General features: G+C 40.3%; 2 protein-coding genes and 1 long non-coding RNA gene across 4 annotated transcripts; all 3 read right to left on the bottom strand.

Annotated features, from left to right (window-relative positions):
- Positions 1-6,094: 6,094 nt before the first annotated feature.
- LOC129350062 (uncharacterized) lies at positions 6,095-10,896 on the bottom strand. Its single transcript, XR_008603277.1, has 2 exons — positions 10,394-10,896; positions 6,095-7,682 (listed from the first exon to the last, which is right to left on the bottom strand). It is a non-coding gene; the product is annotated as an uncharacterized LOC129350062 (long non-coding RNA).
- A 7,707-nt stretch (positions 10,897-18,603) lies between these two features.
- On the bottom strand, positions 18,604-75,208 carry syde2 (synapse defective 1, Rho GTPase, homolog 2 (C. elegans)). Of its 2 annotated transcripts, XM_055016555.1 has the most exons (9): positions 72,998-75,208; positions 63,139-63,428; positions 61,851-62,247; positions 48,737-49,875; positions 41,584-41,710; positions 31,067-31,248; positions 28,251-28,482; positions 24,637-24,692; positions 23,439-23,566 (listed from the first exon to the last, which is right to left on the bottom strand). In XM_055016555.1, the coding sequence occupies exons 1-8, from the start codon at positions 75,009-75,011 to the stop codon at positions 24,679-24,681; spliced, it is 4,395 nt and encodes a 1,464-aa protein (XP_054872530.1). In that variant the 5' UTR covers positions 75,012-75,208; the 3' UTR covers positions 23,439-23,566; positions 24,637-24,678. The 2 variants fall into 2 exon arrangements, with proteins under 2 accessions (XP_054872527.1, XP_054872530.1); XM_055016552.1 differs by lacking the exon at positions 24,637-24,692 and having other exon boundaries at positions 18,604-23,566; positions 72,998-75,207.
- A 14,469-nt stretch (positions 75,209-89,677) lies between these two features.
- c2h1orf52 (chromosome 2 C1orf52 homolog) lies at positions 89,678-95,123 on the bottom strand. Its single transcript, XM_023285265.3, has 3 exons — positions 94,693-95,123; positions 93,025-93,235; positions 89,678-91,501 (listed from the first exon to the last, which is right to left on the bottom strand). Exons 1-3 carry the CDS (start codon positions 94,990-94,992, stop codon positions 91,347-91,349), a joined length of 666 nt encoding a protein of 221 aa, XP_023141033.1. The 5' UTR covers positions 94,993-95,123; the 3' UTR covers positions 89,678-91,346.
- Between the last annotated feature and the right edge of the window lie 7,443 nt (positions 95,124-102,566).

Here is a 102,566-nt window from a genome sequence, read left to right on the forward strand (position 1 = left end):
ACCGACTACATGGACTTCTACTGGACTACACGGAGGCCTTCAAACCGGACCAACAAGTTCACCGACTCTCCGACTCGTGGGTCTGAGGACGCCGCCGAGCCTCGGTCCAGCCGGCCTCCTGTCTGTGGGTGTTTGAGTGCTGAGAGGTTTGTGGATGCATGTGAACATGTCTGTGTTGAAACAGCAGCTTTTGACTCGGTAACGCTGGGAAAAACCAAGACCTACTTTATTTGTGACTTCCACTAAAAAAACTGATGAAAATAAGTTTGCCAGGGTTCTGACTGATAACTGATTATTAAATAATGAAAATAATCATTTAAATATTCCTTTAAACAATCCTTTTAGGTCTACATTTCCTTTACACTGACTTCTTGGTATATGTACAAGTATTTTGGGTGGAATATACCATTAAGCCCTATGTTCAAGGGTTTTTCTGGGAATATACCACTAAACCAACCTTTTAGGTAAATGTTCCAGGATGTTGGGTAGAATATACCATCAGATCAACCTTTTAGGTCTACATTGGAAGAGTTTAGAGTAGAATATTACTCCAAACCATCCTTTAGGTCTACATTTAAGGTGGAATACTCCTTTACACCAAGATTTTTTGGTTTACATTGAAAGATTTTAGGTGAGATATTCCTTTGAACGAACTTTTTAAGTTTATGTTCAAGGATGTTGAGTGGAATATACCATCAGACCAACCTCCAAGGTCTACAGTAGTGAATTTTAGGTGGAATATACCATTAAACTCACCTTTTAGGTCTACACTGGAGGATTTTAGGTGGAATTTTCTTCCAAACTGTCTTTTAGTCTACATTTAAGGATGTTTAGGATGGTATATTCTTCCAAACCAAATTCTCAGGTTTACATTTCCGGTGGAATATTCCTCCATACTAACTTTTTTGGTCTACATTGAAGGATTTTTTCTAAACCACCCTTTCGGGTCTATGTTTGAGGTTTTAGGTGGAATATTCCTTTTGACCAGCCCCTCAGGGAGGATTTTGGATGGAATACTCGGTTAAACCAACATTTTAGGTGCATGTCCAAGGATTTTTGGTGGAATGTTCCTTTAAGGTGGATGTTTGAGGACCTTGTAGATGGAATACTCCCTGAAACCAACCTTTTAGGTCAACATTCAAAGATTTAAGGTGGAATATTCCTTTAAACCAACCTAAATTTCATGTTTTGATCATTATCAAGTGAGAAACCTCAATCCAGACTCCTCGTAATGACGTTTGAGATTTATGCTGCTATTATTTGTTTAGTCCAGACGAAATGACAGAAATCCACAACTGTAATTTTATTTCAGGACTCGGTTATTAAATGTCAAAACAATCCACGTGACTCTAAAAACTCAACAGCTTTACAAACTCTAAGATTAAACTCTCCACAAGGATCCAAAATAAATTGGACTTCTACATGAGAGCTTTAATTATTCTTCATCTACTTCCTGAAAAGTTTGGTCAATAAAAAAGACAAAAACTAATATTTTCAGCTGAACTAAAGACAGACTTTGTGATTTTTCTGCTCACATGTTGTGTTGTTGTAAACTTACTCTTTCAAATAAATAGCCTCCTAACCCCCTGGAAACCAGCGTTTGTCTGTTTTTGTGTTGCTCCTCAGCGACCCTAGACAGCCGGGTCGTAATGTTTTTTCAGCAACACACCATACTATGACGTTTTTACAATGATGGTTCTACTATGAAACCAGTTTGACATGTTCAGGTGTTCTTTGTGTGAAAACTCAGAGATTTTAGGTATCAGAAGGTGGTTTTCAACTTTCTTTGTTAACTTTCTGCTTCAACTTTAAACTAAATTTACTTGACTAACCCAGCCCTCTGGACTTCCAGTAAGCTGTGTTCCTATTGGCTGTCCAGGTGGCTGCTTGGTGTTATCAGGAACACCTGAGCAGCTCAGTGTCTTCCTGCTTTATGTGGCTGCAGCCAAACATTTCCTCTGCTTCACCACTGAACCGGGTTTGGCTCCTTTGCTTTAGTTTGTTCTTTAGGCATTGGCTTGCAGCTTCCAGCAGTAAAATCGTCTTTAATGTGTTTCTTGGTGTGTTTTAGGGCTTTGTACCGGATAGTTGTCTTGGTAAATGTGGTTCTTTAGCCAGAGTTAGCACATGGTGCTAATGTGTGCAGTGATTAGTGGATTTGTTGCAGCTGAGTTGTGTCTTTATCGTGGCTGTAGTGAGTCTTTAGAGGATTTTGGTCACACACATTCTGTATTCTTGTTTGTGAAGCAACGTTGGTTGTCCAGAAGGTAAGAGTTCCTGTCCTGATTCTCTGTTCTCAGAGGTTCTCTGGTAGGCTGCAGGAGACTTTAGCATTTGGGTTGTGCTAGTTTGGTTTTTGTACGGCTTCATTTGGACGACTATCTTGAGGCCCCTCCATGTGGTTTAGTGAGGTTTTCTGGACAAATTCTACAAAGCAACCTGCAGCAGAAGAGACTTTGAGAGTTTTTAGGAAGTTCTGGAGACCAGACTTTAGAGCAGCAGAAACATTTGTCAGCAGGTTGAGCAGGAGAAGGTGAGCTTCAGAGTAGAAATGAGACAGAAACCTTCTTGACCCGTGTGGTGAGGTCCTGTACCAAGAGTTTGAGCAGGTTGTGAAGAGTCTGTAGTTCTTTGGTCTGAAAGCACAAGAAGAGTCGACTCATTAAAGGAGAAAACAGGAGATAATGTTGGTTCTTCAGTCGCTCTGTAGTTTCCAGTTTCCTTAGACTGAATATCAAGTTTATATTTTAAATGATTTCCCATGTGAGCCCAAGAAGACTTCAATAAACTCCCTTCATCCCCTGGACACAACATAATTTATTACCACGTTAAATCTTTGTTTTAAAAATATTTTTTAGTTTTAATCATAGTTTTAGCGTAGTTTTTTCTCTTTGCTTGTTTAGTTTTGTCATCTGTGTAAAAGGTGCTGAACAAATAAAGTTGAATTGATAAACTGAATAATTGACTAACTCATGATTGTGACAACAGAAGTATTTTCATTGTGATTTAAGGGTTTATTTCATTTTTAAGGTTGGGGTTAAAATCTTGACAGAAAAAGAAGATTAAAGAAAAAAACTACATAACAAAAAGCAATTAAATCAAAGGCAAAACAAAATTAATACAATAAAACTTTTAAAAAGTTTTATTATTTAAAAGATTTAGGAAATTTAACATGTAATTTTCTAATTAAACATTTCATTTTTTAATTAAATGTTTTGTCTTTTTAAAGGTTTAATAATCTAATTAAAGGTTTTGCGTTTTTTTAAAATGTTTAATATTCTTCTTGTTGAATTGTATTTTTTAAATGTTTAATTATCGAAAATATTTTATCTGTAATTTTTAATATTTGTATTTTAAAAATTTTGTTTAATTTCATAATGACATGTAACTTGTTGAATTATCTAATTCAATATTTTGTCTGTTTAATATAATTTAATTGTATTTAATGTTTAACTGTATTAAACAGACAAAATATTGAATTAGATAATTCAACAAGATACAATACATGTCATTATGAAATTAAACAAAATTTTTAAAATACAAATATTAAAAATTACAGATAAAATATTTTCGATAATTAAACATTTAAAAAATATAATTCAACAAGAATATTAAACATTTTAAAAAATGCAAAACATTTAATTAGATTATTAAACCTTTAAAAAGACAAAACATTTAATTAAATGAAATGTTTAATTAGAAAATTACATCTTAAAGACAATAAAACTTCAAATAGGAATTAAACAGAAAATACAATGAAGCATTTAAAAAGAAAATTAAACATTAAAAGGTGGTAAAACATTTAAAAAGAAAAACCCTAAAGATGTAATCGAAACATTAAATATTGGGAAAGAAAAAAAAACTCAAACAAGCCAATAAAACATTTGAAAAAACAATTAAACATTAAAAAGACAAAACATTTGGAAATCAAATCAGACATTAGAAAAGAATAAAAGGTGAGAAAAGAGCAAAACTAAACATTTAAGAAGAATCAAATTAAAGACAAAACATTTGAAAAGACACCAGTTAGACTTTAGAAGATCAAATTAAACAGAAGAGACAATAAAACGATCAAAAAGAGCAAAAACAGATAAAGGTCTTGAAGCATTTTCTAGTCTGAAACGAAAACATCAAGTTGTTTCTTCAAACATTTCCTCTTTCTATGTTCTTGGTTTGATTGTGGACAGATTTACTAACAACTCATTTCAGAAAACTGTTTTCCAGATAAAGTCTACTAGTAGTTGAAGGCATTGATCAAACTGTTACCTTCTGATCTCCACAAACTTTACTGTTCAGTGAAGAGAATCAAAGTTTGTTGAGGATTTCTACAAAACCCACAGGTAAAGGTCTGAGAAGAACTCAGATGGATGGTCTAAATGTGAAATCAAGACTCATGGTCACAAGTTTTAAGGCTTCTGTTAACCATAAAGTTCAAACTAACAGAGAAGTACTGAGAAACTTTTAAGATTTCAGTCCTCAGACTGTCTAAAGGTTCAAACTAACAGAGAACTACTCAGGGACTTAGAAGATATCAGTCCTTGGACTGTCTGAAAGTTAAATCTAACAGAGAACTACTGTGGGACTTAGAAAATTTCAGCCCTCAGACTGTCTGAAGGTTCAAACTAACAGAGAACTACTCAGGAACTTAGAAGATATCAGTCCTTGAACTGTCTGAAAGTTAAATCTAACAGAGAACTACTGTGGGACTTAGAAAATTTCAGCCCTCAGACTGTGTGAAAGCTCAGGTCCTGAGGACTCGGGAGGTCTGGAGGCTTGGAAAGTCTTGGAACTGAGGGTTCAACCCTCCAGCACAAAGGCTGAAGCCCAACCTCCTGAGAAAAACGGTCGAGTCGAGACTCGAGTTAAAAAAAAAACTCGAAAATGGCAAAAAGTAGATGTTAAATACGCAAAAAAAAGAAGTTTTAGTATCTGAGCAAATAGCTCAGGGGGTAAGAAGACGGACCAGCAACTGGAAGGTCGCAGGTTCGAGACCCGTCACTGGCAGTTTTCTTTCTTTGTCTTTGTCAGGATTTTGAGAAAATTTAAGAACTGTCTGGTCTTGAACCAGCGACCTGCAGCTCCACAGGCAAATCCTTAACTCACTGAGCTACAGATCAGATGAAAAGACATAAATTCGTCGTCCCTTTGGCATCGTAGTTCCTGAAGTGACTACATGGGCAGAGCCAAGGCGGAGCCTGGGTGGAGTCAGGGCGGAGAGTAGGCGGGGAGGTGGGTGGCGGCCTCCCCCCTCTACTCCCCCACCACCCACCACACCTTCCCCCGCCTGACGAGTTCTTCGAGTCTCCACGAGTTCTTCGAGTCTCCACAGGTTTTCCCGAGTTTCTGGAGTTTCCACGAGGTCGGAGGCAGAACAAGTTGTCATGAAGAGGTGTTGAACCACCATCCATAAAATCCATGCAGTCGGCTCCAGAGAAATGAAAGAAGGTCAACTTTTATCAACCTCCATCCAGATGTTCAACTTGATATCTTTACTTTGACATTTTTAGCACCACAAACCTTTAGTATCACACTTTATTATCATTTATTAGGACTTTAATGGAATCCACCAGCAGATTTAGTTTTTGTTGATAAACTTTATTCTTGTCATCGTGAGACTGCAGTATTTAAAACTGTTCCTTCTAATTGACCTCATGTTTATTAGTTTTAGTGGAGAAAGTTATTTTAGTTGTCGATTAGTCTCTTAAAAACCAAATAATAAATTGGATTAGTCAAGAGGTTTAAATTTCTTAGTTTGTCATATTTTAGATATGACAAAAAAATATAAAAATAAAGCGTCTTGAGACAATCTGACCTGTAAATGGCGTTATATAATTAAAATTGAATTAAAATTGTATGTATCTTGTAATGTTGGAGTAATTCAGCCATATATGTTGGAAAACACATTTTCTTTGTCCATTACTCTCTTCATTGTTTTTGCCAGTAATTCATTTCTTGTTTTGGTTTATAAAATGTCAAACCCAAATATATTCAGTTTACTGTCATAAAAACCAAAAAGATTTACATTCATGATGCAGGAATCATACAGTTTTTCACTTTTTATCTTAGTTTAGTCAGAAAGATAGTTGATAATGTGTGAATTGTTGCAGCTTGTGAGCCGTAAAAGGTTTTAATCTTTGGGGCCGAGTGTCAGAAAACATTTAGAAACCAACATCAACAAAACACTCAACAAAGATTTGAACATCATTAAAGGGAAATCCAACTTTTGCATGACAATGTCTAATTAAAGGACATTTATTTCCAACGTAAATGTGTGATATTCATCCTCTGGAGCTTTCTCTTCACATCGTCTTCCACCTGGACTGGTTTGGTCGGGAGCATGTGCAACAAACATTTGAAAAACTGCACTTTAACATCAATGAATGACACTGAAGTTTAATCTCTACATAAATGAGACTGAGTCTGGATGTGCTGCTCTGTCATTAACTCCTAAGTTTAGGGAAAGTTCAAACAAAAGAGGACAGTTCAGATAAGACTTGAGAATGAGCTTATTTTGAACAAACATCTCAGACTTTCTGAGCTTCAGCAAATGTAGCAAGATATTTTAACAACAAACAACTCAAGAGATCAAGTTGGAGAGAGTTAGCTTTAGCTGAGCCAAAGAACATGTGGGACGCTAACCTAGCAAACATTTCAGACTTTTCTCTGTGAATTCTGAGAAATAATTTCCTATTTAATGACAGAGCTACACATCTTAACTCAGTCTCCTTAAAACAGACTCTAATTCAGTGTCATCCATCCATATTAAAGTGCAGTTACCCAAAATGTTTGTTGCATGAGCTCCAACAAAACCTGTCCAGGTAGAAGGCCACTTTGACAAACAGGAAGTGGACGATTCCAAGCAGATTTATAGAAGGGGGAACCAGACTGTACTAAGTGTGGTCGAGTATAAAGGGGTGTTTTGTGGGTTTTTAAGGCTGATAATGATTATTAGTGAGACATTTGGAGTCGATATTCATTTGCAGTAAATGAAAGTATTTAAAATCTTGGAGTTAAACTTAGAAGAACACAAACTCTAACAGGAAACTTTGCTGATACGTTTTTGTTTTGTTTACAGATGTTAAGTTAAAGGAGTTTTATTCGTGACATATAACCAATCAAATCACTCCAGAAGACAGAGCGACCACAGGTAGATGAAGGTTCAGAGCCAAATTAGTAGCACCATTTTTAAATTGATTTATTACCATAAATCAGTAAAAAATAAAATACTGATAATCAGTAAATCAGTCAGCCCACAATTACTACAATTCTACAATGTATGTCTCTTTCCTTTGACTTGTTATTTGTACAATATATGATGTATATGATGGCGTTTTTTCATACCAAAGGCTATACTATGATGTTTTCTAAGAGACATACGATGCTACTCTGTTTGTTCTGGCCCTGGAACGCTGCACTCCTCCTCTGTTGTTTTCTGGATTGTACTCAGCTGCATGCCTTCGTCCACCAGGCCTCCGTTGACTCGTCCCGCCTGCCGTCTCTGGAGCTGAAGCTGGATTGGAACAGACCAAAGTACAGTCCAATCACGATGCCAGCTGCCTCTCAAAAGGCTCCTTCATCTGGCAGGTGGCAGCACTTCTTCTGAGGGGAAGCTGAGCTGGCCCGGCAGAACTTTGGAGATGTGTTCCAGTGGTTGGTGGATGTGTGGGGAGATAGAGAGGGACCTTTGAATTGTTCAGAAAGTAAAACAGGGAACCCATTGGTAGTTTTAGCTTAGGGTGCCACTGCGGTGTGTTTTTGGGTTTTAAGCGGTGAACAGGAAGAGTTTTTTTTTCGTATTGATTATCTTTTACTTTGTTCCTGGTTGGAATGCCCATCAATGTTGACGTGAAGTTCACTTTTAGTTCTGTTTATTTATTTTATTTTACTAACAACCATTTGCTTTTAACCCCCTCACATGTTGTGTTGTTGTAAATAAATATTCGTCTAACCCTCTGGAAACCAGCATTTGGACTGTTTTTGTGTTGCTCCTCACCTACTTCAGACAGCCGGGACATAACAACGTTTTGTGGACTAAAGGCTATACTATGACGTTTTTAGACCGACATGCTATACTATGACAATTTTAGAGCAACATGCTATACTATGATGTTTTTTGAGCAACATGCTATACTATGACAATTTTAGAGCGACATGCTATACTATGACGTTTTTAGACCAAAGGCTACACTGTGACATTTTTTGAGAGACAAGCTATACTATGACGTTTTTTGAATGACATGCTATATTATGACGTTTGCTGGACGACATGCTATACTATGATGTTTTTAGAGCGACATGCAATACTATGTAATTTTTATAGCGACGTGCTATAGTATGACGTTTTCTGAGCGACATGCTATACTATGACGTTTTAAGAGCGACATGCTATACTATGTTTTTTGGACCAAAGGCTATACTATGACATTTTTAGAGCGACATGCTATACTATGACGATTTTAGAGCGACACGCTATACTATGACATTTTTAGAGTGACATGCTATACTATGACGTTTTAAGAGCGACATGCTATACTATGACGTTTTAAGAGCGACATGCTATACTATGATGTTTTTAGACCAAAGGCTATTCGATGGTGTTTTTTGGACAACATGCTATACTATGACAATTTTAGAGCGACATGCTATACTATGATGTTTTTTGAACCACATGCTATACTATGACGTTTTTAGACCAAAGGCTAGATGATGGTTTTTTTGGACGACATGCTATACTGTGACGTTTGTTGGGCGACATGCTAAACTATGACAATTTTAGAGCGACATGCTATACTATGATGTTTTTTGAACCACATGCTATACTATGACGTTTTTTTGACGACATGCTAAACTATGACAATTTTAGAGCGACATGCTATACTATGATGTTTTTTTGGACGACATGCTATACAATGACTTTTTTAGGACGACATGCTATACTATGATGTTTTTTGGACGATATGCTATACTATGGACATTTTCTGGACCAAAGGCTATACTATGACGTTTTTTGGGCAACATGCTATACTATGACGTTTTTTTGGACGACATGCTATACTATGACGTTTTTTGGACCAAAGGCTACACTCTGACGTTTTTTGGACGACATGCTATACTATGACGTTTTTTGGACCACATACTATACTATGACGTTTTCTGGACCACATGCTATACTATGACGTTTTTTTGACGACATGCTAAACTATGACAATTTTAGAGCGACATGCTATACTATGATGTTTTTTGGACGACATGCTATACAATGACTTTTTTAGGACGACATGCTATACTATGATGTTTTTTGGACGATATGCTATACTATGGACATTTTCTGGACCAAAGGCTATACTATGACGTTTTTTGGACAACATGCTATACGATGACGTTTTAAGAGCGACATGCTATACTATGATGTTTTTAGACCAAAGGCTATTCAATGGTGTTTTTTGGACAACATGCTATACTACGACGTTTTTTGAATGACATGCTATACTATGACTTTTTGGACCAAAGGCTAGATGATGGTTTTTTTGGACGACATGCTATACTGTGACGTTTGTTGGGCGACATGCTATACTATGACGTTTTTTGGACCAAAGGCTACACTCTGACGTTTTTTGGACGACATGCTAAACTATGACAATTTTAGAGCGACATGCTATACTATGATGTTTTTTTGGACGACATGCTATACAATGACTTTTTTAGGACGACATGCTATACTATGATGTTTTTTGGACGATATGCTATACTATGGACATTTTCTGGACCAAAGGCTATACTATGACGTTTTTTGGGCAACATGCTATACTATGACGTTTTTTTGGACGACATGCTATACTATGATGTTTTTTGGACGACATGCTATACCATGACGTTTTTTGGGCGACATGCTATACTATGACGTTTTTTTGGGCAACATGCTATACTATGACGTTTGTTGGACGACATGCTATACTATGATGTTTTTAAAGCGACATGCTATACTATGGACATTTTCTAGACCAAAGGCCATACTATGATGTTTGTTGGGCAACACGCTATACTATAGGCTTTTTTAATTGACATATTACTATGATGTGTTTTTTTTTGTTTTTTTGTTGTTTTTTAGCAACATATAATAATTTGAACAGTTTTAAAAATTACTATTCTTTTACTTGTGCAATGAAATATTCTTTTTAGGCAAAGGCCATGTTTGATTACATATAGGCTATTAAATAAATGTTTATTAAAAACTAAAAAGCATTAAAAAATAATAACCGACTAAGGCATTTACTGAGTCACTATAATAGTGTAGAGTCTACGGCCACATCAGCATTACTATAAGCATCCTCTGGTAAATTCACAGCCATATACTGTAGGAAATCTAGCTGATCTCATCATGATGTCCACTTACCATATCGACTTCAGGAGATGATTAGATGATGATAAACTGTGACCTGCTGGTTGGGTTCTCTCTGTTCTCATATTTCCTCCATGTTTGTCTCCTGATGCTGCCTTACTTCAGCCGGTCCATGAGCAACAGAAAACACAGTTTGCCTTGTACCCACCGCCAGGGGTTCCACTCTTCCCACTCCAGTCTGTACATTTGCAAACGTTTTTGCTTCTTTAGACGTGGTGGAGTTTCAGGTGTAGACATTTTTAAACGTGCGGGTGCAGCAGCGTCTGTAACCTGGCAACCAGAGACAGGACCGGACAGGACGGGACACACAGAGACGTCTGAAGTCTGTCCACTGGACCTGGCATCGGGTCCTCGCTACATGGGTCCTACGAAGATGAAATTGGCTGCCCTTAATATTTCCTGTGTTTTATTTTATTCATTATGCAGTTTTGATGAGTGCGTGACAGACGTGTACGGGGCATTTATGAAAATACGGAACAACTTGCGTCCCGTATTGATTCAATACGGGACGCAACAATTAATTGTCGAATAAAGGATGTTTCCGTATTTTAAGGGACGGAAGGCAACCCTAGTGGCAACCCTACTCACACTGGCACCATTAGCATGCTAATGTTCTGCATTTACTGTATGGTTACCATCTTTGTTTAGCATGCTACCATGCAAATATTAGCACGTACAGCTGTGGCTGTGTGGAATGTCATTTATTTTGCATTTGTATTAAGTCATAAACCAGTATTATTACATTGATGAGTCAGATATTACCAAAGCCATTACACTCCATCCTACCGAGCCCTCAAAAGGTCACAACAAGATTTTTTTTTGGTGGATTATTTTTGCATTACCTTTTAGAAGTGTTTGCATTTCCTCCAACCCACAGAGAATGACTGAGCAGTATGACGGTATCATGTATTATAGTAGACTGCTGCTGGTTGTGACTACAGTAACAGTCAGTGCATCCTCGGCTGTGACTACACAGGTACAAGTTGGCATCATTGCATTTAGAAAATAAAATATAGGAGCTTATTCAGAGGCTCTCTCTGACCACTGCTGAGACACACTGTAGCTGTGATTATGACCGCAGCCTTGGGATGACACAGCTGTCAGGGTGGCTGTAGTCATGGCTGTGTTTGGCTGTTACAGGTTTGGCTGTGACACATTTGTTTTTAATGGCTGTCACACCGCGTGCAGTGGTTGTGTGTACTGTATTGTTGTGTTGTGGTGGCTGAGTGTTGTATTGAAGTTACATATTCCTGAAGTACCGTGGTGTATTGGGAACACATATGTCTTAAATGAACTATGGTTCAACTCTTAACAGCTGGACATATATGTGGCATCACAGACTGAACTAAAGCCACAGTCAAAGTCCAAACAATATCATATACCCAGCCACAGCTTCACCATCATAGCCAGGCTGAGTAGCTGCAGTTGGCTGTTTACAGCCAGCAGCTGGATATTGTTAGAGATTGGCCCTAGAAGCTTCATGGACAGTGTCACATCATCTCTCCTTTCCACAGTATCTGCATTCTTTCCCTTAGCTGGCAGATTATCAAACCAGGACTGGAGCAACACACCAACTAGATCAAAAGGAATATAAATCATACTGCAAGGTAACACAAAAGTAATCCTCAAAGGGGGAGAAAGTCTTACAGTGATCCTCTGGAAGCTCCGTATCATCTGCAGGGAAAAAGAAAAGTCTGTACAAAATTTCAAGGAAATTCATTATGACAGTTATTTACTCAGACCACAAATTTCAAAATCCCTCTGTGGCCGTTGATTAAACCCCTAAAAACTCAAATCTGTGTATGAAATTTATATACTTAGATGTGTTTTTCCCCAAAAACAATCCCTTTCTGCCTTAAAAAGGATGAAACGTTACAGCATTGCTTCACCTAGTATACGTGTTGTGTCTTCCAACATAAAAAGACACAATGTGAACATATTAAAGAAGTAAAAACCTTGAATTGCACCAAGAAGGTCTTTACCCTGCTAATGGCAACATAAGAAAAGCCAGGGGATCATCACAGCCATTAGGATTCGCCCACTAGGGACCATGAATCCCAGAAAAATGAGCAGATCAAATAAATGGTCATTAATCTAATAATTCTTTCAGTCTGGATAAAAGTTATGGATTGCCTGAATAGCACAGCCCCTGGAGCTAAATTACTAAAAATAACTCCATTATAGTGTGACAAAACAAACTTTGTCTGGAAAAAGTTAGCAAGTATTTCTTTACACTTCTGCTTCCTAGGTTAAAAAAAATAACTTTAGATGCCCCTCTACTCTACTACTCTTTTCACATTTATATTATTTTTTACATCATTCTTTTGAAAACTCCTTGTTTAAATGCCCTTCTCTAAAATGCTTCTTAAGTTTTCCACAGAAATGTAGATTATTATTTTGAGTAAGGACTTCATCTCTTCTCCTAGTCTTGATCTCCCCACCAGCATAAACAACTAATGCTTTCATCTGAGCCACTTTGGTAAGGAAATATTTTTAATATTTCTACAAGAGAAACTTGGGTTCAGGTCCTGTAATTTCCATCCATCTTTTACCTTTGTTTTGGCATTAACCCAGATTGCGATGCAATGAGAGTGAGATCTGTCAGCTAAACTATCACTCTGTCACTACAGATCCATGGAAAACCCTCAAGGCCTGGAAACTGAATCTTCTGCTGGTGACATACAGTCATTACTGATGGCATCAAAGAAAACCAAACAATGACGTATAGATGTTGAAAGTTTGTTTGATTGTATGAAAGAAATCCTCCAAATATTCAGTTTGTAAGATTTTTAATTAAGTAATTTTACTCTTGCAAAGAGACATTTCATGCCACTCATATCTGACTTTTAAATATGGCGTAACTGGACATGCAGCTAGTTAGCTTAGCACAAAGACTCTAACAATGCAACTGAGCTGAGGATTGGTCCAGTATGTAACCTGCCGTGACACTAAAATATGACATTTTTATGCTACTATAAATAATGTTTGTGTGTTTTGGACATGTTGTTGAATCTGGCTATCTATTTCCGCCGTTTGCACTCCATGATGCTAATTGGATTCTGGCTCCAGCTTCATATTTACCCTCCAGAAGCGACACCAGCATCAATCTTTGCACGCAGCTCTCTACAAGACAGCAGGAAAAGTGTATTTCGCAAAGTGTCCCTGCTGTTCCTCTAACAAAAGGCCTTAGTAGCTGGTGGTCAACATCAATGAGACCTCATCACCTCAAGCATCAGGGGAACTACGTTTTAGTGCTGACAGCTGGAGAGTGTTCTGCTGACAGGATGAAGGCGATAGGATACGCTAAAATACCAACTGTATCACTCCACTTCCTCTGTACAGATCAAAGTTATCACCATGCTTCATATCAGCACCATGTTAAAGGCAGGTTGGAGGATGAACCACTACTAAAGGTGTGCCACCTGCAAGTTTATCAAGCCGGTGCGGCACGAATCTCATTGAGGCCGACCACAGCTGCTGTCAAGGCCTCTTTTCAGTCTCACCTTTCACATTTTTCTCCCCTATCAAGCAGAGCGAACCCTCATCCTGTCCTCGCCCTGAAAGGAGACTGCTCTCCTCTAGAGGAGCGGGAGGGGGAGAGGTGATGAGCAGCTTACCTCTCGGAGGGATTAGCCTTATTAAAATGAAATAGTCTAGTCCTGAGTGACAGAGCAATGGAGGTGGAGGAGGGAAGAGGCAGGGAGGACAGGGGAGAGGGTCCACCTTGTGTGAGGCCCGGCCCCGGCGGCTCTGAAGCACCGCTCCTCTGTGTTCTCCTTCCCTCCATTCCTCACTTTCGCCTCTTGCTCTCTCTTCATCTTCTCCCCCCCCTCCGCCCTCTTTCCTCTGGTCTGCTCTCTCATCATCACCGCGGTCCAGAACAGGCAAATCTGTCAGCGCTGCGTTAAGAGATCTGCCCCCCGGCCCTCAGATGAGCTGCCAAGTACAGGGGCTGGACTGAAGGGGAACAAAAGACCCCCAAAAAAACACATCAGAAAGGCTGAGACCTTGGTAAAATGTGTTTCATAGCCTTCCTATTGAAGGGCGCTGCATGCATGGAATGTGTACCAATGGTCACTGCAAAGGTTCCCAGCAATTACCCAGGCTTAGCTCACCCACGTTTATGAGGAGTGAATGGTAGTATGTGGTGGGGAACATTAAGCAGCCTGAGCCCCTCAAAACACTGCCAGTGAAAGATGTGAAAGACTTGAACAGGCTCAATGTGACTTTGTAATTGGTACCTAATGACATGTACATTATGGTAATCCTTGTAAGGAGCATAACACCATGATTGAATCAGCAGAGTAGAACACATATCACAGTATTGCCATGTGTTGAGTCTGATGTCTCTCAAGGTTTTAAGTATATCTTTGCAACATTCTTGAGAAAATACAGTGTCAGGGCCGTGCCTATCATGATTTGATTGGTTTAACTGTCTAGTTTGTGTGGGGAAAAACATAGATTATGATTAGATGCTTACTGTGTAGTATGGAGGACAAAACGCACGTGGTTGAACCATAGACCGTCTATTAAAAATTGCTGTAGCAACCATGGCATCTTCCTCTGGCATGTGGACCACCGTGCTGATGACTCCAGTTTGGAATTTGGCAGTTGCCATCGTGGTTTTTTAAAAGCCAAACTTAATAAGCGAGGGTGGACCTGATTGAGAACTTGAAGACACTCAGGTTACAGCTTGTCAATCACATACTAGTTCTGTCCTAAAACATACCCTGCTTTATCCTCTCTTCTATTCCAAGTGGGTGTATATAGTGATATATAGATAATGGATGGATGGATGGATGGATGTTACTGGATACAGTAGCTGGAAGCTAGCTGTTAGCGTTGAGTGTCACACTGGTGACGTGCATGGAGGACAGTTACATTGTTCTTATTCCCTATTGGCATTTTTAAATATCCATATTATCATTCTTTCCAGGACAAATGATGTCAATTTTACCATTCATGTGTACCAGGGTTTCTCATCACAGATATCCACACTTCATATCTACAGTTTACATTGCAAATATCTGTAGCTGAATAATGACTAGTTGTAATTCCTAATTTTAGACATTTACAGTCTAAGTCTGTCCAGTCATAATAGATATCTTTATCTACATGCAATTCAAGGAATCTGTCTATATTGTCATTTTCAGACATCTTGAATCAAGACTGAATCAGTCAGACAGATATCTAGATATCCTCAACTAGAGTTCTGACTAATCAAAATAATATAAATACTTCGAATTTGATTTATGCCCTTTCAAAATGCCATTGCAGACTATCTCAGATTGAAGTTTTGACTAGACAAAGTGACATTTCAGATATCTGCAACCACATCAGAAATCACAGTGAGTGGGAAGCAGTGGCAGCTTGCTTTTCAAACATACTGTGGCACTGCAAATAATAGACATTTTACCATCATGTCAGAGCAGCCCGAGGCCGAAGCTGTCATAAATTTTCACCACACGTCTGTAGTAAATTAAGCTCTCGTTCTCATTTTGAAGTGAATGAAATTGAGTTGTGCAATGCGGGTGTTCAGTCAAGAATGTTTTTTAGTTTGAAAAATGTCTTAATTTACCCAGAATTCATAACAACTTGGCTATAATTATCCAAAAAATGTAGCTGTCTAAATAAAGTCTAAAGTTTAGTGAGAGTTTATTTTTTGTGAAGCTTTTACTGCCTTCACATGTAGAACTGATCACACCACCAGCTACTCTAGACTTTTGTGAATATAACTTCCTTGACATTGTAATAATTCAGTGTTATCTACCTTTTATCTAATCTTTGTTTATTTCTTCTAATCTTGTTCTCAATCACTGTCATTTTCCTGGATAGTTGTGTCTAATAGTCTCGCGGGAAGAAATATGACTCACATGACTCACAAATTTTACTTTTTGGGGCAGCAGTGGTTTATGGCAGAAACAAAAGGTGACCCAAAAGTCTGTGTTCTGTGTGGCCATGAGGATCCCCTGAATGAATCCACTACAACTCACGGACCTGCTACCTCTAGAGACTCTAAAAAATCTTTCAATAACCTGCAAAGACCAAAGAAGGAGGAGGAAGGTCAAAGGTAGAAGCTGTTTCCAATGAACTTATCAGCTAATTAGATGTGGTCAAAAGGGCTAGTAAGAAATCTGAAGGGCCACAACAAATAGCAGACCTACTGATTAGTCCAGACATATCAGCTTTGTTATGTTTTATTCAATGTATTGGTCCATTTTCCTTTTTTTTTTTTTTTTTTTTTTTTAACGTTAAGACTTTTTTTGTTTTTTTGCACACAGTTGATGCCAGGCCCTGGTACTCCTCATCCACACACTGGTTACTTTAAGGCCACATGGATGACTCAGAATGTCTTTTATTACATCTCATCTTCAAAGATCCAATCTTCCTGAACTTTAAAGTCTGCATTGCCACAGTTAACACTACACAGCACTGAACAACAGAGAGTCTGAAACAAAGACTGTGTGTTATGTGGTTGGCTGATTGACTTACAGCCACGATACTGACTCAAAGGTCAACAGAGATTAAGGGACCAGGTGAGGAGGAGAAGAAGAGGAGAAAAGGTCTGGTTTCACATGCAGGTGGCTGTCAAGGATGTTTACCCAGCAAGACCCATATCTTTTCTCTCTCCCGAATTAGAAATGAACAAAAGTTCAGTTCAGTCCGACAGACTGCCTGATATCAAGTGGTGACCCTGACTATCAAAACAGGCCCCTTGTTATTATGTCTACCTTTGTCTTCATATGGGATTTCACTCTTGCTTTTATTGGGACTGAGAGAACAGCTTTGCAAGTCAAACGTGGACAATGAACTTTTAAAACAGCCCCTCGTTACGTTTGGAGCCAGCACCTGAATCTAAATATAAAACCCTTTTCCAGATGTTTAAACATGGAATTCGAAAAGTTAGAAACAAATATGACAGACTGAGTGGATCGGTTCCCCCGAAGGCTTCAGGAACTCCCTAAAAATAACTTCTAGACTGACGGGAACATATTCCCTGTGCAAAAAACTTGTTACATTTTCAAACTGTCAGTGAAATATTTGGCTCCATCTCCACATAAATTCCAGTCTGAATGGTTATTTAAGTAGATGTGGGGATATAAACAGTAGAGGCAGGTATGTGTACATTCTGTACCCTACAGCTTCCTCATACCTGTACAGTTTCAGCCATAAAAACATGATATGAACCCAGTGTAGTGACATCAAACAAGGCTGAAAACCATTTAGTGGTGAAAGGCCTCCGGCTGCTCTGACTTCTCATGCTAACTGCCAGAGATGTGTATCGCCTCAGCTGGAGCCACTCGGGCGCAGTTATCCCACTGCTGTTTGAATTTATAGCTCATTTTGTCAAATATCTCACAATAAAGTGACATTCAGCTATTTAAGGCAGCTGCTTTAAAGTCTGCCTGTAGGTACACATTGTTCCAAGTTCAGCTTAACAGTACATATCTCACAAATCTTGCTGGTAATGTTGATTTGTGGAGCCGCAGTGAAAGTGCAGCCTTCCAGCAGTGGATTTTACTGGACAGCTAAATGCAGCTGCGTCCTGGGAATGTCCCTGAAGCTGAAAGTCATTCTGGGAGATTCCCACAAGCCAACAAGGGCAATTCCCCGACTTATTTATCTGTACTCCGCTGCAGCTGGGTGACAGTGCTCCCACAGCACAGAGGTGAATCTACAAAAAGGAACAAAGAAAATGAAGTTCAGTTTGCTGACACATTTTTTCCCTTTGCTTTTCTACAAAACAAAGACCTTCTTTAGTACAGTTTGGGAAATTGTGGCTTCGGTGTGGAGTCATTTTAACAACAGTGATGTGATTGCTGAGCCACATGCTGAATACCACATGTGCTTGCATAAGAGAAACTGACAGAACAAAGTATTTTTATGAATGAATACCAGACTTGTATTGTGTGTGGGGGTGAGACGATGCTGAGGACTAAAAATGTACTATTGCAAGTGTGCAAACCCACTGATTAAGGTGTTTTTTGTAGCACGGAAATGTTTATTCTTTATTTGGACAGCTGCACCACTAAATCTGTGAAAGGACTTCAGCTTTAGCGCAAGCAAGTTAAAAAATCTTCATCATTTTGAGGATAGATTATATTGAAGCCTTTAATTTGTTGGAAAACTGACTATAAATCTAGCTAAAGCACAAGTAAATCTGTCTGAGATACATGCTGGGGCAAGAAAATAGCAGTCACCTATGAATGTAAAATAATATACTTTATTATGACCATACATTTCTCAGGATCAATACAAAGCACTTCTCTGTTTTGTTTAGCGATGCTTTCAATGTGGCACTTTTTCCTCCAAAGGACAAAGAGGACAAGACAGAAATAATTCATATTGTCTAAACTGAACACACAACAGATGATGCAGATGTTTGCTGATGGATTCTGTGACAGAAAGAAGAATGGAGGGAAATGAAAACCAGTCAGAGGTTATATTTGATGGGCTGTGGCTCAGACAAACCAACTGGGCTGCATCTGCATCTAAAACCCATTTTATGATGAATCTAGATATATATTATTAGTGTTTATATTTTTTATTTAGCAGTGTGAGTAAAAATCTAAAATCTAATGAGTCAAAAACATTTTTAAGAACCAATATATTTCATGTAACGTTTGAGTGTCTCTCTAAGAGTCTCTCAGGCAAATTGTAGGCAGGAATACACCTCAGATTTAAAGGACAATCTTCAGGTACTAAAAATTATCTACAGCTGATCCTCCACGGTGGCTGCTATAAATGAGGACCTGGTTCTCTTTATGTCGCCTGGGCAGACAGATGGTTCGAAAGGAGCCCTGCTGAAACTCACTTACAGCAGATCGGCCCAGCAGCAGCTGCAGCTTCACCGTGAAGCAGCAGGATTGTGCATCATAGGAGGGCAGGGTGTGGAAGAACCACGAGAAATAACATGGCAAATATATGAAGAAAACCATCTTAGCAGGTCATTCTTTCTCATTTTTTTCTTTTCATTCAGTGTTTCTTGTTTTTCAACATGAAAACAAATCCTCTCTTATGACATTTCATTCATCAAGTGATTTTGCAAATATTACCATCAGCTAAACTGTCATATTTTGTAATTGTTTATTGTTGGACTGCATTGATGTAAGACATTGTTTGTATAAAGATTTAACAAATTCATTTCCATGTTTTAGGTTTATGGAGACTATTTTAGAGCTGAATCAATTATTAGATTAGCAGCAAATTTAGTAACGACTACTTAAATACTCAAATAATAGTTATTTTTCAAGCGTTTTTTCTTTATCGTGTGACAATAGAGAAAATCTTTGACTTGCGGACTGTCACTTGGAAAAATCAAGCAATTTATAGATGCCGCCTGCATTTTGCAACCACGAACACCAGACATTTTATACACTATCTGCCTCTAAGTCCTTTGGAGAAAACCTTGAACAATGCAGTCATCTGTCTATCGAAGGAACAGGGGTCGAACGAATGAGCATACATTACAAAATAAGTCTTATTTTATACATAAATATGAAACACAAAGGCAGATGACACAGAGCCTTGTTAATGTCAGTAAAGCTTTTGACCATGCAACGTTCAGTACCTTAAAAAACAGAACAAAAAAAAAAAACACCAAAAATCATGAACACAGCTTAGTCCACCAGAGACACAAAACAATGTCAAATATATACAGAATATCACAAAAATAACAATATCACTTTTTCTGTAAGAGCATGATTTTATCATATATTTTACAGCTAAAGTTGTACCATTAGTCCAGCACATTAAAATGTGTACAGGTAGCTTGAAGGGAGAGAAGCGACTATTGCTACAAGTCAACACTACAAGGTCGTCGGAAGTATTTAAATACGCCATTGAAATATAAGCTGTAAAAATAATATGCTCCGAATACATTTATATAATTATATACATATACATATAGGTTAAATACTGATCATTCTGAATCCCTGGATTGCTGAAAACGTCCTTTGTCGCTTTAGGCAGCTAGCTAAGTCATACTAACTGTGAGGCCACTGCTGCTCTGAAAATTGTGCTTCACATTGTCTGTTTCACTGTATTGACAAAAGCTGGGAGAAGCAGAGAGGTGACTGGTTTGTGGATTTTTTTTTTTTTTTAGAAAACTTTAGATATTTGCTGTCGTGCAGAGAGGTACATGAGAACAATGATACCACAGTCACATTAGCTTATCTTAGCAAAGCATGAACAGCATGTACAGCGAAAGTTTGTTATTACATTCCTGTTTCTGTACAAATTACACAAACAAAATACATTATTATGTTAATTAATGATGTTTAGATGTGCTGGTAACTGACAAAGGGGGGTATTTTTTAAACTTTGGACAAAGCAAGGCTAGCTGTTTCCCCCGATATAGGTCTTTGTGCGAAGCTAGGGTAAGCTATGCTACGCGAAGATAAACTGAACTTATTTCTGCTTTATACTCTTGCCTCTGCCAACATGAGACTGGTGTCAATCTTCTCATCTAACTCTGGGCAAGAAACCAAATGGTGACTTTTACAAAATTATGTTGCCACATTCAACACATTTTCTCTCTTTATATAGTTGCTTGTTTGAACTGAACACATCACTGTTGTGGAGCTTTCAGTCAACTCACTGTTTTCTTTTATCCAACTCTGAAAAGTTCTGTGTCCCAATTTAGGGTCTGGATCCTTCTGAGAATGCATTCGAGGACCAAATGTGTCATAGTGAAGGCATTTCCACTTTAAATACTCCTTGCAATGCCTTCTTGTCCAGGACCGAGAAGGATCCAGTGGTTGGATACTTCTGAAGATTCACTGTGACAACAGACTGTGCAAGTGGAGTTTTGGCAACTTTACACTTTTAAATGTAAGCACTGGGACATTTTGGGGTCCTCTAGTATATAATAAAACCAAAAAAATCTAAATTTCTGGTGAAAAAGGCAACCAAAGTCTTAGCTTTAGACCCAACTTCAACTATCAAGGCTGCTAGGAGCAACACTCTGAGACCTTTCCAGTATGCAAGCATAACAAATCCACATGTCAATCTCAGCGTCTCTCCTACGAGGGCAACAGTGTATATCGAAATATGTAGATCCAACCTACCGCACATGTATTCTCCAAACAAGAATGTCCTCTATAGGTCAAGTCACCTCATTTAAAAAGGTTTATTTCGACCTTCTCACACTTCAAAGGTGAAATCTTTGTAGGTCGTATATTTTTAAGGATGCAGTTCCTGAAATGGGACACAGCTGGTGTGAGGGTTTTCCTGTAAATGGTGTCACTGAAATACCTCGTACTATATGTTCTTCCATATTCATCTTTAAGAAGAGGTGTAAGTGGTGCCGGAATAATTTTTACTGCATGAACTATAATGACAATTATGGAAACGCTGTGGCTGTATCTACACTCCTGCCTGCCTAATAAGTGCATTATTGTTGTACAACATTTAGTGTTTTATACCTTAAAAGAAAGCTCTCTGCTGCCTTAAAAAGAAAATCCACCCTAAGACAGAATGTACACGTTCCTCCTATGATCTTGGTTTGTTTTGCTTTCCTTTGTTTACGTGCTTAAAACCGACAGTAGAAAATAGCAGCTCTGGAATTCAGTTTTCCTACTCGGCATTAGAGATTAAGCTTGTGGACAAAAATGACCTCCCTTCACTGCAGAACTGACAGGATGGTTTCATTGTCTTTGTGCCCTTTTGATTCATTTAATTACCTAATTACTTATTTTTGCTTGAAGAGTTTTTTAATTCAAAGGCAAAATGAATCCCAGATTTTGTTCCTACCACTGTGTAAATGTGGAAGTATCCAATGTCCAGATGCTGCTTAAGAAGCTGCCAAGAAAATACTTCTTGGAAAACTCTGAAAGCACTGAGGGGTTTCAGTATGACAATGGTCACTTTTAAAACCTCTGCTGCCATCAGTTTGACCACTTGGTAGAGCCTCATAGTATCCAGAGTGGATTAGTACCTGCTGAGAATATACTCTTGTCATCATGCATGTCATGTAGTTGGTTGTAGCACTGGATCAAGCTCACAGAAGGTGAGGCATTTTATTTCAGGGTGGATTTTCCTCTTGACATACCACCTTCACACAATTAAGGCACCTTTTAAACCCCTGAGGGGTCAATGGGTTCTTCTAATAAGAAGAGAAGCAACAATAACAACATGGAACACAGAACTGGACCAAAACAAACCGATGACAACAACATAAAGTAAGACAGTCGACAAAATATAAGGAAAATAAAAACATTACGGAATGTCTATGGGTAAGGTACAAATGCCAGAAGTGCCCTGTTACATTTCTTCTCATCTCATCCTTTAGGTTTTTACAGCAGCACCGCCTGTCACGCTGCCATGGTGACGTCACAGGATCTCCATGGAAACGCTGTGGCTGTATCCTGAAGCACCTTGATCAGTAAAGAACCTCATCAGGCCTCATGAGTGTGTGAGTGGATGTGTGTGTGTGTGTGTGTGACCGTGGTGGGAGTCAGTATCCGACGTTGAGCTTGTTCTTGTTGAGCTCCCTCTCCAGGTTTCCTATCAGAGTGTCGATGCTCTCCTGCAGGTCTCTCAGGTTCACCCTGTTGCTCAGCACAGGGCTGATGTCCTGGATCTTCATGTAGGCCTGGTAGGTGTGCTCTTTGGGCAGCCGAGGAGGAAGGATGTGGTCGCACACCCTCTCCTCCTCCTCTTCCTCCTCCTCCTCTAATGGCTGCCCGTTGTTTGAACTGTCACTCTCTGCTTGCTTCTCCTCTTCCTCTTCTTCTCCCTTCTCCTCCTCCTTCACCACCTCCTCTCTCTGAGGTTGTTCCTGCTCAGCGGGATCAGACGCGGGACCGGTGACCTTCTGCTCCTCCTCTGTGTCCTCCTGCTTCTCCTGGACCTCCTCAGCTGCCTCTGTGTCCTCCGAGGGCACGTCATCGTAGTCCGCCTCCTCTTTGCTGGGAGGCAGCAGCATCTCTGAGGAGAAGTAGCTCTCGCCACAGCCGCTCCAGTCGCCGGCGTAGCGGTTGCTGGGGCTATCCAGACGCCCCGGTTTGGGCCGCAGAACGCCCGCCATCTCTGCATCGGTGAGGTTCAGCACCTGGGGGCGCTCTTTCCTCCGCCGCAGAGGAGGAATTGACAGGAGGTCAGATGAGGTCGGAACCAGAGAGGCTGCAGAGGGCTGAGAAGACGACTGGCCATGTGGATCCACGACTGGAGGAGCAGAGAAAACACAGTTAATACAATGCAAATAGGCCGTTTAAACCAAAATCTCAAAAGAATCTGTTCAGCCAAATTACAAAAAAAATCATATTTTCTCATTTAATTTTGGCGACATCTATAGCCGTTTTGTCCAAGTTTCCATCGAGTACAGCGCAGATGGTAGGGTAGCCATGTTTGTTTGTACAACGGTTAGGCTGCGGTAATTTAATTAAACACGACTTTATTCGGTATTACACAACATGTAAGCACAGTATAAAATAAAGTCAGGTTTTAGAGCTAGATTTTGATAATTACAAATTATTAACAAATTAGGTAATAACACATTGCTGTGACTGGGTTGTATATTTGCTGATGCAAATGAATTCACAAATCACAGTCAAACTAGAAAAACCGACACAAAGCAAACCCAGAGTTTACGGGGCCCTGGGCCTGTTAGCTGCTTTATATACAGATATTGCTTGTGTGACTTGCCTTCAGTCCAATACAATAAAGGGGAAATAAAAAGGGAATTGTGGTGCTGATATCATATCTTTCCAGAAACACAATCCTGGTTACTTTGAATAATACACAGAACACTTAGTCTATTGTTTTCATGGGGATTATTTCTTCAGTAGAAAGTTGTAAACAATGTGAAGGTGAATACCTCAGACTCTTGGCACTTTAAACTATGCGCAGAGCTACATACCTCTCGGGGTGAGTGAGAAAATATGTTTTTTTTGTAACTTTGTGAACAAACATGCTTCAACATGCCTTAAAAGAAAAAGCCTATTCACAACCGATTCCTGTTCAAAAGGGCCTCAGTGTATCTGAATGACCCCTCTATCAGGACAACATAGAAATCTCAGCATGAAGTAAACACACATGCCTTAAAAACATCAGTCACATGCAGAAGTCACACAAAAGCACACTGTGATTCTGTTGCCATCCTGCCGTACTGCTGACTAAACCAAACTTAAAAATTAACCAAAGTGAAGCCCTGCTTGGACTTAATAAAAGAATCATCTGACTGACTATGAAAAGGAACAGTGAGCACTCCAACACAACCAGCACAGTCCGGTTACCTGTCTGTCTGTATCTCTGTGTACCTACACTTGTTGACACCGCTAGCTCTCCCTTACTGGATTAGAGAGGAACAAAGACACAGTTAGATCTACATGTCATGTTGAAGAGGTACAACAGAAAAGAATACTACAGTGTTTCTTCCTCCTATATCCTGAAGGATGATCTTGAGTTGTTTCTGCCGAAGTGCATTTTCTCCATGAACCCTGTCGACTTCAGTTCATTCATCAAAGAGGCCTTTGCTGATGTAGTATTTACGTTTAGTGGTTGCACGCTTTGCAGCCCTCCTCAGGCTAAAAACTTGAGCAATTATCACTTAAAACAAACAGAAATGATCCTCCTTTTAGAGACACCGTGTTATTTAATTTCAGACATGATTCACTGATGACATGATTAAAGCTATTAGGTGTCTGCAGAGAACATGAAGAAAGGAAGCAGACAAGAATGATGCACCTTGTGTTGCATGAGGGAAAAACGTATGTTACTGTATATGGTGATTTTCCCTGCTGGAGTCCATCTATTTATTGTAACTTTATTTATATAATGCAGAGACAGCTCAATCATACTATTTAGACTATAGTATATTAAAGCTGTATTAGCTCATATTTTGATATGAGACTTGAGCTGAAATCACTTTAAATGGATTCTACTTGAATTTTATGTATTTTTGTTTTTGCAGCATTTCTGTTTACAAAAAGTAAAACACATTTTTCAACCTTGGATTGTTTAAAGATACCTTTTTGAGCAATTATTACAAATCAATCTTCGATTTATATCACTGCCTGCACCAATCTCTGCTAGTTTTATTACTCCGCCAAGGAACGGCAGAGTTATGTGAAGACCTACGTACGTTTGTCTGTTAGCACCATTACCCAAAAATGAACAAACAGATTTGGATGAAATTTTCAGGGAAGGTCAGAAATGACACAAGGACCAACTGATCAGATTTTGGCAGTGATGTGGCTTATAGTCTGGATCCACAGATTTGTTAAAGATATCTGCATCATTGCGAGATAGCTGCATGGCGTCACTGTTACTATGACAACAAGTGAACACTACATCAGCTGCCTGCTGATGATCACATGATTGTGATCCTACTACAAAGCAACCGCTGCAGACTTACCGGGACTTTTCCGTCGGAAATTATACAAGGAACAATTGATTAAATTGTGGGGGTGTTTCTGAGTCCCATCAATTCCCTCTGCCTGCTACATGTTTAGTTCACGTGATTTGGTATCCATACATAACGTACACATGCATAACACACGCCTGTGCTCAGCGCAAGGTCATTTTGTTTGTGGGTACATCTATATTAAATGGCCATTGCTGTGATTCCTGATCATCAATAACTAATAACCAAATGCTGCATTTCTTAAAAAAAAAAAAAAAAAAAAAAAAAAAAAAGTGTTGCATTTCTGACAATGCCATATGGGGGAATGAACAGTCTTTGCTGAGTGCTTTTCTTGTTTTTTCTTTAATTGGCAAAATGAGAAATTAAACCAATAGCAGATATTCTATTGAAAATTATACTTTCCGTGTGAGTTTAAAAGATGCTAAATAAGGTAAAAAAAATTAAAACACAGAAAGGCAGCAAAACTGAGAAAATGAACCCGGACTCCAGAGGGTTTGGTTTTGAACATGATGCTGCGGGTTTGAAAGTGTTATTGCTACACACAAGCACAATACCAAGAGCTGAATACACACACACACACACACACACACTGTCTTCTCCCATCTTTCTAACCATATGCTCGCATTTTAATCACACATACAGTTGGCAAACATCGGAACACGCTCTCAACACACAGCAGCCCCTCCAGCCCCTCCAGCAGCTTCAACACATACGCTTGTGCTCTTCCTGTAAATAGTGTCAGTGTTTTTCTGCCAGCAGTCATCAGATGTCCTTGCACTCGCCCAAAGACATGCGCAGTCGAGGCCCGAGCAACAATGCCTCGCCGGGTTTGGTATGTGTGTGTGAGAGGCGTGAAGAGGCGGCTGAAAATATCCCATAATGATTGCGAAATGTTAGGGTGAAGCTTCAGGGGCTGAGGGGTAAGGTTAAGCCTGGAATGTCTTTAATTATAGTCCAGGAATCCTACACTCTGTGCAGGGGCAGAGGAAAGAACGGAGATGCTACCGAGGACGCAAACAAAGGCTCGAACCTGGACTGAAAAATGCTCAGTCGGTGTCATTACAGGTCATTAGAGTCAGCGGCCAAGTGGCATCGGCTGCAGAAAGGAGAGCAGAATCACTTCTATAGTAAAAAAACTACAAACATGGTTCTTAGCACTTCTACAATTCCTCAAAAGTGCTTTCATTTACAAGAAAGAATCCCTTTCTTCTTTAAATTTAGAAATTTCTCTTCCCTCAGCTACCTGCAATTATAGGATTCGCAGATGCTGAGTTGTAGCTGCACTTGGTTTAACTTTCTGTCTACAGTTGATGTAAGGGAGGGTGGAGGGTGCTCAGCTCCGGTGGTTTACACAGAATTGGTCCAATGTGGGAGTGAGAGGATGCAGCTAAATTTAGAGTCTGGACCAGACACACAGTCAGTTCCTCTTTAGACATCAGTCAGCAGATCTGGTTAAGGCTGCAGGTTACAGGGAAGAGCTCTAAGGATCAGAAGGATAAAGTCTGTCCAACGTGATGTTAGGAAGACGTGGAAACCGTTTTTCAAAAAGCAGCATGCATGTGCATTTTGAAAAAAAGTGTGCCTGGAAGCACACAACCCATAGGACAAACTTAATAGAATATTACTGCAATCAGAGTGCATATTTTAAATTATACCATGAATTTTCAGACACTTCCTTAACAATTCATGTTGAGAAAAATGGTAACAAAGCACAAAATGCACTTCAGTTTGGTCAAAAAGACAGTAATGGATTCTAAATATTTCTATTTTTTCTAACAGTTTGTAGACTGTCCAATTTTGGAATTTTCTGCTAAATGTTCTACAATTGTTGAGACTTTAACTGCAGCCACTGAATGGCTCACACACTGATTAGAACACATATTCAGAAAATTGAGCCCATAAGTTAAAAACGTATCAAATTAGCTCCTGTGACCAATACAAATTTTACACGGCCTGCAGCTCTTTTCATCGCTCGCGACTCCCTTCTGCATAATCCTTGGGCTCCTTCATATCTCACACTGAGCAGACAGCTGCAGCCGGCAGAGGACAGCTGTGCAGGCAGACAGATGACCTGTGCTGAGTGAAGCTGGTACTGGGTATCTGTCTGTGGTTAGTGATTTATCTTAAGACAGAGGGGCCACGCCTTGAAAGTTGGGTTTACATTGGAGCTTAGCGGCTTGGCTCTGATTGGCTCAGCCCACCATGATGAAGCACTTGTGGAGGGTTTCATCTTTGAGAAGCCAGCAGATGGTATTCAGTGGCTATCAGCTGTACTTGTGCCAGCAGCGGATAACCTCAAGGATCAAAGCAGTCCAGCCCTTTAACAGTCCTTTGTAGAGCCGAACCACAGAGCTGGCGCTAATTTGTACAAGACCCTCTGCCAAAACACTGGTATATACAGAAGAAGCATACAACCTGACTGTTTCTTCCAGCTGTAAAATCTGCTAGAACTTATTTTCAGAGAGGAAGGTTAAGCGTGATCACCTGGCCAGAGCTGCAGCAGGTAGTGCAGGACTTCGATGTGTTTTTTGAAGTGCAGCGCGCTCGCCAGCTCCTCGGAGTCGATGAAGACTCGGTTGGTGTGGCAAGACGCCTCCTGACGCTGGCTGAGCAGCACCGGGCCGAAACACACCGCCAGGTTCTGACACGTCATCTTGTTCACTTCTTGGTGAGACGCCACCAGCTTCAGGTGGTCAAGAAGGATCCGCAGTGTCATCTGATGTACGCACACACACACACACACACACACACACACACACACACACACACACACACAAGTGCAGACACAGACAAATAAGACATGTTATTATTATGATTAGTAGTTGCACTAGTACCGCTGGCAGCAGCTGAGCTACGCAAGCATCTGTAGCACCGAAAAGTTGTATTCATAGAAGAAGTGAAGAAAAATGGACACTTCTTGGAAATAGAGAAAGAGAGAAGCTTTTAATTTACAGCTATATTAATGTCTTGCTACAGCGGCCACAGATTCAACAGCTGTGCAGTAGTATCATGCTGAATGCAACTTTGTGCATGAAGAATATAAAGTGGACAGACCTTCATGACTTGCATGGTGTTTTGTCTTTTTTCTAGAACTAAAAATAGGATCAACAAGTGGTGTTGCACATATAGTCTATTGGGTAGTATTAGTTAGCAGACACTGTACGTTGGACAATACACTACCGTTCAAAAGTTTGGGGTCACCCAGACAATTTCATGAAATTGTCTGACAATTTTTCCATGAAAACTCACACTTTTATTCATGTGCTAACATAATTGCACAAGGGTTTTCTAATCATCAATTAGTCTTTCAACACAATTAGCTAACACAATGTAGCATTAGAACACAGGAGTGATGGTTGCTGGAAATGTTCCTCTGTACCCCTATGTAGATATACCATTAAAAATCATCAAAAATAAGGACATTTATAAGTGACCCCAAACTTTTGAATAGTAGTGTACATTAAAATAAGTTGCAATGTTGTACTATTTTTATCTGAGGCTGAAAAGTGTCTCAATGCAAATTCTAGTCAGAATTCTTTAATAGCCACATTAAAGGGATTCTTAAAATATCTGCTGATGTTATATGCTTTGGGACAAAGGTTCAGCCCTGGATGCCAACACCAAACATTCCTGGATCCTTTGTTTCTCTACCATCTCTTACTAGTCTTATTTGCTGCCAAATAAAGGCATATGAAGGGCGATCGAAAAATTCCGATACTGTCGTGGTGCACAGAACGAGTCATTCACATACAACACTTGCAGGTCATATCTGTCATGACTCAGGAGGTTGTGTAACCCTACGCTATCAGCAGCAGTGCTCTGAATTACACACATTTTTGTGACAAATGGTAGGTGCACAGTTGTGATTTCTCCATCGACCGAGAGCAAACATCACAGTCTGTTAGTCAGCAGCAGATGATTTGAATTTCAAAACTGGACAAGGCATGCCAAGTCAGAGCACCGCAAGTATGCTCTTTGTTTTCTTCAAAATCCTCGATGTCGTGCACCAGCAATAAGACCCCAGGGTTGGAATGTCAAGGCAGAGTTCTACTGTCCCGTCCTGAGGTGTCTAAAGGACAACATTTGGTGACCTGAATTGTTGCACGATGGCAAGTGGGTGCTCCAGTGAGCTGTGAGCTCGGTCACTGTGTACTGATTACACGTGTTTTATTTGACCACGGCAACACAGTTATGAGCTAAATCTAATCACTAGATTGAGCTCACAGTGACTTCTTCCTTTTCCCCAAAATAAAATTCAAGTGGTAGAGTTCCCATTTTAACACAGTTTAGGGGGTTCTGGGCTAATTGCAAACAATGTTTGGCATGTTAACTTATCAGGACTTTAAGAGCTACAGGTGTTGCAGGAGCATGGAGGTGGCTACCAAATTTACATCAGGTAAACGTTTTTCATTTTTATAGACACAGTTTCAGAACTGTTTGATCACTCTCAGCAGAACACTTTAAAATGACAGCAAAAAGAGACATTATATAACCATTTAATTTTATAACATTCTATAATATACTGTAACTGTCAGCCTCAAAAACATATACTTACATATATGCATTATAATATTTATAATTAATCTGAAAATACTCCATTAATGGTCACAATGTGTTTAGTGGTGTAAGCTTGTGGACTGTGTTGCACCTCAATAATCACTTAGTGTCAAGATAAGATAAAGATAAAGATAAAGTTCTTTATTTCTCCCCACTCCAGGGGAAATTTACATTGTTACAGCAGTTTTATTTACAATATATACAAGGGTGGCAAAATTTTTAACAGAAAAAATAAAAATAAAAATAAAGTTTAAAAGTGCAAAGATGTGCAGTGCAAGAATGTCTGTGCAAATTTTATGGTTTGGGGTGGTAATGATATAGTCCAGTTTATGTTAACATCAGCCAGTGATGCTGATGTTGTAAAGTCTTATAGCAGATGGGATGAAGGACCTGCGATAGCGCTCTTTCTTGCAGGGTGGATGTCTCAGTCTGCTGCTGAAGGAGCTGCTTAAAGACCCCACAGTGTCATGCAGTGGGTGAGAGGGATTGTCCATGATGGATGTGAGCTTTGACAACATCCTCCTCTCACCCACCTCCTCTATGGAGTCCAGGGAACAGTCCAGGACAGAACCAGCCCTCCTGACCAGTCACCCAAAACTTGCGCAATGCAGTTGTAGTCTGCAGCATTATCATCATAACCATCATTATCCAGACCACAATCAGCACTTTCACTCCCCCTTTTGTGACCATATCCTATCTCCATGATGACTGTGAGAGCCAGCAGAGACTGTGCATTTACTCACCCTCTCCACCTCTGGCAGGTTTTCCAGCAGGCTGACTGTGTGCTCCGAGTCGGCCTGATCGTTCTCACAACCTGCTGCTCCCATCCGCAGAGGCCTCATGGCCATGGACTCCAACACTGCCTCGTACAGCTGCTTGGTGATCAGCGGGTAGGGCAGCTCACGCAGGTAGTCCTTCAGTACCCCTGACAAGTGAGAAAGAAAGAAAGCAGGGTATGAGAAACGCAGCTGTACCAACATAGACAGCAATGGTAATGAAGTCTTTGCAGGATATCTGAGGGTTGTCTAATTTTCTCACACTTGAAGTGAGAAACAAACAGGCAACTTTAATAGCCGACAAATCACTAACAGTGTATCTTTCTCAACTGCTGTCAGCGTGGAATAAAAAGCTTTTCTTTTCCTTCTCCTTTAAACCACTGAACCTGGCGCACTTTCTTGGCTGCAAATTGAGGTACCATTGTTTCCTCGGGTGATCCTGTGGTGTCTGCAGAGATGCCTGATTGAGTCGGGCGTGACTCGGCAGCCAAAAGTGTCGGGGGGCCTGGTGTCTGTGACGGCGCGTTCGCACCTGTGACTTTGGCCTCCCGTAGTTCAGACAAAAGCTACGGAACATGAAACCAGCGCTGTCTGTCTCCACTAAGCCCCTGAAATATCACTGGCATGTCTTTTCATCAAAGGCAAAAAAAAAAAAAGAAGAAAAAATGGTGGGAGGGAATCTGGGAATAAAAAAAAAAAGCTCCTGGCAGTGTGACAGCTCTTTGTGGTGAGTGTCTGCTCTCTCTTCCCTCTGCATGAAGCTGGATCAGTTTTCAGGGAAGGCTGGGGGCTGTGTAATTAGCAATATTGGTTCTGCTCTAAAGTACACACTGAATGTCTAAGATCAGTACCAAGATAAATAGTATTTTTCCTTTAAATTCCTTTTTCCTTTAACTTGTTGAGGGTCAAACCATTTAGAAATGCAAATGATGCCCTTGACGAATGATTTTCCAAAAAATGAAACTTTAATGTTAGGTTGTTCACACAGAAGTATTTGTCCGTGAAATGAGCGCATGAATACAGTCACACTCTATATATCATGTATAAATTCCTATATCCACGCTGTTTATACTGTCTATTAAGTTCTGTCATGCTGCACGTTTGTAAAGATTTACATATCACCACCACCATTTGCTGCTGATGCTTTAGCAGTTTTTTCTAACAGTCCAATCATGCTGATTTGCTGCTGGTGTTCCGCAGTTTTGTTTTTCACTCACTTATCTTATCAGCTGTTGGGTTCAAATGTGCACTGGAAGCCAGAATAAGAGATTTCCTGTCCGTGATGTTGGACGCTAGAGATCACCGCTCTTCTAAACAAGGTGCTTGTGCTCACACGCTTATCGGAAATGTCTTGATTCCATTCAGGTTTTGTGTGCTTGGTGCTATCAGTAATCTGTAGCACTGCGGAGGCGAAGGACCTCTGCTTCTGGGTGATGTCTTAGTATCTGCTGGTGTCGACTTTTATACTGCTGCCTTCTACTTATGTGCTAAATTTGCATAGCTGTCATGGATTAAGTTCATCTTCGGTTGTTGTTTGGCACAAATGTTACGATGCTTTCATGCTGTTGATGTACGCAATTTGAATATTCAGATTTTAGTGCAAAGCCTGTTGAGAGGGTTTTGTTCTGCACGTTGATGCTTTGTTGCTGTTTTTTGTTGTTTGTTTTTTTTTGGTTCACTACAAGCCCGGATGCCTCGCAGATTATATGACTGTATATCGGCATGAGGACTGTAAACATGATCCAATTCTATCCATTTTTCTCTGTAAAATGTCTTCATGGTTAACATTTTCTCCACATAATTCAAATTTAGCTTAGCACTTGGGAAATATAAACTTCAAAAGAGATTGGTTTAAGTTTACTTTTCTTCATTTAAGTTACTTCTAAACAGCTGTGTTCCTTGTACTGGGTATGTTCATGATAACAATCTTTCTAATAAAACAACATGACATCAGCCCGAACCCTCTATAGACTCACATATACGAGCAATATTTTCAACATCAACATAAGATATATAAACAAACAACTAGATATATAGTGGATTAATGGTGTCCTTAGCTGAGGATGAAGTCACACATCCTCCGTGTGAGTGTTATAATCCGAGCTTTGCTGTTCTGTGTTACGGTAGCTGGTCTGACCTTGTGTTGGTGCATATGCGTCCCTCCCATTGAAACTGTTAGTCGCTCTAAATGCTTACAAACAAACCAAGAGTGACCTAACACACTGCATTTCAAAAGGGAAAGTGCTGGCAAATGTTCAGCTGGTGTCCTGAAAATTCTGAAAACCTAAAAACAAAATATTTATGTTGCCAACATGTCCGTATGTTTTGGTCTGAGATGCTAGTGTTTAAGCAACATTCACTGTTTATGAAAAGTGACAGAGAGAAAATCACTACTGAACCTATGTTGGCACACAGAAATTGCTTATAGAGAGCACATTTGGGGTATGTTTGGTATAAAAATAGATAATAAGACGTGTCTCTGTCAAATACTATCCTGTTTGCTGAAAATACCCAAGCAGTGACACAATCCTTTGGTTCTGATTAGGCTGCTATAAATAGAAGCTCCTAATTCATCACCTCTTGTCCATCCGAGGTGTTTTTCCTCTCTGCCTCTTGCCTTCTATTTACAGTAAACTATAAAACGATTCAGAGTAAATCCACTGACATCTCCTCACGCCAGTAAGGCGAACATAGGGCACAACTTAACGTGCTCACTTTTTAATCCCAGTAAGTCCTCATTCTGCTCTTTAAGGGAGCCAGAGGCTTAAAGCTTTTCACTCTATTCTAAGTGGCACTGTGTGTCCATCATTCATCACCATCTTGAGGATAAAAAGGACAAACTAATGTTTAAATATTAGTTAATAACAGTGTTTTCAGGTGAGGACACACTTAGATTTCCTGTCTTGGTTTCAATGAGCTGGACCGGAATCAGAGCCTTAATATATTGGATTAGAGAGTGAAAAAAGGATTTAAATGCAGCTCAGTGTTACACTACAGAGTCTCAGATTAGCATCAGTATCTGCACAGTGGCATTCAGCACAAACAAAAATTCAACATTGATTAATTAAATATAATGTGTTATCATTTACAGATCAGACAAAAAATAATCAGCTCTTTCTTTACAAGGGTCAGAAAGGTACTTTTAACTGTGTTTATTTCCTTTTTACTGATGTATGTTCAGATAGGTTAAAACTACATGATTTAATTCAATCTCATATCAATTTCAATAAAGACATTCATAGTCCTTTGCAGTCATAGTCCAAACTTTGAATCTGTCAGTTTTTTTAAAATGTTTATTTTACGATCAAATACCTTCAAAATAAACTGTCATAGCTTTTGAAGATTATTATTGATTATTAGAAAATCAAGAAGACACAAGAAGACACAATTTAGAAAACAGTAACAATGACAATCTTGCTGTCAAAATATAGAATAATCCAAATTTGGGGAAAAAACTTCACTGAAATGTTATATTTATGATATGAGTTATATATTTGCAAATCTAGAACTTATTAGGAAAAAAGGTGTTTTCTCTTTTTTTTTTAAAAAAAGTCAAAAACTCTCGTTAACATTTTCTAATTCAATTCTTCAAAATGCACATAAAAATATGTTATGCAGATATACGTATAAAGCAACAAGGATTTTATTATATTTTCTCATAATGATCACTATTAATTTACTGTGTTTTCTTCAGCTCACGATGCATGCTTGTGTCACACATTATGAATTTTATATAAAACCTTGTCTAGGAGCATCAGAAATAACTATGATTGTAAATGCACTAATATGTGGCATAACACTGATTATTATGCTGTGAATCTACCATACAAAATGATGAATACATGAAGAAAAAGATAAACAATGCAACTGCAACTTTGTTTTCTTGCCCTTGAAGCCCCTCCACAACTATTTGCTCTGAACTTCTTCTGACACACACGCACGCACGCACGCACGCACGCACGCACGCACGCACACACACACACACACACAGAAATATTGTGCATTCCTGAGGCAGTCGAAGGAGGCTCTGCAGAAAACAACTCATACCAAAACAAACTCACTGTCGTACCATGTCTGCCCTCCCATCTCAGGTAAACCAACACAATGGCAGCTCCAAGTCAGCGAGGTCAGACTTTAACAGACCTCGAGGCAAACACGCACTTCAAACTACATAAAATGCCCCTGCAATTAAACATGCCCCGTGATCTGTGGCAGCATGTTTCCTTTTCGTTTTCAGCTCTGATTCACATCCGCGAACGCATCTGTTATCATCTACTTTCATCAGGTTTGATCTGAAATCTGGTATGAGAAGAATTTGATAAGGGCCCATAAACACATATCTCCTTAACGCTTCCTCAAACATGCTGATTTCCAAAACAGATTACACAGAAATGCTTTGTGAACATCCTCCGGCTTCCCACTGTCAATCTTTACGGAGATTTTAGCGAGATAACAATAATCTGCATGTTTCATCGTCGCACAACAAACTCCCTGGAAGCAAAAACACCCCAATGTCTTGTCCTCCTTATCTCACCAAGGCTTTTTTTGTGAAGAGACAAATAAAAGGCAATGAGAAGTATCACTTGATTTGTTATTCTCCCTTTAAAATGGAAAATCCTGCATGGTAGACCACCTGACCTTTCCTCTGCTGTGAGAAAGACACAACAACAGCAGGACTGTTCCATGTTAGCACCGCTTGATGCAACAAAACAGCCTTTTTTCCTCATGTGCAATATATGAAAACACACATGACTGTGCTCTCTCTCTTACAATAATTTAAAAATGAAACACCAGTAAGTAACAATCTGTGTACGTGCTTGTGCACATGTGCTTGTGTTTGGCTGTAGTAGGGAGAATACAGCCATTCAGGTAAATCATTAGCCTGCTATGAGTCAGTGTTCTTGTTTACTTTTGTGTTTTAGCCCCTGTTGGTGCTGATCCACACACACACATAAACACACACACATGCCTGGTGAGAGAGTCACACACATATACACACAAGGTCAGGGGCTCAGAGGTGAACAGGTGTGCTTCCCCTGCAGGTGCTTCACTTTCTTTCACAGCCAAGCTGACAACAAGCACACGCTGTGTCTTTCCTCTCACATTTAAACTCTCGAGGTTTGGCTTTGCACCAGCACATGTCTGCACTATACATACACTCTTTATCTCCAAACACACTGCAGAGTAAGTCCTGAAACCACAGGCGGCTAAACAAATCCTCAAAATTATGCCGCAAAACATGCAGCTCAAAGTATTCTGTTTTTTTTTTTTGCCTACTCAATTCACTTCAATGTTCCAAATGTGCCACCAAACACTACAAGGCACACAATGCACTGGGGCACGGCTCTACCTTTGACCTCTTGTTCAAACAAAGCGGAAGGTCACTCCTCTTGTCAGTGCTGCAGTCAGTGCCCCGCCTGGAGAACAAACGGGGGTTTGTTCTCCGTCCAGCCCCCTCCCTGCTGTCCTGCACGCCTCCACAGCACCAGGGGGGCCGGAGGAGATGTGTGTGTTGCTGCCTCGTCCAGGGCGATGGTAAAACTTTACACCGCGGCTGCTTCAAGTTTTCCACAGCCCAAAATGAACAAACCCCGGCGCTAACTCTGGAGACAGTTGGGCTCTCATTCTAAACGTGGAGTCATCACAGACTCGTCTGCAAACAGTCTTCGATTCCTGACCTGCAGTTTAAGACATTCTACGACACCCACGCAGGCCTGGAGCTCTTTGTAAAGTGGTTGCCTGCTTCCCTGGTCGGCCCAGGGTTCAGCTAATCCCCCATGCGTGAGCCAAATACCATCTGTGTTTGTTCGGCAACAAAGGGGGCACTTGTTAATGACTTTCCATGTCTTCACTGGAGTACTGCCGAGGGTGGGGGGCAAAGTGGGGAAATAGGCTGTGGAAAAGACGAGTCAGGCAAATTAAGGACCACAAACCAAGATCAATAACCGAACTGAGCTCAGGATGCTCTGGTTTCATCATAGGGGACAAATATCTGAGCTGCTCTCCCATCATTCTATCACTTGGAAGTTTTGTTATGACACAAAGGCCAAACAAGGCTCCATCGTCAGTCCATGACACTAAACTCTCCTCTATTTTTCCATGTTTCATTGCAATCCTAAAATAAATTGTGATTTAAAGCTTGCGTTGCAAACATTTTGAGGTCTGCTCAGCACCACAGGATACTTTGGCTGCCAGTGTCACAAACAAATCAGCCAAACAGCCTTCACTGACCTTCATCATCATCATTTCAAACTACTGAGAGAAACATTCCTCACCATGTAGGAAAACACCATCTAATACTCTGACTGTTTTAATCTAATAAAGCCAAATGACAACACAAAGACCTCCTGAGAGGAATCAGTGCTATGAATAAGTGGATGAATGAAGTTTAGAAATTAAAGCAAGCAGTGTCCTTTTTTGAATGTTGTAACTTGTCTTTAACACTGCATTTTCCAAATATTTTGGAGATCTTTAATTCATTAGTCTCTTTGGCACATTTGACATCAAACTGTCTAAAAGCTCAGAAGTTCTGCCCACATCTTCAGAATAAATCAGAGAAACACTTCAAACACCTTATTAATTAAACAGTTGGGCTTTTGGTGAAATACGCTAATAAGCTTTCTCACTGAGAAATAATTGGTGGTGATATCACCTTCATGTCGGCACCGTGAGGTGTTGCTCATATGACACCCTGGTGTTGTTCATCTCCACAGAGTGTAAGGACTATAAAGAGCAACTGCTGAGCACAACCTGCTGAAGATAACGCTGCTTGTCTTGATTTTTCACAGCGTGCTGCTCATGTTCATGACACCTTTGTGGATCTTTTGAGAGAACATTGCATTTGAAACAAAAGATTGTGATTTGAAACAATGAAGGGCCATGCACTGAGCATGTTTTGCAAGCTTTGGATTGAACTCTGACCCCTAGATAATCCTTTTCACTGCCTTCGCTTTTAAATTAGCCGTGTGACACGCCAGTTCTCTTGGCTCATCTGTTAGCTGTTCACTTATTACTCGTCCACACTGTGAAAACTCCAAACTTAGTTTATACTTCAAATACAAATTCAAATACTGTCAGTTTCTTTGCTTCATGGCCTCTCATGTCGATTATAAAAAGGTCAGGCACAGTAAACTGCAGCTTCACCCTGTATCTTTTACCTGCTGTTATTTTATCTTCATACTGAGTAATGTGCGATTTTTTATGTTTAATTTATAGTTTCTTAACTTATTGTTTCAAATTCAATGTCGAAATTCAGGTTATATTTTTAAAAAACTCTCAAGAAAAGTAAAATGACATCAATGAACAGGTAAGTTTTTACCAGATTTTCCAGGAAAGTGTGTTTTAAGACTAGATCCATGATTAGATGTCACATTTCTGCAGCACACACCATAAAGCCCTCATCTGCCTCCCTTCCCCCTGCCTCTCCCTCTCTGTCCTCTTCCACTCACTCCGGCCCATCTGCACCAGCAACTCGCTTGGCAGAGCAAATTTAGGCATGGAGCAAAAACCAACAATCCTCGCTGGTGCTGGTCCTTTTTTTCTAACTCGCTCAACTGTTAACTGTGTTCTTTGCCCTGCCATGCAAATGCATGTGGATCAAAGCAGGCATGATAGGACGACGCCTATATGGGGCCTCTTTCCAAAACCAACAGCAGCTCCTACAATGCCCAGGGGTTTCCATGGTCTTCCTCCTTTTGTGGGAGTTAAAAAAAAAAAATCATGACCGAGTCATTTTCTGCGACTTTGCCTCCCCTCTCATCTGTCACACTCCTGGAAACATTACTCAATTCAATGACACAGCTGTTTTTGTGAGACTCACTATTTCCATTTTTAATTTCAAAGCGGTAACAGAGTGGAAAGAAGCTGCGACTCGGAGGAATCCGAGTGGAATTTAAATTAGCAGCTTTGAACGATGGCACACAACATTTGCTGCGCTCTTTTTCGGACAGTTGCACAACTTCAGGACGACTTGTTTACATTGAACAAGAGAAATCCTCTGACTTGACGTGACCTAGTCAGGACAGTACAAAGCATGTCTCAACCACAAACCTGAAGGAGGAGGAATGACCTGAATGTACAGGACGGTCTGACAACGTGTGTGTGTGTGTGTGTGTGTGTGTGTGTGTGTGTGTGTGTGTGTGTGTGTGTGTGTGTGTGTGGGCCTTTCCCTCAGGCCCTGGTCTATATGTTGACTGCTGGAATGCTTTTACTACAAACAGCAGACTCACTCACACACACATGCACACACACACATGCACACATGCATGCACGCACGCACGCACACACACACACACACACACACACACACACACACACACACACACACACACACACACACACACACACATGCTGACCTATCTGCAGCGATCACACCAGTTCGGACAAGTTTGCTGGACTGGATCAATACTAACCCCAGACAGAGTAAGACTTGTGTGTTTAGTTATTTCAGTAGATGAGTGAGCTAAAATGTCACAAAACCACCAGTTAATTAATTGACTGAGGCAATTTGGTAAGATAATTAATTTCTTCCCAAAATGACTTATGATCTCATCCCCACACTGTAAAAAAGAAATAAAAAATCCTGTAAAAATAACAAAAATATGTTAAACAGTAGAAAGCTGAACTTTTCAAAAACTGTAAATGTCTAAAATTGCTTTAATTTCTTCCAAAATGACTTGAACAGAAAGACTTTAAATTTGCCAAAATGAGTCAGAAATGGTCCAAATGTCACAAAAATGGCTAAGATGGCTTTTAAAAAATGTCAAAAATGACTTAAAACTTATCTGGAAACACTTACAATTAGCGAACATTCCATTAAAATGTCCATAATTACAACAAAATGACATAAAAAGTATCTAAAATGACACTAAATTTATGACAGCAAAGTGCCCATAATGCCAAAAAAATGGAAAGACTCAAAAAATTAATCCAAATAAAATGTACTAAGCTACTTTAAATTTATCCAAAATTACTTGAATTTTGCAGTGATCATCAGAAATCTATTTTAAAATTTTATTACTCGTTCAACTCTCTGAAGCTCAAGCAGTTTCTGGGCACTTCCTGCCCCTGTCACATTTTTACTCACGTTGGACTCATTTTTCACAGCAATATAAAATCCTGTATCTCTATGGAAACAACACAACCATAGGTGATTCTAAATTGTCCGTGAGTGTGCTTGTTTGTCTCTATGTGTAGCTCTGTGATAGACTGGCGACTTGTCCAGGATGTCCCCTGCCGTCTCTCTAAGTCAGCTGCTATAGACTCACACTGAAGATTAAGCGGCATATAGATATTGGATGGATGGTTGGTGAAAACAGTTTCAATTTTAGCCAATTTCTAAATGAGAAATATAGAATAAAATGACTGATGAAATATTGTGATTTTCAAGTTCAGATCTGGTTAGTTTTTCCAACAGAACTAAGGATTAGTTTAAGGACTAAGAGCTAAAAATTCAGCCATTCTTGTTTCTTTCAGTTCAATAAAAGATAAAGGTTTTCCAATCCGCATGCAAGTTTGGGGTTCAGAAACTCAAGTATTTTTTTTACACAGAATCGTCCAACTGGGTTCCATCTTCTCTAATGTGAGGATTTGTTGTATTTCTTTTTCTCCTAGGTGAAAAAGTGAATATCAAAAAACATTTTTCACCAGCTTCTTAAATTATGGACCAAATGAATCAACAGGATAACTTATGATGGAAAGAAGCTGCGATTAAAGGTCACTGATTTTATCTGGGACAGTCTGTTCAGACTGTGTCACAGGAAACCTGCTCAATGTTTTGTATACTTTGTTGTGTATTATGCAATATACAAGTGAAGTGCAGGTAAGAGGGTATTTTGAAGGCAAACACAGACCAAAAGGACACCAAGGTTCTCCAGAAAAGCCATCTAGTTAACCCTCCTGTTGTCCTCATTTACGGGCACCAAAAACTATTGTTTCCTTGTCTGAAAAAAATCAAAAATTCAGCAAAAAATTACCCAAATTTCAGAAAATTTGCAAAACCTTCAGGAAGAAAATTCCAGTAATTCCTTAAAAGTTTCCCTTAAAGGTTTTATTTTAAACAAATCTCCCAAATTTGACAAGAACAGTCTTGTAAATATTTTCAAAATATGAGTAAAAATCTTCCAAAAAAAATCAGAAAAAAAGTGATCACATATATAGCAGTAAAGAATATTCACAAAAAATCAACCAAAATCCAGCAAAATTCGCTGGATTTTGGTAGATTTTTTTGTGAATGTTCTTAAGAAACATTTTTAACATTTCTTTTTTTCCACCAAAAAATGATTTCCCAAAAAATGTTGAAAATGTGGACAACAGAAGTTTCACTGTGAAAATACATATTTTTCTTACACATTTTCAAACTTTAAAACGGGTCAGTTTTGACCCGCAGGACGACACGAGGGTTAAATAACCTAATTAAACTGAGTGTGTGCTGATCCAGAGCTTTGCTGGTGCCTCAAGTTCTCTGTTACTGGTGATCATTTTACCTGTGATGACGTTGATGTCAGGATACGTGTTTTCACACAGCTCCACGGCGTGGCTGTCCCTCTCAAACGCCTCTCGCAGCTCCTTCTTCACCGCCGCAGAACCACACAGACGGTACAGACCCACCACCTGGAAACACACACAGACACAAGTAGGTCAAATAAACACGCACGGCTTCGGAGTCAACCAGATGACAGCGAGGTAGACATTTTTACAGCCCAATCGATCAAGTTTTACGTCTGCGCTCAAACAATGTGCTGGACGGGAGCCAACAGCACTTCCACAGAAAACTCACGTCTCCAAACACTGGTCTGCTTTATCTCTGCAAAATGACAGCTGACAAAGTTGTATATGTTTCTAATGAGGCCATCGAGACTCATTTTTTGATGGGACACAGAAGGAGAGGAAGGTGCTTGGATTCTCACAAAACAGCACAATCAACGGGGATTGAAAATACTTGGACTCATGTAACAGAAAAAGGGGCATTTGCCAACTTTAGTTGATTTTTTTTTAGCTATAAAATATTACATGGAAATCCAAAGAGCTTTAACAAATACCTGTGAGGAGAGATTCCTTGCCTGTCACTCATCATGAGGATTTACTTTCTCTAATTGAGTTTTTTTTCTTTCTTTTTTTTTTTTTTGGGTGGGAATTTTCCTTAACCAAACTGAGGTTTTAAGAATAGAGGGTGTCATGTGTACCTTGTAAAGCCCTGAGAGAAGCTTGGGCTGAACAAATAAAACTGACTTGACTGACCACCAGCTGCTTCTTCTCAGCTGAGACTGACAGACTGACTGACAAAAGGCTTTAACAATGTTTAAAGTGGAACATATTCTTGCTGAACAGATGCAGCAGCCATTGTGGTCGGTACTTCTAGCTTCAAGTATGTGATAAAATCACCAAAAACATGGTAGGATCGAAGTCACACAGTCTGCAGACTGATTCAGTATCTATCTATGCAATCAAATTAAACTTATTTATCTAGCATGTTTAAAAAAAACTGAGCTGATCAAAGTGCTGTTAATGTTGCAAGGCAGCTGATATTAAAAATGTGCAAAAAAGCACAAAAAAGGGATAAAAACTGAATAAAGCATTTGAAAAACAAAATAGAAATAAAACAGGTCAACAACAGGTAAAAAAAAAAAAAAAAAATATGAAAAACTGAAGTATCTGGACCACTAACAGCAAACAAAAGCCACTGGAAATTATGTACGTCTTGAGGATTTTCTTACAAGTGTCAAAAGAGGTGACATTTTTTCTTTTTAAAGAGGCAAGCTATCTAAAATTTGCTTCAATTATAGACAACTCAAGCTAAAAAGGCTCAATTGACAAAAACCTGAGCAGAGCAAACGTGCATTTTATTGCTTGTGGATTCAACTGTCGCCTTAGGGCTTGTTCTGGGGGTTCAGGCTTATGGGTTCTGTAAAGCATCTTGAGACAATTTGACCTGTAATTAGCGCTATATGAATAAAATTTAACTGAACTGAATTGAACTCATCACAATTAAGCTAGCAGGTTGTTTGTTAAACTTCTTTATGAAATTAATCAAGCAAAGATGTGTTTCATTGCTTCTTAATTTTTCATCTGTACGAACAATATTGCGCTATTTCTAGACTAAAGCAAGATTGTAACATTTGACACTCACAAAATGCAGGTAAATGCTAAAAAAAAGGAGTGTCATTAAGTTTGCACCTGACCTCTCAGTGTCACGGTAAGAGATAAAAGGATGATTTTACTGCCAATAAAGCCAACAAATTATCTGTATGATGAGCACTGTGGAGCCACAATGGCTACCAATGGCAATAAATGTAAATGCTAAACAGTAAAGACAACAGTAAGACTCACAGAAGAGTCACAAAGGCAGCAAACGGACCCAGTAATGTCACAGAGCCTTATCAGGTATAGTGTTTTAGTATTAACTACCATTAAGGACCATAAACCAAGACTGACTGAATATATGATTAAAAGCTATACACTTAAATTAAATGCTGCTGCGAAATAAAAATTCTCCTTTAAAAGTGAACAAAGTGAGATGTTGTCAGAGGTCTGATAAAAGTGTCACATCCCTTTGAGTGAATGGATAAACAGTGAGCTCCTCTGAAGAGCCGGGTGACAGACCGGCGTTAAAAATGAAAGCACTCAGCTATAAAGCATTTATGTTTCTTTACCTAAGCCTCCAGAGTGTGACCTAAAGCAACTCCAGACATTTGATAGTTGAAACTCGGCACCACTGCTCTCCTTGTTATGTTGGGATTAGGCCTGGCTACAGACATACCATAATTTCTCCTACATGTGTCTGTCTGGTATGTAGCATAGCAGACCAACTGGTGTGGTTGCCTCGGTAACGTGTTAAGTCAGTGGGCTGTGAATGGCGGGTCGGGTCCGGTTCCACACACAAACACACACTTGCACACACACTGCCGGCCTTTCCGGGCTCCAGCGTAGGAGCTCCACAATGTCTCCCCGTCCCACCAAGCCAACTATTTGGGAGCGCTCCTCGTCGAGTGGAGCAGCGTTTTCTAAACCTCACACGAGAGGCAGAGAGGAGGACAGATTAGGCAGGGATTTGGCTTTGTGTGCGAGTAAACAGAAGTCACTGGGCACAATGAACAACAAGTCCATTCAGAAAAAAAAAAAAAAAGAGTCTCTCTCTTTGAGAGAGAGCTGAGTGCAGGCGGGGAACAGCTGTTAGCAAAAAGAGGGCCTGCACTTATGCACTGTGGCTGCCGGGCAACACAACAGGCAGCACCGGCCGAGACCTTTATGTGGAATAAAGCAGCACAATAACCTCCAAACACAAAGTGTTCCCGGGTAGAAGAGTGGATGCTCGTTGATGTGATGTTCTTCTTGGTCTAGGATTAGCTCTAAGACCTTATAACAGAAGAATAGTGGAAATAAGGACAAGTGCATTTGACTGCACTAAAGCTCTTGAGTGTTCAACCAAGTAGGGAAATAATTTTATGTTCACCTTCAAAAATGACAGTTATTTTCATTCCCCACAAATGTAGAGCATATTTTTTAGGAGATGATGCACGTAAACTTATGTGCATGACTACACAAATAAAATCAGTTAATCTGCTGATTATTGTGTCGATTGATCCAATGCATTTTTGGTGAATAAAATGTCAGAAAATTAAATGAAATGCCCAATTGAAAAAAAAAATAGGCATCTTCAGGTGACAGAACTAGATAATGTTCTATCTTTTATGGTTGAAAATGAACCACAATAAGACTCTTTCAGTATATAAATGTGGCTGAAAAGTTTTAAATTTGAATGAGAATTTGACTTAATGGTCCCACAAAAGTCACAACAGCAGTCTTACAGTGGCGGACATCCTTAACACCTCCAGTTTCTGTGACTCAAGTCTGAATCGAGCACCATCGCATTAAAAACACAAGAGCACTGACCTAAATTTGTCCCTGCATTTTCATTGGAGAATGTACTTTAATTAATTTATTTCACTGGAAAAAAAAACACATCAGACTGTCAGTCTCACTAAAGTTAAGGACAGTTAAGACAGTGACTACACTGAAACACCAATCTACTGAATACACGATTGAGACGAGTATTGAGACTCCAAGCAACTAGAAAATAGTGCACCTATATGCAAACATACACCAACAAGGAACCATAAATCCACGTTTACGTTCCATCAGTACATTTTTTTTACGAAGCATCGTGGAACATTTACATCATTTATGTCTGTGTGTGAAAGCCCAATGGTCTTTCCTTTAAAAGACAGATGAAGCCAGCAGTGTTACTTATTCAACGTCTCAAAGTCAGTAAACCTGTAGAACTGTTCCCAACATGTCCTAACACCTATGTACCGCTGTTACAGTCATATATGTCATGTATGTAGGTTACTGGGATAGTTCCTTTTAAAAAAAAATGTCCCTTCTAATGGGCCCTGAGTGCTCATCCACCCAACTCCAGTCTCTGACACAGACATCATCCGCTGTCTTTAGAAATACCCGCAATCATCCACGGTCTTAAAAGCTTGGAGAGGCCCCGAGGACACACAATTCCTAGAAAACCCTGAAAAGAGCCTCCATCAAACATCCACACTATCATTTGTAAAGACCCACTGCTGGCCATGCGTGCTTTGGTGACACAACTTGCAAATTCCTCTGGGATCTGGTGTCAACCCCATCCTAACCCCTGTCTGCCTGCAACCTGGAGGAGCCCTTACACTTGATCTCAGACTGATAGCATGTGCAAAGTCTGCTCTGCATCTCTGTAATGAAAAAAAGGCAGCAAAACGGGGGCGGGGGGAGAGATCAGAAGAAAGGCTGTGAAGGACAGAAGACAAACATTGTTACACTGAGTGGAACACAGACAGACGGAGAGACAGAAACAGACAGGAATCACAGCACAGCGAGACAAAGAGCGACATAAAAAGAGGAAAACTGAGCTAACAGATTAAAAACTAGTTGCTACGTGGAGTTACAGCTGCTCAGTGAAGACGCCACAGTGTAGCCAGACAGCTGAGATGAATGGTCCTCTTAAGACAGCAATCTGACATCTTATATTAGTGTATGCATGTATTGCACAAATATAATGTAAAAGAATGATAGACAGACAGACAGATAGATATTATATTATGTCATGTTGTATTATATTATATTATATTATATTATATTATATTATATTATATTATATTATATTATATTATATTATATTATATTATATTATATTATATTATATTGTATTATATTATATTCCTAGTAGGTGAAGCAAATGCAGTCTTGAGCTGCTGGCCTCAGGCAGAGATGAGGAGTGGGCTTGGTAAGGTAATGCAGGAGGTCTTCTAAGATCCCTTCTTTCTAGCTCCACACCAACCAACTTTTGTGCATTACACACAGTTCCCTCTGGAGTCACAAGAAGCTCTATTCAGCTTTTTCCACATATGCATTAGTCCTCAACACTTGTAAACAGACTTTGATGTGCAAGTTTTCCTTCAAGAGAGTAAACCGTGTCTCCCTCAAGACTCCACCACTGATATGTTTTCTTCTTTTGCACTGGAGTTGGTAAAGAATGCAGATGAAACCGAAATAATGCTTGAGGGGAAATTTGAGTAGATCCTAACAATTCAACTGAGAACTCATACCAACTTTCGCAGGACATTTAAAAAAAAAAAAACCCGCTTGCTCGCTGTGAGATTAAATCTGACTATTTAGAATCATGTAGTGAGGGAAAAAAAACGCTCAAAGAGAATTTCAACAACTTTGATCATTCTAAAACAAAATTCCTATATATTTACTTGATCCAGCTTCTCAAATGTGAAAACCTGCTTCATTCCTCCATTTTGTTTTATTGCAAATGTGATACCTTTGACTTTTGTACTCAAAGGTATGATGACAAGCTGCAGCTGTCACATTGAGCTCTGGGATCACAACATGGGCATTTATTTCTTTTATTACTTCTGACACGTTATTGACTGAAAGAATAATAGCAATCAAAATATAATTTACACATTAATAAAAATGGCAAAATATGGACAACATAAATAGCTGCAATGGGCAGAAATGTGAAAATACGTCCTTCTTCCTGTAGTTGTTGTGTGCTAAGCTCTTCAAACCAGAATGAACATGGACAGATGCTTCAAAAATAGTCAAGCCATAAATCAGCATTCTCTTGTAGCTTCCAAATCTCCACTCTCTCCAGTGAAAGTCTGTATTTATCCCATTGTGTGATTACATCCTATCTCCACCAAGGGCTTTGGTGCTCTTCGTACTTAATGTACCAGTGATTGGCTGATGATTTTCTATTACTGGCTAGAATTCCTAAATTCTGAAAATGAAGTCAAGAGAAGGTGCAGAAGTCTTGTGTTGTCTCAGATTACTTGAACTATAATATGCTTAAGAGTTATTTTGAAAATTTTGCCCAGTGACACCAAACAAATACTGCCTTAATGGATGGTAAAAAAAAAAGGCCACTAGTTGGTATTCTTGTCTGAAGCACCACCAACTATGATATTTAACTTTGAATGTAACATCAACAAATAAAATCACTTGCTTCATTTCATATCAAACATTACTTCTACTGTTACTACTTGCACTGCACAGGTGGAAGACGGAAGGCCTCATTTAATGGACGGGTTCTAAGGAGACACCTAATGTTTGCCTGTGGGCCCCGGGTACCCGCTGCCCGTGGCATTTCCCCCTAAAGCGATCAGTCAGTGGTCAGACACTCTTACTGCCGCTCTCTCAGTTCTAATTAGGAGAAGCGCTGCTGCCTCTCTCTGCTCTCTCCGTACGAGGCTGATGTGCTCCAAAGAACACATGAAATGTGTGTGTGACCACATGATCCAGGAGAACGCTCCATTCCCCCGCCATCACCGCCACAGCCGGCCTCTTAACTCGGACTCTTTCTCCTCTCAGAATAAAAGATCCAGTCGCCTCAGGAAGTCAGAAACTCTGTGACATCACGAAGTGTGCTACATCTCTTCTCTCCATTCAGCTCATGCCAGTCAGTCAGCATTATTACAGGCTGCAGGGGAAGCACTCATCTCACCGCATACGGAGCTAAAAGGATGCTGGATTATTTCTTCGGCTATTCTTTCACTCATGCACAAAAACACATTATATAATTGTATCCAGCCAGCCTTCCTTTCAAATGAATCCCTATCTGCTGTCAATTTACAGAACAAGATTAGACTTTCTTTTACTCACGTGTACTTTTATGCAGTGTACTGTACATACCTAAAATTATCAGTAGCTCAACTGATAACTGACAGTGAAGTAGCATATTCTTTACATACATTTTCAAATTTTTTATCTGGTTCTAAATATGCAAATGTGACAATTTGCTTTGCTTCTTTCAAATTTAAAGTCTTTGGATTATGTTGCTTTGAGGTTTGAGCTGTGTACTTCATTTAAAAAAAAGTTAATTAAATGGGAAACTAATCGGTGTGAGGCTTTGCTGCGTTTCCATTTTTCATCATTATAAATTGGATACTTTTAAATTTAAAAAATTGCTATTTCATCATCCGGGGCATTGATAGAAATCGTGAATCCCTCAAGTAATTATCACAAACTACCTGTATATCACACAGACTAAAGGGAAATAAAAGCTACAAGACAGACACATTACACTGCCACAGCCGCCACCTTTGTCAATTAAAGCCAGACTTACTGAATCACATGCACACTCACCTGGCAGCCTCTCTTCTCGATCTCATTGATGCATTTGCTTATAAGCAGCGGCACCATCAGTCCCGTGTTCTCCCTCTCCACCACCCGCCAAGCTTCCACGCCGAACACCTGCGGCTCCCTGTCTCCCTCCGGCCCCCCGTCCAGCGAGTTCTGCCACTGCTCCATCAGGCTCAGCTTGACGTAGATCAGCCCTCGCGGTTCCAGCTTCACCGCCAGCTGGTGGGAACGCGTCACCCTGAAGAGGGCGGGCAGCACCACTGTGCCGTGGCAGCAGACACGGTTGCGTCTCGGCGTGGGCTCCCAGCTGAACACCACCAGCTTCAGGTGCTGGGCGTTCTCCAGCTCGATGTTGAAGGTGTGGTCCATGTCCAGGAAGGTCGTTCGACAGGTGAGCAGAGCCGTTCGCGCTTTGTTAACCGAGTCCACCTGGATGGCACAGTAGACGTCTCGAGAGTCAATGCGTGGAGGTTTAAGGTCCTCAGCACCGTAAAAATGCAGGCTCATCAGTCCGGAGATGTACTGGCTGCACTTGGGCTGCTCTGTGAAGCTGTAATGGCGGAAAGCGTCGATGTCCAGCTCTGTGCCATTGAGTCTGGAGCTTCCACCTCCTCCTTCTGTCTCCTTGCCTTTCCCACCCTTCCCCTCAGCAGAGCCGTGTTTCCCAGATTTGGCCACCAGCTCTGGTGAGTCACCGTCACTGAGGTAGCCACCTTTACTAGCAGACTTGGAGCTGCCATTACTTTTCTTCTTACTGAAGCTGTGCTGTGTGGACACACTGCTGTCCAGGTGGTAGCGTGAGATCACATTCCGACTTGCCTGCCCGCCTCCAGACGCAGCTAATCGAGGAGGTCCTGAAGTCTGGGGGGGAGCTTCGGACCCACTACTGTTGTTTCGAGGGGAATTGGCCCGAGGCTCGAGCTGACTGCCTCCATTGCTGCCGTTACTGCTGCTCTGGGTCCCCTTGACGCTGAGTTTCCGGCTAAGTTCTGGCAGCTTCTTCATCTTCATGGAGATCTTCCTGACTGTACGTGGGGATTTGATCTTATCTGGGAAGGACCAGTTGATGGAGCTGCTCTTCTTGGCCGGGTTTGGGCTGGATGGAGGTGAGAAGCCAACAGCGTTGGGCAGGTCAAGAACATCTGCAGAGAAAATGACAAGGAAAGAAAAAGCCTGATTAAAGGGGAGTCTGACGCATTTTGAATTTTGATTTTCCTGTAGCTGACACTTGGTGGAAATGTTTACACATTTTTTTTGCCAAAATTTTTGGCAGGAAAAATGTTTAGAAAGCATTTTTTGGGAGGAACACATGGGCACCACCAGTCCCAAGTTCTTAAAGTCACTCTAATCATTGGTTTCACTTAACAATCCGCCTTACTCCTGTGATTACAAGTAACTACTCAGATGTCCAGAGAGGACAGACAGGAAAAAGAAGATTAAAACCAAACGCTAAGTGTGCATGAGCCATAATTTACAGTCTTAGTAAAGTGCTACACCTCCATGGCACATCATCAAGTGATTAGGTTTACAAGAAACCCAGTAATCCAGTGACTGAGATACATTCAGCAGGCAACGCTTCATATAAACACTTCAGCACTATATAATACAGTTACAGTCTATATATGTAAACCTAGACCTTTTTTTATGATAATTAACAGTTTAAGAGAAAAAGGTTAAAGAAATGGGTCTGATATGAAAAACTGTACAGTTTTAATAAGACCTCTTTGCTCTTTAAAGTGGAGTTAATTCAATGAAACTCCAAGGAAATTATAGTGGCACCTCATTAGCAGCAGCTCCTGCAAAAACAGTGGTCTATAAGCTGAAAAATGTCTGTCTAGAGACACCAGGTGCCTCAGGGCTGAGCTAAAGTTACTCAGTCATTATTCAAGCTGAGGAATATCCATTTGGAGTGGACCATGTAGGCAGCTCTCTCTAACTAAACGTCTACACGAACATGAAATTTCAGCGTCTATGGTTCAATGCAGGAGTGACAGCCATTGTTTAGTCTACTGAACTGAAACTGTGGCTTTCACTATAAGGGGTTGTATCCATGTCGTTTTCAACAGGTTATCCCAACATAAGAGTAGCTTTTGGCCGCTTTCTGGGAGAAGAGCAACCCAATAAGGACACATTATCATTTAATACAGATGTTAAGGATAATGTGTCAGTAAACAGCTGCCAAATTAGTAGCATGTCGATTTGTTATGGCCACCTGGCAAATCTAAATCAGTTTGTTCTGCTTTTAGCTCTGTTTTGGTCTCCTTCAGGGAATAACTTGCTCTTTATCCGCTAGTTGCTAACATAGCATTAGTTGCAGTCTGTCTGAGAAAGATATCTGGCTCAGACATTCAACATTTTTTTTTTCCAACTGTCAGTCTTGTTATTTTTGTGAACTGATTTCCATTTTTTTAAAATCACTTTTTTAAAAAAACATTTTTACTGTAAATGTAAAGAGGTTTCAAATACGCAAAATCATTTGATTCATTGTTTAAAAAATAAATACATATGTCTATTATAGCAGCTTTAAGAGCCAGTCAACAAGTGCTTTAGCTGTTTCCAGTGTGCCAAGTTTGCATATCACTTTGTTAACATGCCTAAACAGTTTCTTTTATTTCCCTCAGTATGTCCTGACTGTTGCTATCATCCCAGATAACAATTTACAAATCCATCATGCATTGTGCCACTTGTACACAGTATCTGCACTTTGTGTTTCAGTAACTACACCTCTGGCTTGAACACACTGTTCTTAATTTAGGTCTACACTGATGACTAAACACTTTAAGTGCCCAATCACTGGCCTGGATACTACGCTCTCTGTCATCTTCCATATTTTAAAAAATCTATCTGGCAGGGGAAGAGAAAGACCTGACACAGAACCAACTACGATCTGAGCGATTAAAGTGGAATTTGTCAAATTATGGGCCTGCTACTTGCCCACTGGGGAGCTTGAGCCTCACTAAAACAGCTATTTTCTGCATTCAGCACTCTTTTAACAAGATTTCCTGCATGCCTATCCTGCCATTTTTTATACTGCATAGGGGATACCCCGCTGCATGTTTCATGGAAGATTAAGACTGGAACACATGACTCAGCAGGAAGAATTTACCATTTGAGGGCCTTTTGAAGAGCATTTTTAGATCTGGCCAAGTTATTAAACAAGACACTAGAGACCGCTGAGCTATTCACACTTTTAATACATTCATGGCATAAGCTTTAATTGATTTTGGATTTCTTGTTTCGATTACAAATGTATTTATTATTTTTATTGGCCGGTTACTTTCCATGAATAAACCTCCGAAACAAAAAACGATTCTGTTAGAGGGAGAAAAACACAGAGAGATACAAAGTGGACAGAGGAGAGAGAGAGAGTGTGACCCTGCCAACATCACCAGCTCTATTTTCAGAGGGGACCTGCTGTGCTATTCTGGGGTGAGGGCCCGCCAGTGAAAAGGGGGAGGCAGAGGAGGTGCAACAGGATGGAGAGAAGGGTAAGATGGGGGGCAGGAGCAGGGCAGGGTGTAGCCGGCAGATGAGGGACAAAGGCGCCCCTTGTCCAGGCACTCAGAGGTCTGGATGGTCGACTGGAAGCCTGGCAAGCCGGCTGGTGAATGTACAAATGAACACGGCTGTTCTCTCACATTCCTCATCAAACCATGTTTAGCCTCCTTTTAGCCTGGCTGAGTAGCCTTCCCTGTCACGGCTTCCTGCCAGTAATAGACACAGAGGCGCTCTGAGGAGGGAGAAAATGGGTGGAGGTGCACCTTCACCAAACAACATCTGGGGAGGGGTCGGGTACACAGAGAGCTCTGCTCAGAGCTGAAACAAGGTTTTCAGGAGTGAAGTTCCTTTTACGTGAAACATGGCTTCAATAATCTGAATTTCAGGACATATTATACTGTGCACTAAATTAGAGCACTAACCAGAAGGAAACATTGATACAGGTGGAATTTCAATAGTACTTCTGCTACCATACATACATTTAGAGAGGCTATAAGTAACCACAGAGGCCTTATTGATTTACAGTTATTACAAAACTGGTAATAAATGCTCTACCAAGGAACTCAGCAGAGTTATGTGACGATCAGCGGTGGTTTGTCTGTCTGTCTGTTAGCAACATTACTCAAAAACAGACGAACGAATTTGGATGAAATTTTCAGGGACAGTCAGAAATGACACAAGAACCACCTCATTAGATTTTAGCAGTGACATGTCTTATAGTCTGGATCCACAGATCTGTTAAAGGTTTGTGTATCACTGCGAGATAGCGGCAAGGTGTCACTGTAACTATGACTACAAGTGAACACTACATCAGCTGCCTGCTGATGATCACATGATTGCGATCCTACTACAAATCCACCACTGCGGACCACAAATTTTTTTTAAAGTTTCATCTGTTGGAAATGACACAACGACTGAGCAGCCTTGGTGGAGTAGTGCTTTTCTTGTTTATGTCAGAAACTACATGTCAGAGCCCGGTAGTAATAGTCATTATCAGCTCAGTAGAAGTTTGTCATGTTTAGAGCTGCAACTAAAGATTATTTTCATTGCCGACCAATCTGTTAATTATTTTCTCAATTATTCAAAGAGTTATTTGGTGAAAAAGGTCAATGAGTGTTTCCCAAAGCCTAAGGTGACGTCTTCAAATGGCTTGTTTTGTCCACAACCCAAAGACCTTCAGTTTTGCTGACACAGAGGAGGAAAGAAAACAGAAAATATTTAGATTCAAGGAACTGTAATCAAAGAATTTCAACTTTATTTTCTTTAAAATACTGTAACTGACTAATCATTTATCCAAATCAGTAGCAATTAATTTATAAGTTGACAACTAACCAATTACTGGATTAATTGCTGCAGCTCTAATCCTGTTGGCATGATGGTATAGCTATTATTTTACAAAGCTGTGTTGTCCAAATTATACAACCCAGAGCAAGACATTATCAAAAACCAAAACACAAATTTGCTGTCATATATTTCTTTATGGAAAGTTTTTTTGTTTTTTTTTGTTTTTTTTGGCTATTCTATCCAAAACTTTGATGCCCGACATCAACTTATCAACCGATATCTTAGTTTGGAGAACATGAATATGTTTTAACTTTTTTGACTCATTTAACAAAATACTGCTACATGCATCAGTGTTGGAAAAGAAACTTGGATTTAAGGGTAACTTTGACTTGAATCATGAACAGCTGAGCGATATTAGGTAAACATGCATATTGCTAATATTGTGATGATGACTATAATCAAACAGTCCAGCCCTTACTACATGTAGTACCTGTAAAAGTGCAGTGAGGAGAACTGTTTTATCAGTGGATTATGTGAGATATAGAAAAGAGCTCTGTGAGCTGCAACAATGCTTATCAGCCGGACTAACAAATACCCTCATTTCTCATGTAAGAGCCTTCAGGGTCGAGAATCAAAATCACTTCTATCTGTGTCCTGCTGTTGTTCCATTTATTTGATAATCAGCATGAACCGTGCCAATGTCCATGTGCCTGTAAGGCAGATCTGCCTCAGACAAAGTTAATGACTGTTGCATTGTTAATGACTGTGCCTTCACACACACACACACACACACACACACACACACACACACACACACACACACACACACACACACACACACACACACACACACACACACACACACACACACACACACACACACACACACACACACACACACGCGAAAGCTGTGTCCTCTGTAGCCTTTGGCCTTGTGGCAGCAGCCAGCAGAGTAACGTGACACCTCACTAGCTGAGGTTCAGGGGCGATGGTTTGACACTCAACCCTCCAGGGCCATGTTCTGAGGTCAGAGGCCAAAAGGTCTGCATTCCTCTGGGTGACACCTGAGCCGGTTAACTGTGTCCACCCCCAACACTTCAACACGCACATGCACTCACCATATTACTGTAACACAAAGGGAGAGTGCATGTAAATATGCGTGCATAAAGAGGAACACACACATGCCCTTCTTGACCCTGCTGCCCTCCTCAGACACCCGGTCACTGACACCTCTTAACAAAGCCCAGGAATTTATGATGACGGCTTTTCCCAGTGCTGGCACCAGAGAGGTGCAGGAGGAAGGAGTGCAGGGTGTGTGTGCATGTGTGCGACCAACTGATCATTATCAAATATGCCTGATATTTGTTTCTACAATCCACGACTATGTGCCAAATTGTCACTCAAGCCAACGCCGAGATGTAGATGACACTTGGATAATATGAACTGTCCTGGAATTAAACAAATATTAGCTTCTGTTTTACAAGACGGTGAGACTGTGTGTGTGTGTGTGTGTGCGTGTGTGTGTGTGTGTGTGTGTGAGAGAGAGAGAGAGAGAGATAAAGAGGGAGAGAAAATGAGAGACACACTAAGCTGACTCTGATAAGCCTTGCAGGGAGACAATAATCTGCTGTTCCCAATTGCTCCTGTAAAATCATTTGTATTCATTTGAGTGCATGTGTGTCTCTGTACAAGCATGTTCGCTAAATGTGTGTTAAATGTAAAAACAGAAAGGAGCAGGGTGTGCTGACAAACAAGGAGAATGTAAATAAAGGGATGAATGGCGTGCTTGTCCTACGGTTTCTTCCCTCGGTGACCGAGGCTCAGCTTTGAGCTGCTTCCTCCTCTTGGCTCTGCTCAGTGTTGGAAGGCCTTTCAGGGCCGCAGGAGCCCAGCCGTTTCATTACAATGGTTACAAAACCCCTGCTAATATATCCAAGCATGCAGTCCTTCTCGCTAGCACAACATGGCCCCCTGCCAAAAACACTCCGCATGTAGCCTACCGCTGCCGGCATTTCTGCCCTGCTGTAACTCAACCGACAGAGTGGCTGCTAATTCTAGTCAGCCTGCAGCCACATCGACCTCGCTGTACTGACACAAGTGAACAAAATACAAACAGCTATGTGATACCTGTTGACAAAACAGGCCAGAGATATTTTCAGCACGCACATACACTGGAGCTATGCCAACATTAAATTACTTTCTCAGTGCCATAAGTTATTTTAATTATATCAATAAAAAGAAATGGCTAACTTCATGACACAGGATGGGTAAAGGATTCTACAGGGCCTGATGGTGGCTAAACCAACAATTCTGCTTGAAATAAAAAGTGCCTCTGGTAATGAAAGAAGTACTTTGAAACATCTCTGAAATACAGAGATCAGCCACAACATTAAAATTGCTGACAGATGACGACATAAAACATTCATCATCTCACCACAATGCAATGTTCTGCTGGGAAATATTGTGTCTTAACACTCATGTGGATGTTATTTTGATACATACCACCTCCATAAATATTGCTGCAGACCATCCTGTTGCAGTAGTCTCCTCGAGGAAGACAATGTGCCCTGCCACACTGTAAAAACTTCTGAGGAATGTCTTGAGGAACACAACAAAGAGCCCAAGGCTTTAACCCGCCTCCGCAAATCCTAGTTTGATTGAGATTCCATGGGATGCGCTGGAACAAGCTCAATCCACTCCTCAACCCGGAGGACCCAAAGGATCCACACATTCCAATAGCATCTTCAGGAAACCTCCAGAGGTCCTATGTCCATGCCCTACCCGTTCAGACCTGCTTTGGTGACACAAGTGGGACCTGCATGATATTAAGCAGGTGGTTTTAATGTTGTGACTGATCTGTGTTTAATGGATCAATTAAATTTACTGGAAAACAAGCAGTGGTGCTACTACGCAAAGCAAATGCAGAATGAGTATGGAAATTGCTCAAAATGTTATCTAGTACCTACACTGATATCAACTGATGCATATCTGTGAGACTCAACTGTACAGCTAACTGTTCAATCACATTGTGCATTTGAAACATTGGTTAGAAAAAAGCCTTCAGAGTTTTTTTTTTCCAAGTTGTATAAAGCAGAGACAAACAGCCCATTCAGTCACATCCAGGTGGTGACGTGTGAGAGTGAAGCACTGCAGGTCAAGCACCAGGCTGAAATTAGCTTCATAATCACCAGTTGGACATACGTTTTACGCAGCACTATCAGCATGGAGTTGAGGTTTGCAGTGACTGCACCAACTAAATTATTTATCACTGGCTTTAAATGTGAGGATTGGCTGCTCTTAAGGGTTTTGGACTGTTGGGCAGACAAAACAAGCAATATGAAGATATCATTTTGTTTCTATAGAATTGTGGTGGGCGTTTTTTGCTCTTTTTTTAAAAAAAAACATTTAATTGAAAAAAAAATATTAACAGAATAATCATTAATCACTATAATTGTTAGTCATGAATGTCAAGCTAACACATGGTCAGGATCAACAAGATAAACTACACTAATGTGATTCGTGACCTCTAATTCATGCATAGCCAGTAACTGTATAGAGAAACAATGCTTTAGTATGCACAGAAAAAACTTCTTTGTTCATCAAAACAGAGAGCAGAACAGATTTCTGCAGCTGCTCTGCTGGTGAAATGAAGAACAGACCAAAAAGTCAAAGCCATGAGAAAACTATGTGACCTGAACTTCACATCTAACGTCCAGCTAAGGAATCTGTTCTGGATTTAAAGTGCAGCTCTCACAGTGCTGCTCCTCAGAGTTGTTGACTTCCTCCAGACCAAACCGTGCAATCGCCAGCCCAGATTAGATTCCAGGTTTGAACTCCGAGAGTTGAACTCTCTGTAACTTTAGTAGCCGGGTCCAACTCTCCAACGCCACAGTCAGTGTGGCCAAGACAAGCCCCAGAAATAGCTCTGATCCCATTTTGACCGTTTGCCAAGTCAGATTCCCCAAACAGGCACTAAAGGGAACAAGAGATTGGGAACACACCAAGCTCACCACCCCCAAAGTCCATCAATCATTATTGTCCATACAAATAGAGCATTCAGATGGACAAAAAGTCAGTCAATAGGCAGCACACGAGGAGTCTGGAGTGTATCCGGTGAAGGAAAAAGAACCAACCAGCTGAACAGAGGACAACTATAGTCGCTGAGAGTCATCTACATCTGCACTGCTTCATTAATTCAGCAGACGTCCTTATTCATGCTCAATCAACGAAAAGCCTGTCAAATTTTTAGCCCTTCAGATAAAGTGGAGTTTGAATGGGGTCATTTTCATGAAGAATCAGAAGATAGAAAAGATAGGATGAAAATAGTGACGTTCAACCCTGTGGCTGCACTCTTTGTTTTTTGAGAAGACTTTGTTAAAGTGTAGATCAAAGAGCATTAAGTGGCGTGGGTGCATTTAGAAAACCAATTATGTGGTAAAAGAAGCACACATGCAGCAGATGTGGTAAAGATATGAAGCGCTGTGGTGGTAACAGTGGTGTTGCTACCAACAAACGCAAGTCTTGTGAGGTTTAGTTTGATTTAGGATTTTGCTATTTTTGCACACACTTATGAAAAAACATCGCGTTATAAGAGCCATATTTCTGTTTGTGCAAGTTGGAGTTCATAAATTAGACATAAAGTAAACAATGCCAATTGATTTTAACTGTATTCTGCGCATCTTAAAAGGTTTGGAAGTATATAGTTGAGTCTTTCAGGTTTCTTTCCACCTGAGTGACCATCACATCCGCATTAGCTTTTGTCAGTTCCATTAACATTATGTAACATTTCATTCTTAACTTTCTGTGCTGCATTACATCATTGCAGTAACTTGTATTATAATAGAATGCTGTCACATTTTGAAGAGTCTGCTGATTGATTTTCATTATATACTGAAATAAATGGACACCAACAAGTGGCAGCAAAGAAAAACTAATCTACATCAAAAGTTTTTGCAAACCATTGCACGACTGTAAAAATGCTTTGCTGTAGATCTGCAACAATTAACTGATTAATACGTTAGTCAACATTCCTTGATTCAAATCTCTGCATCCTGTTTTCACTCTGATTTTATCTTGCAAGATCTGACTCCAAGTGGTGATTCATTTCTATGTCACTTTGATGCTTTTTTCAGAATGTTGGTTCACTTGAAGCTGTTCTTTCTCTTCTGTAGACAAAATAAGTTACACCTCAAAAATGCATAGGCTGTTCAATGAGCATCATCCTAATTGTGCTACAACCAATCATACTTTTGCTTGGTACATGTGGAGTTGAGAGGTTTGGACACGCTGTTACCATCTGTAAAATTCCTCTGAAAAACAGCTCATATGCCAAATGAAGATATAAGATCGCGAGTTTGTCTACCCTGAAGTGAAGGCCACTATTCCGTGAGGGTTCATGTAATGTATAGTTCATCGTGTGCCCAAGTTCTTCTACATCACAAGGCTGCACATGTTCAGCAGTAATACAACAATCTGCTTTACATGCAGAACTAGAAAGTAGTGTAATAACAACAACTATCTGCAGTTGTGCACAAGAGAGTATAATCAAGGCTTAAAGCACATGGTAGCTTTTCCTGCAGTAGGCAAGAGAACACCTCATCAACCCACGGAAGAATATTCCAGTCTATATGAGGTGAAACAAGGCAGCACAACTTTGACATTTCATCTGACAGAGCAGTCAAAAGTCTCCCAGATGTGTTTTGGTGATTATCTAAGGTCTCCAACAGGTCTGGTGCTTTGGACCCACAGCAGGCTGTTATCCTTTTCACTGCTGCCCACCATCCCCCAACACTACCAGCGTAAAAAGTGGAGGAGGAGTGCAGTGTCATTCAGCAGCCAATACAAACTGTGTTAACACCAACCCCAATGCACACAGTCATATCTGAAGGTAGAGGAGGTTTTGTAACTGAAGATGAAAAAAGCCTGTGAAGCAAAGTGAACCAAAGTGCCCACTGTGTCTACCATAAACAATGAGTGTGAAATGAGAAATGAGTGTGAGTACTTGTTGATGACACGTAGCCGGGCACGTTGTTACTTTTTTTGTGGCAGTGAAGTGTGGGATGGCGTCGCCAAACCCACAGGAATCAATTGCAAAGTCAACAGGCAGCAGAGAGGGAGGCAGTTCCGGAGCAGGAGGGAAAAGGAAAAAAAAAAAAAACACAACACTGCTGCTCTCTTGCCTCATTTTCACAGCAACGAGTGAACTCACACTATCACAGAGCTGCTGCTGACTGGTCCTGTTCAACAGAACTTTATAACAAGATGGAAATGAGGTACAGGTCTTTGAATGGCAGCAAGCTAAGGGAAAGTTAATCACTTCTGAAAGAGCTGGACACCTCAGTGAACATTAAGAAAGCCTTTCTGTTCACAAAAGCTGAGGACTTGATTTCTTCTTTAGTAAAATTGCTGAACAAGCCACTCCAGCCTCCAATTACATCCGCTCATCTGCTTACCCAGCATGAAAGAACCTAGTGATACCAGCACATTTCACCTATACTGCGAAATAGGTCTGAAACCTCTCAAAAGGTGCGCCTAGAAATAGCCTCTATTTAATTAGCTCTGTGCAGAATGATTAGTGCCTTTCCTGGGCCGGTACACTGAGACTCGTTCGGGACTGGTTTAATCCTAATCCTACAAGGAAAGTCTCTTGGGACGCAGAGTTTTGCTGAGCCACACGTGATGTCAGCAAGAGCCTGGAGTTTGACGCCAGTCAATGAGGATAAAGGAGGTTATGAACCGCCAATCAAATCCAGTGGCTTGTCAAGGGCAGATTTGATTTAGGAGATAAAGCACCAACTCAAGAGGTGAAGACCTTCCACTAAAACTCTATGTAGGATAAACTGTTCCTTCACAGGTCCTGATTATTGGTTTAGAACACGGATAAAGTGCAGTCGCAAGCATGTTTAATTTAAAGGAACTCAATGTCTTGATGGATTGTGGTTTGAACTCTTAAAGGCTGGACTATTTGTGGGTAAAAGTTATAACTGAGTTCATTCCTGCTGCAAAACTGTTTCTGTATGAACACTAAAGCTGCAGTATTATATTTCAGCGTCCCCAAACTATTCAGGCAGGCTTTGTGCTCATACAACTAGAAAAGGCTGTTGCGTGCCACAAAAAAGTGTTGTCAAAAGTTGTAATTATAGGCTCAGCTCAAGACGTGCCAATTGGTTCAAACTAGCATGTTGCCACATCACACGGAACAAAAAGTCGGAAGTTACAAAAAGCAGACCGAGCTTATTAAGAGACAGGGAGCCGTGTGCTGGCTGTCATCATTAAGTCGTCGCTGTAGACCAGAGTTGTCAACGATTTTTTTCAAGAGTACAAAACAAAGAGAGAGGACTAAAGTTCACTTGAATTAATTCTGCTTAAGATCTGCAGGTCATGAATTTGTCTTTTGTGCCATCACACACCTTAAGTGCAGTTTTAATGAGCTAAAAGCAAAAGAACATTTATTGAATTTAGGACAAAAATCCAAGAAGAAAGTCCAATTTACAAAATTCACAGCCCTCTGTATGTGTGTGAGCTGCAGTCACAAGTAAATGGATATTCTTTCCTCTCAGGAATGCCAGTTCTGAATTCCTCCTGGCTAATGTCTGTCTGAGTTTAGCTAATGAGGGACACTGATATGGAGTGATATGATTAGACAGCTATGGCTCCTGTCTGCTCCCATCAAGTAGAACATGACAAGAAAAACAGAGCTAGTTTGGGTGTTATGTTATCGACTTTTGTTTTATGGTGCGTGAAAGTCAATCAGAGTTCTGCTGGATTGTACTCTTCACATATGTTTACAATGTCTCTATAATTTTGTCCATTCTGTAAATCAGCTATCTGATTCTCCCCTGTTGCTCTTCCTGAGGTTTCTTGCATTTTTTCCTCTTTACAGGTATTTTGTAGGAGTTTTAAGGACAGAATATATACAGAATGTGAAAGCCCTTGAGGTACACATGATATTGGTCTATATAAATAGAATTAACTTGACTCAACTTGACTGGATTCCAAGAGAAATTCTGGATTCTCTGTCTTTGCTGCTCTCGCATCTTAAACTAATCACTGAAATATGTCATCAGAAGGAAGAAGAATTTGAAGCTAAATAAGTCTTGATCCTTTGATTGGGAACAACATCAACACTGGCTGTAATTAGTGTTCAAGGTGTGCACAACCGCAAAAATCTGCCGCGAGAGACTGGCTGAGAGACAAGACGACAAACAGTAATCGGCCCTCAAGCACCAGCGCAATAAAACGGAAGAGAAAGAGTAAATGAAGAGGATGACAAAAAAGCAGGAAGGGAAGCAAAGTAAGATAAGGTGTGGGTGTCTTTCATATTTTTTTGTCGTACCTGTTGGTCTGCTGGTAGAAGGTCCCCCCTCCTCCTGAGGTTTGCACGCGAGCATCTGTCTGTGCAGATGTGGTGCCTCTGTGGAAGGTACTGCATTCCCCTGACTCACATCTCCTGATCCACCACCGAGGCCTTCCACGAGCGCCTCCGAGCCGCCACCGCTGGATCCCTCCAGGGTCCTCCCACCGTGACCTGCATCCCCTGCCCTGCTGGGCCTCCTCTGAGGGTCTGCTCGAGGGGGGACCAGCAGTCGAATGCAGGGTCGGTGAGAAACCTCTGGCTCGTCGTCCTCGGGGATCGGGTTGTACCAGATCTCTCCTTCATCATCTGCATCGTTCTCCTCAGCTGGGTCCACGCTCCGAGGGTGGGGGGACACTTTCACCTGACCAATGGCAGCCTACAACAAGAAGAACATGGTTTTATGTTAAAGTATGATGGAAAAATTCAAGAAAAAGTATGATCCACGAGAGATTAAACACGATGAATTTCTGCGCTGCTGTTCGGTATTATGGGGAAATATTAAATGTAATATTTACATTAGAGGATAGACATTGCTGTTGAATATTTATACTAATCATGAAACACATATTTAGCTAAACGTAGCAAGACATAAAACAATTAGCCATACTAGCACCTAGCATACTGGTCAGAACCTCTAAAGCTCTCTCATAAATACGTTATATACCATTTGCGGTTTTATGACTGGTTATTTGAAGGAAAAATTCTTAGTCAGTAGCAGCAAAAATGTCCTGGAAGGAAGTTTTTGTTACTTTATGACAGTACTAACCTAGCTGTTTTCCCTTGTTTATAGTCTCTATGCTAAGCTAAGCTAACTGGCTGAAGTTTGGAACAATTTTTCCATCTAATTTCAGCAAAATAGCTGATAAACAATTCTCAAACTGTTGAAATGTTTATTTAAAGGGGTCGTATTGTGCAAAATCTAGTTTTTCTAGGTTTATAACATAATTATGCATCCCAGATGTGTTTAGACAGCCATAAAACAAGAGGAAAGACCATCCAATCAGTTCTTTCCTTTCACCGTAGATCAGAAAGTGTCTCCGAATGAACCAATCACAATTTGCAGTCCGCTGTGATGTCACAACATCCAACAGTTTGTCTGAAACACTGTTAAAACTAGGTAAAATTAACAATCTGTGCTCTATTTTGAAGTAACACTTGAAAGACACTTAGTATGGAATTATGAGACTCAGATTCACTTGTCAAAAAGGGGCATAATATGGGGACCTTTAAATCTCATTCTTGAAAAAAGACAGACTGTGAGGATAACCTGAGGCAGCTGCAGGCGGACCGGTCGTGGCGGCGCTCCCCCTGAGGGTCTCAGGTGGTCTGGTGAGGGACTGGGAGGGGGAGGCTGATGGGAGCCTTGGTTGCCCTCTTCCTCAGCTCCCTGCAACTCATCCTTGGTGCAGTGATTCTTGGAAAGGGAGCTCTGCTGCAACCAGTTGCGCTTCTTGGAGACAGTGATGGTGGTGAGCTGTGGCCTCCACGATGAAGGCTCGTTGGGCCTGGCCACCTCTCGGCCATTAGCACAGGGGGTTTGAACATTCTCAATGAAAGCTGAAGGAGCAATGGAGAGAGAAAGACTGTAAGAGGTACAACTTTATGCCAGGAGACACTAAAACTCCATTTGGTTGGCATAAAGAGGAAGTAATTATGGTGATGATCATCATTTAAGTAATTACTGAGCTAAACTGAATTGCAGAAACTGATTATTCATTTCAGGATATTTGTGTGTCAAATTGAAGAGAACATCTGTATCATGAAACCACAGGTGTCGAATACTGTCTTTAGGTTTTATAATTTTTCTTCTCTCATCTTGTCCCTCTGGTGGGTCTTTTAAAGTCACCAAAACAAAGCCACGTCTCTGCTTTGTCTCATCTGAATGAGCCTTTTACACCTTTTGGATGGAGCATTGTCTTGTAGTTTTTATGACCAAAGTCAAACTTTCAATCACTACACCACATTCCCCTGCCGCACCGCTTCCCCTTTCTCCTCAGTGACATCCCATTTTGTGTAAGAGTCAGGAATATGTGGGTTTTGAATTCAAAAGAGCTCACTGGAAGACGGAGGGATTTAGCACGCATATCTTCCATCACAGCAACTGGGGAGAAAAAAAAGAGCAAGGAACCGCTGGCATTACAGCTGTGAAAATAGAGCAGAGAGGGGAGGCGAAGAGGCCGATGATAAGTGCAGCCAGTGGCGATAGGCGCACAGTGAAAAAGACCAAATAATAGAGATGGTGACGTGGTCCCTTAAGTCCCAAAGAAAGGAACAAAAGAGTTGCTGCGTGGCTTTAAGTGTGTCTAAGCTTTTCAATCAGATAGTAAGAAATTCTCTTAAGAAAAATCAAAAAGCGCCTTTGCCTGTAAATCAAATGGCATGCCTGTATTTTTACAAGGGTTGATAGCAAATGCTGCCAGAGAAAAACAACCTGTGTGTGTCTCAGGGAGAGTGCGGTGCTGAGGGCAGGGTCTTGCTCTAACTTGTACAGTAGGCTCATGTAAAAGACTGTTTTGATCCTCAGCAGCTTCCAGACGAGGCCTTCCACATGCTATAATGACAACTTCTTCTTTTCTGAAGGAAATGTATTTTCATGCGTGCCAGGCTATCCAGCAAATTACAGACCTGGGATTATTTTCACTTTACAAAATCGACATTTAACACAGAACTTAGAGTACATACATATGTGATTGTGCCACTAGAAAGTGTGAATGAGTCAAAATAACCATTTTTTCCTTGTTTTACTAATCTGGAGAGGTTCAGGAGAGGAAAGAACTGAAGTACATTAAAGAAATCACATGGTTTCAGATTATATAACTTCCACTCAGCAGACTGAGACTAAGGTATTTTTTGCTTGGTTGCTTTTATTGACAAAAGCCTGAAAGTGGCACAAAGAGAGTGGAGGGCTCCACTGGGATTTGCTTTACCCTGGAAGTCAACCAGCCTCTCAGAACAACGTCTCCCGGCTTTCTGTGATCTACAACTTTATAAAGCAACTGTTGTGCCGCAAACCTCAACTCTGTAGCTCCTCTCACCCCAACAGCACAAGTCTTGAGTTTTTTTTTTCCCGGTACAATTAAGATATAAAGTGGGATGAAACTGATTTTGTTCGGGATGCCACTCCTCTGCATTCCAGCTGATTGTATAAGATGCTTGTGAGTATATAAAGCAGCTTTCAGTGGCAGGAAAAAAGCACTCCTACAGTAATCTCAACAGTGGAAAAAACAACAGCGAGGAAAACGCAGCCAATCACAGCCTCTCAAACTGAACCACAATGCTGACAGGATGTAAAGCACATTTTGAGGTATTTCTTCTCTTCCGCTCTGTTTAATTTATAGACAGAATCGTGTTTGTATGACGCGAGCAGCAGTGTGTTTCCATTGGCCCGGGTTTGGACTGTTTGAGGGCTTGGGGCTCAGTAGTTTTAGCATGTGCCGACAGATGAGAGAAGGGGGAGCGTACATTATGTTTCTGGAGGTATACTGTGCAATGAATTAATGTGTAGGCCTGAGCTGGCAGCTTACTAATCTACTCATCAGCTGTTCTGGCCTGGCAGCTCCTTGTAACTCTTTCAACTCAAAAGTAGACTTTTTATTTATATTTGAACATTTATGAGCGGAAACCTACAGACGGTGAGGATTTTCTGCAACAGGAGGTTAGTTTACAAAATGTTCAAAACCTAAGGCTCTTTCGCCTATAATTGAGAGTTTGCTAGAAAAGCTCTCTTATAACCAGATGAACGACAACAAATGAAAACTAATAAGATATACGATTTAAAGTTGCACACAGCTTAGAGGCACAGACACAAAGAATAAAAAAAAAAGAAGCAAAAAAAGTAACTTTCAGGAGATGAAAATACGTAGTCTTGGTTAACCAAAGTTTCACTGAGGTAAAGTGAGGGATAAAAGTTGCACTGAAAAGGTAGGGAAGGATTATTCAAAGGTGTAAACAGACAAGTTGTTAGACAGCAGGAACACTTTGGGAGAGCAGGGAACAAACATAAAGATCAAGATCAATCCTGAACTGCAGACTCTCAGCCTGGTAAAGCAATACTGCAGAGAGGTGAGATGGTTGTGAACAGAGCTGTTGTCAGCTTGCCATCTTCTTTAAGGGGTCTTTCATAACTGGAAGAGGAAGCGTGTTCTGACACGAGCAGCATTCCAGACCACAGCTCCAGATTTACAGCCTCGCTGCTGTCTCCTTCCACTGTCGCACTCCTTCACAGGAGCAATGCTTCCCAAACAAACAGCAGGCCGCTGCTTTGACTAAATAAGTGAGATTTTAGCAATTTTCACTGCTGTCAAATATAAAACTGTTTAAACACTCGCCTGCTCCTGTCAGCGTTTTTACATCGGTGTGCCTGTATTTTCACTTCTGCTTGTAGCTGAGTCTTTGCACTGTTGAACATTCAGCCTGATAAAGGCCAGACAACGCATTATCTGAGCTTGCTTTTCTTAAAAACCAATCTTCATAGGACAATATATATATTTAGATGAAAGGAACAAACTGAAATTGTTGAGATACAAAAACTGCAAAAGCCTCAAGAAAGATATACAGCACTTGTTTTAAATTAAAAAAGAAGACTTGTGGATGGATAGAAAGATTTTTTTAAAGCTAAAGTGCTAAATTGATCATCAAACCATCAATCAGGAATTCTATTGAGGTTTCACAGGTTACTTTTTATCAATACATTCATATTTATTCATCATGTAAGCAATCATTACTTGTGAGGGTAGGATTTTTTACTTGTGAAAGTCATCAGAATTTCCGCTGTAGATATTTTTTTTGAAAGAGCAAGATTATTAAATGCTGTTTTCATTGATTCCTACTGACATGTTGTCAAATGAAGTATGACAGCTTCCAAAAAAGTAAAAAAGAAACCACCTCCTTTTCTCTGTTTTTTGTTATTAGACTGATAACCTTCACCAGCATCTGTTTAGCACATATAAACATAATGCAGAACAAGACAGGTGCCAGTAAACTAAAATTTCCATACAGGAGCTAACACAACCTGTCTGTCTGTGCCATCGTGGTGTGAAAATAATGTGACAATGCAGGGAAAACTCACACCCCTGACCTGAAGGTAACAGATGGCCAGAGCACATAATACAGGGGTGCATGTCTGTGTGACAAAACCAAGAGAGGGAGAGGTTGTGCGTGGATGGGGAGGAGCGTTCTGGGTTTGTCTGAGGCGCTACAAGGAATGCAAACCTTCAAAAAAAACACAAAGGTTATATCCTGGATGTGTTGGTGTGGATCTGTGCCATGTAAGCCTGACAGTAAACCCAATTATATTCAAGTCTAAATCTTCTGCGAATCTTTTTCTACTCCAAGACAAAGCACTTGATCCACTTTCCCAGAGGCTTTTTCTTTTATTTCCCAAATTCCTTTTTCTTCATAGAGGTGAAGTGCAAAACACACACCAGCTAGTTTTCTCCTCCATACAGACAAAACTTTGTTGTGTATACAGAATTTCGGAGCCCCCTTCAGAGGGAATCTTTTGCTGTGTGCCATACATTCCTGTTGACACTCATTCATATGCTAATGAGGATTCTCAATGTAGATTTTTCTTTTTACACCAGGGCAGAGCTGAGATCGTCCAGGGTTGCATCACATGTCAACACTTGCATCCCGCTGGGGCGTCCTGGCAGCGCAGCCTGTAATGCTAATACCACTTCCTTCTCAATACATTGGCTTCGAACCTAAATTCTTTTCTATGTTGCAGTTCTTTCAGTGACTCTCTTCTCCTGTCTCACTGTGTCTGATAGAAAAAAATGTCTAAAATTGCTTCAGGGGGAGGACCAAACAATCTAAAAAGAGGCACACAGACACACGCTGCGACCCAATTAGGTGCAAAACACTGGTGAAAGTAATACAAGTCACTGAAAGTTAAGAAAAAAGTCTTTCAGGAAAGCTCTGCAGCCTCTAAATTGCTAGTTAGCAGCGATCATCAGCATTCTAGTGCTTCCTGCAGTGTTAGCAGACACCATCATGTGACTCATACATCTCATAAAACCTCCTGGTATGAACCCTGATGCCTCAAGTTTCTCCTCCATCACCTGATCTGTCTTTAGAGCGACCATCTTCCATAAATCTGTCCAAGTACAGACACACCAGACAAGACAAATCATTGTACCGCCACCATCAGTCATGTGTTTATGTGCAAAAAAAACACTAAGCAGCTCAGTAACAAGGTTTTTGGCACAAGGCAGAAACCAAACGCCACATCGTTCTGACATGACTTGACAGCAGTCGGGGAGGATTATATTACACCTGCACTCACATCTCAACTCTGAATCCACTGAGCAAGCAGGAATTATTGTAACTAAAATATTGAACAATACCCTAACACAGAGCATCTTGAACTTCATGTTAGACATGTTATCAACTACTGATGCTATCCATAGCTTCACAATTTAGGAAATATTGCTGCTTGCTTGCACAGATTTAAATGCCAATGTTAATCTCATGTTTATATGTGAAAGCTAGAGCCAGCAGCCAGTTAGCTTAGCACAGAGACAAGGAGCAGAGTCAAAGCTATGAAGTTTGTAGCTAACTTTTGAAATGTCACAAATTTTTTTTTTTTTTTTAAAAACCCATTTATTTAAAAATACAAAATAGGCTAGTTAACATTAGCTACTTGGAGCAAATACACTAGACTGCATAGTGTTGTCATAAGATGGAGGTACTGGCTACATCAGGGGTGGGCAATTAATTTTCATATGGGGCCACATGAGAAACTTTGACGGTTGTTAAGGGCCGGACCAGTACACTTAAAAGCTCTGCTCAATATATAGCTCAATAAAAACAGTAAACTACACAATACAATGATGTACAATGCCCAACTCTTGAATCTCTGCTCTCAGATCTCAAACTGGTTTAAGCACCTTGTCCAGGCTGAGCCATCTGACAGCTGTCTGGTAACCAAGGTCACCATGTTCACAGGTTCACACATGTGTACATTAAACATGGCTGTAATAAACAGAGTAGAAGAAGTAGAAACAAAACCGGGTGTTTTCCAATTGCAAAAGAAAAACCATCAAGAATAAAAAGAAAAAAGAAAATCTGGGCCCAAAATGGAGAGAAGTCTTCAGGAACTGCTTTCTATTGGGAAAGTTGTAATTATTTTTTCATGTCAGCAAGTAATGGATATTTTTCATGCTGTCTGGAAATAAAAGTAGTGTAAACACCTTCTAAACTGTGTGAGCTACATGCTAGCTACATCCGAAGTTAGTCTGAAGCAAGTATAAAAATTTGAGAAACTGGGAAAGTTTTTCACATTTTTACTTTTCTAATGCTTTATGTGATACGTCACAATATGTGGATAGTAGGGTTGTCCAATATTATTGGGCCGATAATGGCATAAAAATGTATTATCAGTCAATATCGTTATTGTTTTGGGTTTTTTTTTTTTTTTTGGCCTATCATGAAAACTGATATAATAATGCCTGGATTTCGCCAGCATTTACTGCCGCGCAAATAATCGCATCATCAAACTGCGTCATGAAGCGTGTAAAGAACCGAGCCGGATTTCTGGCGTGTGGCACCAGCATTTGGCGCAACAAAAAAAAAAGATATAATAGGACTACATTGCCAGTCGAGTTCGTCTACCAATGGAATGAGGGAAACGCAGCTTTTGCTCTCAACCAAACTACAATCACTAGCCAATGTGAAGTAGAGTGGGGGCGGGTCTTAGAAAGAAGTTGAGATCCATCTGCAGGTGAGTCCATTGTTGTCATGGTTATTGTGATGCCGTGGTGCGATCCCTCAGTGATACAGAAATATTTCACAAATCTGTGGATTCAGACTATAAGCTGCATCACTGCCAAAATCTAATCACTTGGTCATTGCATCATTTCTGACCTTCCCTGAAAATTTCATCCAAATCTGTTATGTCGCTTTTTTGAGTAATGTTGTGCACAGACAAATAAACTAACAATATGTCTGTGGTTTGGAATTATTTCCAAGCCCACATAGTATCGGTATCGGCTGATATCAGAATCAGAAATTGAGAGTTGGACAATATCGGCATATCAGTTATCCGCAAAAAAGCCAGTATTGGACATCCCTAGTGGATAGTATGGAAAAATGGATAGGAAAAACAGCTAACATCTAAATTCCATGTATAATTATTGAGCTTTACAGGTACTGACAGTTTTATTTGGTAAAGGAAAGGTTATGGTGGGCTGTTTTCTGTTTCCAGTTTTTGTGCTAAGCTAAACTTACCAAATGTTTGTTGTAGAATCATATTTAGCCTACTGTTCAGATATTAAAGTTGTTTTTGAATGTCTTCACCATCAGCTTTCCAGTTTAAATATATTTTCTGAACACTGGACAGACTCAGACAAGCCAAGCCCCCCATTTCAGTCTTTATGCTAAGCTAAGCTAAGCTAAGCAACTGCTGGTTGTAGCTTCAGATTTAACATCCACATAAAAGAGTGGATCCTCTCATCTTACTCTCGAACACAAGTGTGCATATTCCCCAAAGTATGAATCTATAGGCTCACATGCACACTAAGTATGACTGACTGAAAAAAAACACAGCACTTAGAAAAAAAAGTGAAAGTAATATGTGCCTCCCAGGAGAGGATCTCCTCTTTGTGGTGTCTATGGCTCAGGCTCAACACCAGGTTTGACTGACACACCACTCCTGAGTTCAGGCCTGGCCAAAACATTACGTGTGGATAGTGCATGCATGCCTGCCGGCACGCCCGCTGCTCTGCTGCAACAAAACACAACAAACCTATCAATCCTCCAGCTGCAAATACAGACATGCATGTACACAGCAGAGATGTTCATGTGCATGCTCATGTGCACAGGATCCCTCACCCACACATATGCGAATAGGGACTGGCACACACACAACAACGGACGTGATTTTATACATTGTAATTAAAGGACAAGTCAAAACAGATGTGAATTAGCTCCAATCTAATTCAGCCAATATTTAGTTCTATGACTTCATAGTGAGAATTAATAACCAAATAACACTCAAGGGGAGAAAGAGGTCTATTTTTAGAAAGTTGGAAATATATAAATATTTGCATATACAAAGAGTGACCCATAAACTCAGTGAGGAGTTTCAAGCCAAGACAAGCAATTCACTGGAGCTTTTGAGAGCTTTGGCATTTCTCTCTCCTTTTTTAAACGGCTCTTTGTAAGATGCTGAGAGGCCCACAGGGGCAAGATAAGTCCTGGGCTGACCTTAATAAATACTTAATCACCCTTCATTTTGTTCATTCATGGCGAGGAATTAAGTGACACAACGCAAACAAGTTAAACAACAGGAATGGCATCCTAAATATTCAACCCAAAGTCTCTTTAAAATGCAAGTTACCATGGAGTTGTCCAGAGCAAACGACTGGGGAGGAAGGCGACATGACAGCCCAACCCCCCTACTCTCAAACAAACACACACAGACACACAGACACACATGCACACACTCTCTCTCTCTCTCTCTCTCTCACACACACACACACACACAAACTCCACTACCACAGAAAATAGCTGCAGTGGCTTCCCTCCTGCTTTGGATTCCTCTGGCCACAGCTGTGGAAAAGTTCAGTGGGGACTGAGAAAGAGGAAAGCTGAGCAAAATGAGGAAAAAATTAGAATGGCGAGGGGGTGAATGGAAACTAATATCTACAAGACTTTATTTTAACCAAAAGACAGGAAAGAGCTGTAAAGTTGGAGCTATACTGAGCCAGCAGCAGCTAGAAGTCAAACACGGAGGCCTTCTGCTCAGCAGCCTCACAGATCACACTCTATTTCTAGCAGTACAGCACACTGACAGTCAACAACAACCTGCGCACATGGCAGATTGTCTGTTTACCCTGGTAAACACTGTGAGGACACATTCACTGGAAGCACGCTGGCTCTCACATACATGCATGTTTTTCATCCATACAGCCACCACTTCCACATCCTGCGCAACAAATGTCAGAAAGTTTTCCACACAGACTGTTTCCGAATCCTGGGATAAAACTGTCTCAGTTAAACCAAATCCACATGGATAAAAAGGACTTTTAATTGAATGAAACTGGATCCAAAACCTTTGAAATGGTACCCACATAAATATTGAAGGTGTACAACCAGTTAAATACATGGTACCATGATGCCAGGGTGGGTGCAAAGCATTAATTCCAGTAAATGCTGGGGAAAGTTGGTATAAAAATGGATAAAGGTACCTTGTGATGAGATTGTTTCAACTTATTCTGAAATCAAAAGTGAACTCTGAGCGTTAACTTTTGAGCAAACATGCCTGAGAGGTCCTTAAATTAGAACATAAACATTTCAGCGACAAGCTGGGCAAAGAGCATCTGCTGGAAAAGACAGAATGACATGACCGAAAGCTCCAGAACAGGCACCAAAAGGACCTTGCAGTGAGATAGTTTTGGTCCACTGTGCCAACAGACTAATTTTCATTTTCTCTTGTAATGTAAGTTTTATTCTGAGCACCTAAATAGACTCATTGGTGCATGATGGAAAACTGGTACCATCAGTGGTTTCATGATACAGATGTTCTCATGTCTTCACACCTCATCACAAGTAAAACATCGAATCACAATCAGAAATTCATTGGGCATCTTGTTCATGATCAAATAATTAAATCTCCATGACACACACACACACACACACACACACACACACACACACACACACACACACACACACACACACACACACACACACACACACACACACACACACACACACACACACACACACACACACACACACACACACACACACACAAACCCCACCACCAGCACCACAAAGAACGCTCTAGCAGGAGAGTGAGTTAGTTGTTACTGAACTACACTGTGAGTAATCCGACCTACGACCCGATGTGCTATTAATTCAGTGTTAAAATGCACCTAAATTAGTGTGAAGGACAGAACCCGCCACCGGTTAGAGAATCGTAACAAAGGAAAGCAAGAGGTCTGAGGTGTCTCGTCCCTTTGCTTTGCATCCAGAAGAGGAGGAGTGCAGGGCTGGACCGCCACCAGACGGAGTGTACTATGAGTGGAGGAGGATGATAACAATCAGACGGGAGGAAGGAGGGTGAGAGGCCTCTGATTTAGAGGATCCACGGGAGCTGAGGCCATGCCGTGTAGCCTTCCTACCTGGCTGTCGTGGTGACTTGATTGTAGGTGACTTGGCCTTGACAGATTTACCCCCTCGGCTGGATGTGTGGAGGCTGACCTGAGGACAGGGCCGCTCCTGGGTTTGGCCTCCACCACGGGGCAGAGATGAGCCCTCAATGCGCTGCTTCATCTCAGAGGACAACAAGCGGCCCTTGTGCATCCACTCTTGCATCTTGTTGACGGTGACACCATGAGCTTTGTTGACCCAGTTGTCCACCTGTGCTCGGACTTCAGTCAGCTCCTGCTTGCTGTCGTGACCCTGATATGTTGCTGCCTCCGTGTTGCTGTCTGAAGAACCTGTGAGGCTGTTGACTGAGCCGCTGCTCTCAATGAGCTGCCCGCCGCGGTATTCCTCACCTCCAGCATCTTGTAGCAGCTCCTCACTGCTGATGGTGCTGCTAAGCACCCTGGGTTCAGACAGCTCACCCTCTCCTGCTCCTTCTTTTGTCTCTGAAACTTCTTTATCATTTTCTGCACTCTGCATTCCAGCAGCCTGAATGCAGGCTGAAGGTCCGCCCGGATACCTGATAGCTCCATCACTAGCAGAGCGCAATAATGTGGGTCTTGTTTTGGTCAAACACAAGTTGGCCATGCTCTTACTGTTCAGCCTGGCCTTTGGCTCCAGATTCCCGGTGAGACAGAGCAGCAGGGAGTCAGTGTCGGACACCTGCTGAGGGCTGTGGTCTCCTCCTGAGGACCAGGAGTCGCTGTCCATGTTTTTGACTGACAACCTGGAGCACAGACTGTCCCTAGAGTGGCTGCTACAGGAGGAGGTGGCCTGCTGCTCAGTTAAACCACCACTAATCTGCTGCACATCCAGGTTGATATCATTCATAGCATTGATAAGGAGGTAATAAGCCTCTTTCAGCTGGTTCCTAAGCCTGTCTGTTTCCTGCGCACTGCTGCTGTCATCACCCTGTCGTTTATCCTGACCAGGCTGGGTGAGCTCTGCAGCCTCTCCTCTATCGCCATTACTTTTTGTCCTAATCATCTCATAAAAGGGCAGAATTTCATTATCATAGTAATCGTCATCTTCGCTGTCTAAAGGGTATCTCAGGGAGCCCTCCGTGGCGCACAGGGATGCCATGTTAATGTCGCATATTTCTAATTCAGTGGGGAAAAAAGTGGGGCTCTGCAGTCCTCCTGCAGTCCCCCTAATGTCCCCTGCATAGTCGGGCCCGTAGCTCTCAAGATTTCTGATTAAAACGTTCTCTTCCGCGATTCTCGACATGCAGCTTGGATACACGAGTGCCGCGCAATTTGCAGAGATCGTCTCCAAAGTTGCGCTGCTGTCAAAACTCCAGTTGGCGTTGCGCTCCTGTACAGCTACTACAGTCCCTGCCATGTGCCGGGTGTATGTGGGCTCTGTAGCCTCACTATCAGCTGCAGGGACCCGGCCCTCTGCTGGCTTACTGCCCCCTGTATGTACCTGCGCTCGGTATAAAACGTGATTTGAATTGTCCCCAAACCCGATTGAATCTCCGACGCTGCGCTGCCTTGGCACCGCGACGAAATGTTTTCTCTGGACATGCGGTCCTCCGAGCCCCGTCGTGATCTGCTCAGCGGACCTGGGTCCCCGGTGGCTCCCGTCTCCCTCCCCGAACGCGTTCCCCCCAAACTGGCCGCCTCTTTGAAGCGGGACCCCCAGGAGCTGCTCATTAACCCGAACCCTGCCCCCGCAGCTCCGCTCCTGGCCGCCGGACAGCTGCGATGCGCGGCTCTCCGGGACTCTCACAGCCCCCCCTGCCTGCACCATCGCCCCGTCAACACAATTCTCGTACGTACTCATTCTCCCTGTCGTGCAGTCCAGCCCAGACAGCAGGACTACCGGCCGAGCGTCACCGGAGTTTCGCTGCAAAACTTTTTCTTTACCTTCTCGTCCCCCATTCGCCGCAGCAGCAGCAAAGCCGTATCCACCGCCGACCGTCGCTCCTTTCTTGGATTTCTTCCCCCGGAGTTTCGCTAGTAAAGTCCTCCGCAGAGGATCAGCCATTCCTTTCCTTTTCCCCCCCAGTTAAATTCCTCCCGGTTTCTTTCAGCACGCTGGCTCCAGAAGGGAAGGACCGAGTGGCTTCTCCTGGCTCGCCGCGGTCAAAGCTCGCCGGGCGGACGCTCTCCTCTCCATTCTCCGCTGTCACCTCCGCTCTGTCGCCCCTCTCTGTGCTGCTCCACTCTGCCACTGCACCACCTCTCCCTCCCTCCCTGCTCCACACTCTCACCCTGCCTCCCTCCTTTCTCTCCCTCTCTTTCCTTCTCTCTAGCGCCTCACCTCACCCTGTCCTCATGTCTGCAGCTCAGATATTTGAAATAGTTTCTTGGCTCAAAGTTCAGGGACTTTGAACATAAATTATGCAGAGAAAATTGCATGAAAGCTTCTCTATGTCCAGCAGAGCTTGTTTTGTAACTTAGTAAGAACAACAACACTGCACTTTTTATTAAAAAAAATAAAGTAATTAACTTCATTACGTGATATCAAATTTAAACTAATAAGTGCTTCCCCTGAGGGTAGCTGAACAGGACATCCTTTATAAAGCATTAATAAGTTTTAACTCATGGATTTATTAGCGCTTAATAACTTTATTTCTATTTACGTATTAATTTTCCTACTTTGTAGAGGGTTTGTGTGGTTCTGGATGCCAGGAAAACTGAAAAAGGTTCTTCAAGCTGACTGTTTTGTCCCAAAAAATCCACATAGAAAAGCACAAAATCCTCCCAACTAAGAGTTTTGAAGTAGTTTGGAATGTTCTGCATTTGTGCTTTAAAAAAGACTGCTACTAGCTACTAATAAAAATAGTTGTCGATTACTTTCCATCCAGCCAGCACATTCACCTGCTGTTTGTTTTAGGTCTATTTCTGGTAATCCCTTTATTATTCATAGTTAAGTTACCAACTCTGCAGACACAAATGTTATGAATTTCTTATTTTCTCTAAGACACTTCGATGCAACTGTGAATTCAAAGACATTATAAAGATGGGGGATGACAAGCATCACTCACAACCTGGCAACCTAAAAATTGTTCTTATGAGTTGCTCCTATTTGAAACTTCAGTTATTTGTTAATTAGCCATTAATAAAGCCATTTGTTAGCGCTTTTTAAAAGTATGTAATGATTTATTAGAAAGCCAAGGAGAAGTTATAGTAACTAAACACGTGTACCTACAACATATGGTGTGTGAATAAATATTACACAATAATAAGCACTAACAGTGTCATTATAACTATCTCAACTAGATGGAAAAAGACTGTGTTTTACATACGTAAAGTCTTAATACAACAATAAATACTCAAAGGTTTTCAGTTTAGACATTTCAGATTCAAAATCGTACTTTTTTTAACAGATGCAGTAAGAAGCATAAATATTCTGTAAGGTTACATGGCAACATTTTACTTTTAGGTATTTTTATTTGTAAAAATTGCATTTTAAACCTTTAAATCTTAAATGTTGCCTAACAGTGCAGCAACAACCACAATATTCCCCTCTGAAATGTTGAAATATAAGTATAAGCACTCAAAATGTGCATTATGTACTCGATATATGCCTCTTTTTTTTTTTACTAATACATCTGTATAATTGTAATCTTTTAAGCCTCACACGCACAGTGAAGCTTTAAGTTGAGCTCTGGGTGATGGTATGTGAAACACAGCTCCATTGAAATTCATCACATATTTGTCCCCGAAATGTGAATTAAATTCGGTTGCAGAGCAGTGAGCCAGGACTTCAAATTACCACCTTCACTGGTAGCTGTGAAGGCATTTCAGCAAACAGTAGGGAGAACAAGCCTCATCTCAGGGGAAAAAATGTGCTGGAGAGAGACAAAGAGAAAAATGTTACTCTAAGCAAAGCAACAACAAGGAGAATGGTGGTAAGCTCTGCACTCTAAATCATCGTTTGCTCTTTACAAATGAGCAGGGCTGTGTGTGTCATGAGGAGTTTGTCTTTTCAAAGGTTCATCTTCATTATTACGCACACATGAAGGCTATTTTTCATCCGCCCCTGACGACAGCACCAACCCAAAAGCACGGCCTGCCTCGTGATGGATCGCCGCCGATTATTGGACTGACACTTTTATCTGAAGTGTATCTTGAGTAATCCTCTCCTCTTTGACCTTGCATCTAACCCCTGTCCCTGCTCGCAGCACAACCCAAGGCTTAGCAGCGTCCAAGCTGGCGCAGAAAGGAATGAAACATACTTCACTTGAACCTTAAGCCATTTGTTTGCTGTTGCCTCTACTTGGAATGTGCAAGAGGATGAGCTGCTGAAAAGCTGCAGTGGGTGTATGAGTGCACATGCGCTCTGGATACTTCTGCCTTTAAGACTCACACATATGCTTATTATGCTTATATACTCACACACACACACACACACACACACACACACACGCACACACACTGCTGACTGACTCTGAATCCATTATAACTATGCCTCTGTTTTCTAAGGTACAATACCTACCCATGATTGAGGGCATTTATTGTCAGAGCCATTCATCGACGGGGCCCCCAACGTCCCACATTCACCCCCCACCACCACTAGCACCACCGCCGCCACTACCCTCAGTAAAACATGATAAGCATCTGTTATTGCCCTGCAGGAGCTGCGTAGGCCCTGACGCCACGGCCTGCCTCCCCGACTGACTGACTGACTAGACCCTGTCTGGGCAGTTATTCACAGGTCAAAACCTGCAGGCTGCGTAGTGTGTGTTTGTGTGTGAAACAGAGGAAAAGGGAAAGCAGGGGGGAGAGGAGGGGGTGTAAGGGTTAAGAGGCTGTATGCACAGGGAACGATGCAAACCTCTGGACTTTACAGAAGCGCTGCAGTTGTTCAGCGCACTCACTGCAGGGCATGGGCAGTCTCTTTTTGAGAGTTTCATAATGAAAATAGCTTGCATTCTTTGAGATGTGATTTTGTCTTGTGATGTCTTAGGCCCTGCAGCCATAAGCATACCGATAGTACAGATTTAGATAGGCAACACAAGGGACACAAACCCTTATTATTAGAACATGTGCATTAGTCCTGCATCTTATGATTTTCTTTACGTAAGTCGATATGCTCCCACTATAAACTGATGCAGAAACTGGTGCATAAAAATTCCTAAGACTGCAGGAGATCGTGAGAGATCCCTCTAATACAACAGTATCCATCAACATTTCTCAGTTTGAATAATTTCCTTATTCTTTGCAATAGTCCACAACCCAAACATCTTAAATTCACTATCATGGACAACAACACACAGAAAACAGTAAATGTGAACATCTGAGAAACTAGTGAATGTTTTGCATTCTAACTCTGGTAACAGCAGATGAAATGCTGTGGCCAGGCTTTTAACAAGCATTAAGCCACATTGGACCCATCTTTGATGCAGTTCACTTGATTTACATGATTTTAAGATTTTATCATTTGTTTTTAAAGCCTTGAATGGTCTGGCTCCTGCTTTTATCTGCAATCTACTCATTCTCTGTGGGCCTGATCCTGCTTGTTTGAGATCCTCTGACAGAGCCTTCATAAAGGTGACTGGGTCTGTGCTGGCGTCCCCTCAGCTGAACTGGAACTCTCTGTTGGACTCTCAGTGTCATCTTATAAATCTCAAAATAAATCATTTTTATTGGATTTAATGTTTCTCTTAACAAATGCTGATTGTTGTATTTATTTAAATTATCTGATTTTGTTACATGTTAAGCTGTAGTCATTACTCTGCCAAGGATCGCGGCGGAGTTATGTGGTAATCGGCGTACGTTTGTCTGTCTATCTGTGAGCACCATTACTCAAAAACGGACAAACGGATTTAGATGAAATTTTCAGGAAAGGTCAGAAATGACAAAAGGACTACCTGATTTAATTTTGGCAGTGATGCGGCTTATAGTCTGGATCCACCGCTTTGTTAAAGATTTCTGTGTCAATGGGAGACAGCGGCATGGCATCACTGTAACTATGACAACAAGTGAACACTACGTCAGCTGCCTGCTGACGATCACATGATTGTGATCCTACTACAAATCCACCGCTGTGGACTTATCGGGACTTATCCGTCTGAAATCATACAAGGACTGAACAGCCTTGGCAGAGTACTGCGCTCTCTGAGTGCTTTTCTTGTTATTATTTTAACATATTTTAATAGTTTGTATCTTTGTTTCTGAAAGGTGCAAGACAAATAAAGTTCTATCATAATTAGATAATTAATCAGTTAATAACAGTTGTGGGTTATTTTTCTATTAAATAACTGAATAATTGCATAGATTATTGTTTCACCTTTGCTTACTTGGTACACTGCAAGTAAAACTTAATACACACACAATAAGCTAATGAAATATGATGCCCTATTTTTTACTAACTATGAGACGTAGAAACAGACGAGGTCAGCTGTCACATGATCCATCTGCAACATCAAAACACTGCTTACACTGTGATGCATCAGTGACAATAATCCAGTAATACACTAGACACACACTGCCGGGGCTGATCCAGGGTTCTGGCACTAGTTATGTTACTGCGCCGCAGAACTCAGCTGTTGTCCACAAACTATTAAAACCTCATCAGTGAACCACACTTGCACTGCGTGGCAACCTCCTTCATTTTCATGAACACGAACTGTAATTTGTTGAAAACCACTTCCATATACATCTCTCTGCTGCTGTAAACAGTCGAGCACCAAAAGTGCAGTAAATGTGCACAGCTGAAAATAGGACTCAACAAAGTTAGGATTTCCTAATGTTTGAGTTGCATTTTGCAGAAACGACACTGTAAATCAGGGGTCACCAAACTTTTTGAATCTGAGAGCAACTTCAAGGGTACTGAGTCGTACGAAGGGCACCTTGTTTGATACAAACTTCCTCAAGAGCAAACTTGCGCCATCATCTTTAAACAACAATAATAATAATAATGAAAATAATATGTAAAAAGACTGTCTGATCACATTTATGTTAATTATTCTTTAAAATAATTATTAACAATGATTTCCACAACGACGGTAGGAAACACACACAAACACACACACACATATATATATGGAAATCTGTTCCAATATTTAAAAGTCAGAGGTATCCCATCTCTGAAACTTTGGTAAATATCTTTCTTGTAAGTTTTGTATGAATCAGCATATTTGCAGCATTTTGTTCAAAATAACACATTTCTGTGCAAATTATCACTTCTAACAGTTTTAGGAAATCAACTGTCATCAAATCATGCTTCATTTGTGCAAACCACTACCTCTGTAACATTTTTGAACAATTCATGAACTCTGTCCCATGTTTGTACAAATTATCAGTTATGTAAGAAAATATAATCAGCTCTTTCACATTTAGAAATGAATCCTATCACATTAGTACTAATCACCAGCATTTTTCACCAGCATTGCAACATTTTTGACAGATCATAACAACAAATCATTACGTTTTCAGCAAATTATTTTTCACATTTTTGTGTAATGGCACGGTGTTTTGAATGACAACGTATGTTACCTCTTTCTTTGTCTGTAAATGCGTGTTAGTGGGAAGCCTGGCATTGCAGAGCTTATCATGTCTTACCTTTACCTTGCAGCTCACAGTTTAGATGGTTCAGTTTCCCAGTGATGTCCATTAAAAATGTGAGGGCAAGAATCCACTCAGTGTCCTCAAGCAGCAAGGTGTCTTCCCCTTTGGACTGCATTAACTCTTTGATTTTGGCCAACAGTGACAAAAAACGCTGCAAACTGTTCCCCTGCTGATCCATGGGGTTTCTGTGTGTAGTAACAGGTCACCATGTTCAGCTAACAGCTCCTCCAGCAGCACCTTCAATGTCCTGGTTGTTTGGCTTTGGAGCCATTTATGATCTTGGGCTGCTGGTGAATGCTGCAGTGGTAATGTAGGAATGCTGGGAAGTCTGGATCACCTCTGTATCGTACAGTGAAGCCTGCATGCCGACCCGTCATGGAGGAGCCCCGTCTGTCGTCATTAAAACAAGCATTTCTAATGGTACATTTTTCTCCACGAAGAAACTTTTTGCCGCGTAGCAGATGTCAAAGCTGCCTTTAAGTCCCGGTTTTTTCCTGTCCGTAGTGCGCATACAGTCTATGTGCTACCAGGTGGCTAGTTAGCATGGAAGCTTTGTGGCGGCTAATGAGCGTCTCTCCATATTGTGCCGCTTTGCCGACGCAATAGTCGCCCCGCAAATAGGACACATACATTTATCTTTCACTGCCGTGAAAAAGAACTCTTCCTCCCAGTCATCGTGAAAATAGTGTTTTCTCTTTCACTTCTCTGACATGTTTTGGGGGGGTAACAAACCACATCTAGCTTCCCAAAGTGTCTGCGCCCGGACGCTTCAGCAGAATGACGTATAGTTTGACATGCGCAGTGAACTTTGACTCGGACAAGGTCAAAGTTCATTTACACCGAAGACGTTTTTGTTTAAAAAAATAAAAATCATAACAAATATTGTAATTTAAAATCTGCATTAATATAAGTATTTTTTATTTTAAAAGAAAAGCAACTCCAATTTTTTTTATAAGGAATTTCATGGTGACTAGTGTTATTTTTAGAACATGTGTAGTGGGCAACTCACATGGTCTCTGCGGGCAACCAGGCGCCCGTGGGCACCGTGTTGGCTACCCCTGCTGTAAATTATTTAAAGTTCATTTACCTTAAAAGTTATCTACTTCTTTAACGGCACTTCAGTTGATTCATTTAAGTTTGAAGTCATTTTCTGAGTTGTGAAAGTGTAAAACTAGCTGAGCTCAATTTACTTAACTTGAGAAAATTCAGAAAAGACCTAGGAACTCAAGCTATTTAGTTGAATCAACAAGTCACGTAAACAATGATTTAACCCTCATCAGTACATGTGGTAAAACCTATTAATCTGTACACTTGGGGTCCAACAGTAGTATTTCATCTGTTTCACATTTCTGTACCTGTCCATATCCTCTCAATGTATATTTTCCTAAAACCAGTGTCATCTATAGATATAATATGAAGGAAACAATGAAATGACTATTGATAATTACTGACATATATTGCTTACAATATTAGTCTAAGAACTCCTGAATTGAAATGAAACACAATGCAACTGAAGCAGTCATCACAAGACCAACATAACACAAACATACATAAATAAAAGATGCACAGTCCAGCTGGGGTCTGGCTGGGGTCCCGATGGACCCCAAAATTTTTTTTTTTATATAAACACCACAAACCTGGTTGGAATCAAATAAGCTTTAGTGTATGTGATGGCAAATATGTGGGTGACAACTACCTAAAGGGACTAAAATCAAACTTACAAATAAAAAATATGACAAGTTATATACCCCTGGGGTCCGCATGGACCCTAGGTGTACTGATGAGGGTTAAGACAGGTGTGTTTTTCTCATTTAACACAAAGAACTTAAAGCCTCAGCTGTTCAGGACTTTCTTTCTTTGTGTCTTTCTTTTTTTTTTTAAACCAGAGTCAGCAACCTTTGTCACAGTTAGAATGTTTTTAATTATTGTGAAAAGAATCAACTGTAACTTTATTTGACAAATGAAATGAATTTTTCTTTCTCACAATATAAACAAACTAGAGTCTCTGAAGAGTTTACCTCTTTTAGCATCCTGGGAAGTCTGTTTATATGCAAAACTAATAAGTTGGGTAAACCCTCAGCAGCTAATTCATTACAATTTCAAAATAAGAAATGTTAAGTTTTAGTAACTAAAAATTGGGTAAACATTTCTATTTGCATTAACTAGAAAAGATGATTTGACTGCATTCCATTATGATGTTTTACAGTGTGCAATGTGCAGCTTGTGTCGGAGATGATTTAACCTCCTTAAACATACTGTCAATGGACAATGGACACAGATCTATTCTTTCAGTGGAATCGATGAGATGAGAAAACCATAGAAGCCGTAATCACGAACACTCCTCACCAGACTTCTTCCATCTACTATCAATAAAATACCATGAAATGAATTAACAAAGACTTAAACGAGCACAAAATAAGCACGTCATGGGCTGCTCAGCGTGCTGACTCAACAGGGACAGAAGAAATGGAGAAAGTTTGTCTCCCTTTTCTGTTTTTCTTTTTTCCTCCTCCTTCAGTCACTTGTGCCCTTTGTGAAGGCAGCAGCAGAACATCTGCTTAGCTGGCCTCTTTTCAGACGGCCTGGCCGGAGATGGTACAAGGAAGAGAGAGAGTGCATGTGAGAGAGAGGAAAATAAAAGGAATGAGCGTGTATATGTGTATGTCCGTGCACGTTTGCATGTGCATGTGGGAGTGTGTTGGGATTTGGGGTTGTGCAGCTGTTGGGGCTCTCCTCCTGATGGCGGCCCATTGTTCCCTGTCTCTGTGTCCCTGGCTCTCTCCCTCTGTCCCGGCCAGTTTATGGGCCTTCCCCTCTTTTTTCACTGCACACCGCAACTAAATTTATACCCTTGGACACAAGCCTTTCTCAGGGTATAAATTAGGCTGGATGATCCCTGTCAGAGGAGCACTGCCAAGAGCCTGCAGCTTTACGTTCCAGAGTCACATTATTGTCACAGCCATTCACTTATATTTTATTACTGAAAAAAAAAGGAATTCTTATTGTGCCCCGTTAAAGTTGTGGACACGTAAATTAGGTTTCAAACCATGTGTGGAAGTTTCAATATATCTTTACTGTCAAAAAAAATTTAAATTTTGCCCACTTCCATACCATTTAGGTGAGATTTACACCCTGAAGTTAATGCTTTGTCAGAGTAAAAAAGCCATTTAAGCAACAATCAGCAGCTAAAACTCCTCCATGAGAGAGTTCAGGATAAATGCATCGGTCTATAAACAAAAAAACTGTTTAATTAAAGGAATAATTCAGTATTTGCAAGACCAATAACTTCTTGGAGATTCGAGCCAAGAAATAGTCTGGCCCACAAACACCCATAAAACACTGAAGTGTTGTTTTTATACACACTGTGTGTGTGCTTTTACGCTGTGAATTAAACAGAGAAGATATAATGTGATAATTTGTGAGTATTAAATGTGCCGTTAAACTGATTTTACTATCTTTGCGCAGAGCCAGAGTGTCTTTATGCTAAGCTAAGCTAACAGGCTGCTGGGAATAACTTGACATAAGAATGGTATCAAGCTTAAAACTAGAAACATGAAACAAAATTCAGAGAAGTGTTTTGTTTTATCGGTGTAATCAGGGTAAGGACAAACATTATAAACTATACAACCTCCACATAATAACTAACTATAATAAAAGCCAGTGTCAGTGAACTGATTGCTGTAAACTAAAGCATTCAGTATCACCTCATATACTCCAAGATAAACTCTTATCTCACCTCACATTAACCTGCCTGAGATAGCTGAGATATTAACATTAACATTCAGTTTGAACAGACATAAAATATTGGGTGTAGTTTTCATGTTGCTTTACAAAGGTGCATAACAAAAATAAATACCAAAAAAAGGCCGTATTGGTTGCAGCATCCAGACTTAGAGGCGCACGCAGTGATTCATCGAAGTTAAATTCAGCAGTCTAAATCAGGAAAATAATATTTCATCCAGTGTTGGCTTTTGGATGATGTTGAAACTCCCTTCTGTGCTCACTGTACTGCTTTCATTCCTGTCGCCATCAAGAATCCAAGCTGAATTCATCTTAGCAGTAGCAATAAATAGAGGAAACAAACCACTCACTAATTAAATATTTTATGGTCAGTGATGCCAGAAAGGACAGTGATCACACTAACCATTGTAATTAGGAGATAAATACGATGGAACTGAGCTGCATCTAATGACTGTTTTTATTATTTATGAATCTGTCATTTGTTACGGTAAATGCTTTTAGTTGAAAAAATAACAGAACGCCCCAGTTCATCATGGACAGCACGAGTGCTTTCCCAATTTTCAGAAAGAAAACAAGCATAATAATGAATAAATAAACAGAACTGAACACTTAAAGTACATAAATACATGCATTATACATTATTAGTTGTGTTACACCCACACATCTCTCCTGGCAAGCTAAAAATACTGAAGATCTCACAGGATCTCCTCTGTGGGCTTCACATTGCTCACACTGGGTAAACCACAGGATGACAGACAAGATAGCAGAATTCACACAGATCCTCCATTTCTGACCAGCCGTCAGGTCAGCTGACCACCGCCGGTTGATTTAGACACACACACACTGTGAGCCTGAGCTGTCTTTGTGTCTGCATTATCAAGAGACAGCCTCTGAAATGTTTATTGTGACAAGAGGTCAGACTTCTTGTCTCTTGCTACTGTTCTCTGTCGTCTGACAGCTGTGAATGTGCGTTCCTCCCTCTGAGCATCAAAGTCTGTGTTGCCATGTTCACACTGTTTACTTGTAAAATCTCACTTGTAGGTTTGAAATTTAGTCTCAAGACAGTTTTCAGTATCTTAAAGACCCCCTATGGTGGAAATAAAGTTGTTGTTTTTTTTATTTTTTACCTTTTTAACATACACTACCATTCAAAAGTTTGGGGTCACACAGGCATTTTCATGTTTTCCATGAAAACTCACACTTTTATTCATGTGCTAACATAATTGCACAAGGGTTTTCTAATCATCAATTAGCGTTTCAACACCATTAGTTAACACAATGTAGCATTAGAACACAGGAGTGATGGTTGCTGGAAATGTTCCTCTGTACCCCTATGTAGATATTCCATTAAAACTCAGCTGTTTCCAGCTAGAATAGTCATTTACCACATTAACAATGTCTAGACTGTATTTCTGATTAATTTAATGTTATCTTCATTGAAAGAAAATGCTTTTCTTTCAAAAATAAGGACATTTCTAAGTAACCCCAAACTTCTCAACGTTAGTTTATGGTTGATTTTTTATGCTGGATAACACATTATGAGTGAAATAAACATCCACTGCAGAGTTTTCTCACCTTGAAACTGCAGTGTACTGATGACAGTCTCAAAAACACAGATTCATAGCAAACAGAGGTAATCAATCTTGCTAACTTGCAGAGTGGGACTGTCATTGTTCTTCCTCAGAATTAGTTTTAAGTTCGAACATGTTTTGTTGGATTACTCCATTATCTAGTGTGGAGTAGTTTTGCAGTGTTTGAGCAGAGCCGTGGGTGAGCTGGTGTGCTCGAGCTGCTTTGTGTGGCAGAGGGGGATTGCAGATCGAGGGGCAGATCTAAGAGTTACATCTCAGTCATCATAAGGCAGGTTGGGATTATTTTATGGAAAATGCCTACAAATCTGTAACTCTGACACACAGAAATGACTTTCTAGCGGGTAAATTGATATCCAGACAGGAACTTTAAAATAAATCAGTTTGATGAAAGCTATTAAACAACTTAAAAATACCTACAAACATTTGTTTTACTGCATGACTTCATTTATTTGACCAGCACATTCCCTAAAGTGTTAATCCTATGACTTTACCATAATATATTCCCTGCTCTCTGTGGCACAAAATCAACTATCCATGACCTGTAAGAACAGCTTTGTCGTCGGTTTTGTGGTGATGCATTTTTAGTGAATCCAGTGAGTTTAAAATGGTTTAAAATGGACATCATCAGCATTTGATATTCTGTCTTGCTGACATTTGTGGTTATTATCCATCAAATGTATTTAGCTTATGTAACAGCCCCTAAAAGTTTCCACTGCTGCAAGCAGACCTATAAACGTCCTGCCATTTATCATTCCTCTTCCTATATCATAGTGTGCAGCTATAAGCATTATTTTGTCATTTTTTCTGAAGATCTGATGACACTTTACAGATGGTCTTGGGTGGTATAGAGGAATGGAACTGTTATGTCAGCTTCAAACAAGGGGGAACTTTTTGGAAATATTCAGCTGCAATCAGTGGTCCGATACCACAATGTTACTGTAAATTACAATATTATGTTACCATCTGACCATCGTTTGGAAAATTCCACCCCGGGCTCAATGTGAGATCAACAGAGAAGGACCTGCGGTTTATAAAAGCCCAGGCCTGCTCTGAGCCACACAGTAACTTTGATCTTTTGTATTTTCTCTAAAAAGATTCCAACGATACAACATGAATCAATAATATTCTGTAAATATGATCTTAAATGAAAGCACAAATGACAAGAGGAATCTGCTGGTTTCCTGCTCCAGAGAGGTTTTCTTTTCTGCTCAACATCTGTTTCACACGATCGGCCAGATTGCTGGTGTGAAAAGCAACTGTTTGCCTCAAGAAAACATCCAAGCATGAGTGAAGGTTTTAGAGGAGTCAGTGAGTGTGTTGGCATGGAACCACAGACTGAATACACAGATGGATGAACCCTCAGTGACATCATCATCCACTGGTTTCCCGAAGAGCAGTGTGGTGGCTGTCACCATCTCGGCAGTGTCTGACTCCTCTTAGCTCCAAGCTAATCTAAAAATGAGCAAATAGGTGGAGCAGAAGTGGAGCTGAGGCGGGTCATTCAAACATCTCTGGGACTGTCACATAACAGCACCCACCTGTCAGTCAAAGCAGCCACGCCCTTAATTATACATAACTATAAGCTTTAATATCATTTAAACAAGCGAGTTACACAAAACTTGACCCCTGCATAGTTGTCATTAACAGGGAAATTAGCTTTAGAGGCCAACATAGACTGTTGTACCAGGTTGTAATAGAAGATTATTTCTGCTTTAAAGTTGAGCATTTTAACAAGGGGCTCTGTAGGGATTGACTCACTTTTGAAGCAAGCCTCAAGTGGACATTTGTAGAACTGCACTTCCAGGTTGGCTTCATTTTTTTTAGGTTTGGAGGTTGTCGGTTGCATGGAACCAGTATCCAATTCGTGAAATATAACGGTCCCTCAGAAGCCGACGTATTCTGATGCAGTAACTAAGTTCTCTGTACCAATTTGCTTTGCTTCATTTTATTACCTGTCTTACTGTTTTTACTAGTCTATTCTAGCACGATATGTTGCTCATCTTTTTATCTTTTTTTTTTTTTTTTACCAGTGTACTGCGAATCTTCTATTGTTTTACAGTTGCTCCACAAGAAAAAATGTCACCACAATTACACTGTAAAATTCTCTTATCTAATCTAAATCCTTAGTGCCAAGGTTCTGGATAGGAAAGTCAGTACATCTATCACTTTGGCTCACACGGAAATATCTCACCAACTATTAGATGGATTGCCATGAGTTCTTCAAAGATATTCATATTTCCTAGATGATAAAACCCACTGACTTTAATGATCCTTGGATTTTTTTTCCATGAATGCTATTTGGCTGATGTTTTTACTTCTGAATGTAATCTCTTCACAACTAATAGTTGGATTGCTCTGAAATTTACTACATTTACATATTCAAGGCCTGTAAATGATACATTCAACTGATGTTGGTAATGCCCTGACCTTTCATTTAGCCCCATCATCAGGTAAAAATATAAATTTTCTCCAACACTTTGTATGACATAATAGCTATTCTTATTCCTCAGTTGTACGTTGTTTTAGTGCTAATTGACCAGTTACAGCATGCTAACAGAATAATCTAAGATGATGAATATTACTGACAGTGTTGCTTGCATGCAAACTTTACATGTTTTTATCATTTAAAAAAGGGGTAGACAAAGTACTCATATTGACTCTGGGTGCCCTGCAGCACCAGACTGCAGCCACAACTAAATTTACATACAAGCTGCGACATTGTGCTGACTGTGTGAAACTGTCGTAAGTCAGGTAGTAGCAGCTGTTGGCAGGCAGCTCAGCAAAGGTCCCTGAAAGCTCAATGGCCATCATGAGGTCTTGACCTTCCAGTCAGTGTGTCAGAATGATAAAAGGCCGGCGTGACTGACACTTCTCATAGCCCTGAGTAGACCAGCAAACAGCACAGAGCTATTGGAAATCTCCTGCAATTTAGTTAATAAGTCGCAAGTGACCGCAAGCCTTCTAATTATATTTCGACACTAAGAATTTTATTGAGGTGAAATTTGTCAGTGCTTCTTTCAGACTGCATTGACTAACGCTGTGATCGTATCAAGCGTAACATAAGACCGAGATGTTCTCTTTTATTAAATGAAGATAAGGTCAGCCATGTGTGACATCCAGTGGGACCCAAAAAATGCTTCACTCTGGTAACGTGATCTAAAAAAACACAAAGAGGCTGCGGTAAAAGAATGTTGTGGATATCAAAGACAGCAACAACTCAATACCACAAAAACACAAAAACTAAGCTGGAGCTGTTGTTTTCCAGCACAGTGAAAAGCAACACTCTTCTGGGAAATTTCCAGCTACTAGACTGACAACGAGATGACTAATTCTGACACACTGATGGATATGACCTCGCTGGTTGTTACTCATACAGTCAGTATGGAGAGAGGAGTTATTTTTTTGTAAATATGGCAGATAAAATCAGCGAGCTGCTGCCGTCGTGCAGGACCAGGTACACATTTCAGACAAGGCCAGGCACATACCTGGAGGCTGGAATTTTATCAGAAGCATATTTACCACTATTTCATGTCAACTCGTGATGACAGATAGGCCAGGAATTCCTCTGATCACTAAACTGTTGCAAAGTGGAAACTTTTTGGATGCTCAGAAAACCATTCTATTTACTGCAATGACTGGGAACGAATAATCTACTACCTGGATAAAAACAACAATCATTTAAATCGTTTAAGGATGTGCATTTCTATGAGATTATGCTCTTTGCTGTTTAGTTCATGATTTGAAACTAATTTCCTTTCACCAGTACATTTGCAGAATGAAAGTAAATGACTGACAAAACATCTTTCTCCATTACAACACTTTTTATTGCCGAAGTGGTTGATAGTTAGTAATATACCACTGAAAACGAAACGATTAACTTCTCCACAGAACTGTTAACACCGAATGAACACGTGAGCTGGAAGAAATAAAAGGTCCATAAAACAATACAATGTTGCAATAATCTCCAATAATCTGGAATAATAAACTTATAGGAAGCTGATTTTGTTTATTTCAGCACCGATGTCAAGTGTCGTGTCATACAAGGTACATGAGACCGAACAGTCTGTATGCATCGAGTATCTCAAGAGAATTGAGACGAGACAAACTTCCGAATCGAAGTTCAGCACTCCCCTTTTAATAAACACTACATATGTACACGGGCCCTGGTTGTAATTTGGGTGCCCAGCATCACTCTTCACTCTAAACATGGAGGGAGTTCTAGTGTAGCTTATGAGCGACATCTAGTGGCCATAGGCTGGAAGCACAGGCACCTTTTTAAATTGAAATTTAAACAGACTTGCAGCATTTTTACTCTAGTTTCTAAAGGAAAGTCACTGTGTCAACACAAAACACACACACATGATAAGTATTTAGTATAATACAACAAAAACCACAAGCACAGACCAAATACACCACCACAGCCAAAGAACACTGTTAATTTAGTTAATTATATTCAAACAAACAGGAGGCAAAGCAAACTCACCAAACCTTCAGACCTTTCGCTGACAGCAGATTAAACTAAGAATCAACTGATTACTGACCTTGCAGATTACTGGATTCAAATTAAATTTAAACTTTAATTGCGAAAATCAGTTTACTTTTTACATGATTCCTGATAAATTTAAAAAGTGTTCCTTTGGTTCTGAAGCCTCACTGCATCTGTAGTGACCCCTGTGTGGTCTGAAGCAGCGTTCCTCCCACAGCTCTATCTGATCAGTTACATAATAAAGCAACGACCTGATATCAACACTGAAGAATAAATGAGAAGTTTTGATTTAATTGGACATACGTAAAACATAAAGACATTTTAACAAAATTCTTGGGTTTTGTTTTTTTTTTTTTGTTGTTTTTTTTTACAAAATGCACTGCTTGAGTTGATAAACACACCCAAATTTTAAGTCAAATACTTCTCTAGTTTTGACCTTCATTCCTGTCAGTTACAAAAACTACTTATTTACCTGCTTCTTTGCAGTCATAGGAATATGGCTTATGGACAGTCTTAGATCAGATTGCTTGGCTGAAAAAGGCCAGTGCTCTGTATAGGCTATAAAGCTGTATCTAGCAGTATCTATCATCAGTGGATCTTTGGAAGAGAACTGGTCAGAAAAACTGTGAAAATAAGTGCCAGATTGCAAAACACCAAATCTTGTCTCAAAATTCCCAAAACAGAAATATACGAGAATCAGAATTAGGGTTACTAGCTTGGAAACGTTGCAGATCAACAGTCTAATAATGTTTTGCCTGGTTCCTCTGTGATAAAAAGCTTTGTTAAACACAACAGTAAAGTAAAATTGCCTTTCATGTGTAGGTACATCCATTTGAACACAAAACAAATACTATACTATTGCTAATCACAGTATGTCAACACATTGATAAAAAGACCCTGTATGTTTGCAGCATCCACTTATGTTCTCCGCTGACATACGATGTTTAAATTATGAACCAACTCTTGGCTGCAAACAGCTTGGGTCTCACTCAGCATTTTGCCTGAGGATCCTTTTCTCTTCTTCTACAAAGTTCTTGTCAGAGGTTGCTTGTCCCATGTCCCTCTTCCTCTTCTCCTTCTGCTGGAAGGTCTCCACTCGCCGCTTCTTGGCAGACAGAGATTGTTTCTCAGATTCCTCATCTGATCGCCACAGAGGAGATTGGTTGGGAGAGTGGAAAATAATAGTTTTTACATAACTCAACAGTTCACTGTTCAAATATAACAGTATGGCCTTTGTTTTCAAGCAGGGGCAAAGTGGAGACCGGAGTAAATGTAAGTGTTGTTTTTGGCATGTTTAGTCATTTTTTTGCTGCTAACATCCATTTTCCACCAACATGATGGAGCGGCACAACTGAGGTTTCGTATTTAAGTAACTGCTTTGCTTTAATGTTCACTCAGTCTTCTTGTTTGTCTTTTTTACAGCAAATGTATATTAGTTACAAATATTGACTCAGTCTCCTTGAACACATAAGAAGAATATTGGTAAATCCCTAGATTAGTCTTCTTGTTTATCGCAAATGCAAGTAAACTGATCTTCTTTGTGGCTTTAGTTGGCAAGTACGTCATGTAGTGTGTGTGCATATAAAATGTTGGTAGCATTTAAACACCAGTTACTATAGTGCAGTGTTTCTCAAATAATGGGGCGCACCCCCCTGAGGGGGCGCAGAGGCATGTCAAGGAGGGCGCAGGCGACTGGAAAGAAAAGGTCCGTCTACACGGAACTAATTAGCTGAACTATTGTTTTAACGTCGGCCTGTTTTTCGTAGCGTACAACAATACTTAAATTGCGCTGGCCGTTCGGACTCGGAAGTACAGACTCCCGAGAACAGGAGAACGCATCGTTAATGTGCAATTGGAACACCAGCATACTTGATTACGTCACGTACTCGGCTCATCTGCTCCGATTATTTTTACCAGCGATGTGAAACATACGGCCCGCGGGCCAAAACCGGACCACCAGATGGTCCATTTCGGCCTGCGGGACGACTTTACAAAGGATAAAAATTACGACATTAACTGTAAATTGTAAATTTGTAAAACTGTAAATTTAAAATAATTTCTAGACCTTGACAAGTTGTTTTGATCATGAAGTAAAATACTACATTGTTCAGTTCCAGATACCTGTGACTGAATGTTTTGTGTTTTTGTAGATAAACTGTGATCTGGCAGCTACAATGCATGTGTAAATGACGAACTGAGGCATAATGGGCTACTGTTGAAATTGAACTTGTTTTCCATACGAAATTTCAGGTTCATAATGTTTTGTAAAAAGATAGTTTACTAAATGTGAACATTTTCAGAATGTACTTTTTTTTTAACTAAAACAAAGGGGAAAAGTTGGAGTTGTGGTTATTTATAGGTTATTATGCTGTGATTTTACTAGTGGGGCCCACTGGAGATCAGACTGGGTTTATGTGGACTAAAATGAGTTTGACACCCCTGATCTTTACTGTGGAAAACAACAAAATGGAATCAGATAAAATAACACAGCGCTGCATATTCACGTTTTGACAGTGACATTTGACGTTTTTATATATATATATATATATATATATATATATATATATATATATATATATATATATATATATATATATATATATATATATATATATACACATTTAAGTCAATGAAAACTTGTGTGTTTGTCCTGCAGGACCCACCTGAGTCGGACGGCTGCTCCTCTGCAGGTAAGAACCGGGCGTTGCCAGAGTAAGCCTGCGGTGCGTCTTCTCCGTTGTCCTCGTATACATTGGACCACTTTATTGCCATGTCCATTCCTGGTGGAGGACCCTTCTTCTTCTCTGGTTCTACAGCGTAGCTCTCAGGAGGGGGCACAGCATTCGTCTTCCATGGCTTAAATTCTCTGGGAGCCTTCAAGCAGCAAGAAAACCATTTAAGAGTAACATAATGAAGAAGGGATGATATATTGTACATCTAAAGCTGTCCGCAAAAGAGCAAAGATGGTTCAACTCCTTTGGTCCCTACAGAGTAAAACAGACTCAGACTTGTACAATACATTGGTCACAACTAGTCTCCATATCACAAGGTGTCAAGTAGTGTTGTAATACTCGGCTGATGAATCAGTAAATCAAGATTTAATGTAGATAATGTGTGAATCACTGAAGTTGTTCTTCCTTTCCTTTTAACACTTTCACCCCATCTTCCCTCTCTAACTTTCCTTTCACCTTCACCATCTTTCTCTCCCTCTTTTCTCCCTCTCTCCAGGGCAGCTCAGTCATCAGCACTGCAGCCTCACAGATACACCTCCACCTCCTCTCCTTGTCCAGCTGCTGTTTCTGGGTGGAGTTTTGTGTTCTCCCCATGTTCGAGTGGGTTTTCACCGTGAACTCCGGTTTCCTCTCACAACCCCAAAACACACACACTAAAGCTAACTGGAAACTCTAAAGTGTCAGGGCTGTGCAGTAGGTCGGTGGCTAGCACAGTGGCCTTGTGGCTAGAAGATCCCTGGTTCGCATCCCAGCCGGGGATCTTTCTGCATGAAGTTTGCATGTTCTCCCTGTGCGGTGTGGGTGTTGTCTGGGTACTCCTGCTTCCCCCCACAGTTCAAAAACATGCTGAGGTTAAGTGATGATTCTAAATTATTCATAGGTGTGAATGCAAGTGTGATTTTTTTGTCTCTATATGTAGCCCTGTGATAGACTTGTGACCTGCCAAGAGTGTCCCCTGCCTTTACTCTAAGTCAGCTGGGAAAGACTCCAGCCCCCCTGTTACCTTAATGATAAGTGGTGTATAGATAAGGGATTGATGGATAATCAAACACTGGTGGATCCGGTTTAAAAGAACTGAAGCTCTAAATTTTATTATTATTATTTAACAGAATTCGTATAGTAGAATTATATAGTTGTTGTTCCAAACCGGTCAATATGACCGAAATCCAAAAAGTGGTGATTCACAGACATTTCAAACAGCTTCCATTATTGAATGACATTAGATAACGTGGCTAATGTCACCGATGATGATGAAAATTCATTATCATGTGTAACATTTCATTTTACTTTGCAACATTTTGATGTATTTTAGCTTACATATTTTATTTCAGTAACATACACTTATCTTACCAGTTTTCTTCTTAAGGCACTGTATTTCTTATGTCATTTGTTTTTTCTGAGCAATATCGGGAACAAGATTAAAGCTTTCTTTTATCGCAGTAAAGTCATGTATGTGGCTGTCTATAGGGAGAAATTATGATCTAATCCAGTGTGATAGTGTCACGCTGAGATGAATCTCTCGAAATATCCTTGTGTGTGTGTGTGTGTGTGTGTGCGTGTGTTATGTGAGCAGCCGTGATGCTCGTCTTCAGGTTTTACCTCTTCAGGCGCTTTGACGGACAGGCTGTCCCAGTCTATCTGCTTGTTCAGAGGGTTATAAAGGAAGGCGGGTTTGGACACGGAGTTGAACAGCTCGTCAGGTCTGGGTAAAGGAGCCCCTCCAGCAGCTCGTTTGGTCCCCTGTGAGGAGGACTGAGCCCCGCCGCCCGGACCTTCTGTCCCCGTTTTCTTCTTCCGACTTTCTCCCTCCTCGTCCGAGTCGCTGCTGTTGCTGCTGTCGCTCAAATCGTCGTAGCTGGAAAAGAAACCCAAAGAGCCGGACTTCTTCTCTTCCGACATTTTGCTGGCGGTAATAAATTTAGAACGACAAACAAGCTGTTAAAGTGAAAAATCGAGCAGAAGACGAGAGCACAGCGCTGAACCTGACTCGGGTTAAAGATAGCTACTCCATTTTGAATCAGCCTCCAAAACAGTCGTAAAGCAGGCAAGTAGGGTCGTGGCGACTGTCGCAAAGCCATGTGATTAAACCATACAGTCTATGGATTAAACAGGTGACTATGATTAAAAACAAGCAGACAAATACTGGTATTACTATTACAAAATAAAATAAATAAACGAAATAACAAATTTTATTTAAAACTCAACTCTAAGTGTTCATAACAATGTAAACTACCGTTCAAAAGTTTGGGGTCACAGGCATTTTCTTGTTTTCCATGAAAACTCACACTTTTATTCGTGTGCTAACATAATTGCACAAGGATTTTCTAATCATCAATTAGCCTTTCAACACCATTAGCTAACGCAATGTAGCATTAGAACACAGGAGTGATGGTTGCTGGAAATGTTCCTCTGTACCTCTATGGAGATATTCCATTAAAAACCAGCCGTTTAAAGCTAGAATAGTCATGTACCACATTAACAATGTCTAGACTGTATTTCTAAATTTATTCAATGTTATTTTCACTGGGAAAAAAACTGCTCTTCTTTCAAAAACAAGGACATTTCTAAGTGACCCCAAACTTTTGAATGGCAGTGTATATTATTAGAAAAAGGTGAAAAAAATGTATTAAAAAAAGATAAACTTTTTTCATCTTGACATTGGCTGAAAATTTTTAAATTGATTTATATTTTCTATTAATTTATTTTCTATCTGTTGATCAGTGTGTATCTGATGCAGATTGGCCTCAGTCAGCCTTTTTTTTTTTTTTTTAAATCCAAAAAACTTTATAGAGAAAATAGGATCAAATGACCTGAAAGTTTAACTCATTTAACTAATTCAAATAATTTACCCTTGGACATAGAGCTCACTTCAGAGAAGTGCCTGAAATGCATCCTGTTGAATTACTTTACTTGATCCGCTAATTTACTGTAGATGCCTACGCTGGTTGTATGTAACTACGCACATTCATTCCTGTACTGCTCATGAGTACAGGAAGAACTTTGCTATGAATACTTTTTATCAGTATTGTTTCAGAGAGAAATGTTCTATACTTTACTCTTCCAATTTATCAGACTGCTCGAGTGTAACTCAAATCTCAATCAAATCAATTCTACCCTTTTACTCCTTGTCTGTCACTGAAAATGTTGCTTTTGTGAAGCACGTTTTAAAATACATTTTTCCAGTAAGGATGTTGTTTTGTCTTACATCTAAATTGGCATCAGGAATTTTATAGAAAAAATAATTAATAAACACTTACTTCCTGATTTTTTTTCAATGCAAAAAACAATATCATCATCATTATTATCATCAGAATAAAACAATAAAATCATCTCTACCTTGGTTAGTGTTCACGTGGTAATTTATAGGTGAGAAAACATTTGTAACATGTTAGTGAAACACTGCGAAAAGAGTCATTCTGTGTATTTTTCTGATATATGTTGTTGATATTAGTTATCTACTTTTATTTAACTTTAAATGCAGCTCTGCTTGACATGGAGTCTTGATGCTGTATATCTCTGGGTGTTTATCTTTAACCAGCTGTTACTTCTTGGTTGTGAGCGTATGTCACACATAATAGACCGTTAAGCAAAAATTTGTTTAAAAAGTTAGTATACTCTCATCTTTTCAGTTGAATTTCCTTGAAACCTTGAGTTAAAATCTGCAGACTAAATCTTTTTTTCCTTTTAGGTTGTAGCAAAAATCAGATAATGACAAACGACTTATCATCTTTGATCATTCATTAAAACTAACAATTAAAATACGGTTTATCGAAAAACAATCAACACAAAGTTATAGCTTATGTGATATTATTGAATATTTAATATTCTAAGAAAAACATTTTTTATGCAGATGTTTCATATAGTACATAATGTGCATTACCGCTCCCATTTTTAGCTAATAAATATTAACATTAAACTTACACAGTAGTTTATTTACAGAGTGTGAGGAAAACTCATTTAGAGAAAACTGTCTTTAAAGATATGTATTTTAATGTAATCTTAAGACACAGGGAAGCACAGTGTCATAAAATAAACACCTAAATGTATTTATCACATTTGTTTTAAATGTTTCGTTTCTAGTAGTTTAAAGTAAGACAAGCAAAATACCCCCAAATATCCCGATTGAATAATGCATGAAAAAATTATTTTACCTGATGCTGTGTTCCACCTTAAAATCTGATTACTTGTTAAAAATGCAGCCAGACCTGATTCTAATCATGCAAGAATGTATAGAACAGCAACAAAACAATATTTTACCAGTACAATTAATGAACTGATGAAAATCTTTGTTGTCTAACACCGTTATCAGAAAGGTGCTTCTAGAATCTGTAAAAATGTACATACACACAGAGAATTAATTATAACTACAAATTAGAGGCCAAATTAGTACTCTATCAATTTGTCCATGAAGCAAACAGAAGAGCAAATCTGTAATGAATCTCAAAGTTTTTCTTATAGACTACACCTCTATGGATTTAGCCAAGGTGTAATTTTCCACATTATGTTACAGTCAGGCTCTGTGAGAGAACTAAGATGAGTATATAACCAATGAAAATGACAAAGAAAAATGTCATCCCAACCTGTAGCATAGAATTAGACCAAGAATTACTGAGGCAGGTTCATCCTTTCAAATATCACGGTTCTTGGATGACCTCAGGTGGGAGGTGTGAAACATATTAAATGTAGCAAGAGTAGCAATGGCAAAAACAGCATTTTTTAAAATGAAAAATATACCGACAAATAAGAAAATAGCAATTAGCATCCGTATGAGGACTCTCAGCTGTTACTACTACCAGTTCTAATGTACGGATGTGAATCTTGGAACATGAAAAATAAAATGCCAGGCAAAATCACTGCAGCAGAGATGTAGTTTATACGGACAGAATAAGCAATGAAGATGTTTTAAAATTATCCATCCATCCATTATCTATACACCGCTTAATCCTCACTGGGGGGGGGGGGGGGGGGGGGGGGGGGGGGGGGGGGGGGGGCTGGAGCCTATCCCAGCTGACTTGGGCGAAGGCAGGGGACACCCTAGACAGGTCGCCAGTCTGTCGCAGGGCTACATATATAGACAAACAAGCACTCACACATTCACACCTACGGGCAATTTAGAGTAATCAATTAACCTCAGCATATTTTTGGACTGTGGGAGGAAGCCGGAGTACCCGGAGAAAACCCACGCATGCACAGGGAGAACATGCAAACTCCATGCAGAAAGATCCCGGGAAAGCCGGGACGCGAACCAGGGACCTTCTTGCTGCAAGGCGAAAGTGCTAACCACTACGCCACTGTGCAGCCCATTGTTTTAAAATTACTAAATACAAATTATAAACTGTTGAACAAAATTAGGAAACGGCAACCAACATTTTTCGGACACATCATAAGGAAAGAGATCCTGTAATATATTGCCACAAGTGGAAATATTAATGTGTACAGAGGCCGAGGCAGACAGAGAATGAAAATGATAGACTGACATCATGACTATACATGGAAAGAGCAACAGTCACAATTCAGAAAGCAAAAGATCGTATTAGATGGAGAGAAATGATCGCCTACGCTGAATGGCATGGCACTTGATTGATTGACATAACCAGCAACTGTTATGTCTGTACAACAACATAAGACATGTGACATGGCAGCATGACTTTCTGCATGCCCACAATGTTGGAACAGAAGAACTCAAAGTAGCAAAGGCACTGACATTTTCTGACCACTAGAGTGCAGCACAGTCACAATAATGACACATCAGTGGCAACGCTGCATAAGGCTGATTATTATTCACCAAGTTTTTCACATTAGTAATGTTCCTGTCAGGTATGCTAGTATAAAACTGCTCCTTAAACTCCTGGTTATGGCATCATGATCTTTACTAGCAAATAAAAGTCTCTAATAGGTCTAATGAACAATGTTTACGACCAAATTCATTCATTTGTTGCATTAAATGCACCACAAGCTCACCACATGTACTAAACCACCACACCAGCTCTCACTAAAAGGTCAAAATCTTCCTGTGCTTTCAGTCACACCCCATCTTCTGATGATTAGGAGGCATTTAAGGGACCTAAAGTCTGTCTGAGGTTATTTTAAGTCAGCTAGACTGAGAGGGGCCATGCTTTGCCCTCGTGCACAGGTCAAACACCTACTTCAGCGCACATAATAGACAAGGAAGCATAAATCTGCCAGATATATTGCCCACATTTTCTCTCTCCGGTCATCCTTCTGTCTTTCCCACCTTCGCTGCTCAGTAATCACAATGCAGACGCTTCAAATTAGATGTTCTGCATTTCTAAGTGAGCTGGAGGTCAGACCTGTGTGGAGATTTAGTGGAAGTCCAGTCCTAACACACCCTAAAGGCTAAAAGTTCATGTACAGGAACATTTTTGCACTTTTGTTGCTTTGTTGTGGGATTGAGAAACATCTATTTTTGGTTATGATTGTTATGTTCGTCATACTTTGTCTTCACCTCCAACTACTCCTCCTGCTGCAGTATCAGAAACCCACCAGCAGCAGTAGTAGCAGCTGTAGAGGAAACAGTCTTGGCAGCATTCAGCTACTCAACCAGAAGCAGCTATCACATGTGCAGAAGAAATAGAGAAATTACCGATCAGCTGATTGCACTTTTCTGACAACAGAAATCCTCTTTCTATGAGCAGGATGTTTTGCAGTGAAGGCTCCATTTCTATGACCATTTATTTTCATTTACAATATTTTTGGGGTGCAAGAAAACATTGCGACCACTTGTTTACTCCAAAGGGGATTGAGATTTTCTAGCCCACAGACAATGGAAAGAGAAAAAAAACTGTTTTGTATGATACGGTTTTGGATGAAACGACCCTTTAAATCCATAACTTGTTGGTTAGAAAGTACTATTTGGATGGAATAAACTTTTAAAACTGTAGGTACTTGCACAGAAATTAATATTTTGGGTTCAATAAACTTTTAAAACCATGAATAAAGTATCATCTGGGTGGAATAGACCTTCAAAACAATAAGTAGTATTTTTGGTGGAATACACCTTTAAAACCACAAGTCAAGAGTGGATATATTTCATGATGTTACACCTCTATTCATTCCCTGTGAAGTTTTGACATTTATCGGGATATTTTCAGGCAGCTAAAGACACTGTGAAGCTGTAACCTCTCAGCTAGCCCAGAGCTTGCAGATATTCTTCTTTTAGTGTTCAGCTGGACGAAAGAGATAGTTTCACGCTTTATGAACACTTAGTAGTTTTTCCAGCTCCTCTCCAAAGTTATATCAGTGTTACAGTTTTAGTTTTAAGACTTAAAGGTTGTCATTTCACTATCAAAGTGGAGCTCCATTGTCCTCCCTATAAATCCTGAACAGTCTTAATGAGCTTTGTTCTGCAAATTCATGGAATGAAACTTCCACAGACTGCTCTCTGGCTTTCTATCCAACATTCGAGATTTGTCTCTTTCTAAACAAAGAAAGGATGAAATCATTAAGCTGTTCCCAGAACAATCTCTCTTGTTTCCTGATTCTAAACAAGACAGAATGTGGCACATTAAGAATTTGAGCCTTTTCTAAACAAATGGTTATTTTTGCTTCTGTTGTTTCCTCTATTGGACTACAGCCTTTTGTACAGAGACTCCAGTACCGCCCCGCTATGACATGACTCCTCTTAATCCCACATGATATTTTAAAGAGTACATGTTGGTTTTTAAAATCATCTTCTCAGCTCCTGAGCATCTTAAGCCTCCAGATACTGTGAGAAGTAAATGATAATAACCCAGCAGGATGGATGCTGCCCTGCTGCATAGCTGGTGCAACTTTCTCTTCCTTTTGCACACATTTTCCTTCAGCTTCCACTGTCCCTGGCCATGATATGAGAAATTCCACAAGGAGGTGAAAAGCCACACCTCTCCAAGGCTGTGTTTAATCTAGCCATTCGTAATATCTAGGATGTCTTTATTTTATCCATAGGCTTAGCCCAGGTCAAGGAGTGGTTTACTCAGCTTTAGCTTAGAGAGCATGGAGCAGATGTTTTCTCTCTTTCTTTTAACCTCTGATCGAGAGAGATGCTAATCAGAGCTCACTGTTCCCTTAAATTAATCCTCATTAGCTGACACAAGACATTACATTGCATTTACTCTGATGTTTTGTAGCATCACCTGCAAGTGTTTTCCTGCTCTTGAATGCACCATGGGTGATTCTGAGCAGAGTTTGGATCTTAATTGTGAAATCCTGTTTACATTTTAGATAATTACAGCCATGGTCATTATCATCCTGAAGCTGCCAAACAACACCTGCAGGATGAGGATGATAAGGTGTTTTGGTGATGTGCCTATAAAACAGATGCGTCCATTTATCTGCATATCCTCAATAGTAATTGTAGTTGCAGCCTCAATGAGGGAAATTTCTAAGGGGTTCACCCATACTTTGTGTTTAAATTAGTTTGAAAAGTTTGAAGAGACTATCAAAGTGGTTTATTCTGTCTGATTCTGCTGAGATGACCTGTGACCTGAAGCTCCACTGATGTAGTGGATGACACAGAAGCTGGAATAGTGACCTGAAGGTTAATGGAACGAACAGACATGTCAAGATCATTTCATACGTTCGGCGCACCTGGTACCTCTTATGCTGTTTTGTTTCTGTTTGAGAAGTCACATGTGGCCCAAGCAGCATTTCTAAACTCACATTTTTTTTCACGGTCTATAAGATTCAAGTCCGTAACATCCTGGATCTGCCCCACTGACATAAAACATGAGTCCTACTCTGAGGTAAGTGATTGCTTGTGTCATAAAATTCTTTATGTTTGCCACATATCTTCAATTTATCTTCTTTTTTTCTAGGTAGCTGACAATAAACCATTTATACATGAATTTAACAGATTAAACATTAACAGGTTGTATAGCTCATTATGTACATATGCTGCTAATTTACAATCAGCAGGTTGAAGTTGTTTCCATGTCATCCTCTTTCTCTCTCTCCCCATGTTCTGTCTCCAAACAATCCAGGAAAAAATCATCTCAAAATGAAAATTACATAGCCCATTTCCATTTTTTAAAAGTATTTTTTAAAGCAAGCGTAAATGATGGATAAGATGATATGCAGTACTGCAGTTTCAGGGGTGTGCATGCACTTTTCATCACTGTCCCATTATTTAGCTTTTATTTAATCAGAGGATTACTTTTATGTCATTTACAAGGCAATCCGGTCTCCTAAAATGATCTTCACACACAGCTGAACTCAAATCTCAAGCATGATTTTTAGAGAAGCTAATTTTCTCACCATTTATTTGCGACACATCACCAATATAATTCTAATCAGCATATCTTTGCCATGTATTTAATTGTTTTTTCTAACTGCAGATCAAACTTTAGACGGGGTGGGAGCTCCAAACATGTCGTGAAAGGGTCGTATTTTAACCCAAATCACGATGCTTTCCAGAACCTAACGATGTAATTTTGGTGTCTGAACCTAATCAAGCTTCTAACATGTAGTTAACATTA

The sequence above is a fragment of the Amphiprion ocellaris genome, chromosome 2 (assembly GCF_022539595.1).
Source record: "Amphiprion ocellaris isolate individual 3 ecotype Okinawa chromosome 2, ASM2253959v1, whole genome shotgun sequence".
Taxonomy (NCBI): domain Eukaryota; kingdom Metazoa; phylum Chordata; class Actinopteri; family Pomacentridae; genus Amphiprion; species Amphiprion ocellaris.

What these genes read in the sequence shown, in the direction of transcription:
- syde2 (XM_055016552.1), bottom strand. Translation starts at nt 75,011, where the DNA reads ATGGCTGATCCTCTGCGGAGGACTTTACTAGCGAAACTCCGGGGGAAG. An exon ending in CAAGTCACCACGACAGCCAG is followed by an intron (nt 63,429 to 72,997) that starts GTAGGAAGGCTA and finishes TTGCTCCTTCAG; the next exon opens with CTTTCATTGAGAATGTTCAA. An exon ending in TCGAGAAGAGAGGCTGCCAG is followed by an intron (nt 41,711 to 48,736) that starts GTGAGTGTGCAT and finishes GTGTGTTTCCAG; the next exon opens with GTGGTGGGTCTGTACCGTCT.
- c2h1orf52 (XM_023285265.3), bottom strand. Translation starts at nt 94,992, where the DNA reads ATGTCGGAAGAGAAGAAGTCCGGCTCTTTGGGTTTCTTTTCCAGCTAC. An exon ending in CCGTCAAAGCGCCTGAAGAG is followed by an intron (nt 93,236 to 94,692) that starts GTAAAACCTGAA and finishes TGCTGCTTGAAG; the next exon opens with GCTCCCAGAGAATTTAAGCC. An exon ending in GGAGCAGCCGTCCGACTCAG is followed by an intron (nt 91,502 to 93,024) that starts GTGGGTCCTGCA and finishes TGTGGCGATCAG; the next exon opens with ATGAGGAATCTGAGAAACAA.